Source organism: Sinohyriopsis cumingii, chromosome 1 (assembly GCF_028554795.1).
Source record: "Sinohyriopsis cumingii isolate HCF-2022 chromosome 1, ASM2855479v2, whole genome shotgun sequence".
In the NCBI taxonomy this organism is placed as follows: Eukaryota; Metazoa; Mollusca; class Bivalvia; order Unionida; family Unionidae; genus Sinohyriopsis; species Sinohyriopsis cumingii.
The window spans coordinates 149,005,543-149,149,721 of NC_142961.1; the positions used below are offsets into that span (position 1 = coordinate 149,005,543).

Sequence of the window (144,179 nt, forward strand, 5' to 3'; positions counted from 1 at the left end):
GAATATGAAAATGCATCTATACAATAAGTAAATCCTTTACCAGCGCTAATTGTGTAAATGCTTTACCAACGCTAATCGAGGGATACAATAATACTCATCGCAACATTGTAAAATAAGTGGGGAAGAAAATGTGTAAAAAATATGGATCAATGTATTCCATTATCTGACAACTGATATATTTGAAAGAATCGTGTATTCAAAAATGGTGAATGTGTGAGAATTTCAACATAGAAAACAATATTTGTAAAGGGCAAATATATGACTAATAAAACAATGAAAAGATACTGAAGACCGAAAGAATTAAAGGTAGAAAGCAAGTCTTTTAACAGCAGGGAGCCACCTGAAAACATGCCATTAAATGGATGGAGGCAGCACGATAATAAAATGCCCTATTAATGATCATGAAAACTGGCAGGTTTGAACTATAGTTTCTAGAATATGACAGATGTGAATAAAAAAGCCAATTTGAAGAGCTTTAGAAAATCGACCAGGTAAACGATGCACATCTTGTGAATTTACACTGATCACAAAAACAGAAAGAAAAGAAAGCTATCTAATGTCAAGATGTTACAAGAAAATGGTGTGTGTGTGTGTATGTGTGTTGTGTGTTTTGTGTTGTGTGTGTGTGACTATAAAATAGACAATGTCCTATCAGGATAATACATTAAATTACAACCGAAATGAAAAGAGAAAACATTAGAAAAGAATGAAGTTGATTTTCACTACATTTAAAAAAGAAGTGAAAACAAATTCAATATAAAAGAGGTCAAGCTGGAGCATGAGATCTTGAACAACATAAAGAAAATCGCATAAATGTTGATGCAATCAAGGGAACATTTAAACTTTTTTAATCAAAGTTATAGGAAAGCAGTCAGCGATTCACAGAACAATTCAATCAGCTTTTGCATTTTCCTAGGCAAAATTGTTAACATGTACAAAATTTCAATAACAAAGAAAAATCGCAAAATTAACACCAAAATCAGTTGATATGAAACAATTCTTACATAGTTTGGATCGGGCAAAAACCAGCACACCTTTCACATTGTGTATATATACAAATTTTGAAGATACACTTTTTCGGACCTTTCATGTGACGTCTAGTGATAATTTGAATTAAACTACACAAATAAATTTTTTACACTTGGATGATGTTGATGGAGACTAATCATGCAGAATGTATGTGTGCAATCACTTGTAATAAACTATTAAATTTGCAACAAAAAATAAATTGTTAGATGATACCCACCCACCCCTACAAAACACTATAGATGCAAAGAGTGTTTATAACAGATAAAATTGAGTTGGTATTCCAGTAGTGGAAATGACACGATTGTAGAGCAAATCATATTATATGTAAATACGGAAAAACAACAAAATGAGATTCAGTGAGATTATGTAAGAAAAGTAAAATTTATATATGAAGTAAAGGTGAACATTATTCTACACTAATTTGTTTACTTGACGAAAACATAATCTTCATTGTAGATAAATGGGCTAAACTATGTTGACTCACAGAAGCAGATACTGAATGCTTTTGTAGACGTTGAAGACTCACATGGCAGAACCTATACAGACAGCAACAATAGAGAGCTTCAGTCCAAAAGTAACGGACTCTAATGCTAATGTTTTCTAATGTTATCTCACCTCTAAAGATGGACTTCATATATTAAACTAGTACAGAACCTAACTACTGTAGTCAAAACAGTTCAATGCATTAACGTCGCTAACTTACATTAACCAGGTATATGTATACTGGTACTCACGTTTTCTATATAAGCAATTAAACACCTTTCATAGATGCACCTTAAACTTGACAATGATGACTCTGTGTGAAAAGCTGCTACTCATAGCGTGACACTAGGTTCTTGCAATATAGATTCTTTGTTTGGGTCCGTTTCTTTACGAAACTCGTCTCAACACGCCAAAATCTGTTCCTGGAACATTTCAACACAGGTTTGATATATTCTAATTTAAAATTGACAACTTCTTCAGCATTTACATTACATTTTATCCTCCTTCTTCGTGTCAAGTAAATAATTCTTTAACTGCACATAGAATTTTCCCCACTTTTAATTCTTTCATGGGAATAATCATGCGTTTTTAAACTCTTCATCCAATGCCTCATTACTGCCTGCTCTTTGCATCTTTATTTCATCCTCTGGTACTTTTATTGCATATTTGTGAAAATGAGTAGATTCTAATGGATATTTAGATTGTATATTTGCCATTGAACTAAATCCAGCACCATAGGTGATGTGGTTTGAAGGAAATTACATTGTTTTTTCCCCAGTATTTGTTTATTTAATCTATCCTGAAGTCAATCTGTTATAATTTAAGTAATAATAGTTTGTATAGTTGCTTAACACCAGTATTTAATTCTTTCATAAAATCCACCCCGTCATGATTATTATCAAGGTAAGTGCTAAAAGTTTTGAACCACCAGTCTGGGTATATTGTACATGGCATTGTGATGTAGTTTATGAATATTATTCTATAGCTTAAAGTTCAATATGAAAATCTACCTAGAATCAGTCATCATAATGTCCTGTATCCTGATTATCATTAGCACAATTTAGAATGTATACAGCTTCTATTCCAACCCGTGCATCTATGACATCAATATCTTCATAGAAAGGATTTTTAAACCATTTTATTTCAAACTTTTCATCACCTTCAGCTATTCTTTAGTTTAAACTTCTATTTCAACTCATGTATCTAATAATTAATCATCTCTATAAAGCAAATTTAGAAAAATCTTTCATTTCAAAATCTTCACTTTTTGCCCTTTTTGAGTTATTTCAGTAACTAAGAATGAACAAAGGTCTGCTGAAAAAAGGAAATGAGATTTATTGTGAACAAGGAACTAATAATAATTTCATTTCTATAGAAACTGATGTGTACAATCAGGAATTAATCATATCCTTTACATATGGAACAAAGAAATAACAAAGAAAATTGTAACTGAAAATAATTGGAAAAGCTGGATGGGAAACAAATAAAAATGATGCATGAAATTGCTATAAATGCTAAACTTTTGAAATTTCTGAAGTAATAGGCAAATATCAAAGTTTATTCTGTAGCAAACAGCAGGTCAACAACTTGGTTTACAGGATAATCTGAAATATGTTTACATCCGATCACATGGTATCAGAAACTTCACTAGACTTGAATAATTCAAACTGGCATTGCATTTAACCATATTATTTTCAAAAAAGGCAACAGAAAATAATGAATCTGAAAACACCGAAAAAAGCTTAAAAATGCAATTGTGCCTTTACTGGCAATTGTTATACAGTCGACATTACATGAGTAACTGCTTATTGTGTGATGAAGTCTACAGAACAAATAGATTATATATTATTTAACACTATGTGAAAGCCAATGTATGCTAGCACAGTTTTATCCATGATGAAGTTAAGCATCTTGCAAGATTTTAAATTATTTAATATGCCATTCTCTCTCTATCCTTCATGTAATTTTTTCATATTTATACCTGTTTTCATTTACTACCATGTATCTTGTGTTTGTCCAATGGAAACTTTTTCTCTGCTACTCAGGATCAGATTGGTCAAAATAGGCAAATGGGATGAAATGACCTATGTCCAAAAGTTATTAAGACCTACAGGTTTTTGTAAAATTTCTACAACTGTGGCTGAGGTCAATGGCTGGAACACTAAAAAAATTTCGATATTGTTGCTTAATTTTGTTTTAGTGGTTGTAAAATTGTGCTTCTTTTATTTTAAATTCATCTGAAATTTTCATCATTGTAGCATCTTTGTCTGCTGTAGTCATTCATATGATTTGTTTTTCTCTTACATTCTTCCATGTGCTCTTATGTTTAATCATATCACTTTTTGTTGTCTGCTTTAAGGCATGATCTGTAAAAACAGATTAACTCTTTTATTTTATTTTTATATTGCTTTTTGTGGACAAAGATTTGTATCCATTTTTAACTTACATCATCAGGATAATGCAAGAAACACTCTGACCAGGTTCAATAAACATACCTTGGATACAGCTGGAGAATTTCCAGGAAAATGTCAGTTTTTAATTGTGGTTAATCTATAAGCATCAATGTATTTAGTGAAAAAGAAATATAGTTGGCTATAACTTACTTAGTTTGGGGGTGATTTTGTTAGATGCAAGGAATACCCTAATCAAGTTCCATGATTCTATCTATCATCCTAAAGGAAGGAATTTTCCATGAAGACAAAACATCAATGTTTCAGTCAACTTGTAAATAACTTATACATAAATCAAATACATGTCACTGTCACCTATTTTTCTTCTGACATTTTCACAAATGAAAGAAAGTAAAAATCTTACAAGTTACAAGAAGATGCTATGTCTGCAACTTAAGTGACGTGAGGGAACTAAAACTTAACATTGTGGTCAACAATTAAACAAGACATCTGCTTAAGAAAATAGGTAACTGTGATAAAATATTGCTTAGCATGGTTTATAATGATACAATAATACAGATAGCACTCCAGTCAAAATTTCATGCAAAAATTATCAAAGGGAGCTTGAGCAGCTCTGAATTTGAAGCCTTGCGCTATCCCCAAAAATCAGTTCATAACGCTTCTTATGGCTTTAAAACATTGTTCAAGGCCTGTCCAAAACTCTAATGTGTATGTCTGACTAAAAACAAAACTATACAAATTTCAATGGATCTAAAAATGTTCAGGTACAAAAGCTTCAGCTACAAAATACATTTGAAATATTTAATTGTTCAATAAGTCCTTTGAGTTACTAAAATGAATATCTTGCAAACTGTAACAAAAATATTAACCTCTACAACTTTTTTGTTATATTAACCTAATCAGGGAATGGCCAGTAATAAAAATGTTAACCTCTATACCTCTGTTTTGTTGTTATAACCTAATCTGGGAAGGGTCAGTGGGTGGCAATATTTATACGACTGACTCCACCTTTCGGCAACTGTTCCATGATAAACTACAACTCTGCCATATCTATTAACTCTTAAGGAATGTACTATTTCTACTACCCACATCAGAGTTATTATGTGGACTCCAATGCTATACTGTTCCATGATAAACTACAACTCTGCCATATCTATTAACTATTAAGGCCTGTACTATTTCTACTACCCTCATCAGAGTTATTATGTGGACTCCAATGCTATACTGCTGTCATCATGGGGAAGTTCCTGATGGAAAGCTTATGATATAGCATTGACTTGTTTCTACCATTTCCTGCCAATTTTAAAAACAACACAAAATCAAATACATGAATCACATTTTTTTAATGTCTTCTCTTGGTAAATAACTGACACCAAATATAACATTCTACACACAGAATAGAATGCATTCTGAGAATTACTTTCATTGCAGAAAAAATGTATTTAACAGCCAAAGAATATATACACATGTAAATTCTATGAAAAGAATTTATGTAAAAAATGCATCTTTCAATTTTTACTTCCTGTAAGAATAATATATATAAAAGTAATTACAGCCAGAGTACACCAACCAATTAAACAAATTTTTATTTAAGGATGCAGCACCTTTACATCTTTATGGGTTCAGATATCTGATTATGTTATTTAGACATTGAAATCAATACCCTTAATGCACTTCACTGCAGAACAATCATGCATTAGTAATTTTTTAAGTTGATGCATAGTGGTTTATGGAAACACTTGATGTAAAAAACACTGCTGTAATGGTCATAATTGATAAAACACTGGATACTATAGGTGTATGTACCTAGTAAGTCCAAATGCACTGAACTAATGAAGTCTTGCATTGAAATTAATATCAAATACGTATAAGAAGCACAAGAATTTAAAATAATAACACATATAAAAACAGAATTTTCGTTCAATTTACAGGTAAATGAGCTGAAATTACACTGTTAACCTCAATTTAAACTCTGAAACAAAGTTTATAAACTTGAAAGATGTTTCAAGCCCCAAAGGATGTCATTCTTTAACACTAAAAGTTTTTTTATGACAATAACTACTTCTGAAACAACAGATAGTTGGAAAAAAGAGGCAGAAACCACATGAACTATTTAGCTCCCTGAGTAATCAATGATCATGAGTGAGATCATCGGTGCTTTCCTTTATCACTTATGCAAGTTACTGCTCCATCATGCAAGTAAAAATATAAGAAAGGAGTCGCATACTCTTATATATCTGCATTCAACAGAGCAGATGAGAATAATTCAAACCAGGTAAGAACTGTGAGATAATTTATTCACTGCGCATATCTGCCACTTAAATGGATTGTCTGTCTGTGTTTTACCACATACTGTATAATTCTACAAAACAGCCATGGGACCAAGCGTGCAAAAAATATATATACAATAAGCACAAATAATCAGGAAAAACAACAGGATGTTTCTCATCTCATTGAAGAGTGCTGATGAATACTCTTTTATGTATGTGAACAATTTTGTAAAATTTGCCATATTAGTAAAATCAAATTTAAGCAATGGGTTAAAGACAGATGTAGCCTTTTAATCTTGTTCACCCTTTATATATATATATATATGAGAGAGAGAGAGATAGAGAAAGAAAGAAGGTGTAATATTAAACATGAATGTCAATTTTCTTCACAAGTGGAAATATCAAAATTTTGGAGCAACAATGTACAATGTACTTCTGAAAGATAAAATTAGTCTTCTATGTCCTAAGTTCACTACACGTGTAGTTTAAAATGGATCTAATTTATACTTTAATACATATATCTTATATAACAAAAGACAAATTCTGGTACATGTAATACATATTTTCACAGCAAACAGAACAATGAGTTTTTTTTCTCTCAATATTTTGCACTTATGTATTTGTAACCTTTACAACAGAACAGGTAATATAATCATTACAAATTCACTGTGAACATTTGGCTTATTTGCGACCTTGTTATCACATATTTAAAATGTAAACTTGCTGCAAAAATGCAATGTTAGAAAGTTTTCCTTCCAGTCATACTTCCCATCCCCTATATCACCTTCTGATAATTTATGGCTGTCATGTACATTTACAAACCAGTCAGAGTCAATCATTCAACGTTTGTGTCTGTGATAGCAACAAAATTAAAAAGAATGCTAAAAACAGTAATCATTTTAAAACATTAATCATTTTTAAACAATGATTTAACAATATCAAGTCTCCTTGTAATAAAAAAGGCATCATCACATGTAATGTTTTTGCTGTTGTTATGGGTTTAATGCCATTTTTCTGCACACGATAGGTTATACATTGCAGCCAGTATATTTGTTGGATGAAGAACCTTGGAAAACCCTGAGAAAAACCACTGATCCATATGAAGCTAGTGGCAAGCTTTCTCACATACCCACATTGGCTGAGCTGAGACTTGAACCCAAGTGGAGGTGATATATCAGTGATCTGTACAGTTGAGCACCTTAGACCATGTTGTTGTTTTCTATTTTATGCTGTACAAAACAATGATATAAATGAACTTGTGTTTGAGAAAACATAAGACAGACAGTTCTCAAAAATTATCACCGCCAGTAGTATGATTTGTGTTGTTTTCCACCTTGTCATGACTACAAGTTCTGGTAGAAGATGGCCAAAATAGTTCAGATAGTAATTAAAACCAATGTATAGAAAACAATGATTATCCAGATCCATGTGGGAACTTTGTCTGGATAATTAATCATCCAGATGCATGACTTCTGGTAAAAAAAAGTTTGAACTGTGACAATTATCAAAGGACACTGATCACAATAAACTTGACTGTGATGTCCCAGTAGGGGATTAACTTTCATCACTCATTTAGTCACCATTTCTTGCTGATCAAGAGTTAATTACATAGGCTTGAACTACAGAGTTCCTTTGACAAGGGCAGTTTGAGTCTTTAATCCTACTTGAATAACTCTGGAATGCATGGTCCTTTTAACTACATTATTTGTACCGATGATTATATTGTTATGTATATCTATATTTTTTGTAACTCCAGGTACATGATTTAATTTTTGTAATTTTTATTCATGCTTATAAACTGTACAGAACACTTTTTTGTTATAAATATTTGTACATGACCTGGCTCTGTTAAGAATGCAAATTGCATAGGATATATAAACAGATGTTTATGTATGTACTGACAATTATTGATAATAATCTTAATAACAGGACTTGAAATGGTACCTATGGTGTAATTTTTTAGTGTCTTATGGGATTTTAATGTTTCGAGAATAATTCTGTTAACTTCCCATTGGTTGTGTTAGGTCACATGAATAGGCCCAATCTGAAGCAAAATGAGTAGTATATGCTGTCACGTGATGTCTATTGCAAGATACAGTCGCAATATATGGTGTATATAAGGAGAAAATTAAGCATTCAGATTCATTCCAATTTTTGGAGTCACACATATTGTGTTCCTGTTATAAATCTGCAGACACGTTTTATGTAGTACTTAGACATCATGTGGGAAGAAAACCATTTGTTTGGACTATTCATTGGAAATAGAAAGTGCTCATTATAGAAAGATCCCATTATTTGGACTATAATATCATTCTGGAAATGTTATAAGTTACTCAAAGGAATTCTGAACAATACCATTTTGGAGGACCAGTACATTTCCAGTATGGAAATTTATAAGAACTTTTCATTTATTCAGGACTTTCATATATTCTTATAAGGACTAGTTTGGATTCCACTTCATAATACTGTAAGTTCACATTTTTCATGTATAACTTTGATAATTAAATTGTTTGTTAAGTCTTATAAAACGTTTTGGTTTTGCTTCTTTTCTGTTACTTAAGTTTGTGACAATAGTTGTAACATTTTTCTAAATTTTCTTAATATATTTTAACATTTGAACATTGTTGAATGAGTCATAGTCCTGATCTACTCTTGTCAACTTTTATGTCAATTACTTTAATGAACAAAAAATATCCAAGGGAGATAACTAATGTCAGGTAAAATCATTTACTCAAATTTTAGATGCCTACCTTGAAATAAAACTTGTCCTGAATGGCCATTTGGTACTAATTTTATCAGACCATAGAGTTTGTTACCATTATTAGTAAGAGAAATTATATTTGTTAAAACAAAATGGACATTATGCGATTAGGCATGAAGGGTTTAAATCTCTCCAAGTCAAAATGATGATGAGACATTTCAACTGTTCTTTGTAGACTGAGATTGATCCCTTCTGGTACATATACATGTAGAAAAATTATAACTTTTTCTGGAGGTACCAATTTTCATTGTGGAAGTGGTTGCTAAAAACAACAATTGTAAGTGCCCAGCAAACAATGATCAAAATGTAAAGACATTAGGATAAGCTTACCAATTCACAAATTTAACTACTCACTACAATGTATTTTCTCACAAATCCACAAAAATTGACATCAAAGACAAAAAAAAAGATTATGAATTCATAGTACTGTATAGTGCATACACATTTGGTGTTTTTAAAACAGAAATCCACTTCTTCATTATTCTGTATACTGTAAAACAAAAATTTACTAATCACTTTTTGACTGTTGATCATTGTTATCAGTATGATTTCACTCTCAGTGCCTGTATCAGATTCTAATTGTTAGTAGTGACAGTTGTCCAGAACATTCTGGATATTTGACACCAGAGACTGTCAACAGGTTCAGTTCTGTTGTTTATCTTCCCATGGCTAACAGAGCATGGACCTTGGATAAGGAACAACTGTTAAATTAATTAAAATCCCTTATCTCTAACCTTTATTAAACAAGAGCAGAGTGGGAGAGTAGGCAGTTATGTAGCTGGGCTTGGTACTGTAAGCAACACTGGTTTTGGTGTTTGTGAAGATTTTAGCTTTATTTTAGATAAAGTTGTAGGACCCTTACTTGGTGTTTGTATGTCTTTTGAACCCAAATGTAACAATATTCTTTATTCCAGAAAGAAGTCGTTATCTTCATCAAAAAAGTTTTCTGGAAGTTCTTGTCATGTGAGGGAGGGGTGCTAAGAATCGCAGTTTCCTTCTATTTCTAGGCATTTTAATACAGTACCAAACTCTGATCCTGAATCTACAAAAAAATAAATATATCTAAGACAGTACCATACTGAAGTACACAGACAGGCCCAAACTTTCCAGTCAGAAAGATTACCATTTATATTATATATCTGTCAATGATACATAAGCTCCAACCAGCCAATGTCTAACAATCTGATATAGATACATGTATAACTTAGAAGCATTTTCTAATTTGTATCACCATAGTCCTAAAAACCGAATTGTTTTTAGATGCCACATGATGACCCCCATCCTAACCAATCCTTATGAACATAACATTATTTATATAATTAAAACATTTCTTGTTCAAATATTTATTCAAAGTTTCAAAGTCATAGAGCAACAATAATCCAACAGTTGTTTTGGTGACATCTGAAGGTACTTCAGAAATAACCACCAGCTGTCACATGGAGATAGCAGTCCTTGTTTAAGTTGCCATTGTGTTGAGTCAAAATGATCAGTCTGATAATTAAACTTGATGACACAATGCTACAGTAGTGGATGGCAAAATATACGGAAACTCATTTATTAAGCTCAGTAATTCAAAAACTGAGAAAGTTTCACATTATTTCAACCAATTTAGAACTGGAAAATTTAACTGTTTTTTTGTAAATAAACAATTAATTACAACTCTTGCCCACATTGGACCCAGAATGTAAAATGTGCCCCCCCCCCCGATGGATCCAAATGACGAGTCACATGACCATCATATATATGTGGCATGTTAATGGGCTAATTGTGAAGTATGTTAATTGCCTCTGTGTGCAAAACTGATGAATTGCAACATTAGTGCCAAACAAGCATTCCACATACCTGCCAAGTCTGGTCATATCAGATGAAAAGAAAACAATTTTACACTGCCAAACATACCGACATAATTGTGACTTCAGAAACATAAATTAGCCCTTTTATACACTACATAATATGGTCATGTGATCTGTCATTTGGATCTCACTCGGGGCAGCAGGATTATACACTCCAATGCGAACAGGTGTTATTATTGCTCAAATTTATCAAAAGCAATGACCTTTTGTTTCTTTGGATTTGGGTAATGCTAAAACATTCTAATATGACAACATGATTAAAGAGAAGTGAAACTTTGCTCACTGTTTTGAATCACTGAGTTTTATCAATGATTACCTTTCACAGTTTCTATATCTTTGCTATTAAATGTAATATTGTTGTGATGCCATGCTGGTCAACCATGAAAATCCCAATTTACCAAATATGTATCCAATATGAGTATGTATGTGTATGTGTTTGTGGGGGAGGGGTAGGGACATTATAAAATACTAGTAAAAGGTATTACTTCTTCAAAAGATTTGGGAAAGGATTTATAGCTTAATAATATCTTCAGCAAAATATTCACAAGTCATTAAGAGGTTTTATTGCTCACTGAATCTACTAAAATGAACAGTAACTGCATAATATGGTTCATAAAATAGCTGATCCAGGAAATCAAACATCACAGAAGAAACTCTGGAAATTACATCTGGTACAAAACATTGGGAATACTTCTTTTTAAATGTAAATAAAATAAAATAAGTAAGATGTATAAAAACATAAAGCATATCTGCATTACATCTTTGATAGCCAAGGTTCCGAAATGTTAACCCTATGTACACCTTGGCGGATATAGCATTTATTTTAATGCTTTCTCCTAAGGACATCTATTGGATTTCATGAGTTGCCTCCCTTCGTATTAATGCCAACTAACCAAGAGTGTGTAACAGAAGTGCATCATATATAGGCCAAAAATGATGTAGACATTTGACTTTAAAAGGATACTTTATAAGTAAGTTTAACATCAAAAGTATGAATATGTACCAGAGAGAAGCCTTTACATGTGTATTTAAGTGAAAGGTATTTGTACAAACACAAACCAGTAATGGAAAATTGCTTATTTATGAGTACATTCAAGTTGTCTGCTCCCTTTGTCTCTATCATGTAGGAACAGTGTTCGAATTTGAGCAACTTGATTGGATGCGGTGGCTTGCTGCCATATCCAATGAACTTCTCAGACCCGAAGCACAGAAATATCTGCTCAATCTGCCAAGGTGTAGACAGCGTTAACATTAAAACCTCTGCATTATTAATCAGTAATAGTCATAATGAACAAGATAAAAAACACAAGGAAAATTAATGGTTACTTATCATCATATATCCCCCACATATAAAATTACTGCAAATAAAGAGGCTGCTGATGCAAAAGAAATCTATCAATTAGGTAATTTTTAATTCATTATGACATTTGTCTAGGCTATATGGTATAAAATCACAAAAAAACTTAAAAAAGGTCGAGAGCCCTTTCCTCAGAGTCTACACAGTTGGCGGTATGACATCAACAAAATTTCTCCACAAGGGGGAATTCAAAATAACAGAAACTAACATCAAGCAAATCAAACATAAAAACTTTCATAAAAATACATATGTTGTCTACCCAATAACAGGATATGGTATCTTTACAGTTATACAGCACCTCGTTACTGATTTACAACCTTCTGCTGACCACACTAAGTGCTTCACATTTCCAAACATCCACCAATATCATATATACACCAATGGAACAGTTGTTATCATCTCTCATGACTATACAATATATGTGGACCACACTCAGTGCTTCACATCTCCAAAAATCCACTGATATCATACATACACTGATGAGACAGCTGTATCATCTCTCATGAGTATATGACATATTTGGACCACACTCAGTGTTTCACATCTCCAAAAATCCACTCATATATATATATATATATATATATATATATATATATATATATATATATATATATATATATATATATATATATATATACACACACACACACACCAATGGGACAGTTGTTATCGTCTCTCAAGACTATACAATATATGTGGACCACATTCAGTGCTTCATGTCTCACAAAATTCACTGGTATCATACATACACTGATGAGACAGCTGTATCATCTCTCATGAGTATATGACATAAGTGAACCACACTCAGTGCTTCACATCTCATGAAATCCAGACACTCAAGATGAAACAGCTCCCCTGATCAGCATACTATATTACTAACTGTGCTTGTACGACTTATTAAACTCCCACTGCACAAGTGGCTAAAATACAATCACTGGAATCTGCCACGTGTATAAATGTATATACCCTGCATAATTAGTCTTCCATCTCTGTATCTGCCATACCTAGGTTACAAACCACCTGAAACATTAAGGAATTGGGGGGATGTTGAATGTTTATGTGATGACAGAACATCATCAAATCATATTCTCTGGCCTCATTCATGCAGTAATCAGGAAATTTAACTTCGCTCTTCATATAATTATAGAGAGGATATTTGCCCTCATTGTGTAAATAACAGATATATTTCACTGAGTCTCTGAAAATACTTAAGTCTGGATGGACTATAACTCCACACAAAGACATTAGAAAAGGTGCACAACTATGGCAACAGTTACATTAGAAAAAATTGTACATCTTTTGGAGTGCTAAGTTAAGGTTTTTAGATGCAGAATTAAATGTAACAAGAGTTAACTGAAGGGACTTATAATCTACTGGCCAAAAGGGAAATTCCAGGAATTTAAGATAATATTTTTTCTTTTCTTCTAACAGCAGAGTATCAAAACCATTTCAGATATTCTTATATGATAATATTTTCAAGATGGCCACCATATCAGACATAATGAATGTAAAATTGGCACCAAATTCATTTAGGACCAAACAGAAATCATAGTCTTTTGGTGAAAACCTCAAGTTAATATGACCATCCTTAAGGAGAAGCAATAAGATTTTAAAGATGGCAGTTGTGATGGCCATATTGGCTGTCATATCAGTACCAATTTAATTTAGGAACAATCTGATATCACAAAAAGTCTTTTGGTGAAAACCATATGTCTGCAAGACCATCAAATCAGAAGCAGTAGCAATAAGATGAGTTTCAAGATGGCTACTTTATCATCCATACTGGATGACACTGGATGTCAGATCAGCATAATTTTCATTGGAGACTGTCTAGATGACATAAGAAGTCTTCTGGTTAAAATACCACATCTATAGAAGGATTTGCAATAACAAAATATTCAAGAAGTTGATATGATTTTGCATTCACAAGGGGTAATGATTTTAGATATGGCCACCTCAATCACCATAATGGAGGTCAGATTAGCACCATTTTCATTTAAGACCAACAAGACATTATAAAAACCTTTCAGTGAAAACCAAATGCTGATGTGACCATTTAACTAGATGGAGTAGTAACAATAAGACTGTCAAGATGCTGCTGTTGCAGTTATAATGGATGTTGGAATGGCACCATTTTCATTTAGGCCTAATCACACATCACAATAAAGTCTTGCAGTGAAAACTCCATGTCAATGACTTTCCATTTCAGAGAAGCAGTGATAAAAAGATTTTAAAGATGGTCACTGTGGCAGCCACACTGAATGTCCAAGCAGCACCATTTTATTTAGGACTAATTAGGCATCATACGATGTCTTGAGAAAACTAAATGTCAATATCACTCTCCAAATTGGATGTCTGAGTGGCACCAATTTCAGTTAGGACCAACAAGACCATGAGATGAATATATATGAAAAGTTTCATGGCATTTCTTGAAATAGTCTAAGAGTTGCAGCAAAAAACAAACATGTGCTAATGGACAGATGGACACTAGATGATGGACAACAAGCCATCCTATAAACTCTTCTGGTCAATGACCAGAAGACCTGAAAACTGAAAATTTTAAGATATATGTGATATGTAAAACAAATAAAAAAATTACAGTTTTCCCAAATTTGTGTTCATAAAATATCCAGCCCAAGTTAAAGAACAAAGGAAAATGGCAACACTTTAATAAATGATTTTAATGGCACACTAATCGGGTCATTTACATGGCCGCACAAATATTCTGTTTACAACATGATGTGACTGGGCCATCACTCTAGTAGAAATAAATACAAGCAAATATAAACACAAAAAAGCATATCTATACCTATAAAGCAGTTTAATTACACAAAACATCAAAAGATATTAAACGGTTTACACACCAATCATCAAAGAAGTTTAATAAAATCTTGCTTTTATTACTAGTCAATTGAACCAAGAAAAGGTATCTTATTACCGCAGTGATTTTCATCCTGAGGTGTACTCAATAATTCAGACATCGCAGTTTATATTATTTTAAACTGGTTCTAAAATTCAGATGGTCATTAGGTAAGAATTACTGTCAGTTCAGTGGCTGCTTAACTCCCATTTATACTCATTTATAAGTCGAGTCCAATTGCAAATTGCACAAACCCTGATCAGCTATCGCAAAATGGGTCAACAAATCTGGATTTGTCCAGTTTGTTATGAGTTAACAGTAAAACAAATACAGACCCTGATCTGCAGGTGCATTATACTATAGCACAACAGGATCGTTGTTGTTTGCAGTTTGACTCAACTTAATAAGTGAGTATTTATGGTATGCTGCTTAGAAGCTGCAGCCAAGTTTGACTGAAAATGAGCCAGAACCATATAAAACATTACAGAAAGATTAAATCCTCAGCAGCCAAGTTGTCATCTATTACAACAGTTCACATTATATAACAGATAAAACATGGTTTGTGAATATACATACTGGCAGAACAGAAACTGTGATTGCTATAGGGGTAGCCACATCTAGAAATCATGGTCCATATTGTACTAGACAGTTTAAAGAATGGTTAAAAAATTGGTGGTACAACAGAAATCAGATCAGGGAACTGTAAAATGTTTTAACTTGATAAATGCAGACACAAAGAATGTGATTAGTAAATGGTTCTGACAAAATTTCTAACATACAAACTTCATGTCAAGAGAACAAAACAATGTTTTATTCTTGACATTAAAGACTAGAATTAATACACTAAAATTAGATATCTAGCAAATACTATGACTTCATGAAAGCTTTATATTAATGGAAGATATCAAATGTGCATTGGAATAAAAGTAAAATGAAAAAAAAAACAAACATGTCAAATATTGTTTCAATAGCATTGAGATAAGTGAATGCAAACCAATTAGAAAAACTGAGTATTTCTGCAAAAACAAATACAACTCCAAATACATGAAAATCAGTACTGACTAGAGAGACATACAGACAAAGCAGACAGAGATGAAGTGCCAATTAGACCAGCTGCTAATTAGTTGCCTTAATGTTGTGTTATGGCATGATATCTAAGAGATTGGGATGCATGCTCTTTGTATTGTGATTGGTCTAGAAATATTGAAATGATATCCAATATCACTGCACAAGACATGTTGCTTTTTTATAAGCATTTTCTTTTCTCAGAAAAATAAAGTATTTGATATTCTCCAAGTAGACACAAATGTCTAAAGTATACATACTGGATTAGTAATTGGTATTAGGCACCATAAGGCTCCACAAAGGTTATATTGAAAAGTAAAAGGATCTAGTTTGATCGCCATGACCAAAAAGAAAGACAATAATACTATGAACTCAGTTATGAATATTTGCTTCTATTAAGTTTTCTACAAGATGGAAAGTACAATTTTAATCGAATGACTATATATTAGTCAATCATTGGGCAAGATGTTTTAAATTATTATCTTTCTAACCAGCACCAATAAATGAATCAAAAATATATTTTCTCCACCATTTGTTATGTGTATTTAGAAATGTTATAGTGACTAAGTGGAAAAGCATATTGTGAGTTCCAGTCTCGTAAGAATATGTCTTCCAACTGTTGACGGACATCCAGACTGGAACCATTCAACTTCGGTTGGTTGATGATGAATCCTATCCCACCTGTTGTGACAAAGTAGTCTGCTGACCAGTTTGAGGTTCCTGCATTACAAAAGAAAAGGTTACATGGACTACGTGAAATACAAAAGTTTATTATATTTTTTAAAGATAACCTTGTTTACTATGATGCATGAAAAGTTTGTTAAATAGTTCAGCCTAAATGAGGTCTTACATATACAAAATAATTTCCAGACCACTATTACCTGTATTTTTGTTTGCATTAATGACAACACTGGGTGTTAGCAAAGGCTGGTGTTTATTAGCAATTAACATGCAAAAATGTGTCAAAGTTACTTTGTTATTATTTTTGCGTGCATATTTTATCATGCCGTACCTCCTCAAATTTAGTAGCTTACATGTATCTTATACATGCTAAATCCCATGTTTATGGGATGAAACTAGGAGTTAAATTATGAGAGAGTTTGATACCTGATTTTGGAAAAATACAATTGCTACATTTGGCAGATTATACCTGGTACCTCTTAAAGTCATTACCCACTACTCTGCCAGGAGGTTTTATGCAGTTATTTTTATATGGTTTAAATAAGGAGAGAGAGAGAGAGAGAGAGAGAGAGAGAGAGAGAGAGAGAGAGAGAGAGAGATCATTACTAACCTATATAAGCAGTTTTGTCTGTGACCATATATTTATTATGGTTAACTCTGGCATAGGGAATCCGTTTTTGAGCCTTTGTATATACTGGAACTTCAAACAATTTCTGCAAAAAAGCAGGAAGAAATGTCAAGATAGTAGTTTTCATCATTTTATTATTATTATGAAATATTATTTAAAAAGTTACAGAACCATCTCAGCATTGTAAAATTCACAAGTGAATATGAGCCAAGGCTACAGATGTGAAGGTAGGGTTGTAAAATGTATTATATAACACCAAATTAGAACTTATCTTTTTCATTTTAATTTTTAATTTTTCTATCAGATTAACTCCCTAAGAGACATGACCTATGAAAGGTTTGTCAGCAAAATGGCTATATTTACAGATATGATACATACTTGTTTATAACTCAGGTCCAATGGCAAACTGCACTAGCAGATCTGGGTCTATGCAGTTGTTAGGGGTAATTAGCAGAACAAACAACACAGGCCTTTATATGACAATGCACTGTCTCACGGCAGATCAGGGTTTAGGTTATTTGCAGATGGCCATGTCTTTTAAAGAAGTAAATTGAGTAAATAAATTTTGAATTATGAGAGTGAGAGAGAGAATCTGTTTCACAAGGAGTCCCCGAGTTGGAAAATAGCCCTGTCGAGGCCACAGCCTGTGTAAAGTAATGCTTTATTTTCCCCCAAAATGGACTATACATTTTCTTGGTATTAGAAAGCAAAGTGAGCAAACTTTTCAGTGCACTTTTAATTTCTGTACCAATCAATTACAATAAATAAATAAATGAATGTTAGTTCTGCACCTACAACTTCAACTTTGATGTTATCGCTGCTGATAGTCTCCAGAGAGTGAAGATAATTGATCATCTGTTTAGGCGTGTGTTTCCAAAAACTGCCTAGCAACCTCACTGTAATTGGCCGCTCCACTGCAGCACTACGAAGGGCATCATCTATCACTGGCCAGTACCTATAAATAAAGGGAATATTCAATTCAGATATGTGTGATTTGGACTTTTAACATAGTTTTAACAATTTTTCAGTCATATTGCTACGATGTCTGCAGTGTGGCAGTTTATAGTGATGTCTAGCACTGGGGCATCATGCCGCAGACATGTAGCATGGCGTCCCACCCAGTTACATTATCCTTATACCAGGCTGACCAGTCCTAACACTAACCTCTTATTGCTGAGCGCCAAGCCAGGCAACTGTTAGTACCGTTTTTGTAAGTCTTTGGTATGATTTGGCTGAGCATTGAACCCACGATCTCCCTCCTCCGCGGCGGACGCTCTAACCACTAGGCCACCGGAACGGTTTCCAATTTAGATTATATGTATACATATGATATTACTTTAAAGAATAAAAGCATTTAAATTTAGTACATATAAGCAGAAAATGTATCAGCAACACACCTCTGCATATATAAAGTTGATCGTTATTTAGATATTTCTTACATCTTTCTGCCTTAGCCAAAAGAAATCATGATTAAAGTGTGTGAAATTTACATTTTTAATTGAAATAATGAATATTATGCAAACAATTCAAGACATCGATAGCAGATGCATTGATTAAGAGTGGTTTAAATTAAATTGTCATGTCACATATGAATATGATCTTTACTTTTCTGAGATTTATTATTCCACATATCACTGTCCTCTTTTTAGTCACTATTAGGGCATTGTTGACTTTGGAAATTATTGACCGATGGGTCTTAATGACTTTGATCTTCTGAAACACCAAATGCAAGCTATTTACAAAGTTTAATAATGGTAGATGGTAGAAAAATAGAGCTATTGTGCAGAAATGAAATAGGGAACATATAAATGGATGTACAGACATATGGATGTTCTAAAATGACATGCCCAACCTTGTGCTGGGCATACCAGGCTGGGCAAATTCACTTTCCTGATACCCTAGAGAAGCTAAAGTTTGCTAGGTATTTGAACATGGGCAAGTCCAAAAAGCTGAGAGAGAGAGGTTTTATTCAGTTCATAATTCTTTATATTATCAAATTTATGTCATGTGATCTCACCACAGCACATATATCAGTGCCTTAATACAGCATTTATATGTACAGCATTCTTCTATCAAATAAATACCAGCAGTTTCATTCATCTATCAATCCAACAGATCACAAAAACTGTGATCTGTCAAAAACTGTTGCTTTCATCTTGTGGTCTAATGTCATGGTTAGTCTTACATTTTCTTTTGTAAACATGATAATGTGAATGTTATATGAAGCAAGTTTTGACAAATGGAATACACGTTAAATTTTTACATATACACAATGAGATATATTTCTGCAATAACTTTAATGACTGGAATCAATTTTTAATGTCGAAACAAAATGTGATAAAAAAACAAAATAAGCTGTTTATTTGTACATTAAATACAATTTGAAGAATACATTCTATTTTTTAATTTTAATTTATTTTTATTTACTTTTGGTGTTATATTATGCAGTCATATTTGTGGGCAAACTCAAATCTTTCAAGGGCATGTTTAATTTTTAGGCAACCTAACCTGTATATAATATTTATTCAGCCCTGGGAGCATAAAAATTGTTACTAATGATTAGCCTATCAATTAATTTAAATTTAGTATCTTCTGTAGCAAACCACTCCCCACTACATATACAATTAATGCACATGTCTTTGTTTCCTTTTTAGCAATATGCTCCATGGTTACCTTTCAAACAAAACAATTTATGTAAATAGATTTGTTATTTTTGTCTTTTGCAAGTTCTTTAACTTATCCTCCAGCTAATCAGGAGCTTTCAATTAACAACTGTCTAGGATTTTAGATATAAAGGAAAAGTATTTAAAAAATCAATATATTTGTTGTTCATATTATTATATTCGAAATGTGCTAAACAGCCAGCTTATCTACTGACTCATTATGATTTTAATTCCAGCTTTTAACACAGATAAGTATCGATAGAATAGTTATAACTCTACTCATTGGATAACATGCAGGAATAACAATTAAGTATTCTAGGACTTTTAAATATTCATTACTTAATTATTCATTATGACTTTGTTGTTCCTCTTTCCAATAAAATACTGCCAAAATGAAATCCATCCAAAACTTCTGTTGAGCTTGACAAATTCTTGGGATTTCCTTCTCCCAAACTTCAAAATATATTTTTTACTGTTATATTTAGTTGTACTGAGTAACTTTACAACAACCCATTTTCATAATCAAACAATCTGCTAACTAACAATTCTTAATGTAAGTATGAATGTGAGTTATATTAAGCCCTCTCTCATACTATGATGTCGTGTTTTAACTATCTCAGCATGTCTAATGCATACAAACCATGGTAAAGCAAGAATTTCATTAAAATTAATTATTTCTATGTTAGAGCTATGATCCATAGAGTTTTCTGAAACTGAACTGAAATACTGAATTATCTTTATATCAGTTTGGCTGATGTTTGGAGATGTGTCAGAGAATAAGAAAGATCCAATATAAAAAGGTGGGAACCATTTATGCAACAGAGTTATATCAGAATTTGGTTTATAACAAAGTGCATTTTAGTGAGATTTGCCAATAAGTTATTTTGTTTCAAACATTTTGTTCATGCAACATGTGACTTGTATCAAAGCAGAAACTAACAAGAGTCCCTCAAAGGGACTGACACTCTGCTGGGAGAAAAAATTTACAGGAATTTTTTCAAGAAAAGACTATTTCTTCATTTAACAGTTGAGTGTTGAAACCATCTCTGATATAATTCAAATTAGCAGCTGTAGTACACATACTTGATGTCAGCTTGACAACATTTTCATTTAGGACAGTTTAATGGCAGCCATATTGGATGTACAACTGGCATAATTTTCTTTTGATCCCTTCTATGTATCATAAGAAGTCTATCGGTAAACAGACCACACTGATTAGTAATTGATTTGGAGAGGAATAGATATAACATAAATTTCAAGATATGACTTTCATTAAGGTCAAGAAGCAATTACAAAATTTTCAAGATGACTGTTGAGTTATCAGTTTAACAAAATTTTGATTCAAGATTTACAGGGCATCATTAGAAGTCTTCTGGAGAAAACCCCACCTCAATATAGCTACTGTTCAAGCAGAGTTGTGATAACAAAGATTTTAATATGCATGTCATTGAGGCCATATTGGATATAAGATTGGCACCATTTTTATACAGGCCAGCTAGTTATTATAAGAAGTCTTTTAGTGAAAACTCCATTTTGATATAACCATCCATTCAGAAGAAACAGCAATAATAAGATTTTTAAGATGGCTGATGTAGCTATTAGATAAACACAGTGCAAAAAGGTCCCAATAACTATGAAGAGAGCTAACTTCACAATCAATTAATGCTCAGCCAAGAGAACTCTCATCCAGGAAGAGGTAAGCAAGTCAATAGTGACAGGCATGTATTTCTAGCTCTTTTATGCATGAATAATTACAATAATTTCTTTTAAACAAGGATTCTGTGTTGCATTCAATTCAACGTCCACACTGCATTTTAAATTAACTAAAAATTAATGTTTACAACTGCTAAAAAGGGCAGTGTTGTAACTTATAGTGTTGTAACTTATAGTGTTGTAACTTATAAGTGCTGCATATTTGAATGCTTCAGGCATTACATACAGGATTAGTCTTGTCTATTATATTTTGCCTGAACATGCCGTTTATACTCACTTATAACATTAGTCCAACTGCAAACTGCACAGACCCAAATCTGCCATTGCAAAATGTGCCGGGAGATCTGGGTCTGTGCAGTTTGTCCAGAGTAATCAGTAGAACAAACATAGACCCTGACCTGAAAGTGCATTATGCTATGGCAGATCAGGATATATGTTGTTTGAAGTTGGACTCAACTAATAGGTGAGTATTTATGGTACCTGAAAAGTGAAACTGATTTCACCATGTCATGAATCAGTACCTATCTCATTGTCCCCACTGAAACCATTGATATTCTCTCCAAATTGAGAACTGAGCATAGTGCTTAGTTACCACATAGGCATAACACAGTAGCAAACAATGCTTTAAAAATAAACATTTGTGCTAATTCAGTAGCTTCTGGTACCCTCTGGTATGCATGATGTCATGATTTTATTGCCAACCATTCAAATGCAATGCTCATGAAAGTCAGTGAAGTCAGAAGCTATTTCAAACACAAAATCAAATACTGTTCCTAATAAAGTTATGAAAAACGATGAGAATAAGATATTTATCTATTATTTCATCTGAAAATAAAATGGGATATGATTTATATTGATCTGATGTCAACAAGTGGGTTTTTTAAATACATATTTTCAAGAATAGGTTGCCTATAATCAATTTTGCCATGAATTCTATTAACACATTTGTGTAGTGACTTTTTCGATTCAAGACAGAAAGCTTTAATATTTTTATAAAGTATGAAGCAACTATCCTGATGCATATACTGAATGGCATTAAGAAATTTAATTTCCAATGTAAGCACGATTTTTCATATCTATACAGTGTTAATCATCAACTTATATATTGGTAGAGCCATACACTGTTGGGCTGAGGAACTGTGACTGAGGGAGATAATCCATGACTGCCACATGGACAAAACTAGAGGCATTGTTGATGATAGACACAATGGCATCACTGTCTGCGGTACGACCAGACGCACAGAATGGAGGAGGTGAACTCTGGAAAATAATATAAGTAGTAAAATCATGACAGGGTTAAAATACAATATTTCAAGAGTTCAGGCCCCTTAATCATGAATCTCAACTTGGATGCATTCTCAGACTCAAATATTATTACTATTAATCACATCATATTTGTTATATTTGCATAAATAATTTCCCATATTAAAAAGTATTATTCAATTAGCATCGATACTCACTTATAAATCGAGACCAAATGCAAACAATAAAAATCCTGACCTGTCAAAAGCATAATGCGCCTGCAGATCAGGGTTTGTGTTGTTTGTTCCAGTGATTATTCCTAACAAACTGCACAGACCCAGATCTGTCAGCACATACAACTGCACATCTGGGTCTGTGCAGTTTGCATTTGGACTCATAAGTGAATAAATATGGTAAACAGATAACAGCTGTCAAAACTCAAGTATGTAAATTTGTTTTGCCTTTATTAAAAATCAAAAATTGAGTTTCAGTGTGCACTCAGGTTAAGGAGCTTCATGAATACAGGACCTGGTCAGCAAAAAGGTTTGAGGATACTGTTAATTCATTATTCATGGGGTACCAGTTTTCATCGATTTTGCTTTTAATCCTGACCAAGAATTTAAAGTAATGACGCAATATCAATCAAGCTGATATTCAAAAAAAAGCACACACATACACATATGCCCAATCATTGTTTTCTATGGTAAAGAATCATTAGTTTGTGTGATTTGTTACAACTCTATAGTGACAAAGTAAGAGAAAGAAGCAAAACCAACAAGTTTTGTAAAAACTTAACAAATAATTTACTTATCAAAGTTATAAATGAAAATGTGAGAGGGACTTATGGTATTATGAAGTGAATCCAAATTAATCCTGATAAAGTTCTAAGAAAGTCCTAAAGAATGATAAGTTCCATATAAATTTAAAAACTGGAAATTTACTGGTCTGTCAAGAATTGTGACATTGTCAAGACAGTGTCATCTAGAACTCCTCTGAATAATTCACAAAAGTTCCAGAATAATATTAATCCTTTACCTCATGCAAGCGCCTTTGGATGCCTCTACTCCATTTGCATATAAGCGCCTTTGGACGCCTCTACCTGATTCGCATACAAGTGCCTTTGGATGCCTCCACCCAATTCGCATACAAGCATCTTTGGACGCCTCTACCCGATTCGCACACAAGCGCCTTTTGACGCCTGCTGTAAACATCAGCCATTTTGAGCTGGTTTTCCTAGCGCCACCCTCGGGGAAACCCCCTATTAAATACTACATTCATTGCTGTGAATGACCATTGTGTCAGATCACGTGGTCACTCTTTATGCTCTGGTTGAAATCTGCTATTTAAAGTAACTGGGTCGTATTCTCCACTCTCCAAAATGGGGGTCGCAGATTTTGTTCAAAACTTACAGAGTTTTCACGATTAGAATCACAACTATAAAAGCTTCAATAACTTATGTAAAGGCTCTGATACTGATGTAGGCAGAAATTAGTTTTTATAAATTATCAAATTCAGATGATTTAGTGATGTAGACGCAGACAAAGAACTTGTAGATTTCGAGTATGAGAAATGGCAGCTACGGTTGATCACACGGCTTCGCTGACTTGACGGCAAATGAGTTCTCCCAAGATTTTAAAAGCACATACAAAAAATTCCACGAAAAATAATTACACAGCTATAACGATCAGACTTTACTCTTAAATTTCTCCATACATAATAGATGTCTACCAAAAATGTAAAATGGTTCAAATTGCTGTTAAACTTAACATACACTACACTGCTTAACAGTTAACAGGCAGGCCTATGTGTATGGAGTCGAATAGGTAACATGTGTTCTATTTATAGTGCACTGCACTGGGTAATTTTGCTACATGTGTATCGAAGGGCTAAAAAGCTATGCACTCTATGAGATAAAGGGTTAAAGTCCAAACAATGAGCATTTTCTGTTTCCACTGAACAGTCCAAACAAATGTTTTTCCTCTCAAATAATATCTAAGTACAACATAAAACATGTCTTTTAACAGGATAACAAGAACTGAGGATGACTCCAAAATCAGAATGAATCTGATTACACAGTTCCCGTCTACCCCGACGTGATGGCTCTTACTACTTATTTTAATTTGAAAATGCCTATTCATGTGACCTTGTCCAACCAACGAGAAGTTACTGAATTATTCTAGAATCATCTAAACCCCCATAAACCAATGCAAAATTAATCCAAAGGTGCTATTAAGTATTATTAATAAGATTATTATTAGTAATTGTCAACAAATATGTAAGCATCGTTTAAAGATCCTATATAATTTTATGTTCTTAACAGACTCAGGTCACATAGGCAAAATCTAACTAAAGATGTTTGTGTACAAGTTACAACCATGAATAAAAATTACAAAAATTAAATAAAAGCATGAACCAAGAGTTGCATAAAAAACCATAAATATACTTAACAGCTTGTTTTAATAGCAGCAGTATTTATACTACCATGAAATATACATCATGATACATTTATGAAATATGAGGAACGATCAAAATTTAAATTCACGTGAAAATTTGAAGGCCCAAATGGGATGACTCTATCTTGTGCTATAGTAATAAATGCCAATATTACCATCAGTTTGAATACTTCTTACTTCGCAAAATACATATTATATCCATTTATAATAATTAATACTCACTAAAACTTTAAAACAATCCAGTGAAATTAGGAAACATCAGGACATTAACAACAAAAAAGTTAAATGTTAATTACAGTCAGCACCTTTTTTAGGAACATGTATTCTTGAATAATGTTAGTTACTTGTCATTCATGAATAAATATAACAATGTATGGATTAGTCTAATTTAGTAAACAGTGACTGTATTCTATAATTATACCATGAGCTGTGAAACCATCCTATGTGTGGTGGTATATGAAATATGGTATTTCAAAGAATGAAGGATGGTGATTGGCTGAAAATAATTACCAGAAAAAAATTAAGATAATTTTCTGGAATAAACCTATGTTTGGGTAAATTGTAGGCAGCAGTAGGCTTGAACCATAACCATTTCCATTTTATCTGTGTTGCCTCAAAGATATTACTGGATATAAAGAGGATGATTCAAACCAGGTTGGATTTTTCTAGTGGGCATATTTTAAAAATATAATGTCAGCAACATATCATTTTCATAATTTCAAAAGTTTCCTCTTGGATAGAATGTTCTTAGGATTCAAGCATGTTTTGCCAATTATACCACAAAGTATAGCAATATGGCAAAACATTAATATTACAGTTTTGGGAACTGAATTAGTTGTCTGTGTGCAATAACATTGTCTGATTCAAACATCTGTCACTCTGTAAATTATAACAAGAGCCCCTCAATGGGACATGATTGACTGGTGGAAAAAATTCCAGGAATCCAAGATAAGACAGTTTTTTCATTTTAACTGCTGAGTGGTGAAACCATTTCTGGCATTCTTGAGCAATAACAAGATTTTCAAGGTCGCCACCATGGTGCCCATGTTGGATGTAAAATTGGCATCCTAAATCCTTTAGTGAAAACCCTACTGTCCATATGACCATCCATCAAGCAGGTGTAGTGATAACAAGATTTTCAAGACCATCATGGCAACCATGTCAGATCAGTATCATTTTCATTTCAGACAAATCAGACATCTTAATAGGTCTTCTGGTGAAAAGCACATGGTCAAATGAACATCCATTCAAAAGGAGTAGCTATACCTAGATTTTTAAGATAGTCATCTTTGTGGCCATATTGCATGCAAGACTGACACCATTTTCATTTAAGACAAACTATACATCATACGAAGTGTTGTGGTAACTTCCCCATGATGAGATAGATGACCATCAAATCTGGAAGAGTAGCAGTAACAAGACTTTTAAGATGACCACCACGGTGGCTGTATCAGCATCATTTTCATACAGGACCATCATGACACCCTAAGAAGTCTCCTGGGAAAAAAGCCATATCTATATGACTCTGTTTGGGACAAGTAGATATAACAAGATTTTCAAAATGACTGTCAATGTGGATTGGAAGCCAGACTGGCACCGTTATCATAAGAAGTCTTCTGGTGTAAATCACATAACATATTGACCATCCATCCAGAATAAAGAGTGATATTAAGATTTTTCAAGATGACCACCATGGTGGCCATATTGGAGGTCAGATCTGAACCATTTTTATTTAGAACAAACATAAGACATCATAAGAATTCTGGTGAAAACCCCATGTTGCCATGGTAACCATGCTGAATAAAAGACATGCACCATTTTCACTTAGGGTCAACTAGACATTACAGTAATACCTCGAACATTCGCGAGGTTAGGTTCCAGAACCAGTCGCGGATCAGGAGGAATCGCGAATGTTTGGTACGAGTCACTAAAAATGCTAACAAATGCTTATTTCTAGGGTTTAAACCCTAAACAGGACCCAAATCATGCTCCCAAAGCACTTTAATTTCATTTAACAGTTACCTTAATACATTACCCTTAAAAAGAGAAATAAATGGTTGACATAAAAATAGAGTACAGTATCGCCTAATGGGTATTTGCCACACTAGCACATTTACAGTACGGTACATGTATACTAATATTACCCCTATACTAATTCATTGGCTGCCGTTTTCTTTGGCACTCATAGTAAGGTAAAACCAAGTAACGAATGGGACTGTAAACTTAATGACTGACGTTTTCTTTGTCATTGTCAGGAAGGTAAACTAGGTAAACTTCATACGTCACAAAAGTCATATAACGAAGGTACAATTCAATAAAATAAAGAAAACATGTACGCAGAGGGTACCAATGAAAATTTCGCGAATCCGTGAATTCGCGAATCCAGAAACGTGAATGCACGAGGTATTACTGTATATAAAGTCTTTCAGTGGAAAACCCATGTTCATATGAACAACTGCTCTGGAGTTGTGATAACAATATTTTCAAAATGGTCACTGTGGTTGGCATCTTGTAAGTCCAAGCAGCACCATTTTCATTGATGATAAATTACATAGGATGAACTAGACTTTGAACTGAATGTGTAATGTGTCAGCAATTTTCTAGATTAGAAGTAGCAAGTACAAACATGTGACAGATGGATGAAAGACAACTGGTCATCCCATAAGATTTTCTGGTCAATAGAGCTAAAACATATTTTCAATGCATTTAATAAGTTTGCTGATCAAAAGTACAATTAGCTAGTTCATTGAGCAAATGGAAAAGAGCACAGAGTTATTACTAAATATGATTAATACATATAAGTAATGGCTGAATAAATAATTGGCACATAAGCCCATCTTTCTCAAAGCCCATTCTAATCACATCTGTCTGAAATGACACTTTTTCATATTTAGAGATAATCTATTTTGCATGAATTAGCTTATGGGTAAATATCTTCAGGATTGAGACTTGATTTGAGATTCATTTCCAATGTCCTACCATTCATTTAACTTTGCAATTTGCTTGGGCCACAACAGATAAATCTGGGTGTTTCATGTAGATGGCACAAACACTGGTATGATGTCATTTTCTCTTAAATGAGAACAGACTCTCCCTACCATGTAAGGCTGCAATGTTCACACATTTAAATGTTTAAATTTATTTAACTGCCTGTAAATGTTTACAAAATTGGCAAGTGTTTAAATGAACATACACTTTAATCAGTCTGTGTCTCTACTCCTAACCACTCTTATTAAATCACGTATTTCTACATCTCTCTTTAAGAAGACCTTTTTGTGGGATTTTTCTGTTAATTATTTTCTTAAAGACTGTTTGACTTTCACTTTGAATGTGGCATCACTAGGAAAAGGCAAAGCTGACAAGAACTGGTTTTACCGCACATTACACAGGTTACTGATATTGCTGACAAACATTTCTTTAAGCAAAGTTACCTTACTCTGAAAAATACGTTTAATGACAGAACCTTTGGTGAGTAGCATTATATGTGAAAGAAACACTGTTTCCAGTTGGTAAGATAATGCAGAGTTCCTTGGTCATTGTAGATTTATTAAAGCGTTCTACTTGGTCAAAAGTGGGATCATTTATACAATCCACCTACCCACTCGAAAAACATGGCTTGCAATTATCCTTACCTGTTTAATTTTTATTCTAGAAAATTCAAACATGTCATTATTAGCCTCTGCTGCTGTGAGCTTTCTGTACCAGGCTATGCATTCTTCATGCTTGAATAACAATTCCCCTCTAAACTTAATTTGAAATATTTGAGTCAATATTTGTTTTCTCTCTTTATGCTACTATGAAAAGAATTGTGGCAGAGTTTTTGTTCAAGATTTTTTCTTCTCTTTACATTTTCTAACCATGATCATTGACAATATATTTTAATTGGTACCCAAGGTAATCATATTCAGTAATACTTTTCTATCAGACAATGAAATTGATCATCTTATTCTTTTTTTGGCAATGAGTGTACTCTATTCCGTAAGCCAGCCTGGGACATGCTAGATTCAGTCAGTAAAAATCAACTGAAACAATCTTTTATCCTTATTTCCTGGGGCATTTTTATGTGCCCTATGGGCAGCATAAAAAACTACTTTCTTGCATAAGGGATGAAAAATAAGGGTCAAAGGCAAAGATTAATATGAATTCTGTGCATGTGCCGTAATAAGTCATGTTGCATTATTGATTTTATTTATCATGTACATATGTGTAGCAGTCAGCCTTAATATGGGAAAGGTTTAGTTTTGAATTGGACTGTTTCGGTTATTATCTACTGTGCACACATTTATACATTTTGGTAAACATTGTAGCCTTACCAATATGTACTTTAAAAAATGTCAAAGAGCCCTACTACCTTCTAATAAGACCATGTAAGGTGCAGTGAGCCAGGTACAAAGTCTTATTTGTCTCCCATTTTCCAGTGTCTAATGTCTATAATGTTGTCCAAGGGCAGTGTATTTACTTATGTAGATACGACAATTGCATTCTTCGTTATTAGGCACTATACAATGTACTGCAATGTAATGTCAAAATATCTTTGATGTGATCACACACACACACACACACACACACACACACACACACACACAGAATAGTCACCAAAGAAAACTGTCAGGAAGCATTCTCAGAATAAATAATAATGCTGCCAGAAGTGGCCTGCTGGAAAATTGAGGTTCATTAGGGGTGAAATTTAAATGAATATATCATCACATTTTGTTACAGTAGTCCCCCTCTTATAAGGCCACCCCTAATGCAGAAGAATGTACCATACAATATATCTTACATCACTATACAAATGGGGAAAGTGGTGGCCACCAGTGACATACAAATGAATTTTCTTATCAGCATAATGATACAAGATATTTTAAGAAATGTTATATATTCCTGTAGATTAGACCCTGTGGAACCTAAATTCTTTTCTTGCTGGCCTGTCATTAACTGCAGTGAGAACTTGTCATATTATAGATGTGAACAGAGTAACAGACTTTTCTCTATTTGATAACATCATCATCAGCAGATTTGGAGGAAATGATGTTAACAACAACACTGATACTCAACAAATTGAAGACAATTTTTACCCCATTCTGAATAACATCTACTTGGACAACCCAGCTTGTAATGTATTCATTTGCACAGTTTCTCCAAGAATTGACACTGATGTTCAATACTGGAATGCCTTAACAGAGTACCTATGCAATGAATGGGTTTGCCACCAAAGATCAATAATTTTTGACAGAGAATTCAATAATCACAATTGGTTAAACCGTATTAATTAGCATTCAATTTTAAAACAAAAATTTATATCTGAGACTGAGTAAATATGCACTGACATAGACTTTAGTGGGAGCATGTTGTTACAAAATTACAAAATTAGAAAGTCCAAATATAACTGTAGCATATTGGCAATGATGTTTTTTTAATTGTGTGTGCAACTATGCACATGTACATAAGTATGCATATAACAGAGGGCCACAGGAAGAATTAGTTCCATGCAACTAACTTTCACCCTCACTACACAGTCATTATTATTATTATTATTATTATTATTATTATCATTATGCACAACATATATTTTTCTGGGTGTTTCCAGACATGGTAATTACGAATACCTTGAAAATCTGAAAGAATACTTAATTTTGCCTCAGTATACAGGAAAGAATAAATATATAGCTGTAATGAGAAATGTCAATTATTTTATATAAAATCATACTGTTTTCAATTCCCTTCTCACAATTTGTATCATTTGATTGTCGAAGGCATAAAGGCTACAAAACCAGCCTAAACTCTGACTTTAGTAAACATGATATCATGATTGAACAATATTTAACATCCCCTTCAGACTTTTAATTGAAAATTGTTCTGATACAGAATTGCTCAGATACAAGAATAATCTTGAATTTGTTGCAAAACTGTAACAAATTTCAAACAGAGAATTACACACAGAGATATTTTTAGCATCCAGTTTCCTGGAAAGCAAACCAAATAATTACTGATTTCATGTACTTTATTTATTCCAGTCATGAGAAATAAGTCTTTCTTTACTGGTGAATGAATGTTTCTCTATAAAGTTTCTATGAAATTAAACCAATTTCTGTTAATCTGATTATTCATAAGATCCCTGTTTAAGTAAATTTCAGTGCACCATGTTGGCACATTTCAAATACTCTTTTGTGGACTACACACTATTTTTGACACAGTTAAGAACAAACACACTGATCTGGAAGAGAACAGAAATGGAAAAAATGTGGTAGCGTAAATCTTCAAATAAAACTGGGGCTTTTCAAAATTGAAAATTGCATTTGCCCGGAGAATTTGATAGGTTTCAATTTGAAGTGATTCACAGTACTGGCATATTCTATAATTTTTCTATTTTATAAGAGCACAAATATTTTCTCTGCACATCTATTAGAAATTGAAATATGTGTGTACAAAAAAAAGAGAAGAAAGAACTGATAGCAAAATATGATTATATTAAGCTCCAGATATGAAATACTTTAATTTTTGATGACAGATATGAAATACTTTAATTTTTGATGACAGATATGAAATACTTTAATTTTTGATGACAGACAATAAACTGTAACAAGGTAACCAATGCTGCATGTCATTGCTAAAACTTTATTGTTAATGTTTAAAGGTCAGAATAATTGCTCTCCTTGATCTTTTGTTTTTAGCTGCCTGAAACTTGCCTACTTGAAAAAAAAATGATTGTCTGGCATCATGGAACAAATTTTACATTTTGTTGAGCTAATTTTTCCATCACTTGCCCAGCATTTTCTTTTTTACAGAAGAAGGAAAACTCCAAATTTTGTGCATTTTATAAAAATCTGATGTCCAGGAAAACAACATCATTCAGGAAATTTTTCTAATTTTGATTGTGGGTATAAAAAACATTGTTAAATTCCTTTCCATTAAAAATAATTACATAAACCTCTACATCTTGATTCTCTGTCTCTTCCCCAACATCAAAAACTCATCTCCAGAAGATGGATAAAACCTCTAAAAATCTGTTCTTGCAAATTTTATCCAGAGGTCTGAAGTGTTTATTATGAACAAATTTGGGATGCCACCATAACACCTTTCACAAGCATGGATTTAAAAAATTATACAGATAGCAGCAGGGAAGTTCTACAGACCAGACTCCCAGACCAAAATAAAGCTTCCTACGAGAACTTTCTCCGTAGAAGCCTCAGATTTCAAAAATAAGCCTTCCCACGAAAATTAATTTGCGTAAATTCGTCACCGAGTGCAATTTTTGTGAGCAAAATCAATGATTCTGGACAAGTAAAAAACAAAGATTTTGGGGGGGGGGGGGAAATTTATTCTGGTGTTTTTTTGCACAAAGGATTTGGCTGCCAGTCTCATGAATAAATTTGATCGAGACCGATTCGATATCAACTACGCGGATCATGAAGATTAATCGTGATAAACCCATGCGGTGTTGCCTGGGCGCGGCTGAAGAAATTTTTGAATTTGTTTATGTCCATGTCGCCATTGCACCAGGTCTGATGAATATTTCTCAGCGTGTGAGTATCAACGCCATTGAAAACTGATAAGATATTGCAATTGTCTCTAATAACTTTAGGAATTTGCGTATATCGCTGCATCACGTAAATAACATCGGTGTTCTTGTGTCGGCCACGCGAAAATATCCTAGCCAGATTAGTTTGCTTATCCAGCATAACATCATCGAATACGACAAGATTATTAACATCGCCATCTAAATTTTCCACTGATGGAGCTTCATTGATGTCTGTGATAAATTTGATTGTGCCTTCGTCGGTATTGTCGCTAAATTCCTTTAGTACTTGATAACAACGCTGATCATCAACGGACGGTGCAACCAAATACAACTTATCCCATTTTAGCCATCGCATTATCAAATTTAGCAATAACTGCGTCTTTCCAGAACCAGACGGGCCAATAATTATCATCCTTATCGAATTTGGTAACACCGCGTTGTGTTTCACCTGCTCGCGTTTCTTCGTGGCTGAAAAATCAATTACATCCATGTTACTAGAATATATGGATCTATATTGTGTTAAGTGTCGCACGCGCACAGCTACGATAAATCCAACCGAAATCGTCACACGCAATAACAGGAACGCAATTGCAGGAGAATGCGAAGTTTGTAGCACGCGAAAGTTTAAATTTGTAAAAAAAAAACTAGAAGAACCGGAGGAGACATTGCCGCCTCCATGAAAAATCTACCTGGGCTGCCTTGGGCAAAATATCCCGGAGAAAAGCATCTGCCAGGATACAATTACTGCAGACCCGGAACAAGACTCGATATAAGACTCAACGATAATAATCAACCAAATCCCGGCGAAGATCCAGTAAACGCCATCGATAACGCGTGTTACTATCACGATCTTGCGTATCGTAGCGGGGATTTACAACAAAGACATCTCGCTGATATTAGGCTAATTCATGCAATAGACGTGATTCCTGACAAAAGTTTCAAAGAAAAATTGGCAACTTGGTTGATAAAAGGCGCAATGAAAGGTAAATTAGTATTCGGTGCTGGTAAATAATAATGGAGCAGATATATTATTCTCCGCGAGGATTCTGGCGAGGAAAATCAGCAATTACCAAACTCGCCAAGGCCGCTAAAGTAAAACAATCCGTTGCTGAATCGTGGCTATCGAAACAGGCAGTCTGGCAAATATATCTTCCTCCGCCTAAGAAAATACCATATGCGAGTTTCTCCGTCAGCGTACCCAACGAAGTTCATCAGGCTGATTTAATGTTTCTTCCTTACGATACCGTCAACGGAGTCACATATAAATATGTCTTGACAGTCGTTGATATCGCCAGCAGATACAAGGAAGCCGAGCCGTTATCGAATAAAACAGCAACGGAGATCGCTAAGGCGTTTAGCGAAATTTATTCACGATCTCCATTAACATGGCCGAAACTTCTCCAGGTTGATCCAGGACGAGAATTCCTCGGCGCGGTTACTGCATTGATGAAGAAGAATAATGTTAAAATCCGACGTGGTATAGTTGGTGTTCATCACAATCAAGCTATCGTTGAAAGATTCAACAAAACGCTTGCAGAACGATTATTCGGATATCAGTACGCGCGTGAATTTATTCAAGATAATCGATCTCATGATTGGGTATCAAGATTGCCTCATGTGATTAACGCGCTAAATAACGAGACAACTAGAACAATAGCAATGAAACCCGCAATTGCAATTACAAAATCGAATATACCCCTAAAGCGAGATTCTACAATTCCGTCTGTGCTGGGTAGCGTCACGGTCAGGTATTTATATAAAGAAGGCAAGGCTGAAGGAGGAAGAAAAAGAGCAACCGATCCAAACTGGAGCGTAACAACACACAAAATATCCGCCGTAACAAGATCATCAGGAAGACCAGCAATTTATTTCCTAGATTCGCTAGCGCCGCAACGCGGATTTACCAAGGAGGAATTACAAATAATACCGAAAGATACTCAACTACCGCCAGCGTCATTAATGTGAAACCGAATTCTACCTAACTGAGATAATTTTCTTACTCTTGACACGGCTAAATACACTAAATCTGACCAGGAAATTCTATCATCGACGATCCAAACTTGACCATCGACGGTTAATCCCTGCGATGAGTGTATCGTTGTTGCATATCCTAGTTTCCATGGCGATCTTTCTGCATTTATCGCGTCATTAACAAGATTAATATCAACAAGAATAATATCGTTCAGTACCAAGATCTTTTCCTCTCCGCAGGGTAAAGTAACACTGATATTTTGTTTCCTGGTATCAGCGGGCCTGTAACACAACGGCACCTGCAATGTTGGAAATTTCTCGCAATGCAGCTTGAATAACATATCCTGAATAATATCGCGAACAATTTTCCTACTAGCAACAATCAGATGATCGGGACGCCACAAATTTAGAAAAATATCCATCGGAGTCTCGTCGATTATTCTTCTCATCACGTCACATTGAAACTTATTCGGTTGTAATCGAATTATTTTCTTAAATTCAGTCAGTAAAATATCATCGGATCTATAATCGGCGTCGATTTCCTCATAATAGTCAACGAAGTTCCTGAGCCATTCGTGAGGAGATTCACCATCAATAGGATCAGGCTGGCCGTGATCTCCGCACATTACCACGGCGGTATTTTTCCCCTCCAGCCAGATCAGGAACGATTTTAATACAACTAAATTTACTGTGCAAATTTCATCAAATATTATAATTCTGTTGATATATTTATTTCCCATACGAGCCGAATCCCATAATCCACCGCTGTATTTGAAATAACTGTGATACGTGCAAGAATCAACGTCGCGTTGCCTTATTTCTCGCGCTAATCTGTGAGTTGGAGTCAGCACTATCATATCGGATTTCGCAAATAAATTTATCGCTCTCGTTGTTTTACCGCTACCACCAGGACCATTCATGTAAACGAATTTGTTACGTGAAATCGGGTCAAATGCAGATGCAGCCGTCGATATTTCCTCAAATTTATCTCGATGAAATTTATCGCAATCTTCGACATCGGCGTCCTCACAATAATCTAGAATATCCTCGTTTTTTATCCTCCAAGTTCCCCAAGAGCCATCGGCGATTAAATTATCCAGCCTATACTGGTATTTCTTATCGATATAAAACGAATCCGTTGCGACCCTTACCGCGATATCAGAAAATTTATTTATCATCGACAGTAAATTTATACTCACATAAGCGAGCATCGATGATCTCAAATGCGTATACTGCGCTGATTCTCCATCGAGATAGCTAATTACGGTACCTAACTTTACTCCGTCAATAATAATATTTTCTCTGTTGCAGAATATCCCTCGCGATACTGTATCGGCAATAATAAAGTCCATTTCGGCATCGTTGATAAATAACCTAGCGTGCCTGTGTTTATGATCAACGGATCCTCCTTGAGTAAATTTGCCAATTATTTTTCTTCCGATATCTTTCGCGTTGTCACAATCCGTCGGCAACCACACCTCAGTTTGTTTCCTGTATGATATAATCGCCTCACTAACTGTCAACGATACTAACATTGATGAATCCAGCATATATCTCAACAACACCGTGGGAACCCAACGACGCTGCGATAAATGCCGACCAAACCAAATATAACAAATTTTATGTAAATTTTCAGCAAACTCGAATGAAGTAACATAAGCGAATCCGGTCATGACAAAATCAGGCAACGGTCCGTTAATTGCTACCCTTGTCATCTCGCTGGTGGGATGGCCGAATTTAGCAAAATAACCGGCACAATCGCCATATCCAAGGAAACTTCCAGGATAGCACGCGCTCATATCAACGGAGATCATATCTTCGAAATAATATTTGGTATTCCACAATCCGCCATGGCCATACTCGATACAACTAAGTTGAATATCAGTGAGAAATTCATTCCTTGTAGGTTTCCACGAATTTCTCTCTCTAGCAGCGTGAGCAGCAACAGACGGAACAGTAAAGCAGTTCGTTAATAACTGATCGGGATTTGACGAATATTTCACCGCGATATTTTTCATAGATTCATGTAATTTTTCATCTCGGTAAATATCTCCTCGCGGCAATATAAATTGATCGTATTTTTCTTCGCTCAAGAATAACCAAACTGATATTGGATCAGACGCGGCTAATATTTTGATATATCTGAACATGGCATCGGAATTGTCTTTTGCGCCTTCCACGGGATAAAATTTAACAACCCGATCTCGCGGGAATATCATTACCGATTGCGACCACGCATGTGAATTATGATCAACAATTTCGATTGGAACTCCTCGAGATTTATACGGCGACGAGTATAATATTTCTCCCGATAGCGTTTTCACGGTAATAGGAAATTTAAGTTTCTTGCTCAACACAGCAACATCGTCAATCGATGCGCCATCAACAACTGTCTTCGCCCATGAGTTAATTTTATCCAACCTCAACTGAGTCAGACCAGATCCACGACGGGCGTTTTTCATATGCTCGATAACATGCTCAGCAACGCAATTTATCATCGGCGATTCTTTCATCGCGGGTAGATTTTTCATGTCGGGATTATTATTCAGCCGATAAATTCCATAAACAACAGCGCTAGATGGATACGCCCTAGCATAATAAGGACCGTCAATTCCCAATAATAATCCTGGCTTCGAATTTTTATCAAGAATAACATTTTTCTTACTGCCACGCACGGGATCTCGTTTATCGCGAATAATCCAAGTGTCGTCAGGCATTTGTGCAATAAATTTTATTCCAAAGATAAATCGTTCTTCTTTGTGTTCGTTTTTTATGTGCTCGATTATCTTCTTGGCCCGTTCCAGGTTCATCGTAGCATCAACAGAGTTAGTTTTCCATGTCGACCAAGTGTGAACCGCTCCATCATCGAAAAATTCTTTTTTGGCACGATCGACCTCAGGAATGATATATTCTGCCTCATCAAGATCAAATGTATCCATTATTATATTTTAGACAAATATCTAAATTATAATGAATAAATGTTCGTGGATACCAATCGGATCAACAAAATCATGCGACAAATCCTGCAGAGGCGAATATTGTGGTGCTCACATATATGCGATTCGACGAGGCAGTAAAGGACCACAACGGTGTTTAGTTTGCCAAGTTGGCACTCAAGGAAAGACTCGATTGTGTTTATCCTGTGGAGGGAAAAATTATCGAGAATTGCTCAGATATTACAAAAAGAAATCTTCCTCGATAATAACCTGCGAAGAAGATTATATTAATCGATTCAAGGCAAATTACGATTTAGACAGATAAATATTATATAATGAATCTGAAATCGACGATTCCTGCAATGAAAATCACACACGAGTATAAATCGCATCCAACCATCGAGGGTTACGAGGCATCATCTGATGGTGTCGTTAGGCATATCAAAACGAAGAAAAATGTTGGTAAGGTTGATAATTCGGGTTATCTCAGATTTACTGTCGGCAAAAACAAAAAAAGAAGATGCGCAAATTATTCAAATCATCGGTTCGTATTCGAATGTTATCACGGACCGATAGAAATTGGACTTGTTATCGATCACATCGACGGAAACAAACTCAACAATAAATTATCTAACCTTCGCGCAGTAACGCAGAGCGTAAACTGTAGATCCGGTAATTCTGGTGGCGCACGATCAGCTAAGTCGGTCAGATCGGTAAATCAAGAAACAGGCGAGGAGCTTGTATTTGAGTCAATGAGAGGCGCTGGGAGGTATTTTCGTATTCATCTGGCATCGGTGCGATATGCGGCAGAGGGAATAATTCACGCAACTTTTTCCTATCAATTTGACACTTGGATCGAATTTTCCTATATCCCAATAATATTCGATTCGGAAAATGAAGATGAAAATTAATTGAATATTACAAAATTAATATAATATGGACGAAGAAAACATAAATAACATCATCGAAGCTATCGATGACCTGAGAAAAAAAATAAATCTTCCATCGGATCTAGACACGAATAAAATCCGATCCGAATTCGAGACGATTGTTCAGGGGAAACTCGAATATAAATACACGCTACCATCCGAATACAAATTAATAAAGAAAATCCAAATCGCGATGTATCAATCACTTGCGACAGTCAGCGATGATCGCGTCGAGGATTTTGTTAAATTATCGACGCTGGTAGAAAAAGCTAGATTGATTTTATCAGAAGCATATGAATCAAGAAAAATTACAAGTTCACGCGTCAGGCAGTTGAAAAAACTTGTCGATGAAAGTAAAGTTAGGGAATCCCCGATTCCTGATTCTTGAATCTTCCTGAAGAAATTCCACAAAAAAAAAACAAAAATTAAAAAAATATATTAATTTTGAAAATTTCCCTGGTTTTTATTTATTTTTTTGGCCCATTTTTCCCTGGTGTACAGATTCAAAAAATCTATGATTTTACCAGCAGATTGATACTTAGCGTTTCCCCGCGGATATCAAGCAAATTTCCGTTCTGATCCGTCAGTTTGAAATTTATCCTCGACAATAATTGATTGTGGCATCGCAGGTAAAACGGATTTACTGGTTCTTTTATTATCAAATAACCAGGAGATGCGCTAGGTGAAAACGAATACAAGATAAATCCCTGCTGCGCCTGATTTGACACAGACGCATCTGCGTTGTAGCTGCCCTCGACAACATCCGCGTGAAGATAAATCGCGATAACTTCCGTTATGTTAACGATACCTGGCGATATATGCCGCCCCTGCCCGGCGGGATCGTTATTGTGTTTGAGAATTGATTCTGATTGTATTTTTTTAGTCCACGTGGCATGTAACTTCGGAAATAAATCATCGATGGTATCAGTAACAGATTTTCTCATTTTATCAACATCATAATCGGGAAATTTGAAATTTGGTAGCGTTTCCTCGGTTAATTCAAATAATCTCATAAATTTTTGTTTTTCTCCTGAATTTTTGATCAACTCGAATTTGCTAATAGGAAGAACATAATCGGCAATTGATATATCGTCGACTACCGCCTGAATAAACATACCATGATAATATTCAACATCATTCGCGAGTTGATTTAAAATCTTCACGCGTCCGATAATTTCGCTACATGAGCCCGATTTATTTAAGATGCATTCATGAAAGGATTCCCGCAATAAATTTAAATGTAATTTATGTTCTTGATTAAATTCGTTGATGGTTCTTCTTATCGAGATGCCTTCTATGGGGGCTATTATCCTGTTAATGTGGGTAGCGTCGAAGATTTCCACGCCGGGGGGAATTTTAGGAAGAGGCAACCACGAGAGAATTCTTTTGTCCCAAAAAGTGAAAGCGAACATTACCAGGTTAAATTTGTGGTTATTTATGAGGTTGATGGCGCTATCGATCAGAGGCTTGTGTTTGATATCTCCGTACCATCCTTCGTCGGTGGTAAAATCTGATTTTTTTGGCTCCGGTTGCTCTGGAGGAGCTTCCTCGTGCCAACCTGGAATAATAAAATCTGGTTTTTCTGGTTTTGCCAGAGGTGCGATTTCAGGCCAACCTAATATGGTCCTAATCGACGATTGGTAAATATCAACGATATATGGTGATTTCACTTCTATCATCGATGACAGCGTTGGATCGTGCGAGGATATCTTTATTCCCGGAGTAGCATCGCCGGTTATATTTGATATTCTAGTGGTAAATTCCTTACCTAGTTGCTCAATTTCGTAACTGCCTGTTGGTATGCCAACGACGATCCAATCAGGGGTTCCATCGGGTTTGTTTTTGTTGGCAAAAACAAGCGAATTGTTTGATAATAATCTACCAAATGATTTCGATCTAACATTGGGCCAGCTGTTATAGACACGCAGTTGTGTTAACGCAATTTCTTTGACGCTGATTGGCGTTGGAAAATTAATGCTAAATTCAGGCTTGGTTGAGCTTAACGATATTAACGTCGTTGTCGGCGGTGTCGTGTTTGTCACGATCTGGGCTAGTTCGGACATTATTAATATTCATTTGTTCAATCTCCGAGTAAATACTGATCATTGCCGAAAATTCTGGATCGGAGATAACGCCGTCATTGAGACTCTCGGAAAGTAACGAAGATAATTTCGAATACGCGTCATTGACCTTGGTTAGTTTATTCTTGTATAATGATAATTTCTCACTCGCGCATGAAGAGATTTTTTTCGCTACGATATTGAGAACACCTGCGATTGTCGTTGTTGACGAGATTATTATCGTTGCTACGATCGGCGCTATTGTTGTTACCGCGGATAAAATTATTCCAGCACCGGCGACTACAGCGGATACTGCGTACACGGCAATATCAATGGTAACTAATCTACGCTGGTATTTCTTTATTTTTGTTTGATATTCGTCTAGGAGTTTTTTTAGCGAATCCTGCCATGATCGCGCCTGATTATAACGATAATCCGATGCGGTCATTTATTAGTTATTTATCTAACCAATTCCTTGGTAAGTCAGTTTTCCGTTTTCAAATGGTTGGGGGTTCTCTATCTCGGCAACTTTAACTGGTTGGGGGTTCTCTATCTCGGCAACTTTAACTGGTTGGGGTTTCTCTATCTCGGCAACTGCGACCGGCTCGGGTTTCTCTATCTCGGCAACTGCGACCGGCTCGGGTTTCTCTATCTCGGCAACTGCGACCGGCTCGGGTTTCTCTATCTCGGCAACTGCGACCGGCTCGGGTTGACCAATTACGGCCCAAACCGATAAATATTCGAAAATTGCAAAATAATACACTGGTCCTGTGGTGGTTCTATCCGGTGGCGTTAGTTTAAAAGTTTCAGTGTTATTTTCATCTATGGAAATAACGAAAAATCCAGGATAGTATTCATAAATTTCATGATGATCGGCCGTCACGTTAAATTTTGTTGACCTCGAAATAATATATACTCGATATACACCCTGAATTGGCGCGGTAAAGTTAAAAGAATCATTATCGGGTGTCCAGGTAATATGTTGTGTCCTCAGCACAAATGTTACATCGCTGGGGAGATTTTTTGTTATTACAATCATTGGTATCGAAATACGCGCTAATTTTGGAAGATTCAACGGTGATATTTTTGTGTTGATTTCGTCGGCGCTTGTTGTTACGGCGAGAAGTTTCGCGTTGATATTTTGAATTTCTTCGTCGTACACTGATGTATCGACTTTTTCATTCGCTAATTCTCGTACCACGTTAATTTCATCGTTAATTTTAGTAACATCTTCGCTGATTTTTTTTGTTTTCTCGTGGAGGTCATCGTGTGATGTTTTATCAACTTTTTCGTTTACGATTTGGCGTACCGTGGAGGTTTCCTCGGATATTTTAGTAACATCTTCGCTGATTTTTTTTGTTTTATCGTGGAGGTCATCGTGTGATGTTTTATCAACTTTTTCGGTTACGATTTGGCGTACCGCGTTAATATCATCGTTGATGGATTTTGTTTTCTCGTCGTGTGATGTTTTATCAACTTTTTGACTTACTAATTCTCGTACCACGTTAATTTCATCGTTAATTTTAGTAATATCCTCGTCGATTTTTCTTGTTTTCTCGCTGAGGTCGTTATGTGATGTTCTATCGGCTTTTTGAAATATTAATGCACGTGCCGCTTCAATATCTTTGTTGATTTGGGCGATATCCTCATTAATGAATTTTATTTTCTCGCTGAGGTCGTTATGTGATGTTCTATCGGCTTTTTGAAATATTAATGCACGTGCCGCTTCAATATCTTTGTTGATTTGGGCGATATCCTCGTTGATTTTTTTCGTTTTCTCGCTGAGGTCGTTATGTGATGTTCTATCGATTTTCTGACCCATCGCGGTATTTATTTTGGTAATTTCCTCGTTGATGGATTTTACTCTCTCGATGAGATTGTCGTGTGTAGTTGAGGAGGTTTCGATGAATTTTTTTATATCCTCGTCGAGTTTTTTACTGAGATTTTTTGATACCTCGTCGAGTTTTTTAAGATCGTTAGTTAGTTTGTTAAATCTTTTTGTTATTTTATCCTGGAAATCATCGGTTGTTGCCTTATCGGACTTTAGACGCATCGCCACTGATAACTCTTTGTCGGATTTTTCCACATCCGCGATATTGGCCTTTAGTGGCAATACCGCTAATAGATCGGTAATATCAGCAATAGATTTTAATACCATCTCCGATTGGCGAGTAAATTGACTGATATGATCATTATATTCTTCTCGCTTGATTATATCAGTTATTTTCACGTTGCTGGTGTGTAATCTTCCCTTGGTATTTTGAAAAACAGCAACTTCGCCAGGGTCCACCTCTGACAGCGATAGAAGATTGTTAATATCGCTCTTGGTTGCGAATTTTGATAGATCAACGTCAGTCACTTCTGCTTTTTCCTTCCTGAAGAGGGATCTACCGTAAATATCAACCATGATATTTATCTATGGCATATTCAAATACAATTCTGTGATACGGACCGGATGATTTTGAAATTGCGTCAAGAACATTAATTGACTCCGGGCCGCATATCGGTGGATCCGCTAATGTTTGTGTTGGAAGAGTCGAATACCAAACCGGAAGTCTCAGCGAAGACACGTAGTTGATAAATTCGTTTGGTGGTGCTAATCCATACGAATCAAAGTAAATAACTTCGCGAGGATTAATCGCGTAGGCAACCCAATGCGTGCCAGGGCCGGTATTTTTATCGAGATTTATTATTCCTGTCTCGGTAGGGTTTGGTTTTTTTGGTAGTTGATCCCGTATAAATACGCCTCTGAAAAATTTTATTTTTTTATTCTTTGCTTCGTTGATTAGATCTAAATTTGAATAGGCCGTGCTAATCTTAGGCCGGATCCGTATGGGGGGCGTCTTAGATAAAGGCCGTTTCCCTTTTTTTTACCGTATCTCCCTCCGGTAATTTTACCTGTTACTGTGGAACCTATTTTGGAACCTATACCTGTGAGCGCCCCTAATCCTAGTGCCTTTCCAATCGCCGGAAGAGCCATTTTCACTAGCCCCAATAGAGGAAGAAATCCGCCTGTTTTGACCATGTCTCTGATGGCGCCTATGGAAAGGCTCACATGAACGCCGGAATTTACTGATTTGGCCTTGGAAAAACGTTCACGTTGACCTCTAGTTAGCGATAGTTTGTTAGGTCCACCATGAATTTGATCATTTTTCAGGGTTAATTTCAAACCGCATCGCTTTGATATCGCTGATTGGAGCTTTTTTATCTGACCCGGGGTCAGAGTTACACTTACGTGTTCGTATGGCATATTAATAATCGCTTAATCTAAATTTGGAATTTGTCACATGTTCTCGACAGGAGCATCAATAATTCTCATTCTGCCGCTGATGCCTTCCAGGATCATTGTTCTATCGCTGAGGATTACCGCGATGGCTCTTGCTGCTCCGGCTGTGTTAATTCTGACTTTGAAATGGATATCGACAACGGATTGTTTTACCAAGTCGAGATGTTCCAAGGAAAAATAATAGATGGGATAGCGAGTATTAAAATCCAACTGTGATATTTGCAATCCGGTATCGATATTTTGATCGCGACCCATGAAACTTAGCAATCGACGATACGCGCGGGCAGTCGAAAAATTTTCAAAATCAATTGATATTTCCTCCGATGGTTCTTGCTGGCCGTTTATTCTCAATGATACATTTGTTGCTGCGAAATTGTCAAATATCATGTGACTGTGAAGTTGATCGTATCTGTTTGCGGCTTGAAGAGCAACAAAGATGTGCCTAGGTGCCGAAACGCCTTGTTGTGACGCAATTCGCCAGGTAAATATTCCGTTGATATTAACATCGCAGGAGTCGGTCATCGTTGTCAACCAGGACATGACGGATTTTCCGCCTTGATTCATGAATGATAATAATTTTTCTTCCTCGAGCATCGATGGAACTATCGCTGGCATCCACAAGGTAAATTTGTTTAGGATTATCTTGCCTGCATCACCAGGATCTCGCCAGATGGCTTTGTTACTGCCAGCAGCGTCTCGAACGAAAGTTATCGTGTGTTTTATTCCGTAAATAACTTTTCTGAAATGCCTGCAAAATCCAAAAATGTGAGATAGCGGAATTGCACAGGAAAATCTTCGTTCATTTCCCCTTAACATAGCTCTTCTCGTGGCAAATCCAAGATTGTAATTGTTATTGGGGGCGATCATCACTGAACGAACATCAGCTTGACCGCCAGCGGCATTTAGCGGTCTGCCGATATCATACGGGGAATGCTCAGGGTCATCGGAATTATCCTTGGCGAACATCATACTAGGACCGGCTGACCTGGTAAAATCATCCGAGTATCTCGCTAGGCCTATAATCGTCGTTGCTATATCAACGTTGTCCGTAATTGATTCGATCTCTCTTCCGTCGATCATGTAAGTGGCGCTCTTGAATAATGCCATGATGCCTTTGTTGACAAACCCAACACCAAAATCTAGTTCGTAGTTGGTATTATCTTCTTTCACAATTCTCCCAACAACCTCGATATATGCCTCAGATGGAAGAAAATATCTTGTTGTATCGTGGACTTGAATTTCCAAGCGATTAGGTGTATTTGGGTCAACTGCGTCATACGAGAAATACTGGAAATCCCGCACGGATGTGTCTCTACCTACAGGCTCGTCCATGTCAAACACTTCATTTGACACTTGTGCGAACATTTATTATTAAGAATATCATCTAAAACGAAGACCGCTGCCTGAAATGAAGCTTGTATTTGCAACTTCCTTTGCTAGATTTGTATTTGCAACTTCCTTTGCTAGATTTGTCTTAGCAACTTCCTTTACTAGATTTGTTTTAGCAACTTCCTGCGCTAGATTTGTCTTAGCAACTTCCTGCGCTAGATCGTTTATTTTTTTATTTGCTGCGTCGTTTATGGCTTTGCTGATTTCGGGTGGCATTTCTCTGGTGCTAGGTAATTTGACGGGTTGTTTTTTGCGCATTAAATTTAATATTTTACTTTTGACAGCATTGAAGCCTTTAGTGGCCAAATTACCGATACCAGAGATAGCAGTCTCGCCGATCTTTCCTATTGCTTTTAACCCGAACTGTTTGATCACGGGTCCGATTTTAGGTATTATTCGCGTAACGAGACTTCCAATGATATCGCCGAATCCATTGCCGTGAATATATTTGTATACGGGCAATCTAGAGTTTACTACGCGGACCTGTCTGGGTCTGCGCTGATGTTTGTGAACAATCATGTTATTTCAATTATGTTGTTTTAATCGATGAGCTCATCGACGAGTTCCTTGTAAATGTGAGAATTAATGATGCCACCGCGGAATAATCGCTGACAAATATCTGAAGCCTCGTTGATTATTTCACGGGAGTTATTTCCGGCTCGTTTTCCTCCGATTAATATCTCGAGGCGAGACACGTCGTTGACAACGCTGTCAGGGCAAATGGTATATCCGCTTCCTGTCTTTGGTTCTGGAAATGACGATGGCGATAACGCTTCCTCGAATTCTTCTTTTTCGCCTAATTCTCTCACAGCTTTTTGAAAATTTTTGAATCCGGGGTGATCAGGATCGATTTTCTCTCTCCTTGTGGCAAAATACACAGCGGGAACCCATTCCTCGGGGGTATATTTTTCAAAGGACGCGGGACGTAAATATTTGCCTTTTTCGTTGTAACCGTATTTTGCAATTTTAACCAGGTTGCCGTCATTTAATTTTTTAATTCCAGTATTTGTAAAATCATCCTCGGGTTTTCTTCCAGCGATATTAGAAAATTCCATCGGTTCAGTAATTGGTGCATTTGCATAAGACTCAAAATGAGCAAAATTAATATCATCCCCCCTGGCCTGAGATTTATTAAATTTTAATCGGTATATTGCCTTATACCAAGGAGTTCGTGAACTATAATAATTTGATCCCTCATTCGTTAAATATTTGTGTCTATCGTCGAAGCTATGTCTTGCAAAATATCCAAGTTCCTCAAGATTATTAGGATCAATTTTGTACAATTCCAAATTCATATTGATAATACCATAATCTCTAAATTTATCCTTTATATTTGCAACAGGATCGGTTCTTTTTTCCTTCTTTTCTTTTTTTTCTTCCCTTGGTTGTTCTTCTTCCTCCTCTTTTAGTTGTTCTTCTTCCTCCTCTTTTATTCGTTCTCGTTGTGCTTGTGCTTGTTCTTGTTCTAATTGTGCTTGTGCTTGTGCTCGTGCTTGTGCTTGTGCTTGTGCTTGTTCTTGTTCTCGTTGCGCTCGTGATTGTGCTTGTGCTTGTGCTTGTGCTTGTTCTTGTTCTCGTTGTGCTTGTGCTTGTGCTCGTGCTTGTGCTTGTGCTTGTGCTCGTGCTTGTGCTCGTACTTGTACTTGTACTATTCGATCCGGCAATAATCAAGTGTGTTGCTCGATGTCTCTCGTCATGGGAATAAGCCCGCGCTTCCTAAGTTCTTTATCTTTCTTTTCATCGCCGTATGCGACATGCTCGATTGCTCCAGTGACTGGACTCAACAACTTTGACGATATCTCGGTAATTCCATATTGCGTGTCTTCGTAATCACGAACTTTTTTCTTAAATAATTGTTTTGCCGGGATGAGTTTCTTTACTGCCGCTAATTGCTCTCGCGCTAATCTGGCAGAATGAGGCTCTCCAACTCTACTAGCTTTCGGACTCATATTATTTTCAACTATATTGTTTTAATGCGAGGTAAAATTAGGATCAGCAGCCAAATCTTGACAAACTTCGTCGATACCCCCCCCCCCTTTTTTACTTGTCCAGAATCATCGAATTTGCTCACAAAAATTGCACTCTGGGGGGAATTTACGCAAATTAATTTTCGTGGGAAGGCTTATTTTTGAAATCTGAGGCTTCTACGGAGAAAGTTCGCGTAGGAAGCTTTATTTTGGTCTGACAGTCTGGTCTGTAGAACTTCCCTGCTGCTTACAGATACTAAGAATTATTCAAAAAGGGAATAGACAGAACTTAAACTACCTATAAAATAATGTTATAAAATAATGTTTAACTTACAGAGAAGTATGTTGTAGCCATTGTTTCATTGAAGGTGATGTTGAGTGGGTTAGCGCTGTTGATATTGGTGTCATATTGTGATGGCCAGGTTTTGGGAACTGTGGAATCAGGATTACCCAGGTACCAATATATGTCAAAAAGATTTCCCAGATCGCTTGCTAAGCAGCTACAGTTCATCACTATGGCACCAAGTTCCTTCACCTGCAAAATAAATGTCATATTTCACTGTAATCAACACACAATAAATTGTGAATGTTCTAAACCCACACCTTACATAACATACATTGCGAGATGAAAGTACTGGCCATCCATTCAACTAAAAATTTCAAGCTGGAGTACAAGACTTCCACAAAGCCCACAACTCCTGGAAATGAGAATCTGTAAATGTTTGGGTTTCTTGAATGTTTTAAATGAAAACAAGGAATGTTGAGCAATTTGCTCACATGAAAATATATCCTTGTCACTCCCGCATCCAACACACACTTCCATGATGGAGATGAGAAAAGGTAATAAAAGGTGAATAACACATCTGAAAATAGTGAGTAAATTTATTGGTCAACATGCAGTTTCTGAGTATGACCACAATATGTACTACATTTCATAGCACTCAAAAGAAAACTGCGGGTGTAGCTGACAGTCATAAAATTCGGTCATATTATCAGACCTAGCAGCCCTGACAAGGTCATCTCAGTGAGGCAGTTGATTTTTACTGTAAGTCTGACCAGTTTTCAGTGATATGTAATAAAATATCATGTACTGCCATTATAAAGTTGGAAAACATGTAATTTAAAATGTTCAGTATTTGAAATTGATACAGCAATGATGGCAAACATTATGTACAACTGAAAAATTTGTAAAGTACATGCAGACCTTATTTACCTCTAGTACAACTGCACAAACTTCAGTTCCAAACCCTATGCAGCTCAATGGCTTGTTGCCATCTCTCAAACTGACATAATTCTTGGAAATTTTGTTCAATTTCACATGATGACAATAATCATATCTCCTGCCATATTCAAAACGACACCTGATGTCCAATAAATGTAATTGTGTCCCTTCCAACTTTTATTCACAACAATCTGAATATTCTTTTTTATTCTTCTGTGCTGATTATTAACACTTTTTAAAAGTCTTATTTTCCCTTTCTGTTGGATGCCATTTGTAACATTTCTTTAATCAACAGCTGATTATGAAGAATCTTTGCATGAAAAAATGTTTGCAATTCAAAGAGTAAAAAGTTAGTTTGGCTCTCTGATTAACTCCACAAAATCTAAAATGTAACCTGGATCCAAATCAAGCATGGATGAGCCAATTATCTGGATTTTAACACAATAATCTCATTTCCATAGTTTTTGCTTCTATTCCGTAAGTCCGTATTTTAAGGTTCATTTTTGTAAAACTTATAGCAAAATTGTAAGGGTTGGCAAGTCTGTTTTATGCATCAGATGTAAGTCAAAAAGGGCAATAACTCCAACAAAAAGCAAGGAGCATTGAGATACGTGCATCTTTAGATGATGATATTAATATGTGTCAAGTTTCATAGTGATCCGTAAAACAATTCAAGACAAGGTGTGTTCACAAGATTCTGTCTTACACTGTATTCAGATGCAGGACAATAAGAGCATCAACTCCAACAAAATGAGGCCCAAATCATCCCAATATCACTCAGCTGGGTAATTGACAAATGTCAGCTTTTGAATACAAATTCACACACATATTTAAAAAGTAGAGGGGATAGAAAAGCCTTAAGCACATATTTGCTAAATTATCTGTTAATGTTGCTGTCATTTCTCTTCTTTCCTAGATGATATCAATTATATACGATTGATATCTCTGGATGAAAAGGATATCAATTATACAGGATTGATATCTCTGGATAAAAAGGATATCAATTATACAGGATTGATATCTCTGGATGAAAAGGATATCAATTATATAGGATTAACATCTCTGGATAAAATGGATATCAATTATATAGGATTGATATCTCTGGATAAAAAGGATGAGTCAAACTTATCCGAGATTTGAGGATATAAGCTTCCATAAAAAATGTGATAAAAATCAGATTAAAAAAATGGCATCTAAACTGTGCAAAATCTTAGCCAAAAAATGCAAAAACATTTCATTAACATACGCAGAAAAGATTTTATATACTTCCATTTACCCAAATGGACTAGGAGGATACAAAACAGACGCTGTAGATAGTTTAATACATGAATATGGTTACAATGATATAAATTTCAAGTAGGCATTTTTTAAAACAAAACTCCTCAACTTTAAAGAGTTACAATCATACATTGGCAATGCTTCCATTCACACACTGTACTCACCCCACCTAAAAAATAAAACAACACACAAGCACACATTCTTCTATCAAGGACAATTTGTGAGAGAGACTCATTTGGATATAAAAAATTCAGATCTATTCCTTTTGTAATGTAAATATCATTTAATAATAATAATAATAATAATAATAATAATAATATTATTATTATTATTATTATTATTATTATTAACAATTATAAGCATCAACATCTTCATGAAATATCAGTCAAATGTGAAATGTAGGTCACAGTGACTTTATTCTTATATCAATGTGATGCTAAGAAAGATGTATACAAATAACTAGTTTAATGATTCAAGCACCAGTAAAAACACAAAATGTAACAAAAGCCAGTCAAGCATGAAACATGGGTCATAGGAACCCACTTTTAAGATGTGGATATAGTACTCATCAAGACACATCTGTCACAAGTTTCATGATTCCACACACACACACACACACACACACACATACACATACATATATATATATATATATATATATATATATATATCAGTATTATAAAGGAGGAGAAAAAGATGTGGTTATGAGCTGAATGTAAAAATGTAACATAAGTAAGGCAGTAAAAAAATGTGAAATATAGGTCACAATGACCTTCTGATGCTGTATGGATGTGGTAATAACAGAGATGCATACAATCTTCTAGTCTGATCATTCTTGTATTAACACATTAACCCCTAGCAACGAGTTAACATGGCAGGAGGTAGTAGTCTACTGCCGAGCTTTGTAGCATCACGGTCATGCATGATACACTAAAGTGTGTGGTATTATAGAAAGGTAGACAGACGTAGCTCCACAATGATACCAAATAATCTGGAATATCTAGTTGCACTACAAAATACAGATAAAAAAACTCATTTTTTGGACCCGACTTTTTTCTACACAAAATTCGCCCGTGGTTGGAATCCGATTTTGTGTTCGGATTTTAGACTTTTTGGTCTCAGATCTAAGGCAAACCGGTACGAACTGCAAACAGACAGATGAACCTTTGCAAAAAGTAGGATAAGATGGGCATTTGGAATAAAGAGTGGTCTCGATACAAAAATAATGGCTCCGTTTAGCACAAAAAAAACCCACCAAAAAACCCCAATTTTTTTCCCTTCTGCTCATGCGCGAGCCAAACAGCCAACGAAAAACGATGCTTCTAACACAACTAGGCAGTATGTTATTGAAAGATCACCTGGGATTTGGTGTTTTCGGATCTATTCAGAAATAGCTTTCAAAATGTGTTTCCTACTCGATTTTCAGGCAAAAATGACAAAAACCTCCAGGGGTTAATGTGTTAACAGTGCTTGAGACTATATGAAAGTCAGTGAAGTAATATGGCTCACAGTCACCTACATTCGTGATGAGGGTTTAACACTCATAAAGATGCATCCCCTCACTAAATTTCATGATTTTAGGAATATCTTGGACCAAGATAAAATAAATAATTTTTTTCCTGTCCCATAACCTTATGGTTAAAATTTATTTTAAATCTAGATGATATGTCTCAAAAATTACAGAACTGAAGCAAACTGTGTTAAATATGCCCTTTCACTGGATGTCACAAGAAAGAAGGTAAACAGAGTGTTTTTTTAAAAAAAATTGATAATACACTGATATAAACTAACCTTGTACTGTTCTTATTTATTTTTATTTTTTGTTCTTCACAAATAATTTATGTGCAAATGACACAAAGGTACCTCATTTATTGGAACACTGTATATGTTGTATACAGGCTGCTAAAAACCTGTTCTGACAAAATTGTAACCTAAGCCAGTAACATGTGAAATGTAGGACACTGTGGCCTCCTTTTGCTGCAAAGGTGTGATACTAACAGGGATGCATACAATAATCTAGTCTGATGATTCCTGCATAAACAGAACTTTAAAAAAAAGCTTAAAACACAAAATAACCCAAGTCAGTGAAATGTGACTTGTTTTATCTTACTTCATTGATATCGCAACTGGTGTTATAAAATCAGTAATTTTTTTAAAGATAGTTTTATTTGAAGTGATCATGACAAAAATAAACAGAAAGACATGACTTGCTGTTTTTTGTTTGTTTTATAATTTCATGCCTAATAACAACAAAGTAAATATTTTATTACATCTCTTCAAAAACTTAAAATATTTTATTAAAAAAACCTTTATAATAAAATTTTTATTCAACAAAGTTTAATTTAAAATCCTGAAATAAATTATGTCACAGTGATATTCAGTCATAATGAATGCTGCCCATGCTATCACTGCCTGAAACGAATGTATTATTAAGCACTGGAGATTTAAATTACCTGTGTCAGTGAGCGCCAGTCCAGGTTCGCACTGCCAATATAAAAATGTTGTCTGTCTATCAACCACATCTTGGTGTGAAGAATCCCTCCTCCAAGGAGACGTTCAAAGTCTACTGTGCGTACTTCTGCTCCGGCTAAAAGCAGTACAAGTTCTAGTAAAGTCAAGCAAATTAAAAGAGAAAAACAGAATTAAAGTGGAAGTTTAATCTCTCTGGCTCGAACTTCCTCTAAGGTCCTGCGGAATATCTATTCTTAATTCTGTGCAGAAATGATGTCTTTAAATGCAAAATGACATCCTCATTCACTAAAAACTTCAGAACACTGAAACTAATTTGCTTGGACTCTGAAATCCAGGATCTGACATATTTCCAATGTGTCGACTCAGAACTATAGGTATTATCTCCCAGGTACTGTAGACAATAATATTGCTATTACCAGAGACCATTTAAAAAACCAAAACATGGAATCTGCCAGTATTTTAGCAAGTGAGACTTGAGCTGACATGTTCTAAACTGGCTGTGTTCAATGTGATGTGAACATACATAATACCAAGACAAATAAAATTAAATAAACATGTTGCAAGTTGAAATAAAATTCTAACTGCTATTGACAGCTTAATTGTTATATTCCAATGCCCCTTCTGGTTTGCATACATTACCAATAAAATGACAACATGTACATGTATATGCATACCATAAGTAGTACTTGCTTGTAAGTCAGATCCAACTGCAACTGCATAGACGCAGGCCTATCATCATATATATTACATTATGCAATGGCAAATCAGGGTCTATGTTGCTATGCAGTTGGACTTAACCTATACATAATTATATACAGTACCCTTAGTATTAAAACAGACAAGTAAATGATTATGTTTCATTTAAATTAAGTACTGATTTTCATTTTTCTATTCCAAAACTTTACAGCTTTTTAAAAGAGCAAATTTAAGTGAAAGGTCAAAGAGGTTACCTATTATGATACATAACAGATAACATGTCAGCCAACATGTTAAACAGTATGTGCAAAAAAAGGCGAGAAAGCACATGCAAAAAAATAAAGAATCTTATATACTGTATGAAATTATGTATGTTTACTATAAATAAAAAATTATTTGAGGATAATAAATACAAACATGGTATAGAAATATTTATGTTCTTTTCTAAAACTTTTATCCGATTCCAACTTAATTCAGAACATTTCAACTCGGAACTTGCTTGGCAACTACTTATCAAGCTGGCATTTACTGCTGGAACACTAGGTTTTGTGGCTTTTGGAGATAGCAAACATGAAGGTCAGGACCTGCCTATCAAGCCCAAACCAGAAGTACTGTTGTGACCTGAAAGTTATTTGAGAGAACTGAAGCCATGTATCTGTAACCACCTGTGATGTGGAGTAGCACCAGGATTGTAAGTGAGATTGGGCCCATCAGCATGAATATGAAACTACATGTCGACTACAAAAATGTTTAAACAACTCCAGTAACCTATCCTAGGATCTTAAACTTCTCAGTGGAAGACAAAATGGGGGAGGATGGGGATACTATGTTTAAAAACACAAATTCTTAGTGTTTTATATTTAGCATGCATAATAACATCTATTGCTGTCACAAACTGTTTTATGACATCATACAACAAAGGCAGAGGAATGTAATTTTGGTGCTGAGATTATGGAGATTTGTGCTCAATCAAAGATTTATGTGTGAGTAACAAATTAAAATAAAAAATATATGGATTTCAGGCCAATTTTAAGTAGCAAATTATCTGTATTCTGTTGTAACATGAAACTTTCCATGTTCAGTCAGCTATTTCCCCATACTGACATTCAACATTGTTTACCTTCAATGCAGGAAACTATACCAGCTTTTCTTAACAAAGAGTTCTTATGTCAGACAACTCTTACAATACTAAATATCAGAGGGACTTAAATGTTGCTGAAAACACCATGCATTGAACCAATTTGTTACTGGCATCTGTGCAATGATGTAGCACCCCTGTAGCAGATTGCACAAACTTTAACAGAAGACCAGTAAATATAAAACTTTAAATGTTGCCACCACCACCATCACTGCCTGAAAATTGGTATAGGGAAACCCTGCAATAACACACTGTGACATATCATGAATATGAATATAATATACCGTATTTCATGCAATTTTTCATACATGAAAAAATAATTATTAATTTCAGTGTACGAAAAATTATATGTAAAATAAGTAATTATCATTTTGTGGTACTGACCATGTACAAAAAATAAAGGGATCATACCTGAACAAGTTCTATGGAACACGCATTACTCGACAACCTAACGGTACAAACATACAAAGTAAATGTAAATTTTCTGTATCATTCTGCTCTCAACTCAAGAATCTAATTACAATAAAAATAAAAGTACTCAAAAGATTTTTGTTGTTATTAGTGAACGAGAGAGAAAGAGGATTATGTCTCTGTGTGCAAGCTCGTTTTCATTTAGAGCATATGTAGCTGTTATGTTGTGTAATGTTGGCAAAATGATTAAGATGGTTTGAACATGGGTGTTATTTATTGTTAAATTATATGCAACGATATGAGTCCACATTGTCAAGAAATTAAGTGCAACTTGTATTTTAACAGCAACAATAATCTCATTATGAAATTGCAACAAAAAAAATTAAAGAACTTGAAATCATGTTTTAGTTAATGCACATTAGCGTATATGTATGTGTGTGTGTGTGAGAGAGAGAGATGAAACAAAATTTTGTCAGTGTACAAGACTGTATTTATTCAGTGCAGTTTTTATTTGTAACTTTTTGCCAAGAGAAAAAAGACTGTATTTTCAGTTACCTGATGATTGTGATAATCCTCATGTATTACAACCCTACAATATTCCATTATCAATAAACACTGCTAAATCAACAATTCATTCTTGTTTTAATTATGATAAACATTGTCACAACAACCACATGGATATGCAGTGTTATTTACACAGTAATTAAACATGCTTAGCGCTTTGGTTATTCCAGTTGAAACCAGATTGTGGGCAACAATCGACAGAAGAGGTCAAATCAGTGAGGCTGCCAGTAGGGAAATGAGGCTCTCTTTAGGGAAATGAAAATCTGTCAATGTGCTATTGAAGCAGATGTTATAAGGACAAGCGATCATATGTATTACTTGTTATTCGAGCTCACCAATAAAGATAACAATAGAGTAGTATATCGTAGAATAGATTTGCAATAAAATGTTAATTATATCCAAGTCAAAACAGTACAAGCACTTAAAAGATAGTATATGTATATATACGAATCGATTTAATGTAGTCCGTGACTTTCAAATTTACAATAGAAAAGGTTTTTATATTTTATGCTTGTATGACTATAATGAAACAACAAGCCTAGTTGACCAATGGTCTGTGGTCTTCACTTTAGCATGTACCAAGATTTGATTTTTGTTGGATAAGAAAACATCAAAGGGCTTCCGAACTCATCTTAAAATGCACATGGTGTTTTGTTACGGTAATGGACTTAATGAGAACTAATTAACGATAATATTTAAAGGTATGTTCTGTGAAGTCCTTTGTCCATTTGTTAAAAAACACAAGTAGATATTGTAATGACAATAGGAGAACTTATGCATCAATCATTGTATTTTCTCGCCAACAATTAATTATTAATTAATGTTTGTAAAAACAAAATGGCAATACGGTATTTTCAATATTTTTTTGCAAATGTAAATCTTTTTAGTAGAAATTTTATGTCCGATAATTTAATGGATTTTTCGAAAAATACAAAGTAATATGTCCGAAAAATTATGATACATTTAAATAATTATTATTTTGATAACTGGATATTGTACAAATAATCAAATATATGAAAAAATACATGAAATTTGGTAGTCATGGCATGACTCGCAATCATTTACAACCCCAGCACTATTTTTTCCCAAATTATCACAAAGTTTTATTGCCACAATAATGAGTGTTTTATTTTGTTTTAAATGAATAATACTGAAAGGGTCTGTTCATAAATGCTAAACATTAAAGTTAAAAATTCTTCTTTGTGTTTATCCTCAATGCAGTATATAAATAAGGTATCACTTAAACTGATGCAATAATTTATCCACCTAAGTAAGCAACTGCAAATCATCAAAATTAATCTTACAACAAAAGGTACTGATTTACAAAAACAAATAAAACAAAAAATAAATAAAATAAAATAAAAAAATAAAAAATTAAATCCACCTTTATACACATTGTTGGCTATCAACCAATTATCACATGACTAATCATTCTGCATTTCATGTATGGCTATACCATCATGCATACAACCTGACTCGATCCTTTTCTTTTTTCTACCATGTAGTCAAGAATGCAACATTATCTCAGATCACTTTGATATACATGGGCTAATTATCATTATCATGCTAGGTTAAGCTGCAACACTGACCTAACATAAAATATTTATTACCTTCCAACCTAAAAATGGACATGACAATTTCAAGTTACATGTACTGAGGAATTGAACTAATTAAGCTGGTAGGGGTGGAGAAATTTGCTGCTACAATTAAACAGGCTATTCCCCATTTTTACTGTATGGTATTGCAAAGCCATAGTTATATGGGTCATTTTCTCCTCACTCTTTTGGACAACAACTCGACTGTTGGTTGGAGATCTCCTTTTTACCTATAAAATGTAATGGTTACTTCCAAACTAGATACAGAGGTCACATTGCACTGCTTATAGCAAATCCCTAAGGCAGATGCACACCTACTAAAATGTACATCTTAAGTACAATAAGAGGTCCATACTTGTGTATAAGTTTCAAATGTAACAATTATCTTTCAAGTCTAAATACACGTTTCTTTAAGAAACTCTCAATATCTAATTTGGATATTGTATTGTTGGTAAAAAGAAAAATCAGTCCTATTGGACATGTATGGCATGTACAAATTTTTTTTGAGATCTATTATACAGTGTTTCATAAGTTTGTGTAAGTTTATTAGCAAGAAATTAAATATACCTGAGAAAATTCTAAAGCTTTGAAATCCATGCAACACTGATTAGTGGCCTTGACACATATATACATACGCACTGAAATTAGAAGATGGGTACAAATGCAACTGAACTAATTGTACTCATGCGATTCAGTTGCCTATTTTCATATACGTGTACAGTATGTACCAATGCATGGTTTGCCATAAAAAGATTAAATATTAATTACACCATCACTGTGTTTTAAGTATTTCTTGTTTAATCTGTGTTCATTTAAGTTGGTAACAGCATCAATGAAGCTCACAGTTCTGCTCTGACACCCCACTGGTTGTTCTGTACTTACAAGATGATAAATACATGCATATTTTCTTCAGTTAACTCCCTTTTTTTGAATACTGCACAGTAAATGAATATTATGTGGATCATGACCATCATGTTGAAGCATTATTTCCTTGTACCTACCGCATATTCTCACTTGTATGACAAAGTCCAACTGCAAACACAGACCCTAATTTGCTGGCCCATAATGCATCAGCAGATCAGGGTCCATGTTGTTTGCTCTACTGATCTGCTAGTGCATTATGTGACAGTAGATTTGGGTCTGTGCTGTTTGAAGTTGGATTTGAATTCTAAGTGCAGAGAAATGTGAATTAATGATCTTGAAATGTGCAGTAATGATCTATATTTGAATTCAATATAAATTCAGACATATAAGGTAAAAACAACTTACCAAGTTTAGCCAAATTAATTGTATCATTTGAAGCCATGTCTGGTTCTGGTTTGTTCTGGGCTATCTTGATATACACCTCTCTTTGTTGTCCAGCATCTATGAGGGACTGATACAAAGCTTCCCCCTGTTTATAAGGAATTATAGATTACAAGTTGGTAAAGCATTCACAATCTGATTTCCATTTGCCCTGCACTGTTTTCTTATCCAACAAAAATTACATCTCAGTACATGCTAAAGTGAAGACCAAAGACCATTGGTCAACTAGTCTTATTATTTCATTATAGTCATACAAACATAAAATATAAAAACCTTGTCATTTTCCATTGTAAATTTGAAAGTCACAGACTCCATTAAATTGATTCTTTCATATACATAAACTATCTTTTAAGTGCTTGTTCTGGTCTGACTTGGATATGATTAACATGTTCTTGCAAATCTATTCTACGATATACCCCACTTATATCTTTATTGGCGAGTTCGAATAACAAGTAATGCATATGTCCTTATAACATCTGCTGTATGGACAACTTCTTCAATAGCACATTAACAGATTTTCATTTCCCTAAAGAGAGCTTCATTTCCCTACTGGCAGCCTTGCTGATTTCACCTCTTCTGTTCATTCTTGATCTCAATCTGGTTTCAAATGGATAACCAAAGCGCCAAGCATGTTTAATTACCATGTAAATAACACTGCATATCCATGTGGTTATTGTAACAATGTACATTGTAATAAATACAAGAATGAATTGTTATAATAATAATAATAATAATAATAATAATAATAATAATGACCTTATTTAAAGAGGGTAACACAATTAGCTAAGAACTAATCTACCTTGAGGCCCTCATACAAAGGAATTTATTTATTTTAGCTGCATCTCTGAAGCCACTGGATATATTGTGTTTGGAAGAAGGAAACAGAGTGGGCATTTCTAATCTCAAGTGGAATACTATTCCAGAGCAGAGTTCCAGAGTATTGGAAACTTTTTTTAAAATAACTCCTTAATTGGTTTGGGAACTTTATACTGTTTGGTAGACATGGATCGCAGGTGGGGAGTATTACCAGGTAGCTATACTGGAATAGTGATTGTAAATATTCAGGAGCACTATTATGGGATATCCTGTACATTAATTTGGCTTTTTTCAAACAGATTCGGTCTTTAATAGGTAATATTTTTAACCTACCAGCTAAATTTTCCTTGCTTTCTTTCTGGACTGATATTAGCTCAAATGCTCTTTTTTGAAGATGTGCCAGCTTTGCTATGTTTTTATCATTTGAATTACCCCATACTGTATTACAGTAGTCTAAATAGGGTTGTATGTAACTGTTATAAAATAGTTTTCTGTGCCTTTCAGGGAGAAAATGTCTTATCCTACTGAGAAGCCATGAACTTGAATTGACTTTTTTACTGATATGTTTGATATATTCAGTCCATGATAGGTTATTATCTACCAGAACACCAAGTAACCTATCATGACAGACCATTTGCAAATTTGTATCCTTCCATGTCAGACATAGTTCATCACTATCAAGATTTGTCCTTCTTTGCCGTGTTGAGATAAGTAATATTTTAGTTTTACCAGTATTTACCACCATGCCATTGCATGTGCACCAGTTTTCCAGTTTGTTTAGGGCATTCCGTAATGAAATTTTGAGTTCATACTTTGTGTTTTGGATGTCTGACAATGTTGTGTCATCTGCATAGAGATCTGCAGATGATATTGAGTCTCTTAGTAAAAGTGGTACGTCATTAATAAATAAAATGAATAGTAATGGACCTAGATTGATTTAGTGGTGTTTATTGATAAAGGAATATAGTAGGGTCATAATACATGTGCATTATCACAATCATCAGGTAACTGAAAATAGTCTTTTTTTCTCTTTGCAAAAACTACAAAATAAAAACCACCATGAATAAATACGGTCTTGTAAACTGAAAATGTTTGTTTCATCTCTTTTGCTCTTTCTCTCACACACATGCGCACGCTCATGTGCATTAACTAAAACATGATTTCAAGTTCTTTATTTTTTATTGCAATTTGATAATGTGAATTGTTGCTGTAAAAATACAAGTTGCACTTAATTTCTTGACGATGTGGACTCATACTGTTGCATACAATTTACCAATAAATAATACCCTTAACTAATACATGTTCAAATGATCTTAATCATTTTGCCAACATTACACAACATAACATCTACGTATGCTCTAAATGCAGATGAGCTTGCACAATGAGACATAATTCTCTCTCTCTCTCTCTATCTCTCTAATAACAACAAAAATCGTTTTGGGTGTTTTTATTTTTAATGTAATTAGATTCTTGAGTTGAGAGTGAGACAGAAAATATACATTTACTTTGTACGTTTGTACCACTAGGTTGTCAAGTAGCATGTGCTCTGTAGAACTTGTTCAGGTACGATCCCTTAATTTTCGTACACAGTCAGTACCACCAAATGATAATTATTTATTTTACTAATAATTTTTGATCAACGAAATTAATAATTACTTTTTCATGTAAGAAAAAGTACATGAAATATGGTATTCTGATTAATAATCAGATGTATGTGAATTCTATTTTCCTGGTTTACCTTCAAATGCAGGATGACCAATAAGTGTTCATGTTGAGTTGAAACTGGATGATAAAGAGGGGCAGTAACTCTTGATCACTTGTGCAGTTAAATGTGGGGACTATCTCAGAACGTCTCTATGAAGTAATTTATTAACACCAAAAATGTACAAATCAGGGGCTTATCATGCACATGGTCAATAGCTCAACTGTTCCTTAATTTTAACAAGTAAAAAATTGAAATTTTCACTAGGATTACAATGATTCAGTGCCACAGTACTCAGATTCTTAATTAAGTCATATCACTGAACACTGTGAGCTTGAGGCCTTCACTTGTGAAAATACATAAATCAAATGATGGCTATAGGTTTGTCAGAGCTATTAAATAGACAAACAAGAGAAAATGATGAAATGCTAATGCATGCAAACAAGCTCCTGAATTTACACATGTTATGGAATGGTGATGAAAGACCCATGGATAACAAATTTATATATACACTGTAATCTGTATCCAGTAATACAAAAATACCTCTACAGTTGTTATTTGTCACAGCAGAGATTTCACAATGCTTAATTTCAGTCACTTAGTATTTCATTATTATCATGAGCTTACATGATCAGATTGAGCATTGTTAAGGAATGTTACAGGCTTTACTACATTACATTAGAATATTACATTTGCTACAGAATATTACAGGCCTTACTACATTACATCAGAATATTACATTTGCTACAGAATGTTACAAGCTTTACTACATTACTACAGAATATTACATTTGCTACAGAATATTACAGGCTTTACTATGCTCACTGCATTTGGCTATACAATTTTTTGCATGCACTCACATATTTAAAGGAGGGATTCATTAAACTGGAGGTGCGGTGAATTCATGCAACTGAATGTCTCAGAGAAAACACTGGACAGAACTCCAGAGACAACACAACAAACAAAAGTAAGCTAGTGAAATATTTTATATTGATGTGAAATCACTTGCTCATGGCAGTTTTAAATTCCATTTAAGCATGTAATTGGTGATAATGTAGTCAAGTAATGGACACATCATGCAAGTAGACATACAATTATACTACTACATGTTATTATTAACACATTAACCCCTGGAGGTTTTTGTCATTTTTGCCTGAAAATCAAGTAGGACACACATTTTGAATGCTATTTCTGAATAGATCCGAAAACACCGAATCTCAGGTGATCTTTCAATAACATACTGCCTAGTTGTGTTAGAAACATCGTTTTTCACTGGCTATTTGGCTCGCACATGAGCAGAAGGGTAAAAGTTGGAGTTCTTTTTTTTTTGTGCTAAACAGAGCCATTATTTTTGTATCAAGACCACTCTTTATTCCAAATGCCCATCTTATCCTATTTTTTGCAAAGGCTCATCTATCTGTTTGCAGTTCATACCGATTTGCCTTAGATCCGAGACCAAAGAGTCTAAAATCCAAACACAAAATCAGATTGCAACCATGGGCGAATTTTGGGTAAAAAAAAGTTGGGTAAAAAAAATGAGGTTTTTTAATCTGTATTTTGTAGTGCAACTAGATATTCCAGATTATTTGGTATCACTGTAGAGCTACATCAGTCTACCTTTCTATAATACCACCCACTTTACTGTATCATGCATGACCATGATGCTATAGAGCTCGGCAGTAGGCTACTACCTCCTGCCACGTTAACTCGTCGCTAGGGGTTAATGTGTTAACAAAGATTTTAAATTTTTTTTACAAATCATGAAGGAATGGCTCAATTTGTAATTTATGTGCAATGTCGATGCACAAGTGATTAAATACGCAAGGAATATTCAAATTTGGTGACGTCATCAAAATGCACTGTTTAACACATTAACTCCTGGAGGTTTTTGTCATTTTTGCCTGAAAATCGAGTAGGAAACACATTTTGAATGCTATTTCTGAATAGATCCGAAAACACCAAATCCCAGGTGATCTTTCAATGACATACTGCCTAGTTGTGTTAGAAACATCGCTTTTCATTGCCTATATGGCTCATGCATGAGCAGAAGGGTAAAAGTTGTTCTTTTTTTAATTATTTTTTTTTATTTTTTTGCTAAACGGAGCCATTATTTTTGTATCGAGACCATTCTTGATTCCAAATGCCCATCTTATCCTACTTTTTGCAAAGGCTCATCTATCTGTTTGCAGTTCATACCGGTTTGCCTTCGATCTGAGACCAAAGAGTCTAAAATCCAGACACAAATTATGATTCCAACCATGGGCAAATTTTGGGCAGAAAGAAGTTGGGTAAAAAAAATCAGGTTTCTTAATCTGTATTTTGTAGTGCAACTAGATATTCAAAATTATCTGGTATCATTGTAGAGCTACATCAGTCTACCTTTCTATAATACCACCCACTTTAGTGTATCATGCAGGACCATGATGCTAAAGAGCTCGGCAGCAGGCTACTACCTCTTGCCACGTTAACTCGTCGCTAGGGGTGAATGTGTTAATAAAATTTTGGAGACATGTTAGTTAACCTTTAGGGCCCTGTAGCCTCACATTGATATTTAGGTGTTTACTTAAATGATGCAAGGAAATAATTGTCTGGAACTCAAAGTAATAAAGAACTGAAAGTAGTAGCAACACTTTAAACAATGAAGGCACCTTAAAAATCATCTCCAAAGAGGAACTTTACATTGGTCAGATGTGAAAACAACTGGCTTCAGACCAATTGCTGGGGCTGATTCTGCACACTACTCTTGATGTTGTAAATCTTCTAAATTGACGTCTCTGTGCTGTAACATTTATGTGCATGTGAAATATCATTGATTAATTATTTTTTCCCCACTAGAATACTTTCAAGATGGTGAGTCAAAGAACTTAAGTCTGAATTGTAACAAATGTAGTAAGAATCAAAGTAACTGTGCAAAGATCTGACACAATTGTCATTAACTGTACAAAGATCTAACACAACTGTCATTAACTGTACAAAGATCTAACACAACTGTCATTAACTGTACAAAGATCTAACACAATTGTCATTAACTGTACAAAGATCTAACACAATTGTCATTAACTGTACAAAGATCTAACACAAATGTCATTAACTGTACAAAGATCTAACACAACTGTCATTAACTGTACAAAGATCTAACACAATTGTCATATAATGAAACTCCTTGTATTGCAGAGTCACACAAAATAACAAGTTCAAAAATTTCTCCAAAATTTTAAAAATATGTGTCCCATTTCTAGCAGACAGTTTTGTGGGTGGCACCTTCAATATTTTGTAAAAATGATGATGAATACTTAACTTATAATTTTCACCCATTCACAAGTGTAGACTTGAACCAATTATACTCGGGATATAGTTGTGACTTGTCCTGTACATTCCCAATTATACTCAGGATATAGTTATGACTTGTCCTGTACATTCCCAAAATATTATTCATTTGCATAGTTTAATACTGATCTACTGTAACCCAATTTTCTGTGTCGATTGCTACAAAACAAGATAACTTTTTCTACCTGCCAGGAGGAGTTGTCATGGAATTTAAGATCGTCCCCAAGCAGTGTCCAGTAGAAGGATGCAATCTCTATAGAATGCTGAGCAAGACTAATCAACCTCTGTAAACCCGAGTATGTGGACATATGAGAGGGGGCTCCACTATGGAATGTCAGATTCTCTGGTATGCTCTCTACCAGACTCAGGCTGTAAAGAGAGAGGAAATCTATTCAGCACCCCTGATGGAGCATTTGAAATATACAGGCATTTACTTTTTCATTCCATTCCGTAAATTACTGCAATACCAGTAATATGTTTTAGTAAATTCATTTTTCTGAAAAATTATTACCATCAACGAAATACTCAAGCTGACTAAAATTTGAGCTGCATTTATATAAGCAATGTTTAGTTAATTTATATAAGCAATGTTTAGTTAATTTATATAAGCAATGTTTAGTTAATTTGCAATGGTGGGATGACTGAGATACAAGTGCACATTAGTTGGCAAATTAAGTTGCAACTAATGAACTATGGGATGACGCCAATATATATGCACATCACAAGTTGGGGACTTAGGATTTTGTATAAGTGAAAGAATAATATGGCTGATAAGATATGGTTTGAAGCTGCAGCAGACACAAAGTTTTGACCTTCACCTTATACAACTGAAAGCATGATATTTCTTTCATATTATTGCAACAAGTTTAGTCATCAGAAAATATCTACAGCTTATGCAGAAAGCAATGAAATACTAAAATATTAATGCTTTCTCTGGATCTTTAAATAATGGAAAATACTGGGCCCCCCTGTATTGAATTTAAAGGTCCTTATCAGTTTCTGCAGGCCATTTGATCATTTACAATGATTTTAATCGCAGCTTACATCATTGAAATTATTAATATTTATATAAATTCCTTTCAGTTTATTCTATACTTTCAGAAATGATTTTCCACAAATCGTCAATCCATAATAAATATGGTTTATTCTGTCAACAGAGAGCATTTTTTTATATTAACATTTTGCTTTTTTTTAGGTGTCTATGAAAGATATACATACTAATTCCATACAATAATCTATGTGTCAAAAGATGCCAACATACATTTTTTCTCCATATAATATTCTCTATTTTTGAAGAACAAACCCAATTAATAAAAGATATCAAAATAATGCCAACAATACTGTAATAACTAATAAATACTGAACTGTCAACATGTTTAAAGAGCTATGAAATTCATTCTTGTCCCTCTAATGGTTCATAACAAATATTTGGGTGTACACATGCACCTGTTTTGGTTTTGCATACCTGTGCAATCAGTAAATGGTGCAAATAAATTTAAGCATATGCACCCATATTTTAAATGCAAACACGCATCAAAGCAACATAATAAATGTGTAATCCTGCAATAGCTAAATCTAATCACCTGAAATATACTGGCTGTTTCACATACAATCCATGCCTGCTATAACATGCTAAGTCACACAAAAAACATGATTTGGGACTCCTAACCCCCCAATGCTGTCGTGTCTAAAAAAAATATGATTTTCAGGAATCTTAGCTTCAAAGTATTTTCAAGAACAAAATAAGCCTGATATTTCTTAACCACCATGATAAAGATCTGCATATGAAAAATAAAAGGTCCAGCTCAAAGCTCAGCTAAACCTATCCTTGGGGCATACAACTGAGCACTTAAAAGGTAAGACAAACAACCACCTTTCAGAGGTTAATTGGCTCACAATATGTCTTGTCAAATTCTGCATTGGGACAGTCGATTTAACTAACTTACATAGGAAACACACAAAGCAGAACAACCCCAATTCATCGGAAGTTAAGTACATTGATCAATGAGACATACTGAATAAGATATGTTATTAATACACATCATCACACTGGATGAGAATGTGAAAGCCAACTTTAATAAAGTTTGTGATGAGCGGCAATGTGTCTTTGAATTCAATTTTTACTAGATATAAAATGCAAAACAAGATCATTTCAGTTGTCAGAATAGTGTTCAAGTGTGATTCATTTTTGAACAGTATGATTCAGGAAGCAGTGTGCTATCAGCAAAGCCCAGCAAAAATAAATTTCTGAACTCCAGGTTGAGTTTTACTTTGTCAAGCACAGCAGCAGCAAGGGGGACAATTTAACTCTTTGCATATACTGCAAACATTTTACTGATATTAGTCATTTCAAAGTATATGATGTCCGTCGAAACAGGAGCACTGCCTGTATACAGCATCACAGGAGTCTGCTGTTTTGTCAGTAAAATACAGCCTATTTGTACTTATAGTACAGATATGGTTATGTTGTGTTGTCACAATTTTGTTGACATATTTTATTGATAAAACATCATATTCCTGTGGTAGGATATTCTACATGCTGAATTCAACATTCAAATTAGTTTTCTTTATTAGAATTTGTTATCTTAATCTTGTTAAAATACTATTAATTCACCCATGATTTTCAGGATGATTTTAGCTCTGGAAAGAACCACCGACCCATAAGAAGCTACTGGCAAGCATTCTCACATACCCACATTGACTGAATCCGAGACTCAAACCCACGCAGACAGAGATGAGAAGGCAGTGATCCGTAAAGGAGAGCGCTTTAGACCACTCGGCCATCTCATGGTCAAACTGCATTAGATACAGTTCTGACAATGATAATGTTATGGTTCTCATAAACTCAGTTCTGACCAAGATTCACTCAGAGAATCCAGCAGGGAAGTTTTGACAACATCTAGTCTCTAATGAGTGCAAAGATGAACAGATACTTGCATTACCTTCAAAGCCTCTATTAAACTACTGAAAGCAGCAAAGACTGCATCAAATTAAGCATATATTTTGCCATCCAATGGATTTTAAACATGGAAACTTGATGTATGTTTTTTTTAAATGTCATTAAGGTTGTGACGAAATGAGTATTTGCACGTGACAATGCTAAGTCTACTAATACTTTCTTTGTAAATTAAATGTGTTAAAAAAAAAACGACAAGTTTTTTTTTTCAGACCTGAATTTCCAATAATTTTTTATATGTTTATATGAAATGATGGCTTATGCTCAATTGGACAACACTGTTTTTCTTTGAGTCATGTGCACTGACTGCTTTTGGGATATCAAAAAACTTTGAGGCTCAACACTGTCTGGGACTATGGCAGATATCACAATCAACGGTATTTATTTTCTTTCAGTAACAGAGTCATAAGAAGAAGGACAATAAAGGTTGTAGTCCTGCATGGCCACTGGTAAGAAAAGATGGGTAATAAGTGTGTTGGCCATTCATGTAGAACCAGAAGAATCATACCTCTGTGGATATAAACAGACAGAATTGTCTATTATTCACTTATATATACATAACCTGAACTGTCTACACTTTACATAAGACTAAGTTTGTGTCATCTTGCCCCATACTCACAAACAATACTCACACACACTGATCCTGACACGAAAGGCTGGGTTTGATCACAGTCGGTGTTTCTTTCTCTTCTTCACTTGATATACAATACATTGTAACACCAACCACCACAGCAATTGCAAACACCAAGAAAAGAATGGACAAGATGAGGCTTCTGAGCTTGACGTGCTGTTTTACATCCTCTTTTGGTACAAACTTGATCTGGGTTATATCATCCATTGTACTTAATTATCTGAAAAAAAGTACTAATTAATATATTGCAAACTGTAACATAATTCTGATGTTTTTACATCTAGAGTAAATTCTGCAGAATGTCCAAATAAAGAAAAATCTCATGAATCAATATCAGCATTTTTCATCTGGCCTGGATTTCACCACAAGAACTTAAGTCTGGATTGGACTCCGAGATATACAATGATGAAATTACTGCCACATCATTTAAGTACACATGTACCTTTGAAACAGGTATAACACTTTAATCAAGGTGTGACTTAAAGGATTGACTGAACTATGTCAATTTCTCTCTGACTGGAAGTAAACAGACTGTCACCTTATTAGTTCATCATATGTTGAATTGCCTTGATAACCAGGCCAGACCTCATTCACTGAATAGGTATAAGTGCATGATTACAAAACACAGTATAGGTCTAGTTCACCCAAGCACAGCTCTTGCTCATTCTAGCACTATACAGCAGTGTTGTCCAACCTGTGGCCCGCAGGCTGATTTTAAATGGCCCACCAGAGCTCGAGCGGCTATACAGTCATTGCTTTTCAGTTTTCTGCTGCAGCCCTCAGTTTCAAGAAAAACATTTTTCAGTGGCCCATGGGTCAAAAAGGTTGGACAGCACTGCTATACAGTGCTCCAAGTAAATTACTTAAAATTTCAATCAAAAGTTCTAATTGGCAATTACATTTTGCAGAACAATTGCTGGGTGTCAACAACAAAAGAAGTTCAAGTTCACCAATATCGAACACTGGGGCTCATATCATTGCTTATGCTTTACCTTTCAGTCATTATACATGTACTATAAAAATATACAAAAGGTGGACACTTCTCACATGACCTATTTATGAATCAACACTGATATTTCAAGCAATCTTTCAAATAGCATAATTTGGCGAGCATGTTTGCAAATGGCAGCTCTATTTTTAAGCTGTTAGTCATTCTGTGACCAATACATTAGACCTACTTGGAGATCTGCTGTAGTTGGAGTCCATAACTACCAGCCTGTTACATACTGAAATGCAGCATAGTGAAAACATCATTATAGTGAAAACATCATTACAACCACAGAAGAAAATAGACAACTTTCATTATATACTTAGCCACGGTATAGCAAGAACTACATATATACCAGACAAGTGAATATTAGGAATAACTAATTTTTGTTCAAAAAATAACGTTTTAAAGAGGATAAAAAGGTAATTTTAAACTTCTGGTTGTTTTCTTTCAATTCTTATTGTCATAGATTTGATAAACGAATTCAAAACAATTTCATTTTGATCATGGGGACCATAGTGGTACTGCTGTATATAAGGAATTGCATTATAATAAGGTACATTATATTTAGGACTTGGAACATTATGTGTAAGAGGCGATGGGGTACATATAATGATAAAAAATGTATCATGATATTATTCACATTTGTGATCAACTACTGACAGTGACCTTGTATCAGAAGCAATGAAAATCCCTGTTTGGCACGTACGTATAATTGTTTGCTTTTGTTGGGAGTTATCTGGATATTTATTTCACCTTCCGAACATGTCAGCAATATTAAGTTCACCAGATTCAACTGGTTTTTAAAAGATTTTTTAATATTTAATTTCACTTTGAGTTTCAGTTTTTTAATCAGAAATAGTACGGAAGATTGATGTCAAGTAAGAATAACATTTTTGTTATCTTCCCAGTAATTTTTTTGGACATGACACTGTTACTGTTAGCTGTAGTCTAATGATGTGGATGCATCTGATCCAGTTTCCAGCAATCTAATGCTGGAACTGATTTTTCCACAGACATTATTTCATGGGTACTCTGGACACCAAATCTGTACCATTGAGGCCTGGGTCCAGTTCTGATACTGTCCCTGATGACGAGTCATTGAATGAGGATCCTGATTCTTATTCCAACTGATTCAGATTTGTCGTCAACGGCAGCAACAGATTTTGATGCCCAGCCTCCTGATGAGTTATTTACAGATTTGGATCAGTGGGAAAGTATCATTGTCCTGGTCAGGAAACAGTGGCGATGTTATGCTGAATTCAATAAAATTAAATAAATGTGACACAAGATATAAATATATTACTTTGTGCTTTTCTTTATTTTCTGTTCCCTTATATAATTTACCTCAGTATAGTAGAAGCCTACTGTGTTAATTTACATAGGCAAAGATCATAATGTGGAACAACCCAATATAAGTCTGGAAGCAATTAGATATCAGCAAAGCAGGTAAACCCCAGCAAAAATAAATTTCAAAATTGGTTGATAGAGCTTTACTTGCTAGCACACTAGCAAAGTGGGGGGGTCATTCTTTGCACATACTGCAAACATATTCCTGTGTGTATGATGTCTGTCAAAATAGGAGCACCATCTGCATGTAGCATATCTGACATGCTGCATTTTTAACTTTCACATTAGTTCTCTTCATTATTATTTGTTATCTTAATCTTGTTAAAACAGTAACTATTAACTGACCTGTTGTTTTCATGATAATTTTAGCCATGAACTAGATTGATTGAAAGACAATAATAATCAAACACAAGTGTTTGCACAGTTACTTTGTGTTGATAAAGCATTACCACTGTACTGGACAGAGGCATTTATTGTTGCTGTATTACCTACAAAGCACCCATTAAACTTGAAAGTGTAATGCCCCCACCCCACCTTCCCCAACGAAATCATCAGTCCAAATTGTGATGTATATTCATTTTTTTTTATAAAGACAAAGTATATCTTGTGACCAGACTGCATCAGACAGTTTTAACGTTGATAACATTATGATCATCTAGAACTTGAACATCAGTACCATCCAGTCTCTGGCGAGTATAGAGATGAACACTAATGACACTTGCATTAACATTACCTTAAAAAAAAACTATGGCACTATTGAGTAGCAAACACTGTATCTAATTAAGACTATATTTTGCCATCCAACGGACTTTTGACACAAACTTGGCGTATGATTTTATTTAATATCCTTGCAGTTGTAATTAAGTGTTTACATGTGTATGGTGATGATATCTGACAATGCTAAGTCTACCAATCATATTTTCTTTAAAGTGTATAAAATGCTTTGAACAAGTCATTTTGTTATAATCAGATTTGAATTTCTAATAATTTTCTATAGGCTTATATGAAAAGTTAGCTTATTCTCAATCGGATGAAGTTGCTTTTTTAATTCATGTACACTGACCCCCACCCCAGACATCAAAACACACTTTTTGAGTCTAAAAAGCCACCCAACACTGTCTAGGAATATGGCAGGTATGCATTTCTAAGGGTGTTTTAGACCATCTTCTGAATGTTTTTGAAACTGATTAATATTTAGTCAAATTTTATAAACTAACAAAACAACAATTTGTTCTAGTGGTAGTTTCTCAAATAAGTTTCCTTATTGGCAATTCAGACTGTCTAAGTTTGGCACATCTTTTCCCCACAGAACACCAGAAAACACATCAAATTGCACCACTGATGTCAAATAAAAGTATTTTCCATAGTCTGGGGAGTAAAATAATGCTTCAAAATGTGAAAATAGGTCATGTTTAAATAATTAATCGAAATGATTATCGAGTTTGATTACTGACCACTTTGATTAATAGCTCTGACCAGTCTGGCTAAACAACTTCAGACATGTTTAAAAGACTCCCAGGAACCTTCAGGAAACTAAAAAGTATTTAATAGATAGTCTTGTATATCTTATACAGGAAAACTAATGTGCTAAAGAGCCACCATGGGAAGTAGTTCTTCCATTTATGATGAACTTTGTTTTTACACCACAAAATACATCAGATGTAAAATTATAATCTGATTAAGGTCACATGTAAATTATTGTAAAAACACTACAAGATCTGTTTAAGTACCTATTATGACATTCAGGATTATCATGAGTTGGGATGATGACATGTCGGCTGAAATTCTCTTTCACAAGTTGTAAATTTTTTCAAAATACAACTAAGGAATTCAAAATCAGATGAACTTTCACATATTTATTAAAACACTAGACTGAACCTTTCAAGATGAAAGTAGTTTATTTTGGTTCATTTGCCTTTATTTCCTTAACCAATATAGATATAGATATAACTTAGAAATTCTAGATCTCACAAATAAAGAGCTAAAATAAACTGACAAATTACAATGTGATTCCTTCCAGACAAATAGACTATAGAATATTATAAAGCGAGAAAGAATATATAAAACAAAACTAAAAGAAAATTAAACATTCCAAATCCTATAATTAAATATACAATCAAATGTATAGAATCATGAATATAAATCTAAATCTCCAATTTCTATAATCATTTAGATTATAAAAAGGTCAAATTTTAACATTTTAAAGCATTAATTCACATGCAAAACCATTTTAAATACTTTTATTAGACGTCATTGGTACAATTTGATGTGTTCTGTGGTGTTCTGTGGTAACTAAAGACGTGCCCATGTAAGTTTGGTATGATCAGCTGTTACAATTCATTACAATCATTTTTGCAATGACCATCTGAAACTAGTTTATAAGGTCCACACAAAAAAACAACAACTGAACGAAGTGTTATGATATCAAATCAAGAAACAAATTAGTCCCACAAAGAAAAAAGTCTACCCACAGGGGCTCGTATCGTTGCTTACAACTTAACTATCAGTCAGACGTGTACATTGATCACCAATCTTGTCCAAATATACTCTTAAGGGGCACAAGGTAGCCAATGAGCAGGCAACAAAATATCTCGGGGTGGAATTGTCTAGAGACCTCCCTTGGAAAAGGCACATAGACAAGATAATGAAAAAAGGGAACAGTAACCTTGGTTTCCTGCGGCGCAACCTCCAAATCAACAATGAATAAGTAAAAAGTACAGCATATTTCACTCTGGTTCGACCAGGTCTTGAGTATTGCTCGACTGTGTGGAACCCACATAGTAAAGATCTAATAAATAAGATAGAGATGGTTCAGAGGAGAGCGGCTAGGTTTACCACAAATAAATATCGTAACACTAGCAGTGTCAGTGCAATGCTCAACCATCTCCAGTGGGAGTCACTCAAATCCAGATGAACCAAGGCCCAGCTAACCATGATGTACAAGATTGCAAACAACCTAGTGGGCATACCAGCAGACAAATACCTGACTAGCCAAACTAGGGCAAACCACAGGAAAAAGTTCCAATTAAAGTCAGCATCGACAAATTGTTTCAAGTTCAGCTTCTTCCCATGCACAATAGGGGCTTGGAACAAATTACCATCAATAATTGCAGAAGCTCCTGACTTCGTATCTCACAAGCAGGAGCTTTCCAAAATCACATTCTAATGAACTAGTCAGCTACAAGACCTAGTGATTCTCAGGGCTATGCCAGTTGAGGTTCCATATCTCATTGCCGCTACGGTAGCCGGATTGGTCTGAGTACGAAGGGACGAAAACGTACACTGACGCACTTTTACTTATTTCTGCCCTTCCTATCATTACTCTTCTGACTGTCCTAACACTTCCACCTTTACTTTATCTTTGACCACGTACCACCCGTTGCTTAATGGTCAAGTGTGACTGCGTCAACGTATTTATAGATAGATATAGATAGATGATATGATAGTTAAAACTGTAACTTGTAAGCAACGATACGAGCCCCTATGGTCTACCCTGGCATATATGTTGTTCAGATCGTCCACAGGAGTCTGGATCGTCTTACCTTGAAGGACTAAAGCCATATAAGAGTGTTCAAGTGTTTACAGTAAAGTATAAGTAAAATTCTCTGCTGCCAATTAATGATCGCACGAGTAACAGTCTTTGGACTAACTCATCTACGTCCGTGTTAGATTTCTCATTGTGCTCTAACATTAATGTTAAAGTCCATTGTACATGTAACTTGTACTGTTGTGCGCCAAAAAAAAAAATACATTGTTGGTGAAAGTGTTATAATATTTTATTTCAACCATAAACCTCATCCTATCCAAAATCAGTTTGATTGTGAGATCGATAATGCTATGTCCACTATCTCTTCTATCAAGGCTACAGTAAAATGTTTATACTCACCACTACTACCACCTTAGTAATTTTCCTTATTATTCTAGATTAAACTTCCTTAATTGAGAATGTCGTGTCTTCTAGGATGAATACAACTATGTTTTTATTTATATACTATTCCTACGGTCGCCATTTACTTTAACGGAAAGAGGTAACGGACAAAACGCACCCGTTTCAAAATGCAGTTACTTCTGATTTTAAACTGTGTGTGTGTGTGTGTGTGTGTGTGTGCAGATTACACATCTTCATAAATATTTTTAAAGATTTATCTTTGAACCTCAGATTTATCCCATGACATTTCTCTGATACAGCTTTGTACGTGAAGTTGTTATTGGAGTAGTGCCGGACAAAAGTAAATGAAATCAAGATAATATAAAGAATATATCATAGAAGAAGTTGTTTTTTTTAAAAATGCTTTTTGTATTATAAATAATACATAAAATGACCCTGTAGTTTCATTTATGCATTTGAAAACGTTCAAGTGAGTTCATCAAAATCAGAAATGATCTTTATTTATGTGATGGTGGATGAAAATTTTATGTGTAATTTACTTAAGTAGTTCTTTAATATACGAAGTGGCTAATTTAGGACTTATTTACACTGAAATTTAAAGTCCCCACCTTCTTTTCTACATTAAGTGTTTACTTAAGCTCTGTTTATGTTGGACGATTTTTACCGGTCAGCGCATGCGTCCACTCTCTGCGCATGTTGGATAGTTCGGTCGCGGCGCGTGTATACAATTCAACACCATGATTAACGACGTTGGCCTCAACCTAGCGACAAAACTTGTTAACATTTCCCAATTCGCTGATGACAGCGGCATCTGGAGGACAGGGAACCCTGCTAGCAATCAAGTAGTCAATGAAATCCAGAAAAGCCTAGATAACATATGGAGATGGGCAGATAAATGGGGTTTTAAGATCTCACATGAAAAAACGGTAGCAATAATCTTCTTCCCTAAACGCAATAACCAGATAATCTACACCAACTTCTATATTCAAAACGAGTTAATCAAATATGCTAAGGTAGTAAAATTCCTAGGTATGTTCTTCGATAATCATCTAACTTGGAAACACCAGACTGAACAACTAATTCAAAATTGCAATAAAGATACTAATCTCTTAAGAAATCCTAAAGGGACCACATGGGGATCCAGTCAAGAAACCTTATTAACCATCTATAGATCACTTATAAGGTCGAAGATAGATTATGGATGCCAAGTTTACAACTCAGCGAAATAAACATTAGTGAACAAACTGGATACCATCCAAAGGAAAGCATTATCTGTTTGCACTGGCACTCTACCATCGACATCAATGGACGAACTTCAAGTCCTCACCGTTGAACTGCCATTAAAAACAAGAAAACAGGATATGCCCCTTCGATACTCCAATCGATTAACAAATCACTCCGACTCGCATCCTACAAAAGTAAACATTAGAAAATGCAACAAACCGTTTAGCCGCAAACTAGTTCCTAACCAACCAGGTGGCAAACAAATCCTAGAACTCATGGAAAAGCCGCCAACACTTGCTATTCAAGAAGAGTACACTCACTCCCCTGACCCAGCGCCGTGGACAAACCCTATCCCTAGGATCAACACTACAGTCAACAATTATGGAAACAAATTGGAACAAAAATCTAAACTCAAAACCATCGTAGCAACGGCAATACACAACACCTACTCTGGCTTCGTAAAATTTTTCACTGACGGGTCCAAAACAACCGAACCCCCAGAACAGCAGCTGCAGTGGTTATTCCCGAATTCAACATACAAATGCGATCCAGATTACCAGACCACTGCTCTACTTTCACCTCAGAGTTCTGGGCAGTAATAGAATCATTAAAATGGATCAAAGACCAAAAAGTTCCCAAAGCAGTTATCATCAGCGATTCACTTAGTGTAATAGAATCCATCAAATCTCACAGCACCAAATCAAGAGAACAAGTCTTGGCTAGAGTTTTCTATATGCTTAAGGAATTATCCACAGTGGATCAGATAGTTGAATTCATGTGGATACCCTTGCATATAGGAATCCATGGTAATGAGCTAGCCGACAAAGTCGCAAAAAAACATGTTATGGAACCCTAACTCTGCCCGACTCAGATACAGCATAACAGAAGCCCAAAGCATAACAAGAAATTATATTAACCAGAAATGGCAGGAGCACTGGAACTCTACTACAAAAGGCAGGATACTCTACTCCATTATAATAAAAAAAAACAATAGGTCCATCAAACCACCCAAAGTGAACAGCCTGGACCAAAACATTATCAGTCGCATCGTAACCAGAAAAACAAAATTGTCAGGAAGTTTTGGCAAACATCTAGGACCCAAGCCTGCTAATATCAGTTGCTATTACTGCAAAACCATTGAAGACCTGCCACATATATTCAATAGCTGCTCAAAATATCAAGTAGCTAGAATGGAAATTCAAAAAGCCCAAACAAAAAATTGGATCACCTATACCACTTACCCAGTTTCCGTAAAAATAACAACCCCAACATAAATCCGACCTACCAAAACATACTTAAATTCCTAGACAGATCCAACCTAAAAAAAGAAAAGCTAAAAAAATAAAATAAACAAACCGACCTCACTTAAAAATAAATTTCCACTGGGGGACTTGAGTACTCAGCACAGGTGTCCCTCTAGCTAAAAAATAACACCTGTAAAACAGACATAACCCACCCAAATATCTAAAACCAGATTAATATACATAAACAGACGGGCGCTTTTGATAAGTCCCTAGAGATCTGAATACTCAGGAAAGGTTCCCGTCTTCTTAAATCCTAAAATATATCCTTAAAATTAAAAAAATAAATAAATAATATTTAAAGAAAAAAAAAAGATTTTTTAAAAATAAAAATCTTCTCTGCTCTCTACCTAGCTCTAACATGAAAGACAACCAATGTAATACAGCGGCCTACTTCTGTGATACAGACCATACTAACACTAAAGCAGAACCCAGGTTTCCATCCAATCCAACCTAGCTCATCTTCAGAACAATTTCGGACACAAGAGCCAAAACTCAAAATTCGTGTAAGTACATCCATTTAGGCCAGTACCCTGGAATGAGCGGACTCCTGCCTGCAGACGGTCGCCTGTCTTCCTGGTCACTTCCTCCCTTGCCTCAGTCGGACACAAATAAGCGTCCAACGCGCGCATGAAACACCTAACATAAATAAAAGCAAAAATAAATGAATAACGTGTGGCACTATGGTGTCAGAATCCTTACACAATTCTATCAAGAGACCAACAAGAACTACCCAGTGCAGCAGCTAGTAGAGGCAGCTAACTACATTTCTACCCTAGACAGCTACCATTTCCCCGAAATTACCTGAGAGGAAAAAGGACTGCAGAAAACTGTAAAGAAGCAGAAGAAAAACGGGGAACTTTTGCTTAAAAAGCCTTTTTAAGGGATATAAATATTGCATCTTATCCAGGGAACCATTTTTGGCTTCGTATCCCGTTTTGATAAAAACTATTATGTACACTAACTTGATCCTTCAATCCACCACTTCAAAATTCAAACCTTTTATGATCTAAAAGTGACCAAACTTGTTTTGATTTGACCCAATTGCACAGGTGGCTAACACATTATTGGCATTTTTTATTGTATATTAGCACAACTGGACTAAATTTGACTAAGTACGGGCTGGCGTTCTTAGGAGCGCACGAAATCCATGGCTGGCTTGCTGAGTTCCTTGTCCTCTTGACTCTCTCGGACATCGTATAACGGCTGAGATGTGGAACAATTTCCACCCGCCTAAAGCTAGGTGTCTCGATGTGACGTCATCGTTGCGACCAATCGCAACGGGTGTTACATACTGCTTGGGTCGACACCTAGTACAGTCAATAACGGACTGAAATCAACTCTTTGTTAACATGTGTGTCGGGCCCATTCCCACTCATGAAAGCCCTTAATTCAGGTCGTTAGGGACATATAGTCCTACGACCTGACGGCTAAATGAGCAGTGCTCCTTGAGCATATAAACACTTGTGGGATGTGGCGCTAATTCCTTCCCCCAGGAACATTTAGCATCCTGCTGTGCGGGAATAAACCCGTCGCACGTGCCCTTTTGGGCGCACGCTACGTAAATCCAAGTAATCAATCAAATAAAGTATACAGTTCATTTATACGTGTATATGCTTTTCGAATGGTCCATGTCGGGTCGAGCGGAATCGCTGTTTGCAGTTGTTGAAGCTTAGTACAGTCGCCATTGTTTGACGCTAGACCAGACTTGTGTGTCTAAAGAGTTACTCTATCGAGACGATATACTCGTCTGGTTTGTTTTGGCGTACAAGATGGTAAGAAATTCAGCTTGGCCCATTAATTACATCATTTATTAGATTATTTTATACTTTCCTAATTTCCTTCCTAAGTTTAGTCTTCATCCACCTAAAACATATCCTTCATTTGTAACTGTTTATTTAACTAATTATTTACTTTAAATAAACCTTATTATTTTCATTGGAATTTCATCTTTGCTTCTTGATTTTAGTAAGCAATAATTTCACTTTAATGAAATGAACTATCTTTCTTTTTCTTCTCTCTGTCGTTCGAGTTTTAGAACTTTCTCTCTCTCTTCCTCTCTCTCTCTCTCTCTCTCTCTCTCTCTCTCTCTCTCTCTCATAACTAAATTACATCACCGAATATTCTTTTAATAGAAACGAACCTGGGTGAGAATAATTTAAATACGTGTGGGCTATTTGAAGCCTTCACCCCGTCCGTTCGTCCACTAACTTCGCTGGTGAACATCATCCCCCACCCCCCTTTTTGTTTTTCTTCTCCATCAAGCGGAAAAAGCCTTTCTTAGGTTTTGTAAAGAATTGTCCCCGTTACATATCAATAGTTGAAGTAGGCTATATGTCGTTAGCCGTTATATTTACAGGGCCGGCGCTACCATATAGGCAAACTAGGCAGCCAACTAGGGCACTGATTTCAAGGGGGCGCATTTTTTAAAAAAATGTATTGTTTATCAATTTTGAAATCGATATTTTCGGGTGTGTGTGTGTGTGCGCGCCAGAATCTAACCTTGCCTAGGGCGCCAGATAGTCTGGCCTGGTCTGGCGCCGGCCCTGTATATATATATATATATATATATATATATATATATATATATATATATATATATATATATATACATATATATATATATATAAGATTATTTTTAGGTTTTATGAGTAGGTTAAACGTTAACTGTCTAGTTTTAATCCAGCGTGAAACCCAATAAAAAGCCTATAAACCTTACATGTTCAACATTCAAGTTGATAACAATTGTGTAGTAGCCTATTTTTTTTTTTATGAATGACGTATTGTTTTAATGTTCCTACAGTGTGCAACTTGTATTAATCCAAACGTGATAGAACAAAGTCGAAACGAGCCTAGTTTATTAAAGTATGTTATAAAGTAGAGACTTTAAATAATGGTTTAATATTTAACTTGAATAAAATATCCATCGGGTGTTTTCGTATGGATAATTTGAACTATATATATATATATATATATACACACACACACACACACACACACACACATATATATATATATATATATATATATATATATATATATATATATATATATATATATACGACCGTTCTCCGTTACGGATCACTGCCATCTCACCTCTGTCTGCGTGGGTACGAGTCTCCGATTCGGCCAATATGGGTATGTGAGAAGGCTCGCCTGAGGCTTCTCGTGGGTCGGTGGATCTTTCCGGGATTTTCCCGGGTTCTTCCTCCACCATTAATATTGGCCGCCATGTATAGCCTATCGTGTGCTGAAAAATGGCGTTAAACCCAACAACAACAACAACAAACCAAAAGAATATCATCTTGATAGGGATATATATGACTTAGAATATAACGAAAAAATCTTAAAGCAATATGTACCCAGGCATTAGTTTGACTTTCTCTTCAAGTTCATTTGTATGCTATTTATTTCCATAGTGCATCTTTTCTGACAACAAATGTACGGCTCTATATGCCCATTTCTGTGTTCAACCGAGTTTTGGCTCTCTCAATAAATTTTTATTTCTCACTTAATACGAGTATTGTATCATCCGCATTTCATGACTATGTCTATGTTGTAAACACTAGTTCCACTGGAACTGTTACCATTTACCTTCTATCCGGTTTTAAAGCGATGTGATACTTTGTATTTTTCCTAATACCTCTGCAGTGGTAGTAACAGAATGATACACGTTTCATTGACCTATAGATGATTTAGGTTTTGCTACCATATATAATAAGTAATTTCTTCGAAATACATTCGATATTCTTCTTCCACTTGTGTTTTTAGCACAGAGATGTAACTATCCCTCGGACCAGAAGTATTCATTTATTGTGCAGCTAGCATAATAAGGGTTGCGTCACGGAAGGCGAGGTTGCACAGAGGTACTGCACCTTTGGAATAATCATTCCCTCTCGGAGATCCTACGCTATTTATTTAATATAAAAATTATGTCATGTGTATTGGCAGGTAGACAATTGTGAACTATCAAATGAAAATCGAATGATGTGCTTGATTATTTCTTCAATATCCATGTTTCAAAGAATAGGAAATGTAAAGTTGAAAAGATTTTTGGAAAAGCATGATGTAGAACACACAGAGAAAAGAATTAAGAAAAATGATAATTTTAAGCCTCTTTACCTACTTTCAGTTGCGAAAAATAATTTATAGTCTAGCTGATTTAATAAAATAAGTGGATTTCTAGATATTTTCAAAATGTTAAAAAGAAAATGACTCATTAAAGATGTGGAAGTGAGCCATGACCAATCAACCTAATTGCAACGGTAAACCCCATGCAAGGTATAGAATGACAGGAGTTTGTTGCATATAACCTATTAACACATAAGCTATAACTTGTTTCAGGTAATAAACAACAGAAAATCTACGTACAGACAAATTAAATATTACCATGTTTACCACGTGACACTAAATTCTGTTCCAATAACAGCTTACAGTATGCTTTTGTACTCTTTTGGTTTTGTCTCTGCGACTTCTTTTCCTACTATCACAGATTGTATATCATCCTTTGGAATAACGTTTTCCTTTTATTTAAATGAAAATATTATATATTACAAGCAGCTGTTAAGACCCACATAATTAGATTAATTGATTTTGACAAATTATCCTGTCGCTCTGTGCTTCATATCTGTTCAGAGAACGTTCCCTGTCATATTTTAAAGTGTAGTTCTCAAAATATTTTAATGGGATGAATGTAAAAATTGAGTTTCAGTATAATCAAATTTAGTTTAATTAAATACGTGTGCAACTACTTGTTCAGCAAAATAGTGGCATTTGCTAGATAGTATGACAGTGTTGCAATTGATCTTTTATAAATATAAATCTATTTCGCTGGAACTGGTTTTGATGCTGGTGGTAGTATTAAATTTTAAGATGTCTGCTTTTCGTACCAGATTTATTTCTTGCCATCTGGACAAACATAGAATTTAAAATAGGAAGCATGATACATTCCCATTCATGCAAACAAGAACTTCGTGTCTTGATTGTACAATCATGCCATATAAAGTATCCTCGCTTTGTATATATAAATTACTTATCTACCAAATGAACTTGATGCTTTTTATTTATCTCTCATAATAGTGACGTAAAGTTGAGTTATATTATGGAGATATATTTATTATTAATAAATTGCTTTTCAACATTGACACGTAATTCTTTCTCGTTTTCCCTTGTTATATTTTCGCATTTCTGTTGTAGAAGCCATTTTATTTTCGATGATTTCAAACATTATTTGCACATCAGTTTTTGATACTGCACTTTTCAATATTTTTCAAGCATTTTTCCTCAAATGCTATTCTAAATTGTTTCAAATAATTGTATATACGAACACGTTGCATTAGAAATTTGATTTCTTTGGAATACTTCTCCTCCCGCGACGATTGGACTTATTTCACAAAATGATGCTAGGCATGGGTACTAACACCAGCCTATGTTAATTGCATCATTTGCTTGATTAGTTTAATTTTAATTCCTGATACATGTTTAATGAAAATTCCAAACCATTTATATCTTCAAAATCTGTATATCTACACATCGAGAAACGTCTACTGGGTTTTAATTCATCCATATGGTCTAGAAACCTCCTCCCAATATCTAGTGAGTTTGTTTAATATTGTAGCAATTCTTTGTGTCATAGCAAATTTATATCCATGTGCTTAAATTTTACCAGGTAAACATTTTATTCAGGGAAAAAGTATAGATCTTTTTATAATTCCGCGAAGTGCATGTATCGTCAGCGAGGTTGCCAATCCTTTGAATAAAATTTGAAAGAAATATAAATATCGGAATAATTGCATAACTATTTTTGTGAGTTTTATTATGTTATCTTGCTCGCAGTCTTGAAGACAAGATATAGTCGTTCACATTATAATTTTACATATTAAAAATACATTAAAAAATAAAATAGACCTTTATTTTAAATTAGATGCAGCTGGAGTTAACTATATGTTTGTGAGCATTGTCTCTTTCGTTTCTTTTTGGTATCATTTATTACCCTGTTCGAGCATTGTCTACATTGTTGTCGCTTGATCACGTTTTTTTTTTACGTGTACCATTATTTTTTTTACAATTATTTTTATAACGCTGATGTTGTGGAAATACTTTATGTGGTTCTATTTTAATGAAAATACATTTTCAAGCCGTGCGTGTCTCAAATATTTCATGCTCTGATGTGCTCTTTGCTCAACATTATTACGTTCTAGAAACGTGTTCTATTTCCAGAGCTCAGAATAGTTATGTTTCTTAATATCCCCGAGTATTCCATTTATTCCATCTACAGTGGTCACGTGCATTTTATTTGCATCTTCTCTTGGGGTCTTTGTCATTTGATCTATTTGAATGACTTAATTATTTTCAGTTAAAATATGTGTTGTTATAACAGTAAGAAAGGAAACAATGTTTGTAATACTAGTTCCAAATATTGTGGTTTTCTCAAATTTCTTAGGAGTATTTAAAAACAAAATTGACTGCTGATTTAACTTAATCCATAAATTATATAAAAATATACTTTTCTACATTAAAATAACTCGATTCCGCCAATTTGCAAAACTACCTTTATCATTTTCCAGCATTGGCCTTGTGCAAAAAATGAATTTCTACACAAAATTGTATGCAATATTTTAAAATGAAAACCTCTCATTTTCAATGATGTTCTACACACAATTTCATGCAATATTTTAAACTGAAAACCCATCATTTTTATATCATCGGTGTGCGCAAGTAGAGAAAATTGATGATCTTTTATTCTTAATGTATAATATCAACTTCTCTTCCATTTCTTATGCATAGTTTTTATTCTTCACTCATGGCCTTAGCTAAAGTTCTTCATCCTTTCTTGTTCTTTAAAATATATGATAAATAGACATTATAACTTATTACAAAATGTTTCTTATATTTAACAGTTGCCACCTTTTCATTTGCAGTAAAATCCTTTAAAGTTTTGATTATCACTGACATATAATCTAAAAATGTTATTTTCAATCTATAAATAATTTTAAATTTATGATAGGAGTAGAAGCAGCCACATTGATAATATTATGGATCACGTTTTCATGTCAATCTTACATACAAAACTGTTTGACCCTAACATATTTGAATTACAGTATATTGCTGAAAATAAAACCTTTTCAATGGTATAAATTTTTCGACTTCTTTGTAAATTTGTGTCATGTTTCTAGTACGTTTTCCTAGAAGTTGTTGGTAATAGGTTGACGCAGTAAGTGATTGACATGTGGAAAGTGAATATTATTTTTTAAAAATCAATACACGAGACATCTATCCATTTATATTTGTGTTTAATGACTTTTCTAAATCTTGGTATCTACAGTACTTTAATGTAATCTTTAATTCTGACCGTCTTCAGACTTACATGCTTATGTTCATATCACCTGTCTTTTAATACGATCTGGCGTTGCATTACAAAGAAATTTAATTTTTTTGAACTTTTTAATATGAAAGATTGCAGTGGATCAGTCAATACTTGAATACGTGTATACATTTACATAACACTTTGGATTTCTTTATAACAACTTTTCCATGCAAACTTGCAAATAAATTAACATTTTCTGCTGGTAAATATATTTTTGCTTTTATTAAAATCTTCTCTTGAAACTATTGAATTAGTTTTGTGCCATTATTCCTGTTTGGAGCAAGTGTTTTTTTTTTTCTTCGTATTGTTGTATCCCATCGCTAGTGGCTAATACAAAATAATATTGATTTAGTGCGCTGGTAATTTGAGAATTTAAAAAAAACATTGGTGTAATCATATATCTTTACTAGTTGGGCTAGGCCTCTTGTAGTTGTAATTAATTTTAAGTTGACTTAATTAATGACAACAGCAGTAATGTCTATATGCATAGTGTGCAAATAACATCGCGATATAAGCGGGATCGCGTTAACAAATTTTTCAAAAAACACTTTCTCATAGGGAAACGAAAAATAGGCTTTTCCGAGAGCATGTATTTAGGATGTTAAAACGAGAGGTCACCTTAAATATAAGAAATGGGAGCCAAGCTGCCATTGTGTTATAAGCTGAATCGCGTTATAACGGGTTTTACCTTTGCTTCTAGCAACATAAAACAACAATAAGAGCAAAAACAGCAATAAGAAATTAATAATACCTCAATTCATGTGACAAATGCTCTACTAAAATCGTTTTTATACGTCGAATCCGATTTGAGTGGAGCATCAAATCATCTCTAATCGTTGGGTTACATTTCGACTTGAAAAGACGTAGTTGCTTAATGGTAATCAGGCAACTTAATCACTGACCATCAACAAATTTAAACAACTGTCCCTTGTGATTATGACCTTTGACCTCCATGTCTTTGTAATGTATCTTTAGTGCTCTATCTTGCCACCGATACAGCTGAGGAAAGGTGCAATGATAATTCATTCTTACCAACAAGTAAACATGGAAACAGATAAAGCGTCAGACAGTATGAACTTGAAAGTGTGGGGATGCTAAAGTTTGTGACAGAGTAAACAATTAAAATAAAATCATATTCCTTCATTGAAAAAATATTTACGAAAATGTCCATCTTTCGTGAGCGAAAGGTGTGTGAAAATTGATAATCATCACCATTTTGTCACTAGGAGCTGTATATTTATTTTGTTACACTGTGCATTTGTAGCATAGCTTTGACGAATCCATTTTATAACATATTTTGAGCCTATTACCCAGTATTATCAAGAACATTTCAGATACAGATAATTTCATATTGGTTCTTAAGCTATACCTTTAAAAACAAAGATATTCAAGAGAACGGAGTTGACTGATATTTTACTATAATATTCGCAGACACTCTCGTTAGTTTGTACCCCTACCGATTTTAGAAAACGAAAATCATCAATGATATTAAGAATGCGTAAAACTTGACATTTCATTCATCAATTTATAATTTCTAACCCGAGTGTCGTCAGGAGGTCCTTTACAGTTTTAACTTTTTCGTGTTTCAAACTCAACGAAAACTCAATATAAACAAGCAACTAGACTACTCACTATCATTTTCTGGTTTTTAGAATATTTGCAATGTCTATTTTTATTATTTTTAAATCAAACTGAACAAATAAAAGGAGAAACTCTTGTATACATGGGTTCAGATAAATGTAACTCCAAAATGTACGGAATAATTGAGATTATTAAAGACGGTGAACTACATTATATATATTGCTTAAAAACATAGACCCGCTCATACAAAATATAACATCCTTAAGACTAAAGAAACTCCTGTTTGATTCGAAACACCAAGAAGCTGACAGCATTTGGACCTCATGCGAATACTTTGGACTATACGAATACATTTTTATTTTATTTTAAAGAGAATGCATTGCTTGTTAGTTTTATTTTTTTATTATGAAATAAGATTTGAAGTGTCTTTGACTAAATAGTAGTGTTTCGTAGATTAGCTGAACAGATAATTTTGATTAGCAAAATGTATCCAACCCACAATCTTGATCACTCACGACTCCATTGGCAATACGTTCTTTATTGTGTCAACCAACGTGGATCACGTATTTTTATGGTTGTATTACAACTGCTTTTATGCAAGCATGTATTGTGTCAATATTATGTGACGTATTCATATTTGTTATATGTATTACAGCTTGTGATGTATGCTGATTATATCTAAATAAATGGATGATGATGATGATGACGATGATGATGCTGATGCTGTCATTATAATTATTATTATTATTACGTATACAGGATCTATTGACCTTAAGAATAGCAGAGATTGGGAAAGCGCAAGAACGTCGAGCGAATGGAACTTTTCATCGCTATATTCGCATTCTGCAATTTTCCTCTTAGATAATACAGATAGGAATGTTATGAGGAAATTATTTAAAATGTGTAAAGTTTACTTCGACACCAATATATAACATTCGGAGACCAGTTTTTACTTTGAACCAGTCTACGATAAACTGTCATGGCGGACTGGAATTAAGAGCGAATACAGTAACGTCCAGGAGCATTATTTTTAGAGTAAGAACAGTCGCAGTCTTAAAAAAATCGAATAAAATAACTTAAGATTATGGAAGATAATATGAATAGTTAAATTTGGTGTGGGAGGGAATGACCTTTGCGACAGTTCTATTCATAAAACTGTCGGTTGTTTGAAGCAGGTCGAATCTTGCACATTCCTTCAAATGGGGGAAAGTCTGTTTAAATTTTGCATGTAATTAAGGGACATCATCTTTTCTTTTCTTGTTTTTTTTTAAAATGGTTTTCGCTTTTAAGGAAAGGCGATATAAATGAAGAAAACGTATTGCACGTGCGTGACGGGTCTCTGTCACAGCCCTACAATGTAAGAAATATCACGTTATTTTTATTTTAGTGCTGTGTCTTACTATCCAAATAACGGGCTTGTATGTCGGTTGACATCGGAACGAATTGTCAAAGTTTCAGGAATATCTCACACTTGGCAGTCCATATCAACACTCTTCCACGAATTGATATGTAATTCATATACTTACTGTGCCGTTTTTATCCTGGTGGAATCATAATCTGACATTAGCAAATGGTCGCATTTTCATGGCCCATTGACATACATTTGAATTTGTTGAAATGCGATGGTAGATGTTCAAATTGGTTCATGTGGGGGATTAGATGCGATGTTGTAGCCTCAACTTGATTTGTTGTGGTTGAGGCCATGAACTGATCCTCAAAGCTGGCTGGCATATAACAGGAAGAAGAATTCCAGTTATCTCCCTTATACCATTTCCTGTTCAACAATTTAAAAATTCGACCATTAAATTAAAACCTAATTCAAATTCCTATTAAATCGTCAACCTTTATGTCAACTATCCAAGAGATACCTCAATGCCCAATCAGTAGAACCACCGGAAAAGCGCACAGAAATAGTTAATTTTATCAACAACCAGAATATCGACGTCTTTTTCCTGACAGAAACATGGCTAAAAACATCAGGGGATGAGTGTGTGGATCTAACACATTGGTTACTCAATCAAGTTGTTCCCCCGCCACTCTTGCAGAGGTGGAATTGCTGTCATCACAAAGAAATCCACGATCAAACGTGTTAATCACACCACAACATTCAGTTTTGACCACACATCGTTTGAACTAGTCCAAACCACACTTACACTGGAGCAAAGGTCAGTCCATTTTTTCTGCCTATACTGCCCTCCTCCTAGTAGAAAAAACAAGCTGACTGAATCTCTTTTTGGAGCAGTTTCCGAATCTCCTGGAGTATTGAAATTTGATAGGTGGCAACCTGATCATTCTTGGAGATTTCAACTTTCACTTAATTTGTCCCGGAAACCCAAACACATTCAAAACTCATAGATTCCATTAATGTTTTCAACCTCAAACAGTCAGTTAACCAACCCACCCATGAACATGGTCACATTTTAGACTGGATTCTTCATAGACCTGATGGTAACATTTTACGGTCCTCCTTGGTATCTCACGAAATTGCATCAGATCACCTCTGCATTATATGCCATTTTGACGTATCAGTCCCTAACCCTCCACCTTTATCTGCTACTAAGAGAAACCTCCATATGATACAAAAATAGAACCAAACTAATGCATGACATCCAAGCAAACCTTACAACTTTCTTACCTCCTACAGCAGAACAACTTGATAACTGCCTGTGTTCATTGTTTGACAAACATGCCTTAGCTACCAAGTGCAGAGTATCAATTTAAAAGTGTTCTCCATGGTAGCAGTATTAGGGACCAGCGTCGCACTGCTAAAAGAGACTGCCGTAAAGCTGAGAGGCTTTATCTTTCCACCAGACTCACTATTCATAAGCAAATCTATGAAGCCGCTAAGAAGAATGTCACATATATAGTCCATGCAGCGAAATCAGCCCACTACAGTACTAAGATCATGGAAAGTTGCAGCTGCAAAGAGCTCTTCAAGATTACTAACAAGCTAATGTCAAGGAACAAATCTGTACCACTTCCAACTACCTTCTTTCCAGACATGTTTGCAAATTTCTTCTGTGACAAAGTACAAACCATTAGAAATAAGCTTGACACCACAATTTCAATTGACTCGTCACCATACAATTGGGATACAGAATTTCAGCGGCAACATATTAGCAGCATTTGAACCTGTCTCTATGGATTTCGTATGTACAATCCTGATGAAGAGTGCACCAAAGTCGTGAACTTGATCCAATTCCAACATCACTGCTGCTTGAGTGCTTAGATCCAGTATTGCCGTCACTAACTGATGTTATTAATACCTCTCTCTCATCTGGTGAATTCCAATCATTTTTTCCAAACTGCCATTGTAAAGCCTCTGCTGAAGAAACCAACACTCGACCATAATGATTTAAAGAACTACCACCCAGTTTCTAATCTCCCATTCATATAAAAAATCTTAGAAAAAGTTGTTCTATCCCAGCTTGTATCTCATCTGAATTCAAAGCCTTTTTAGCAATGTACAATTTGCATATCGCCCTTGCCACAGTACTGAAACTACTCTTCTAAAAGTAGTTAATGACATTCTCTCTGCTTTGGCTAGCGGAAAGATTACAGTCCTCATCCTCCTTGATTTGTCTGCAGCATTTGACACAATAGACCATAATATATGACTTCACCGTCTCCAGCATGTATTTGGCATTCATGATACAGCCTTACTGTGGTTCAAGTCCTACTTGGTCAACAGGACACAAGTTGTGTCTGCAAATGGAATATACTCCAGCTCAGTTAATCTGTGTTGTGGTGTTCCACAGGGGTCTGTTCTTGGACCTGTTCTCTTCATTCTATACACTCAGCCGCTCTTAAGTGTCATAGATCATCATCCAGTGTCTCACCACTTGTATGCTGATGACACCCAAATATACAAATCTAGCCACCCAACTGAAGTTGATGCTACCATCCAAGGTGTAGAGAGGTGCATTTCTGATGTGAAATCATGGATGACATGTAACAAGCTGCAGATGAATGATGATAAAACTGAGGCCATTTTGATCAAAACACAAAGACTTTCTCATTCACATCCTTTACCTCAAACAATAAATATCAGCAACACCAACATTAAATTCACACAGTCAGTATGAAACCTAGGTGTTACTCTGGACAGTACTCTCACATTGCACCAACATGTCATGAACATATGCAAGGCTGCATATCTTGAGCTTAGATGCATCAGCTCAATTCGCAAATATCTTTCAGTTGGTTCATCTCAATATTTACTCCAAAAACTTCAAAAAGTTCAAAACACAGCTGCTTGGATCATACTTAGAGTACCACGATCAGAGCACACCTCGCCGCTGCTCTGTACCCTACACTGGCTATCCATTCAATCCAGAATCAAACACAAAATTTGTTCTCCGTGCTACGTTTCACTGATGGACTCCAGTCCAACATACCTATCCTACCTCACCCATGTGTACACACCAGCAAGATACTTATGCTCCTCTTCTGACAATTGTATACTCGTTATTCCCACTATGAAAACGAAATCATATGGATAACGTTCTTTTGCATACCAGGGCCCAGCAACATGGAATGAATTGCCCATTGAACTTGGACACAAAGACAGTGATCCCATTCATGAGTGCTCTTAAAACTCACTTATTTTGACTGCAAGAACAAACTTAAAGACCTACTAATGTTTCCTACCTTAAATATTTTCAGCATGTTTTTTATGTTTTCTTATTTCATGACGTTTGTTTTTTGTAATCTTATCATTATATATATATGTTTTTATGTTATAGGTGTTGTCTAATGTTGTAAAGCGCTTAGAGCTTCTTAAGATTAGGCACTATACAAGGTCCTCATTATTATTATTATTATCCCATATCATGTAACGGAGCAAAAAAAAAAATCATCACTAAAGTCAGAAAAACAAATGCATGTAGTGTAGAAATCTACTACATAAGTATAATCATGCTGTGAAAGAAGTTTGGCTTATTTTGAATTTATTAAGCCCTTACACAATAAAATAAATTGGCATGGTTACACTAACCTCACCTTGTCCACCCTGACAGATAACGCGAGACTCTCGCAGTGACCACTTTTCTATGTAAGGCTTGCCAGACCATATTTGGATATTCTATGCTATGTTATTATCAGTCAAGTGGCGAATAGTGGCTCCTTGGTGGAATTTTAGAGTTGTCGATAAACTGTATTTTAATGCGCAGAATTTCTGACTCAAACCGTGCCATATTTTTACTATGATTTGTTTGTGTTTTCAAGTAAGGCCTCAATGTCCTTATATGGCACATACACAAACTAGGCTGAGAACGGAAGTAATCATTATTTGAATTAATATGGTGGACTATCTAAAGGAAACTATCGGATAAAAATGGTAAATGAGATTTTATAACTATTTCAACAATGATTTGCAATATATTAAAAAAGAGAACTTCTCAATTTATTGCATTATATGCAAGGAATATGTTCAAATTGTTGATATTAGGCTGAAGGAGTGACGGGTGTTAGTATCCCATCCACGAGGTAGGAGTAGGGGTACTAATATTAGTACTAGTGGGGGATATGTTTCTTGAACGAAATGAAACGTTGCAATAGGTGTAATATATTTTTATTCATTTCATTAAAGAATAATATTTCAACTTAACCTGAGTTTGGCTTTCATCACTTTCCAGCCAACTGAAATGTAGGCCAACAGATATTGAAAACAGGTCCAGTGCTTTTCTGAGAATGTGAATTTATTAGAGAAAAGTCTAACTAAAACATGATGACTTTACTTTGTAGAAAAGCGTCATTATTTAAGTTGCCACTTGTGTGAGATATTCCTATAAATTTGACTTTCGTTACGATGTTAGTCTATATCAAGAGACACTACACAGCGCTGTTAGTTAGGCAGTAAGGCCCTGACATCCAAAACATAAATATCAGCGTCGAGGTCTTACATGTAGGACTATTTTAGCCCATACTTGTAAGACAGGTTTTGCCTGTTGATCAGCATTGAAAGCATGGGGTACATAGAAACACTGAAATGCACAGAAACACCCAAATTCAATGAAAACACCGCAATGCACTTCATTTTTATTGTATATAGCATAGTGTATATTGGTTGCATATGTATAATTCATAACTATGAAATTTAATGTTATATATTAATAAGTACTTTCTTTACTGCTAGTGATGCAATATCAAAAGAAGCTGGAAATTGCACATCTTGACTACAGTTTTGAAAGTTTATAAATTTAATATTAACAGTATGTATTGCAATGTATGCAAGAGTTTAATGCTTAAGCTATTAATAATAAACACATACTAAAAATGATTTATTAAATTGATTAGTATATTGTGGTTCTTAATAATTAAATTTTTCATATTTTAGGTTTTGTTTGTGTGAGATTTGCATGAACCAGCTGTATAGTTTTAGTGTAACTATCATAAATTATGTGCCGACAATTATTTTAATGGACTAAATCCAAAGAAACATGTGAGAATAGGGTGTCAGATAATTTCCATACTTGCTTCAGTATTTAAATATCACAGCAAAAAATATTTGCGGATGGTTCATAGTAGTTATGTTTTCCATATCGATTTGTTACTGGTGCATACTGCAAATGTACTAGTGAATAGTACATAGTACACTGCTGGTTGGCTAATGTACGCTGTCAAGTATATCGTCAGTATTTCGTTAAACATTTTATAAACTTATTCTGCCATTGGAGGAAGAGTTTGGGATACCAGGTAGTTGCAGAAATAGGTTTAATACACAAAGACAATTTTTGGAACATATTTCAAAATGTATTTGTTTCAGTTATATATATATATATATATATATATATATATATATATATATATATATATATATATATATATATATATATATTTCAAAATTACTATTCAAGTAAGGCAACTAATGTGCTCACTTGGAGAGCATTAAGATTAAATATAGCAACAACAGAAATAAACACATCCCATGTTATATCAATTAAACTGAAGACGATGAGTGCCATTTATTCGCAGACCTGGGTTAAAATCTCCTTAGAGTATGATTTCAAAATTCTCTAACCTATTATCAAGCATTCTCCTGTAGAATCCATGGATATCACTGTCTGTTGTGTTTGGTGTATACTTGTAATCCTCACTCTCTCTCTCTGTCTCTCTCTCTCTCTCGTTCTTGTCTGAGTATGGTAATGCTTTGTTAGATTTATGAGAATTAATCTTTATCATGAATATTATACTCAATACCTTTAGCATCCAATAAAACTTGCATGCTATAAAGTTTGTCTTCCACAAAGTAAAAAAAACCCGAATGTTTGATAAATCTATTATTATTTTAACTATCTTCCGCTGATTGGATAAATTCAACCTTTAGAAATCAGCTGGCATTCATTCTTACCTTCATGCATTGAAGTAAAGATTCTATAATCAGAAGCTAATGGCTATCATTGGAGTTAAATACTAGCCATTGGCTATCATTGGAGTCCAATACAATATCATATGTATTTAAACGCACTAATCATGTGAGTGTCATATTAATTATAGTAAAGAAAGTGAAAACGTTACAAAAATGGTGGTGCATCAATCTCGTCATCTTCAAATGCACAGGATATGCAGAGGAATTTTAGTGATTTTAAAGACCAAGATTGAAGTTCTTGTTGATTCATATCAATACACTTCCTACAGTACCATTTACAACAATCTGACCACTTAATGGTACAATTTTTACATTCCGATTTACACATGCCACAGGGAAATTCAGCCATCTATACTGATTCACTAAAGAACATACGCAACTTACCAAAGATTTGCAGAGTTATAGCATTTTTATACAAAGATGCATGCCATTGTCATCAATGTGTATTCTGAAAAATAGCACATACATATGCAGAGAGTGCAACAATAAACATGCCAATATGGTCATATTCGCCTCAGTTGCATCCAGAGATGTCATCAGAACTGTAAGATAGAATTGTGTATGAGATGTCATTAGAACCGTGTTACAGGGTACAAAAGTTGCAAACAATAACATCCAACACAAAGTAAATTCCCAGCCAATTTTTTAATGTTCACCTAAGCTAGGACTCAAGAGGACTACTCTTTACAGAGAACAATTCTTTAGTTTTACACCAGGGCAATAGTTTATCAAAACAACAGTGATGACAACTGCAGACTCCAACTCCAATGGGTCAGAATCTTTATCAGTATCAGATGTGAACTAGGTAGAATTTGTTTCTAACATTACTATATCTGACCGCTTAAAATCCATTAAACTAAAACTATCATGTACACCACTGTCTCTTGTCTTAATGATAAGCAATATTTATACAATAAATTGGAGGGAAATGTTAAGCATTAATATGACGGCAACACCTTCCCCCTTAAGAGAAAACTAGTTTTCGAACAAAATTATAAAGGATGGACCAGCAAGATCGAAGGGTTAATATTTGGCTGTATACAGTTCTGTGCAATTACCTTACTTCAAGAAATTTAAAAGTTCTAGCATCTTCCTGGCAATTAGAGTTCTATCAAATAGTATATAGTGCAAGCATTCAATGACTCGCTAAATATTTCCATATTCCGAATACAACATTTAGCATAACATCTAAAACAAACATTTTGGATTCACTTAAAATCAAACTGATCTGTATTATGAAAGTACTTCATTAGTACACAAGCTATAATACACATCATCATATGGGTCTTAATTCAGATAAGTCCAACAAGAATGAACACTAAAGCACATGGTCTTAGACTCTAGCACGTGACAATCCATCAGCATTTGCATTCTCTGCTCCCCGACGGTGTTTGATCGTGATGTCATATGGTTACAGACACAGGGACCATCTCTCTCAGAAGCCATTGGTTTTTTCCTTTGTTTTGGCTTAGCCAAGTTAGTGGGTTATGGTCAGTTTCAACACTGAATGGAGCACGACACAAGTAGTAGTGAAGAGATTCTATTGCCCATACTATCGCAAGGCATTCTTTCTCAATTGTAGAATAATTTTGCTCCCTGGGCAATAGTTTGCGGCTGAGATATGCTATCGGATGTTCGTCCTTATTGTCATTGTACTGACTCAAAACAGCTCCAATGCTCACATCAGTTGCATCTGTTTGCAGTACAAATGGGCATTCAAAAACACGATTGATCAGGATAGGTGCCTTTACAAGTGCATTCTTCAAATCACTGAATGACTTAACAGCTGTCTCATCCCATGTAACACGATTTGGCTTACCCTTCCTTGTCAAAATACAAAGCGGAGCCGAGAGCTCAGTGAAATTCCTGATGAATTTTCTATAATAGTCCACCATTCCTAGAAAGGATCGAACCTCTTTCTTTGTTGTCGGGAGTCTGAAGTCAACCATAGCTTTGACTTTGCCGTGGTCTGGTTTAATTTGCCCTCCGCCAACAACGTGACCAAGGCAAACAATAGTATCCTTTCCAATGTCACACTTGGAAGGTCTAACTGTTAGATTGTTTTCTCGCAATTTCTCCAAGACTGCTCGTAGATCCTGAAGGTGGTCATCTCAGGTCTCACTATAAATAATGATGTCGTCAAAGTAAGATGCAACATTACATAATTTCGCCAGCAACAGGTCCATCATGCGCGAAAATGTAGCAGGTGATGTTTTTATCCCGAAAGGCATAACGGTAAATTCATAAAGTCCAAAGGGTGTCACAAAAGCAGATTTCTCCTGTGCTTCTTTTGACAGAGGTACCTGCCAGTAACCTTTGGTCATATTGAGTTTGCTAATATATTTTGCATTTCCCAACTTCTCAAAACGTTCGTCTATCCTTGGTGTAGGATAGGCACCAAAGAGTGTGACGTTCAATTTTCGGTAATCAACACAAAGTCGCAGACTTCCATCTTTCTTTTGAACAAGCACAATTGGTGAACTCCATGGGCTTGTAGATGGTTTTATCAATTCTTGCTGTAACATTTCGTCTACTATAGCTCTGACTTCAGCCCTTTTTGCATGGGGAATACAATAGGGTTTCTGCGTGATTGGAATGTCTGTTGTTGTTCGAATGTTGTGAGTGATCAGGTTGGTTTTTCCTGGTTTTGAAGTTAGCACGTCTTCAAACTCCGAGCATAATTTTCGCACCTGTTCTCGCTGTTCTTTCATCAGTCTACCATTCAGACTGATTTTGTCCAAACTCTCCATGTTGGCCAGTGGGAAGTCAATCCGTCCTCCTCCATCAAATTCATCACACAGTTGTTGATAACAGTACAGCTCTCGTACTGACGTAATAGATTACTATGGTAGGTTACTTGTCCTCGCCTACCACCAATGTTAATCTTGTAATTAACGTCATTAACCTTACAAATGACACGATAAGGTCCCTTCCAGTGAGCTTTCATCTTCGATGCATCAGATGGCAACAAAACTAGGACCTCATCTCCTGGCCTAAATTCCCTTTTGGTAGCATTTTTGTCGTACCATGATTTAACTTTCTTGTGACACTCTGTCAGATTTTCTTTCACTAACTCACTTACATCAACCAATCTCTGGCGAATCGAAAGCACATGTCCTACAACTGACCTATGTGTCTCACCCTTACCAGTGAATAGATCCTTAAGAATCTCCATCGGTCCTCTTACTGGCCAACCATACAGCAGCTCAAACGGCGAAAACCCAGTTGCTTCATGTGGTACCTCCCTATAGCAAAACAGTGCATAAGGCAGCATCACATCCCAGTCTTCACCGTTCGTGGAACACAGTTTCTTCAAGACAGCTTTGAGTGTGCCATTCAATCTTTCGACCTTTCCGTTGGATTGTGGCCTGTAAGGAGAAGTTGTGATCCCCTTGATGTTCAACATGTTGTAGGGTTCTTTCAGAAGTGTGCTTGTGAAGTTGGTACCTTGGTCTGTAAGGATAATCCTAGGTATACCAACCCGACTAAATAGGCCAATTAAGGCATTCGCCACTGTTTTGGCATCAATGTCCTTCACAGGAAATGCTTCTGGATACCTGGTAGCTTCATCTACTATGGTTAGTATATATTTGTTCCCCGCCTTTGTACGCTGTAGTGGGCCAACGATATCCATTGCAATCTTGACAAAAATGTCAGACACAATTGTTGGACACACCATTGGAGCTTTCTCCTTCCCTGTTTTCCTTGCTGTCTTTTGACAGATATCACAGGCCTGACAATGCCTTTGAATATCCCCAAACATGCGGTTGTTATTCTTGCTTTCGTTTTCTCCCTTCCTAGATGACCAGCAAGCGGTCTATCATGTGCCAACTCCATCACTGCTTGACATAACTGCTTTGGCAAAACTAATTTTATTCCATATTTTTCTCCATCTGACGGCTTCCACTTCCGTTTTAAAATTCCATGCTTCCAGAAAAATGCATTGTCCATGACTTCTACTTCACTTGCAGATGATAGGGCCTTTCCTCTCACTCCAGCCAATGAGCTGTCATTCTTTTGATACTGAGAAATTAATTCCACATTAACATCGTGCAGCTGACTATAAATTGGAGGGAAATGTTAAGCATTAATATGACAGCAACAAACCGTATACTAGATTTTTGAAGGGTAGAGGTGTGATGCCTTCGGAAATCGATATGGAAAATGTAAACTATTCTGAATCGTAGGCAAACAAATTTTTTTGTGACGTAAATACCAAAATAAATATGTAAATGATTTGACAAGCCATTCTTGCATGTATCTTTGTATTTAGATCATTAAAATAATTTTCTGCACATAATTCTTGTTAGTTACACTATAAAGCTGTTTTACATACTGGTTTTCATAAAGTTCATACATCCTCGCATTATTAATAAATCATTAGCTTAAACAGAAAGAGGTTGAAGCAGTAAATATATAAAGTCAGCAAGAAATGTTCAGGGATCACATTTCCAGACAAAGTAGATGACTAAGTCGCCTAAAAATGAAAACTTTTCTGTTAGGAAAAAAAAACGATTTCACCCTTGTTTAGATGTACATAGAGTGACTGTACTTTTTGAGATGCTCCTGCACCTTAGCCAATTATTTCTGGTGTTGTTGCACAAGGTAAAATGTAGGCATCAAACCGTCAAATAGCTGGTGTTGGTTCAGTTGTGCTGACAAACAAACTCTTTGTTCTTTCACTGGCATGTGTTTTGATAGCTGATTGACCATTAACCCTTTCCCAAGTAATGTATAGCAGAGATATATTATATATGTCTCTTTGATGATAAAAAACATAATATTTGTGTTTCGAAACTTAAACAATAGTATGTATGTAAATAGCAATTTGTGTTTTAACAATAGACTTGGTAACCTGAAGATTTTAACAGCCCCATGTGCATGATTTTCTTCATAAAATCAGTTTGAAACCTAATTGAACCTGTCAGGGATAAATAATGGTGGACATTGCTGTGTCTGGGAAGTATCACTGTTAGATTGCCTGTTTTTGTAAACATTTGGGGAAATATATTACGGAAAATATTCCACTCATAGAAAGAAAAGTGTAAATATTATATTATTGAAGATTTAGCATAAAAGTGTGATTATGTAGGTCCTAAACATATGGGATAATGCAATGTTGTGGAAATCGAGAAGCACTGTAAGGTCCATGTTGTTTTCACTCATTTTTGTGAAAATAAAAGTAAAAAGTGGCAAAGCACATACTGTTTAACCAGTGCCTGACGTTACTGCATGTATATAGACAACTAATAAAACCATAAATTTGCAGTCCTATCAATGAACTGTTGTAATAAAGCTAGAATATTGGTGGTTACATTAGGTAAGACCCATGTACTAAAAGTAGATGCACTCACATTGACTTTCAATTCGGTTGGAAAAAAGATTTTAGTTCATTCATATGCCAACCTTATTGATTCAATATGTTATCTATGAGTTGTTGTGGTAATGTTTTACCTGCAACAAGGAAATTGAGATATGAAGACATGAGCATTTGCTCTCGTGTACATGTTATAGTGGTTGTTTCAAACAAATGTACAATTTTTTTTTCAACTGCCTATTAATAGTGAACTTTCATAAAAGAAATTGTTGAAGGGTAGATATTGCAGATATACATAATGATAAATAGAGGCATAATTCAAATAAGAGAATGAAAACACACTCATACAGACACAGTGTGTATATATATATATATATATATATATATATATATATATATATATATATATATATATATATATATATATATATGGCTGAGATAGAGAGAGATGTACGGGTGTGCATATGTGTGTGATCATATAGGTCAAATTTGCTACAGGTGAAATGTTTTATTTTTATTTTATTTAGACAAACTATGTCCAAGATATTACTTGGGAAGGACAAAAGAAGAGAAATTATCATGGTCTAAATAAAGTTTTATGGTTCTTGGTGTTTTCAGTTTTGCAGCGATGGTTTTTAAAATGGAATGATTTAGAAAATTGTATTGGTTTTGTTGCAGTAGAACATATGATGTCATATTATAAAAGGGAATTGTTTCTTAATAACACAGGCACACGGACACACACACACACACACATTCATTGATGTAATAATATTCCTTTATTTAAATGAGGCCTGACTCATTCCTTTGAGGCAGTTATTATAAATTTAAGTCTATCTGCCTCCCTGTGAGTATTTAATTCAAATTTGTTCACCAAATAAATGCAATGTTTAAAAAGTTTATTTTATGGTTTAAATATGAAACTGTTCACACAATTGCTTTGCATATATTTTCTTGTCTTATAATGAGCGAATACACATAATAAGGCAATTAAATTGTATTTTTATATTTACTTATAAAGTTCTTTCTTCTGTGCTCTGAATTGTAAATTGCATCATGTCATTTGCCGCTTTTTTTAAAGGAGATTTTCACTAAGCTACACTGATGAGAATATTTTCACTAAGCCACACCAATCAAGAGATTTTCACTAAGCCAAATTAATCAGCATATTTTCATAAAGTCATACTAATCAGCAGATAAGAAAATAAAGTTAATAGCATTAAATTTTTGTATATAATAGGTCAGCATTAAAGTTTTGAATAGGAGACTAAGTCCAGTAGTAGTAAGATATACTACATGTATTTTAATTACCTGGAAAAGAAGACAAGTGGTAATTTTATTGTCTTTTAGTGGTAGTGTAGAATATATTTTGATTCACTGAAAATTGAAATAAGAATATTTTTTTCCATTGAGATATGTATTATTGTAGTTTTGACATTTTTTTATTGCTGGACTGATCAACAAATAGAGTGTTCTGGCTAACGATAAACTCCAAGGAAATGGTTTTGCTGTGGCTCCACGTATTGGAAAGATAATTGGCTACTAACCCTCATTGGTGGAAATGGGACATGGGGACATTTCAAACCACCTTAGTTAGCCACCTTGTGTTTGTTAATAAGTAGAAGATGTGTAGGTGTTGTCAGTAGTTTTTCTTTTTACTAGCACAAAGAAGTGTCTGTAATGAATTCTCAATTTAAGAAAGAAAACACAAATGACTAATAATTATTCATGACTGCTGAAGATTGATGTAACTTGTATAGGGAAAATACTATTTTGTAGAGATTCTTAACTACTTTTATTGATATGGAAAAAGTATTGATGCATGAATATATCAGTTAATTGGTTCACCCGTAGGGAGCAATGGGATACGTGTACGATTACAAGCATAAGCTGGTGTGTCTTGTTTTTTAAGGGACCATAACATGGAGAGCCAGAAGAATGCAGAGATGGAAGATATGCCACATACTGAGGAAGAGGTTAAGGAGGGACCTGCTCCTGATGAAAGTGCAAATGATAATGCCACCAATAACAGTGTGGAAAGTGATGCTAAAACACCAGAGTTAGAGACATCAACGATAGAGGAATCTCTTGATGATGCTGTTGAAGGTACCAATATGCTTCACCTTCATTATTATGCAGCAATAGGGTTAATAACTACAACTGCCATAGAGGGTAACAAAAATAAATGTATATGTGTGTACAAGTGCTTGGAGGGGATGTGTGTGTAAGTACTCGGGGTGGTGTGGTGGGGCATGGGTGAAGAAAATGTCAATTCAACATGAGAATAAGAGCAGCAGTGGAATAAATAAAAGATACATTTTACATTCACAGTCCATATCTTGTTCTAACAGATGGAATGGGCTATTATGGCCTTTTCCATCCTATTGGTTTTTGTGAGGAATTCCTTATAAAATAATTTCAGCAAGATTTACTCCCCTTTCATACTCTTCTTATAACAGAGGAATAATTCTCTTCTGTAAGTACATATTCCTCTCTAGATTTTTTGTTTTTGCTGTTAAAAGTCTTTTTCCAATGTTTTTTTAAACTTTGAAAATGCTGTTTTATTTTATGCTTTGAAATTAAATTGAAAGTTTCCACTGTTGCTGTTTTTGTTGTCTGTTGCTAGGCTTTTCCATTTCTCTTTAAAGCTTGGTGAATGATGTATGGGTAAGATTTATGATGTCAAAAATGGAAACATATTGCATGCATTGAATCAGTGCAATAGTTACATAGATACATAACAAACAAGCTTGGTTCACAGATTTGTCCAATACAAACTGGGGCCCTGAGTGGCCGAGTGGTCTAAAGCGCTCTCCGTTACAGATCACTGCCATCTCACCTCTGTCTGCGTGGGTTCAAGTCTTGGATTTGGCCAATGTTGGTATGTGAGAAAGCTTGCCAGTAGCTTCTCATGGGTTGGTGGTTCTTTCTGGGGTTTTTCCAGGTTCTTCTTCTACCATTTGGGTGCCATGTGTAGCCTATCGTGTGCTGCAAAATGGCATTAAACCCCACAACAAGAACAAGAACAACAACAACCAGTACAAGCTTAATTTTTCACTTCATGATAATTGTGGACTCAAATGTTTGAATTAATCACATGTGTAAATGTACAGATAATCTTATGAAAAGTTAACATTGTTTTAGCTATACCTGGTCATAGACCATGATAGCTTACAGAACGATGTGTGTTCCATTGTCTGACACCGATCCATCCATTAGCACAAGTTTGTTACCACTATTCCTCCTCATAGGATTGCCATAAAACTTTCAACACATTAATTTGAAGGTCTAGTTATTACTAAATAAATAAAATTGATCCTGCCCATCCAGTATGGCCAATACATTGGCCATCTTGAAAATCTTCTTTCTGCTACATCTCCTGAATGGATGGTGATATCAGCATGGGAGTTTCAGTAAAGGACTTATTGTATCCAGTTTGTCCTGAATGGATGGTGATATCAGCATGGGAGTTTCACTTAAGGACTTCTTATTGTATCCTGTTTGTCCTGAATGGATAGTGTTTTCAGCATGGGAGTTTCAATAAAGGACTTTTTATTGTATCCAGTTTGTCCTGAATGAAGAAGGCATTGATCTGAAGTCAGTGTGGCTGCCACAGGAACTACCTTAAAGATGGTCACGAATCGATGGAAGATGACAATTGTTCTGGAAGACTTGTCTGCAATTCATGAGCAGGAAGTGAATGCTGTGAATGGTACAGTATTTAAGATTCTTGATAGAGAGTGGAAGATGTTTCAGTTATGGGCATTAATTTGTCAGCTGTTTTTTTTTTTACATATTAAAGAACCAGTTAAAGCTCAGAAAGGTTTGTGCAAGATGTGTCCCGCATTGTTGATGGCTAATTAAAAACAGACTGGTTGAAATCACCAAATGATTACTCATGAAATATGCAGAAAGAGTGACCAGAGAATATTGAATAGATTGTCACAGGTAATAAAACATACAATTGGTATTTTGAAGCTGACTTGGAAGAAAATAATACAGTTTGGATTGAAGAAAATGAGCAGAAACCACAAATCACTTGACATAGACTGTTAAGAGAGTTTATTTTTCAGTGCAAAATGCATGGTCATCCAGGTGCCTGTGCCTGACTCAGCAGCTGGACATTTCTGTAACTCCAAAATGTTGCCAAAGCTCATGAAACATTAACGAGCCACCTGTTTACACACTGGTACATGGGTATTCGTCTACTCCATGACACAGCACCAATGCATAAATCCACCATTATGACAGACATACTGAAGGACCAGTTTCTAAACTTTGCCTCCTGTACAGCTGTGATTTACTTCCAAGTGATTTTTGGCTGAATCCCATTATCAAAGATTCACTGAGCAGCTGATGATCTGAAAGCTGCCATGTGGATGTAAGTACAATCATCAAATGAACAACATCCTAAAAAGTGAATGCTAAATGGAATTTAATAAATTGATAATCAAATGGAGGTGTTTAGAGGTGTATGGGGAGTACCTCAATAGCTTGCTCTGACATACTGTTCACAAATAAAGAACTTTTTTTGTACAGTGCAGTAATATTCAGAACTTCTTAGATACACCTCCACACATTGATCTGGAGTCTTTAGTAGATGACCTTTGTTTACCTATAGCCCTTTTGTCTTCTTCCTGTCATGTGACTTGTGAATAGGAGAAAACTCTTGCTTCAAATGGTAATCTTTTTGAAAACTTGCAGGAAAAGAAGAAAGTGAAGATGGGAATACAGTAAAAGAGATGGAGGCCAAGGACTTGACCATACAGAATGAAGAGGAATTGTCAGATAATGAAGACACAGGTACAGGAATCTACTAATACTAATAATAATCTTGAAGATTTAATATTTTGTATTTTTGTCATTAATATTAACAATCATTGATAACCATTGTAAGAGCAAGACAAAATGTTATAATGTCAATGGTCTTACGAAGCGACTCTCAGCAATGAAAAGATGGCCTTATAGGACTGCCAGACTGGCAGACATACACTACATTGGTTCAGGATATGGTGGCCTTACTTCAGGTGATTGCTTTTCTGGAGAGCGACCTTAGCAGAAGGAGACCATTTTACCTAAAAAGTTAACTCAGAAATGAAGTTGAATTTAATTTTGTGGCTCAGTATGATGTAGAGTATGATTTTATGACATTACTATATGTTTACCACAGCCCCATTAAAGGTATTTTATTTCTCCTTTGATACCTTGATGCTTTCCAATATTGTCTGGCTGTAATTATCCTATCGAACACAAGCCAAAGAATCCCATAAAAAGTTTATGCTAAATTTACAAATGTTTTATGTGCTGTTGAATACAATAAACTGTAAAAGTAAATACTTCATATTACAAACTGAAAAACTTGTTTGGAGCAATGTTCCTTTCATTTTTATTAGAGTAGGTTGATACTTTATTAAATTAGTGCTGATCTGACTTCCAGCATGGTTGCTCTTCCTGAAAATCATATTATTACTACAGGGGACTAATGTAGATCTGAAATCTCATTTAAAAAAAAGGAGTGAAATTTCTGTAAGGAAGATTTTAATAAAAAATTAAGATATGGCTATGAGATATGATATGCATTAATCGCACATACTATGATATGCAAGTCTCCTGCATTTAGCCGATGTTTTATGAAATCAGCATGAATCCATCTATGGAGTTTTCACTTAAGACTTCTTATGATATTTGGTTTGAAAAAAATGAAAATAATGCCATGCTGGCCACCATGAAAATCATTATCGCTTTTGAAAGTGCGGCCAGTTTGACCTCCAAAACTGTGAAAAAATCTTCGTTATAGCTACTTCTCCTGAATGGATACCAGCATGTTTTTTTTTAAAGTAAAATCTTTTTTCTTGTAATATATAGTTATTCTTATATTAAAAGTATCCATAACAGGATTTCATGACAACACAACAGTGATAATGTTACTGGTTCTAAATGAAAATGGTGCCTAACTGAACACTAGCATATCTGTTCTTTTGAGGAGTTTGAAACCAGACCTTATTTACCTTGGGGCAAGTCAAGGACATTGCTTGCATCTTTTGTACTTCATTAAATACAGTGACTTGTACATGTACAAATGAATTTTGACACCAGACCTTGTATTTAGTTGCATTCCAGTAAACTTATTGATAGTTGGAACTGTGATATTGATTTTAAGGTCAAAAGTCTTGACATGGGGCTTGTGAGTTTGATAACAAAAACAAGTATGAATGGAATTTTTTTGTCATACCCATTTTGTGTATATATTAATAGAATATATTGAATGATACGGTTTAATGACTATATCTTCATCTTTTTTAACAAACAAATAATTATTGTAGATTTAACAAAACTTACTGTCTTCTACCAATAATGTTAGATTCAAGGTCAATGGCCATGACTGAGAATTTTATACAGCTTTTAATAGGTTGTTTTTTGAACATGTTAACTTAAATATGTATTTAAAAAAAGAAGCTATTTATGTTTCCAAATTTGGTATGTTGGAGTTTCTCAGTAATACTGTAGATCATTTCAATAAAATAATCAGCCGCAAAAAGAATAAAAGTGCAGAAGAAACAGAAAGTTTTTTTGCCAGTAGAATGCTATTCTCCTCAAGGGACTCTTGTTATCATCAAATAGTTAAGGCAGCAAATAAGCACAGTTTCTCCAGATTTACTTTCATGAGGAATTAGCATTAATTTATTTTGAATTCTTGGCTCATAAGACCAAAGGATAAGTGAGTTTATGGTGAGGCTCTACCTCTCTTATATCCTCAAGACCTCAAATGAGTTCACTTATGAGCATCATCCACTCACGTTAAGAAGGTTATTTTCCATCTAATTGGCTGAACTTGTAAATACTGTAGAGGCTATATTTCTGATCAGATTTGGGCTGTAAGCTTATATGAGGCAAAATAAAAATTTGTTTCCTGTTGCACTCTTTAGAAGTTAGGATAGTTAGGTATTTATTTTATATTAACATTACATATATATATATATATATATATATATATATATATATATATATATATATATATATATATATATATATATATATATATATATATATATATGCACATACATACATACATACATACATATATAGGCAAAACCAGCTAAATTAGATGCTCAAATCAATTTTTTTAATTTAGTTTTTTTAATATTTTTACAGTGGGGGAAAGAGTGCTGGGCTTGTCAGCCAACTGAAAATACACATATTTTTTTGTTTTGACCTTATCAAGGTCTTGGATGAGTTTGATTATGAGTGAGATGCATGCATATTAATTAGGATCCAGGCTGATTAGATCGTGGGTGTAGAACCTGCAACCTTCTCTTTACGAGTCGAGTGCCTTAACCACTGTGTCCCTGTTGCTCCCTTGGTTGGGTTTCTCAGTGGTTTCCAAGTCATGACTTTGGGGCGGTGGGGTGGTAGTAAAGACAGACTCGGGAATCAATGCTGATTGCACAAATGAACTCTCTTTATAATTCCCAGTAGGTGTATATACGCTAACGGTTATGCAGCAGGGTCTAGTCCCCAGGTTCAAAAACAGATCCCTGGGATAATGCTGATTGTATGACATCAATTTTTTGCTTAGAAATTGATTGTGTATATATGGATTAAAAATGAAGATAAATGTCACCAACATTGATAGACAAAATAGTAACTATATGTGTGTAAATTTACATTCACAAGCTGACATGTCTCAACTGCCAGTTACACTCAGGCCTATCACATTTGTCAAAGTTATTTTTTTCTTGTTTTTTTTAATCTCAGTTTAATATTTAGAGACAGTGGCCAATTTCTGGTGTATTTTAAATGTCCTTACCTGGCCATATTTCAATAACAGCTGCGTGTGTACTGAAAAACAACCCACCACACATTTCAGTAGATATTGATGACTGATCCTGCCTGTACAATTCTGTATGTGCTTGCATGCATTAAAATAGGTAATGTGATGATACTCATAAAACTGTTTAAGTTTGAGGCTTCGGTATTGTTGATGTATGATATGTTCAGTATAATGATATGTACTATAGAATTACAAATGCTGAATGGTTTAATCTGTATTAATTAGGTAGAATAATATTCACTATAATGCAAATCCTGAATACTTTAAACTGTATTAATTGTGTAAATTCATATTTAGTGTAATACAAATACTGAATGCTGTAAACTATATTAATTTGGTAGATTCATATTCACTATAATACAAATCCTGAATGCTTTAAACTATCAATTAGGTAGATTATATTTAATATAATACAAATCCTGAATGCTTTAAACTGTATTAATTAGGCAGATTATATTCAATATAATACAAATACTGAATGCTTTAAACTGTATTAATTGTGTAGATTCATATTCACTATAATACAAATACTGAATGTTTTAAATTGTATTAATTGTGTAGATTCATATTCACTATAATACAAATACTGAATGTTTTAAATTGTATTGGGTAGATTCATATACACTATAATACAAATACTGAATGCTTTAAATTGTATCAATTGAGTAGATTCATATTCAGCGTAATACAAATACTAAATGCTTTAAACTATTAATTGTGTTGATTCATATACACAATAATACAAATACTGAATGCTTTAAATTGTGTAGATTCATATTCAGTGTAATACAGATAATGAATTCTTTAAATTATATCAGTTGAGTAGATTCATATTCAGTGTAATACAAATACTAAATGCTTTAAACTATTGTGTTGATTCATATACACAATAATACAAATACTGAATGCTTTAAATTGTATTGACTGTAGATTCATATTCAGTGTAATACAGATACTGAATTCTTTAAATTGTATTGACTGTGTAGATTCATATTCAGTGTAATACAAATACTAAATGCTTTAAACTATTAATTGTGTTGATTCATATCACTATAATATAAAAATACTGAATGCTTTAAATCGTATTTGTTGGAAAAATTTCGTGATTTTAACAGGGTCTGTAGGGGACCTCGAAAAGCCTTGAAAAATTAATTGTTCACTCAGGGACTTGAAAACACCTTGAAAATTCAAATTATTGACTGGGTACCTTGAAAAGCCTTGACTTTCATGAAACCAAAAGTAATTAATAATTAGTTTTCATTTTACAGAATTAGTTAATAAGAAAAGGGAGAAAAAAAGAACAAAAAACCAATTTCTTGCTAAGTTTGTGTTGGAATGGAAACTTTTCCACAACTGGCTACTGCGCAGTCATACATTTTGAGCTTATGATTGTATGAAGCCCATATGTAGCAGTGGTTTAAATTTGAATCATTTGCTTCGACATGGCTGGCTGCCAATTCCAACTTTGTTGACTAGATGAAGAAAAATATAAAGTTTAGATTATTATTATCATGTACAGTGCATGCTCAGCCATTTAACAGCGTCATCAGCAGCAACAATGCAGAGCCTGCAGTCCACCAGAGAACTTTGTCAGTGGACAGTTGTTCACATTGTGTGACATGGTCTGAAGAGCTCCACAGCACCAGAAAAGTTAGCAGCCTGGCCGCATCGGGCAAAGTTGACTGCACAACAACCTTGTCCTGTCTGAAAGTGGTTCATTGTGGTCCACAGATGACGTGGAAGGTTGAAGCCAGGAGGGCAGACAGAAGGCACAGCTATGGGGTAGGACAGGGGTTCGTTAGAAAGAAAATTAGGAGAATCTGTCCATGAATCAAGGGATGGGGGCTTTAACCTGTAACATTACAGGTTAGACCCCCCCATCCCTTGATTATTGGATGGATATTCCTAATTTTTTTCCTAACGAACTCCTGTGCAAGGGAGTGGTTTACAACATCTGTTGAAGACCACTCAGTGCTTCATGCAGAAATAGCTGTCATGTCCTCCAGCAACAGACCTAACCAGATTGGGCATCTCGAAGTCAAGCGGACTGCAGGATGTGAGGTGATGTCCATGTACAGTGGAAGTGTCTCACTGGCATAGACCATAGCCAACACTTTTGTGGCTGCTTCCTGTTGATGCAGATGTGGAGGATGAATATTGCTGAGCACTGGCAGCATGGTAAATGAGTAGGATGTAGTGTTCCAGAGATTATGCGCATTGTTGTGTTGAGTTGGTCATCAATAAACTTAGTATGGGATGATCGAGCCCAGACAGGAGCACAATACTCGGCTGTCGAATAACAGGGGGCCAGTGCTGATGTCTTGAGTGTCCTGAGCACTAGCGATCTAGGTTGAGCCAGCCAGTTTGCAGAGTAGATTGTTTCGAGTGCTAAGTTTTACTGCAGTTTTCTTCAGGTGGTTGTAGAATGTCAGTGATCTGTCCAGAGTCACACCAAGGTATGTTGGTGTCAGGTCATATTTTATTTGCTGGCCATTGAGGAGGATGCAAAGTTTGGATTATGAGATCATTCTCACAGAGCTTTGCAAAATGCAAATTATGCCAGAAAGATATTGATTTGTGTGCAATGGGAGAGGGTGCTCTTCAGTCACATGCAGCAGAAGAAATACGCAAGATCTTGTAATGGTGCTTAATACAGGCAAAACAAGAAACCTTCAGCATGTAATCATTTTTGATGAAAGAGGTATGTCTGTGAACAGAGAGATTCAAGTTTTAAAATAGAAACTGTATATAGTCTTAATTTGGGATTGAGTGGAAATAGGACAGATGATAATTGCAATAAACATGATAAATCTAAAAAAATGTAGAATACAGCTAAGCTGAGAGAAATATTAATATATCTAATATGAAATAGTTTAAAATATCCATACTCTGTTTTTAAATAAGCAATAATATAAAAAACAAATATCTTTACTTTTTTTGTTTATGGGGATGAGTGAAGAAGAAAGGAAGGTACTGAAAATGACATTGAGACAATGACAGCTGCTGCTAATGACTACGCTTTGAAAGCAGACATCCATAGGAAAAATTCCTTTATCATTACATCAAAATAATTTGAGGAAAAGTGAAAAGGACAAAATCGCTAAACTTGGAGCTCTTGAAAAACAGCTTGATGACTAGTTACAAGAACTGAAAAATTCACTCTAAAATATTTTGGACATTGTAAATAGTGTAGTGCAGGGATCGTCCTGGGCTTCGCCAATGTCGCAAATTGCGATTTTTTTTCCTTATTGGCGACAAAAATATCCCATCTGGCGATTTTTTTGGCGACATACTTTTTGGTTATTTAATTTGTACATACAATCATGGATTTGGACTGGATAAATTAAAAGGCAGAACGAAAGGAAGCCACAAACTTGACTAAGCAATGCATTGGAATCAATCTGTTACACAAACAATCCTTTGTTCTTATTGACAACCCCATCTTTACAGTGCATTGTTACATCATAATCTGCTTATGCTGACATCTGGGCTGAGTACTGTATGCTGCGATACAGTCAATCATGCTACCGCACTATACCTACAACTGACCGACTTCTGAAGACGCGAATAGAACAAATACAATTAATTGTATGGCTAATCCTTCTGTTTTTTTTTATACATATACCAATGCAATAGTTTTGCTGAACCTTCATAGAAAACTGATAAGCTTTTAAGTACCGACTACTGTGTATAAATACAAAGCAAATGGAAAAAATCTAAATCACAATTACATTTGTTGCCAGTGCAGCATTTTACTCATTGATCTTTTCCTTTTGCCATCAGTCCTGTGTTACGGCTACAGAGACTTAAACTCCGCAACAAGAAATAGCAAAAGAAAACAGTTTTGCATAATTAATAATAATTATTTATTTCTCAAAATACAGGAGTGAAAGAATCCCTAAATTGGGTGGGAATTTATGCTTATATATACGGTCCAATATTGCCAGGTGTTGACTCGTGTAAGTTTCATTCGTGGGAATGGAGATCCTATTTTTCTTGTCGAGAAAATTTATACAGCATTCAGTGATCATTCTTGGGATTTAGGAAGCAATTCACTACAAGCTTTGTGAAGCTAGCCATAAAAGGGGGTGGGGGCTGCTGAGAGACTACTGGTGTCACCTGTCAGCACTGAGGACTGTGAACGTGGATTCAGTAAGATGAACCTCATAAAAACTGACATCAGAAATAAGCTCTGCATCTCATCTCTCGAGAATTTAATGAGAATCAGCATGAACAGATGTGAAAAATTAGACTTTGAAACTGCATTCAACAAGTGGGCAGCCCTAAAATCGCGACGGATCTTCATGTAACACTTTGTAACATTTTGTTAATGCTTGTTGTAATTAAAGTATTAACTAATCCATCTTTTGTAATTTTCATTGCCTGTTACATTAATAGACTAAATTAACACTGGGAAAAATGTGCACTACTTTTTTTGGCGACACTTTTTGAAAATTGGCAACAAAATATTGAGGTTGGCGATTTTTTTGGCGACAGCTTTTTAAAAGCCAGGACCATCCCTGGTAGTGTAGACAGAGTAAAATGAACTTTCTTAAGTGACTATATTATTCTAATGCCCAGATGTAGGATGTTTAATATTAATGGGAAAGATATCAATGATCATACTGTTGACTTCATGTTTCATTTATGTTTATTTAAAAATAAATTTGCAAGAAATGTTCCTCATATGGAGTAATAGTAAGTATTAACTTGTGTTTACATCCTTTTTTTTTCATGTATCCTTTAAAATTAATGTAATAATGCACCTTGAAAAACGTGATTTTGAACCTTGAAAAACCTTGAAAAAACTTTGAAAATTTTGAAAGATTTATGCTATCATCCTTGTGTTAAAAGCTCATCATAATAAATGCATTTTGACAATGTAAAAAACTACTTCACTGCAGTTGATTTTTTGTTGAACCCACATTAGTGGTGGCAGTTTTGTTAAAGTTTTCATTTCTATGTTTCCTAAATCCATTGGTACAGTCTCATCATGCTTGGCATGAATCATTATAAAGCCAATACAGTTCATACTCTGACACACACACTAGTCCCTTTGACCTTTGGATGAACAAAATTTTCATTAAGGTTTTATTCAAAGATTTATAATTTGCTTATATTTCTTAAACCCCTCTATGGATTTCATTCATGTGATGATGGGATGAATCTTTATGAAGTTAAAGCAGTTAATTCTGTGACATTTTCATTCATCCTTTTCATAGAAAAGTTGTTACAGTTTTGGTTAAACATTTTCAATTGCTTCTATTTCATAAAATATCTTGATTGATTCTATTCTTACATAGGATAAGTCATTATAAAGCAAAGACAGTTCATTCTGTAATGTATGTTTTCACCTTTTTTGACCTTGGGGTCAAGGTCACAGTAATCAAAAATTAACCATATGGTTTTAGTTAAAGTTGTTTTTTTGTTTTTTCTATATTTTTATTAAACTACTGATCGATTGGTTGCTACTTGGATGAATCACTATGAAGCTAAGGCAACTCATTCTGCAGCATGCTCTTTCACCCTACTGACCTTGGAGTCAAGGCTGTTGTCGTACAAATATTTACATTATGTTTTAATTACATCTTTTTCATTTGCCTGTAATTTCTAAATCTTTAGATGGATTCTGCTCATACTTGGGATGAATCATTACAGAGCAAAGGCAATTCATTTTGCAATATTACCATTCACCCCATTGATTTCTGGGGTCAATCTCACCATCATAGAAAATGTGCATTAAAGTTTCAGTTACAAATTTTCATTTCCTTATATTTTCTAAATCTCTTGATAGAGTCTATTCATACCTCGGATTAATTATAATATAGCTTGACCATTCATTCAGTAACACACTCATTCAACCTTTTAAAACTGGGCCAAGGTCACAGATTTAAGGTCATTCTTCGATCATGGGCTAGACATACATGCCTTTGCCTTCTTGTTGAAATAAATGTTTGGAATGGCAAATTAAAAGCAGAATGCCAAATAACTGGCAAACAAGGGTACTTGCTTCTGATTCGTTGTTCTTGGATTGGCTGTTGCTTATTTACATTGTTTGCTACTTCCATCATTTAATGTATTTTTATTTGCTGCACCGAATATTGTGCTGAGTTGCAAATATCCTCCTGATGCAGATGACCTTCAGCTTCCCTTGCCTGTTGACCTGACAGGGGAAGGCAGAAACGAGTTATTTCAGCGTGGGCTCAAGTTGGAGGAGGATGGGAAAAAGGATTGGGCATTGAAGTGCTACCTGACCTGCATCACCAACCTCAAGCATGACACAAACTTCACACTGCTACCACAGTGCCTCCATAATGTAAGAAGAACAAAACACAATGGTCTCTTAATATCTGTAATAACTAGATATATAACAGAAAGAAAACTGTATTTATCTATTTGTGACTCTGTGTGTGTGTGTTCATATATAATAATAATAATAATAATAATAATAATGAGGACTTTGTATAGCGCCTAATCTTTAGAAACTCTGAGCGCTTTACAACATTAGACAACACCTGTAAGATAAAAAACATATAATGATATGATCACAAACACAAACGCCATGAAATTAGAAAACATAGAAAAAACATGCTGAGAATATTTAAGGTAGGAAACATTATTAGGTCTTTAAGTTTGTTCTTGCTGTCGAAATAAGTGAGTTTTGAGAGCACTTTTAATGTGATCACTGTGTCTTTGTGTCTAAGTTTAGTGGGTAATTCATTCCACGTTGCTGGGCCCTGGTATGCAAAAGAACGCTGTCCATATGACTTTGTTTTCATAGTGGGAATAATGAGTATACAATTGTCAGAAGAGGAGCATAAGTATCTTGCTCGTGTGTACACATGGGTGAGGTCGGATAGGTATGTTGGACTAGAGTCCGTCAGTGAAACGTAGCACAGAGAACAAATTTTGTGTTTGATTCTGGATCGAATGGATAGCCAGTGTAGGGTACAGAGCAGCAGTGAGGTGTGCTCTGATTGTGGTACTCTAAGTATGATCCGAGCAGCTGTGTTTTGAACTTTTTGAAGTTTTTGGAGTATATAATGAGATGAACCAGACAGAATTGAGTTACAATAGTCCAGTCTTGAAAGTACTAATGAACACACAAGTGTTTTAGTGGCATCAGCTGAAAGATATTTGCGAATGGAGCTGATGCGTCTCAGCTCAAGATATGCAGCCTTGCATATGTTCATGACATGTTGGTGCAATGTGAGAGTACTGTCCAGAGTAGCACCTAGGTTTCATACTGATTGTGTGAATTCAATGTTGGTGTTGCTGATATTTATTGTTTGAGGTAAAGGATGTGAATGAGAAAGTCTTTGTGTTGTGATCAGAATGGCCTCAGTTTTATCATCATTCATCTGCAGCTTGTTACATGTCATCCATGATTTCACATCAGAAATGCACCTCTCTACACCTTGGATGGTAGCATCAACTTCAGTTGGGTGGCTAGATTTGTATATTTGGGTGTCATGAGCATACAGTTGGTGAGACACTGGATGATGATCTATGATACTTGAGAGCGGCTGAGTGTATAGAATGAAGAGAACAGGTCCAAGAACAGACCCCTATATATGGGTCATACTACCAGGCGAAGTGTGCGGCCAATTCGCCTGAAAAATGTACACTTTACCTTCGTCTGTTAGAAAAGGGAAAACAACTTTGCCCAATGATTTTTGTGGGATGCACAAGGACTGTATTTTATGATTTTTTAGATGCTCCCTTGTAGAACTCAGTAAGTTCTGACAGTATTGTAGCCCAAGGTAAAATGTATTTATGCGGTGTTGATACCAGTTACGCCAACAAACAAACTCTTGCACATTCACATGCGTGTTTTAATAGCTGGCTAACCCTTTCCTGAGCAAGATATAATTGCTCGATTTTCTGATGTTAGGCCTACCATACTATTTGATGAAATATACGAACTTCTGTTTCGAAATTTTAAAAATCAATATTTAAATAGTAGTTAATTTTTTTAAGAATATAATTGGTAATGAGCACTTTCTAATTTATGTTTTAAAAATGAAGATTGTGACTGCCATATTTTCTTTGTAAAATTAGTTTGAAACCAAAAGTAAACCTGTAATGGCACACAATGCTGTGTCTGTGAAATACCACTTCATTAGATTGTCTGTTTTTTGTAAATAATTGGGTAAATAGATTAGAGAAATATATTATTCTGTGAAAGCAAAGTCTAAATATTATGTGGTAGAAGATTTAACTAAATATTTAATTATGTAGTTCAGAAACACATGAGACAATTGTATGTTTTGGAATTTGAACAAATGCTGTAAGGTCTAGGTTGTCTACTTGCATCATTCATTTTGTGAAAATATGAAAAAGATAAAACAAATACTATTTAACCAATGCATGTCATTACTACTAGTACAAAAGCAAATAATAAAACCATAAATTTGCGGTCGTATCAATGGATTCACATAACAAAGCTAGAAAATGAGTGGTTATGTTAAGAAAATCCCTCTTTCTGAAAATAGATGCACAGTGGCGCAGTATGTATTCTTGGTTGTGTTGATTTGTTGGAAAGAATGGTCTAGTTAAGTCATATATTGACTTTAATGCTTCCTAGTGTTATCTATGAATAGTTACAATAATGTTTTATCCGCAACCATGAATTTATGACGTACAGAACAGTATGGTATGAACTCACTTGTGCATCTGCTCCCATGTACAAGTTACAGGGGTTGTTTCAAAGGAGGTTAGAAATCCTTTTGACGGCAGTTTTATACAAAAGTGGTAGTTTATTAAGCATTTTCTACAGACTTGAAATTACAGGACTAATCTCATTACTCCTATCAGTTAAATTAATTACAATATATAATTTTTGCTGTGCTATTTTTATGTCATATGGCTAAAATTCACTGCATGTATCTCAATCCAAACATTCAAGTATAAATACAATAGGTATGAAATATAATAATTTTGTATACACGTACAAAATATGTTGATCATAAACATACAACACAGATTTTTCCACTTGAAAATAAAGTATTGCTTAACACTAATGTTAAATGTATACTGAGAAATAGAGGACATAATTAAAATTAAAATAAGAGAAGGAAAACACACACACACACACACACACACACACACACACATATATATATATGTATGTATTGTATTTTTTGCTTTGCTCTACTTTTCCCTGTTTAGCTCCCACTTCTCTCTGTTCTGTCCGAAAGGTGGTCACTTCCCTAAAATTCAAGTATAGTTTTACCCATATATATATATATATATATATATATATATATATATATATATATATATATGTATATGTATGTATATATATATATATATATATATATATATATATATATATATATATATATATATATATATATATAATGAGAGAGAGAGAATTAATAAAATTATATATAAGATATTCTGGTTTCTTACAGGTTACATTTATATTTATGATACACTGTGTTGTTGTTACTTTCCGTTATTTGTCCTATGCACACTTTAGCATGAATGCAGAATCAGCAATGAAAAATTTAAAATCTATTACTTGTAGTTTACGCAGCTGGCATAATCATATAATGTATGACCCAGTGTCTGCTATGCTGCTTTTGTGCATCATCTGTCACCCTTCCATAAATAGTTACATTTTACCACTCTGGAGGCAATATTTCTGATTGAAATTTGATCAAACTTGGAATGAGCATACATCAAGATCTCAGACAAATTTGATAATGAGTGAGGTCCATGGATATTATTGCACTGCACGTGCACCTGATTGACTAAGCATTTTATGATTCTGGAGGTCATATATTCAGGGCTAGACAAATGACATATTGATAGACAACTCTGGGGCAAGCTGATTGGAAAATGCCACTTGTCCTTGGGAGATTTGAACTTGCCCCAAAAAGATGACACTATAATATCACAATGAAAGTTAAATGGTAAACTAAAATAAAATTCTATTTATTTTACAAATGAACAAGTTACTTTATTTTCATGTTATCATTTTTTGCAATTTAGGAACTTAAATGTATATTTAAGTGCATGTATGAACATGATTAAAAAGGAAGGGTTTAAACTTATAGCTGGAGAATAGAATGCATTGTTAGAAGAGCAAGGACAGTCAGACAGACAGACAGACATGTAAGGGTTGTGGAAATAGCTATATTTTTAACAAGTTTAAGATGTGTGATGTTGTTAGTTTGCAAGTAGTGCCTATGAAATATTTATGTACAGTGTAACTTGCTGATAGTGTATTGTATGCAAATGAAATAATAGAGGGTTAGATAAAAAGCCTTAAGCTGAAAGGTTAAATATGACATTTATGCTTTAAGAGAATACCATTAGCGTAATCATTAGAGAAGAGTGTTTTTTTTTTCTAGTGATTTTTTTCCTGTTTCAGTTTTGATCAAACTTTTTTCAGCTTGGCTTATATAATCAAGATTTCAAATGAATATTCATTATAGAGCAAGATCTATATAGGTGCATCAGATTGTTTGAGTTGACCATTTGAGAGATGCAATTTCTGTCATGATTTTGATCAGACTTTTTAATAGGCTAATATCATCGAAATGTTGATGTTTTCAGAGCAAGACCTTCGCATATTAAGGAGGTGATTTTTCATATGATTGGCTGAGTTTATTGGCCACTAAAATGATTCTAGTTTGATAGGATTGTGAACAAACTCTGTAAACATGCTTATATCATTGAGAACTCAGATGGTTATGATGACGGGCAAGATACATATCACTCATGTGATCTTACGTCTGATTAGCTGAACTTGTCTGCACTCTATGACCAGTTTCTGGTTTGATTTTGATTAGACTTGTTAAATAGTCTTATATCATGAAGATGGATGAATTTGATCATTAGCAAAATTTATGAGTCAATTTTTGTATTTGGTTTGATGAATTTGCAACACTCTGGATACCAAATCTGAAACCAGCTTTTCCCCAGCATTGGAAAATAAACTTATATCACCATGATCTTTGATAGGTTTTTATAATAAATGAGATCTGTACATATTAATAAGGTGACTTGCGTCTGATTGGCTGAGTTTGGTACCACTCTAGTGGCCGAGTGGTCTAAAGCGCTCTCCATCACGGCTCACTGCCATCTCACCTCTGTATGCATGGGTTTGAGTCTTGGGTTCGGCCAATGTGGATATGTGAGAAAGCTTGCTGGTAGCTTCTCGTGGGTCGGTGGTTCTTTCCGGGGTTTTCCTGGGTTCTTCCTCCACCATTAATACTGGCTGCCTTGTATAACCTATCTTGTGCTGAAAAATGGCGTTACACCCTATAACAACAACAACAACAACCTCTCTATTGATTCAAATTCTCATCCAGTTTTGATATAATGTGATTAGGTTTATATCATCAAGATCTTAAATAAGTTTAATTATGAATCCAGTTTTATGAGAAAAGAGGTCCCTCTCCTCAGAAAGATGTAAAAACCATTGAGATCTACTTAAACCAACCTTGTTGTTGTAGGGTTTAACGCCATTTTTCAGCACACGATAGGCTATACATGGCGGCCAGTATTAATAGTGGAGGAAGAACCTGGGAAAACCCCTGAAAAAACCACCGACCCTCGAGAAGCTACTGACAAGCTTTCTCACATACCCACATTGGCTGAATCAGAGACTCGAACCTATGCAGACAGAGGTGAGATGGCAGTGATCCGTAACGGAGAGCGCTTTAGACCACTCGGCCACTCGGGGGCCCCCTTAAACCAACCTGGAAGGTTAATAAATCAAATAGTGTACTACCGGTACTGACTAATTTAAAGTATGACAAAGATAATTATTTTCTCCAGTGTGTAATAGATTTCTCTGGCCAGTTGTTAATGTGATTCTACCAGATACATTCCAAAGTTCTATTTTTGCACAGAGAATTGTTTTTAAATAAGCAACCATTTCTTAAGACCTAAGTTTTCAAGTAAGTAAACAGGATTTATTGGTAAATCTTTCACAAAGAAAGTACTGTATTTTTGCATGAAAATGGAATAATCTAAAATATTCAGAAAAACATTTACAGCTCATAAATATACTTCCAAGTTAAGAGATCACTGTACTACACATAATATCATTCACTTACTCACCTGCCACTTCTGTCACATGTTGTGTTTTGTAATCTAGGCAAGCAATATCAGCCCCACTTGAACACCTGTTTAAATGGAATTATACTCAACAAAAAAGAAAATTATCACAATGGTATTAAAAATTAATATTGCACATTTGGTCGTCAAAATTATTGGTCAAGATATTTTTAAATGAATTGAACATGTTTCTCTAAAATGACCATTATGCAATATGAACATAATCATGCACGGTATGTGTATTGTAAGTTGATGGGGTCCAGGACCATGTACATCCTTAGTTTCATGCTCTTTATTGGAGAAAAACCATTTTGTTCATAATATTTACCCCACTCCACCCTAACAGAGGAAAATAATAGTCGGTTTGTGTGGTCTGTCTGTCATCTGTCCCTCCATTTATCTGTCACAGTTTCTTGTAAGCAGGATAGCTGAAAAACTATTGCACCAAGCCAGACCAAATTTGGAATTTAGATACCATGAGTGGATCCCTTGATCTGCTTCGGTTCTGGTAAATGAGAAATAAAAACTTTGAAGCACATTTAAGCAAAAGGTAAAATTTGATATGCATATTTGTTTTGGATATTCAAGCCATTATTGCATTTGGTCAATTTTAGGCAATCAGGACCATAAAATCAGGGACTTACTATATCACATTCCTAACAAAATTACATTTTATTCACTTGCTTGATTTTTCTTTTCCATCTGTCAAGTACCATATCACAGAATCACAGAATGACATGAAATTGTCATGGTGGTGGTGGTAATACATGTTTTTATTTTACTTTTATAAAACAAATCACCTCAAGATTTAAAGGTTTCTTTTCTTTAATTGAACTTTGTGTTAGTGAGATCACATAATATTTTTGACCTTGTCTAAGTTTGGTGTGCATTCTGATCTTTGGTCCTGTCTAGTTATGGTGTGCATTCACTGTAGTTAGATCTGATCTTAGGTCCAGACTAGTTTTGGTGTGCATGCAGTGTTGTTAGATCACACATGATCTTTGGTTCTGTCTAGTTATGGTTTGCATGTTATGTAGTTAGATCACACATTAACTTAAGTCCTGTCTAGTTATAATGTGCATGCACTGTAGTTAGATCACATGAGATCTTTGGTCCCGTCTAGTTATGGTGTGCATTCTCTTTAGCTAGATCTGATTTTTGGTCCTGCGTAATTATGGTATGCATTTTCTGTAGTGACATTAAGCATGGTCATTAGGCCTTGTCTAGTTATGGGGTGTATGCCTGTAGTTAGATCACATATAATCTTAAGCTTTGTCTAGCTGTGCCAGTCATGTGCATTCTCTGTAGTGAGTGAGATCACACATGATCTTTGATCTTGTCTGGTTTTGGTGTGCATTCTCAGTAGCGAGATCACACTTGATCTTAGGCCCTATCTAGTTATGGTGTGCATTCTTTCAAGTGAGATCACACTTGATCTTAGGCCCTGTCTAATGATGGTGTACAGTCTCTGATTTTGCTCGCATTGATAAAGATCATTTACATGTGATACACTCAGTTAGTTTTCACAATTCATTTGCCAGCTGAAGAGTTAACAAAAAAATCCAAGGAAAACAAACAAGTTTTAGTTTTATCTGAGTAAGTACTGTTATTTTCTTAAACTTTAAAATGTAATATTTCACTCAGTTTTGCTTTGAAAATATATACTTGTAAACGATAATATTTGTGTCTCTGTTTTAGATTGGTGGCATATATTATGGAAAAGAAGATTGTATCCTTTTCTGGAAAGAGTGAGAGCTGCACTTGCCCAGAGGCTTGTTATGCATGTTAAAATGCTTTCAATTTTTGACACATCTGTTGTCCTCTTAGTCAGGTAATATGATTGCTTCAGTCTGTTAATATGACTTTAGTCTGTTAACACAATGACTATAGTCTATTTACATGATGACTTTAGTCTGTTAACATGATAACTTTAGTCTATTAATGAGTTTAGTCAGTTAAAAGGATGACTTTAGTCTGTTAATATGATATCTCTAGTCTGTTAATAGGATGATTTTAGTCTGTTAATAGGATGACATTAACTATCAATGTGATCACTTTTGTCTATTAATATGATCACTTTAGTCTGTTAACATGATGACCTTAGTCTGTTAATGTGACTTTAATCAGTTAATATGATGACTTTAGTCTTAACATAACTTTAATTTATTAATATGATTTTAGTCTATTAATATCGATTGACAGCTTCGTAAGATGCAGCTTCACAATTTCCGCTGGATTTGTGGGGGAATATTTTTTCCCTTTTGAAGCTTTGCCCCGACAGATGGAGTCTCCTTTAGTCAGGTTAACTAGAAGCTGTCTCAGTCACTTAGGGGAACGGAAATGGTATCTCTGGGGTAAGGGTTGTACGTCCCTCCACCTCTTATCTATTCTTTTAAGGTACATGTATTATGATTGGGTAATGTATTCAAAGAAGAAACCAATTTTTCCTAGTAAAATATGTTTCTTTGATAATACTTACCCAGTCATAATACACATACACCTTACCAGCCTCCCCACAGTTACATCCATAGGGAGCATTCGCTCCGCTCCAGTAATAAAGGATATTCTTACATCGTGTCTTATTTGTAAGGGGAGATCACTCTACCCAACCACCAATAAGCATGGCAGACAACTTTTAGCTAAAAGTAGTATCTGGGAGGGCTGGATTTGCGAGGTAGTGGTAGTTCTCCTAAGGTGGCACTCTACAGTTTCGTATTTTGCATAGGGTTAGGATTTTAAAGAAAAAGAATTTCCCCGGCTTTCCTCACTGGTTATACTGGCTATTTAAAAAAAGACCATGTATATCTTAGGTACAATTTAAAAAAACATTAATTCCCTTTATTTTGGTGTATGATTGATGAGTGTAATATGGGTTATAGAGTATACAGCTTGGTCTTACTCCAGATGTGCACCTTTCAAAAAAGTGCTAGCTCCACTTGGTCATTTTCACTTCCTGAACTTCAGAGGTAAATTGTATAAAAAAGAGCCGATAACTTTTTTTACATTATATATATTTGGTAATTCATTCATTGCACTTTCAGAAGCTGTATTGTCTAGTCTGGCAAAATTCATTTTCCCTATTTTAATAGCTGCTATGGATAGTGTACTATAGACTAATTCAGGCTGATTTTTTAGCACATGTAAGCATTCATTTTAGTTAGCAGTGTGTTTAAATCATGTACATTTTCCAAAAGTATAATATCCAAAGAAATATCATCCACATTGCATTAATGTAGCATAGAGGTATGCCAACATTCTCTCCATTGTGCATGTTTTAAATGCAAACAACTTCACCTTACGTATGTCATTCTTTCAGAAGTACATACTAACTGGTGAGTGCCCCCCTAAGGTATTATGATTGCATAAGTATTTTTGAAGAAACATATCTTACTATGAAAAATCAGTTACAACAAAATACTTGTTGTTCTTGAATGAAAATGATGCTGAACTGGCATCTGATGTAACTATCATGGCATCCATCTTGAAACTCCTGTCATTTCTATTTCAGTAGAAAGGATGGTCACATTCTCATAGGGTTTTCACCAAAAGATTTATGATGATATCTAGTTGGTTGTAAATGAAAATGGTGCTGATCTTGAATCTCATTTGGCTGCTAAGCTGGCTAATGTTAAACTTCAGTTATTGCTCAGAAATATCAGAGATGGTTCAGTACTCTGCAGTTGAAAAAAAAAGAAGTGGTCTTATCATGAATTTGCATTATTCTTTTATGGCCATTACAGTGTCAATCCTTTCAAGTTACTCTTGTTCTTGAGGTGTATTTGTTCTTGAGGTGTATTTGTACAATAACAGAGGCTACTAGCTCTTGTACAGCTTGCATGTTGCGGCTGAAACCTCTTCCTCAGAAGTAGCATACCTTGGCCAAATGTACAAAACTGTCATAATTACCAGTCAATTCTGTTCAAAGACTTATTTTGCTCTTAATGCACCATAAATAATGTTCCCACCATATACTCTTTATATTGTGTGTGCTGTAAACAGTGTTCCCACCATATACTCTTTATATTGTGTGCACTGAAAACAGTGTTCCCACCATGTACTCAAAGTTGTGTGCACTATAAGCAGTGCTTCCACTATGTACTCTTTAAGTTGTGTGCACGGTAAACACTGTACATGTATATACATGTATATGATGTGCAGGACTTTTCATCTTCATTATGTTTAAAAAAAAATTTGTATATGGTTACTTGTAAAATTGTAACAATCTGAATTGGAATAGTGTATATTGGTCCATAATATTTTCTTGCATTACAATAATAGGATTAAAAGTCTGGATACCTGTAGTCGTCTCAAACAAACTCAATATTTAATAAAGAGCTGTTGTTTTCAAAAAAGGACTATAAGGGAATGGCAACTGGGAAAGTTGATGTTTATCATTCAGCGTGTTCATACCAAAGGCATTAACCCCTTGAATATTTGTTATGAAACGGTAAGGTTTTCTTACATTTAACTTGCAATAAATGTGTATGCTAAACTACATTATGTGGGGAAAAACCTTTGCAAATTTGTTTATTGTATTCTTGGTTTTTTTTTATTGAATGAAGAATTGGCTTTAAAAATGTTTGAGTTTTTATATTTTTCAAATTAGAGAATTTCAAACATTTAGCCTTCGTTCTTGAATTTGTGAACATTTTTGCTGGGCATCCATTTTTCCAGATCTGCAGAGAAAATACATCATTATCAAGCAATTGTTTGGTACATACCTCATATATTTACATCTTAAAATATTGTATAAATGAAATTATATGCATGTTATTTGTGTAGCAGATATTTTTGGCTATCAACCTAAACCTGTGGATTCCAGTTTAAGTTCAATGGCATGTTTTATGTCACCTGTTTATATTATTGGGCCAGGAATAGTACATTGGCTTGATGTTCTTCATGTTCGCATCACAGTTTTGTACTGTACCTTGGCATCACAGTCTTGTACTATACCTTGGCATCACAGTCTTGTACTGTACCTTTCTAATTTTTTATCTTTGATACATACATTTACTTGTTTGCATTTGATTTTACCTTGACAACTACTAAGATGAGAAAGCTGTCCAGTTTGTCCAGGCTGAGAAATTGTACTATGAAAATTGCCTCATTGACACTACGGAAATACAAAAGGAACTTGGTAAACACAGTTATTATTTCTCCCACTTATTTCTTCCACTTCATATATACACATTACTATCAACACATACACAGTTGCTACCTCTGCATTTTTGAGTTTTTTATTTGCCTTCATAAAAACACAGAGTACTATATTGTGATGTCTGCCTATCCATACATCTGACAGTTTCTTCCCTATTTCATTCCAACACTAACTCAGTTTCCCCACATATGCCATTGCCAAACTTCGTATGTAGCTTGCATTTGGGGCAGTAAAGAAGCATGTTGATTTGGGGCTCAAAAGGTCAAAGATCAAGGTTACATGGACTAAAAGAAGGAATACTCTTTCTGCACAATAACTTTACTTTTTTACCAGATACCATGACCAAACTTTGTAAATGTAATAAGAAAGATACCAATTGATTTTGGATTCAAACAATTGAAGGTCATTGTCACAGTGACTCTAGAAAGAAATTATTTTTGAATTCTTTATCATTTATCACTAAATTTGTCCAGACATTCAGGATGACTTGAATTATGAGACAAGACACCTGTTCATTTTAGGGTCAAAGGTGATGTCCCACAGGGACTAAAAGAAGGAAAAATGATTTCCACAAGACTGTGTATATACTATGGCATGCATTTGATACAAGGAAGACACTTATTGATTGAAAGTTAAAAGGGTAGAAGGTCAGACTCAAAGGGACTTGGAGAAGGAAAATTGCTTCCATAAAATAACTTGAGTTATATGTTTCCATGCCTCCAGGGATGACATATGTGGACTTGAAAGCTATGTCTAATAATGAGTGCTGGGAAAACTTTCGCAGTTGGCTTACTCCAGTCCAGTGAGGGATTGGACATAGTTGACTTTGAAGAATCATTTGAGGAGATTTATCTTATTTTCTTATTGTCTTAGTGCCCACCATTGCTGTCCATAATCAGGTTTAAAAGGCCTCTATAGACACTGAGAACGAGGATGGGATTTTTACTCATTGCAACCTTGTTCATCTCTTTTCGACCCACATTGCATGGATTATATCAAGCTCTCGGAGTTGATCTTAAACAGGGGTGGGGTGGGGTGGGGTAGATTTCAGCTAGTGAGGTTATGCAGCTGCTTGGTTTACTTGATGCATTGGTTTGCATGAACATTCTTGTCCACCTCTTCAAGCAACCTCTGCAGATGGTCCTGCTGATTCATTGGTGCCCCTTTTCTTAGTTGTCAAGATAATCAATTTGTGATCATGACTGAAATAAAACAGTTCTTTCATTATTGTAAAGACCATAAATAGCAAATGCCAGAGAAACCATGACTGGAGACTATATTTTCTATGGACCATATGGTTATGGAGCTGACCTATTGTCCAAATTCACAAGCAGATGGGGATCAGAGGAGAGGGTCTTTCACATCAGTCTTCTGGAAATGAAGGCTGTAATCAGTGCCTTTAATTTCTGGAAGATTAAGTTTATGGAAGGGTAATCACATTGTCAGACATCTGGTGGTGATCGACTTCTTATGCAGGAACCAAATCACCCAACCTCCACTTCATGATCTGGGACTTTCTGCACTGGTGCTCACAGCACCAGAATTCAACCCAGATCAGAGACATTCCTAGCAGGTTCACTGTCTGAGCTGATTTGTTATCTAGGATATGCCAGACTCTTCATACTCTGTGGGTTTTCATCAGATTTGTGCCCAGTGAAAGGTCTCCTTCCATTGAGGTGGAACCACAAACTGCCCACCTTTGTTTAGTCTTAAACTCAAATGCCCAGGCTATGGTTGCTGTGTCAGTCAGTTTGTATAGGTTTTGGAGCTACACATTCATTCCACCTGCTGTGAGAATGAAAAAAAATGCAGAAAATAAGGTGCCTAACCTGCAAAGTGGTTCTGACAATTCCTCTCAAATTTTATACTCAGTCAAGTAATAAATTTAAAATTAAATAAACTCATTAACTTTATTAAGAAAAAACTGAACAGAAACTAGACAAATTTGAAAGCATCCTGGCATAGAGGCCTTCATTATTGAACAAATGATTCAGACCTGCAATTAAATATTGATGAAGATACAGAAAAATAAAGGAACCTTAAAACAGTTATTTTCATACACATGTAATCCATAGAATTAGACGAAATTTCCTGGTCAACTGCTTTTGTATTCAGACTCATGTTTTACCTTATACAGTAATCTTCCCATAATTGTCCACTCATGATACAAAGATAATTTTATTTAATTTGTGTATATTAAAATTTATTTGTGTGGGTTACAATGTAGCTCAGTTTTACAGAGTGTATGGAACATCTTGGAGAGATTGTTGGGTAAAGACAGGTTTTGCATAGTTTCTTGTTTTGAAATTTGATTAGTATTTTTATTTGTACATGAAAACGTTTATCTAAGCAGTATTCGTACTGAGATCTGTGTATTATTTTTCTACCAATGATGAAAGCATCTCTGTTAAATGTCAGGGTATACAAATTTATGCAATTGCACGAGTAGCATTTTAAACAGACTTGATATATGTAAAGTGTAAAACCGATACTAAGTCACTTGCCCTGCAAGACAAGCATTCAAATGAAAATGTTTTGAAACCTGAATGTGATTAGTGTTTTATATGTTGGCAGGCAAGACAGTGTTTTTCACAAAACCCTTGACTTACAAAAAAGTTTGATTTTCAGGTGAAATCTCCAAGGACTCCGATGGAGAAAGTTCCATTGTTGCAGGTGTCAGTGTAGATGCCATTCGAGCAAATGAGTATGAGCAGCTAGCAAGGATTTGTCTTGATAAAAATCAGTATGTACAGAAAGAAATATACTCAATATGTACAGAAAGAAATATACTCAGTATGTACAGAAAGAAATATACTCAGTATGTACAGAAAGAAATATACTCAGTATGTAGAGACTTTCATGTACTTATGATTATGTAAATTACAGAACTAATGCAGTTATTGATTTTATCCAGTCACACACTCTCTCTCTCCTTAAAAAGTTAAGACACATGCATTTTATGAATAATAGAAATGCTAGGTAGCTGGCAGTTTTGGATTAATTGTGATATGCTGTTATCAATGCTTGACATTAAATTATAAATTGTTACCAGTGAGTCCAACTTCCCCAACCTTGACATCATTGTGTGTCTGGGGTAACAGAATATTTTGAATGTGCATATTTTCCAACACGAAGTTAAATAAAGGTAAATAGAGACTTCATAATTCGCGGGCCGGTTGAGTTTGCCAGGGAGACCATGCTTAACTATAATGAACAGTACTTACACAGTGCAAAGCATGCATAGCATCACTTAAATCCTTACTTATTCCCAAGCATATTAGATGCAGATTTTGTTTTATTCATTATTTCGACCAAATTGCATTCTTCCAGATAACATTTCATCTAGTTCTTAATAGCTGTTTCATTTATGTTGTATCATGTGCTCACGAGTTACTCATTTTCAATGATATAAGTGATCCTACAAATTGAGGTACCAGTAATATTTTTAAAAAGGTATGCACATTTAATTGTACAAGGCACATAACCATCATAATTTACATGTTCACTTAGAGTGGTAATAATAAAGGCTAAAATTGTCATATAGATCAACTAAGATCAACATCAGTCAATTTTAGTTTTGTGTTTTAGCTGAACAAACATAACTTTCCAAACAATGGAAAACTTGATGTTTCGGCATTTCCTATGTTGATAGTTGGCAAATTTGTCTTTCATTTTGTGACAGCAGTACAAGCCAGTTAATCATTAAAACCCTGAAACTGGATTGTGATACAAGGGAATTTTGACCAGTAACTATACCAGTACATTCTTGTGAATGTTTGCCTTTTATTCCATAATATTAGCATGATTAGCGTATTTTTTTAAAACAGTGTAAGGCATACCTATGAACTTTTAAAAAGCCAAGTAGGGAGACTAAGTAAAAAAAAAATTAGAGATTGGGACCTAAAATCAGTAGGTTTTTCGTGGCATTTTAAAGCCTTGTTTTCACTAAATTTTCATCGATCATCCTGGTCCAATATGCATGAAGTTCGCAAAAAGATTCCCTGTTTCTCCCTGTGACATGCCCTATTTTCCGCCAGGACGTGCCCTATTTTCATATTCTGGTCAGCTGTGGCCAAACTGCATAATGGCTAAAGATTAGTCTTAAATAAACGAGCAAGAAAGTCAGCGCAACTAATTAAAAGTTAATCCTTATCCATGCAACTATTTTTGTGAAAACGATTTCAAAACTGTAATTCACAGAAAACACATTCTACACTATTGTGTATTATGCAAGCACCAGCAATTGATTGGCAGATAATGGATTCCCAATATTGTTGAACTTAAGGTACCAAAATAGCCAGCCTCATGGTACCGTACATGAGGCAACTATTTTCCCCGCTTTGTATATCTGACCTTATTCCCTTATTGTCAACTCGTAAAGCATTTAGTATTGTTTATTATAAAACATGTAGTCTGAATTTGTTTTTTGAGAACACATTTGCTGCATGGTATGTATTTTCATTCCTTCTTTTAATTTAACGATGGTAATTAACATTGGTATATACGGTATAAAAATGACAGGTGTTCGCTTGTGTAAGTTTCTTTTATGGGAATGGCACTATAGCATATGGAGTTACAGCATTCGTAGTGATCATTCTTGGGATTGAAATTAATTGTGGATGATTTTATTGTTGTGGTTTACTTTTTTGTTCTGGGCATTTTTTTATTTTTATTATTATTGTAGAGGTAAAATAAAAATCATTAATTTACATGAATAATGTTTAAACTTAACATTCTATTTAGTGAAGAGAAGCGAATTCTTTTTAGTAAAGTAATTATTTCATCACAACAATAATTTACAGGTGATACAACAGAACGTGTAGGACTTTTCTTCTTTAGAAGAAATGAAAATTGAAGACATAATGTAATAATTGGGAGTTCTCTGCAAAGATCGGAAGATATGAAATCGGGAGGTACGCGTGTAACAACCCCATAAATCGGGAGTTTTTTGCCTCCAGCATTTAAGTTGACAGGTATGGTGTAAGGTTGCTTACATCAAAGAAAACTACAACTCAGCTTTTACGGTATTAGCATCGAACCATATTGTTTGTTTGTTGTGTTGTCATACTGGGATTACATTTTAATGAGTTATGTATTTACAATTTCAAAGCAAAGTAAAAACATAATTACCAGTGCACTGATATAAAATGTCCAATGCATTAATGCATAAACAACAATAATTGAGTCAAAAGAGAGAGGTAGTGTTACAGCAACTCGCGATTGCTAAATTCTTGTTATCATTCGATCAAATTATACACAAATCTAAATTAGGCAGAAACAATAAGAAAACAGAAAATTTAATAAATTACTTTTCACACAAGTTTATACCTTTATAATCATGCATGCCAACCTCGAGATAAATATACATGTAATTTTTTTAAATATAAGTTTGCCTAAATAAATGCATTTAGAACTTATGCATCTTGAGATGTCTCAGAGTTGTCGGTCGGCTTATATGCGGGTCATGCACTTTTTAGTGTTTATACCTGTTCAGTTTGGGGGTTGGCTCATATGCGAGTGTGTGTGTGTGTGTATATATATATATATATATATATATAAAGAATACAATTCATATGGGGAATAATAGTCCTTTCAAGTGCACTGTATCCAGCAAGTTATCACATGTGTCAGGGATTGATTAAGATAAATGCAATGTGCTAGTCTGTTGCATTTCTCTGACCAGTCATAAATCTTTGTGTACTTGTTGTTCATGTTCATACTGACTGACATACCCATAAAGCAGTTCTTTGCAGAAAAAATATCTCAAAACAACTTGAATATCATAAGAGTCTTTTACTTTCAGGCTTGAACTTGCACTGGAATACTCAGGGAAGGTAAGGTATATTTTAGAATATTGAATCAGACCTTTGCACTTTACATGTTTATACCTGTCAAATAGTAGTTACCAAGACAACATATTGAAAATTTAAAAGTACTCTGTAAAAAAAGACATTCAATTTGAATCACCATAGCCTTTAACCGAATTTGAGAAAGTCATCTATTAATGAGGTTTAATAAATTTGAAATAGTTTGGGTGATGCAGCATGATATTAAATACCTAAATATAACCAGACAAATTCCCACTGTCATGGTTGGCTTAACTTTGACCAGTCTCATTTTCACATGGGTGATTTTTGAAGTATGTGTGACTGTAATTAGAATACATACTTATTTCTTGAAGTAATCCTTGTTTTTGTCTTCATTCAGAGTTATTGAGGGAATGTGGTAATTGCACTGCATAAAATATGCTATGTGCATGTTTTTTGTGTGTAAATTTAACATTTGATGCCTTGTTAGGTGCATAAAATAAAACAGATTCATTTCTCACATGTTAAGATATTCACAATGACAACACTTAAAAAAATTTTCTGTGCTGAATCCAGCTGAGACACCTTGTTGATATAAACTGAACTTTTGTCCTTACATTTTAAGTCTTAAGCCTTTCTACACCTGAAAGAAATATGGAACCAACTGCTATGAATATGAAAAAACATGCCCATGACTTGTTATGTTTATTACTGTAAGCAATATATGACCTTCCAGTTGTAATATAAACAAAAATACAGAACTTGCTGTAAAGATTGATGTTCAGTTTATAATTTCATATAATACTTACTGTAAATACTTGCTTATAGGTCTGTTAAAACTGCATATAACACAAACCCTGGTTACTGTTGTATGCTCTGCTGAGTCTGCTTACAAACTGCCCAGACCCAGATCTTGTGGCACATTATGCAATGGTAGACCAGGGTCTGTACAATTTGCAGTTGAACTCAACTTAATAGGCAAGTAAATATATTATGAAGATACATTGTGAAAAAATATGGATGTTCAGTGCAAATAAATTGTATTAAATACCTCTTTTGCATTTCTCATTATTTAATTAAATTTGATGATATGATTGTGTTATTGACAGTGAGTACAATCTCTATTACTGTTTCTGTGAATAATGTTTCTATAAATATTCAGACTGAACTGAATGCAGCTAACCCCTGTCTTACATGATAGTTTCATTCCCAAGACTTCACAAAACTCACAATTATTGGTTTCACTGCCCTTAAGTTTCATTTAAAAAGTGTGTAATTCAGTCATTCATTTTAGCTATTTGAAATTGTATTAACAGGAAATTTGCAGTCAAAAAATCAGATAATTTGGTGGATGCATGAATACATCATGCATGAGTGTTAATTTATCACTATACAAGGATCAGATGAAGGAATCCTCAATTCAGTAAAAGGGGGAAAGATTTGCATACAGTGAACTTATATTACCATGAGCTATTCTTGTATCATGTAATTACTCTATGGTCACTGAATACATTTCATGCATAGCTGCTCCATTTAAACACATGCAGACCCAGAAATGGTATTTAGTGTAATTATACCATTAACATGCATGAACTACATAAAAGTATACCTTTACCATAAACATGCATAACTATCTAAACATGTATTTGTATCATAAACATGCATAACTTACCTAAACATGTACCATAAACATGCATAAACTACCTAAACATGTACCATAAACATGTATAGACTACCTAAACATGTACTTGTACCATAAACATTCATAAACAACTTAAACATGTACTTGTACCATAAACATGCATAACTACATAAACATGTACTTGTACCATTAACATGCATGAACTACATAAACATGTAACATAAACATGCATAACTACATAAACATGTACCATAAACATGCATAAACTACCTAAACATGTACATGTACCATAAACATGCATAAACAACTTAAACATGTACTTGTACCATAAACATGCATAACTACATAAACATGTACTTGTACCATTAACATGCATGAACTACATAAACATGTAACATAAACATGCATAACTACATAAACATGTACCATAAACATGCATAAGCTACCTAAAAATGTACTTGTACCATAAACATGCATAACTACATAAACATGTACTTGTACCATTAACATGCATGAACTACATAAACATGTAACATAAACATGCATAACTACATAAACATGTACCATAAACATGCATAAACTACCTAAACATGTACATGTACCATAAACATGCATAAGCTACCTAAACATGTACTTGTACCATAAACATGCATAACTACATAAACATGTACTTGTACCGTTAACATGCATGAACTACATAAACATGTAACATAAACATGCATAACTACATAAACATGTACTTGTACCATTAACATGCATAAACTACCTAAACATGTACATGTACCATAAACATGCATAAACTACATAAACATGTACCATAAACATGCATAACTACATAAACATGTACATGTACCATAAACATGCATAAGCTACCTAAACATGTACTTGTACCATAAACATGCATAACTACATAAACATGTACTTGTACCATAAACATGCATAAACTACCTAAACATGTACATGTACCATAAACATGCATAAACAACTTAAACATGTACTTGTACCATAAACATGCATAACTACATAAACATGTACTTGTACCATTAACATGCATGAACTACATAAACATGTAACATAAACATGCATAACTACATAAACATGTACTTGTACCATTAACATGCATAAACTACCTAAACATGTACATGTACCATAAACATGCATAAACAACTTAAACATGTACTTGTACCATAAACATGCATAACTACATAAACATGTACTTGTACCATAAACATGCATAACTACATAAACATGTACTTGTACCATAAACATCCATAACTACATAAACATGTACCATTAACATGCATAAACTATTTGTACCATAAACATGCATAAATTACATACGCATGTACTTGTACCATAAACATGAATGATCTACAGAAACGTTACTTGTACCGTAAACATGCATGAACTATATCAACATTAGTGGTCCCTTAGGATGCATCATGTAACTAAATTCTCATTGTACAGTTAACATTCTTCCTGTATTTCTAGGCCACCAAAATAAGGCAGCAGTTATATGGGGAGAACCATCAGTTCACTCAAGAAAGTCTAGACTTGTTTACCTCAATCTATGCTGAAGTGGGAAAGAAGCAATATTCAGGTAAATTCCATGCTTTTTTAAGAATCAGCTAAAACAATTGAAGTTTAAGTCAGTCTATTTTTAAACATTTGATGCAAAGCCATCCATGCTAAAATGATGAGATTAAATAGAATTTCACATAAAGATGTAATATAAATTTACAATATCCAGAGAAAGCAAGAGTATCCTGTTTATAACTTTAATTCTCAACTTAGTTTCTCCAAGTTTCAAGTGAAGTTATTTATCTCTTTTTATTTGAATTTTACAGAATTGTATGATTCATGAATGCAGTTATTTTGAACATAAAAGTGTTGGAGTTGAGTGGCAGAACATAAATTTCACAAAACTGTAACATGTATGACTTGCATTCAAGTTTGTGCATATATCATTGGCCAGTTATATATAAATAAAGCCTCCATCCTGGCAGGAAGATTTGCTTGCTTTCCAGCTTGTAATAATTTATTTAGTACAGTAATATAATCTTCAGCTTGCCCTCTCTAAGCATAGAAAAATTAACACTAATTGATCAGTACCATATTTGAATTGCTTTCTTTCCAGATAAAAGCATAACAGAATTCTAATTATATGTACTGCTAGCATTCTTAACTGATCATATTGTTTCCTGAGTATATGAACTGACATCTTTTGTCAACATATAATTTTTCAAAATGCAGTTTAGTATGCCTTAGAAAGCCACATATTGGAGTTTGTAATATATATTTTCTTAATTACCAAAAGTCAAAGAATTATTCATTTCATTCTAGACTCTATGCAAAAATTCTCCAATCCATCCAATGAGAATGTAGATTTAGAAGAATCTACTGGTAACTCATCTGAACCAAAGGCATCTGCTGAACCAGTCTCAATTCTCAGGAAAAGGAAGCCCGCAGAAGGTAGATGGCTTTGCTGTTTTTGTCCTGAATCCTAAGGTTTCTTTTGCTAATAGTATAGGCAATTTATTATTGTCTCCAAGTGTACTTTTATCTATAGTCAGTGTTTTAAAAGTGCCATTAAAAACCAACCAAGCAACAACACTTTATTTCAGAGTTTTCAGGTATTGTTATGTCCCATTATGATAATAATATGTTCATGTCCCATTATGATAATATGTTCATGACCCATTATGATATTAATATGTTCATGTCCCATTATGATTCTAATATGTTCATGTCCCATTATGATATTAATATGTTCATGCCCCATTATGATGCTAATATGTTCGTATCCCATTTTGACATTACACCTCTCCATCGATAACTTGTGCACATCGGGGTCCGAAAACATTGACTGCATTATAAGTGAGGCACGAGTTATCGAGGGACCTATAAAAAAAAAGCCAAAACTAATAAAGGGATTGACGTAAAGGCAAAAGGGGTGGGGGTGGGTTGGCAGGTTATAGTGTTGAATACTCAATTTATAATCATGCTGAGATTAACTGTGAATAAATGTCTCTTCATAATGGTGTACTTTGTTTATTTTTTCCTCACAGAGCAACATTAATTTCAGGATAAATTACAGTATATTGAGATCATCAAAAACAGTATTTCATATGGTTTCCATTCGCTTAACGCGTGTACCACTTCCTACATTGTGTACTACATTACTAATTTGTGTGTTGAATTGGATACATTCTAGTTTTTTGTTTGATCCAGATTAGATGGGTTTTTATGATACAAAAGATCGACAATCTTTTTGAGAAACATTGTCAAATGATAAATAGATTGATAGATAGATAGATAGATTGATTGATTGATTTTATTGTGGTAGAAGTAAAATGAAAACAAATTCACAAGGGTTAATCATTACCAACATGAATTTAATGGGTCTACAGAGTTAAAACAACATAAATTTGAACACGATAATAATTGCCATTTGTGACACGCTTGAGAAATATAACTTCACATTTTGAAAAAAAACAGTTAATTTTTTTTGTGCTACTCCTTGATTTCTCTGTCGATGAGTAAAATCCCACAGATTTCTCAACTGTATGATTTTTACATAGTCAGCATTTTGGGTCTCCAGCCACCATATAAAAATGTGAAATCATTTTCGATTGGTCAGATAAAATGAAATTTGATAACGGTAGTGACCACAAGAACTTATGCTCAGATTTGCATGCCCTTGAATTTTTTCTTTGTCCATCCCTTGCTTGATTTGATACAAAAGACATATTCAAAGTGATAAAGCAACACAGGTCTCTTTTAATTGATTTTTTAATGCAAAAAACACTTCCCCAAGTTGTTGATCAAAACAAAGCTGGCCTGTAATTAGGTTCTCACAGAAGTACTCACGGGTTTCGATGTGACAGTAAATTGACTCTTTTCATGTTTTCATAGAACAGAGTATGTTGTGATTATAATGTTTACACTGAAATGGAATTAAAGGATTAGAACATGACTTTCACATAGCAAGACCTTTAACTGGTGTTTATTTCATTCTGTGTTGTCACCTGTTAGCATTTACCAGAAGTTTCCATTGATCGCTATTTCACCAGACTGTTACAGTGTATTGACAACTTCTTATCATAAAAAAACTTACATGATATATGATATCTTATTTAGAACTTGCAAATTTCACAATATGGATTCTATCTTTACCGGCATTAATCACCATTTTCGATGATAAAATGAGCAATGCTTCAGGTTTAATTTACCAATTCTTATCGTAATATTTTCACATTCAGCAATTTAAAGATATTGAAAATATATTTTCTTTGGAAAAAATCAGGAGTCAAGCCGGACACTGCGTTATAAGCGGGATTGCAAGTTATCCGGGTGCGAGTTATCAAGGGAGTGGTGTAATATGTTCATGTCCTATTATGATACCAATATGTTCATGTCCCATTATGATATTAACATGTTCATGTCTCGTGATATTAATATGATCATGTCCCATTTTTTTATACTAATATGTTCATGTCCCTTTATGATACTAATATGTTCAAGTTCCATTGTGGTACTAATGTGTTCATGTCCCATCATGATACTAGTATGTTCATGTCCCATTGTGATTTTAATATGTTAATGTAAAATTACAATACTATGTTCATGTCCCTTTATGATACTAATATGTTCAAGGTCTATTATAATACTAATGTGTTCATGTCCCATTATGTTACTAATATGCTCATGTCCCATCATGATACTAATATGTTCATGTCACATTATGATATTAATATGTTCATGTCCCATTATGGTAATAACTTGTTCATGTCTCATTATGATATTAATATGTCTATGTTCCATTATGATATCAATATGTTAATGTCCCATTATGATATTGATATGTTAATGTCCCATTATGATATTAATTTGTTCATGTCCCATCATGATATTAATATGTTTATGTCAAATTACAATACTATATTCATGTCCCATTATGAGACTAATGTTCAAGTTCCATTATGATACTAATGTGTTCATGTCCCATACAATATTAATATGTTTGTGTTCCATCATGATACTAATATTTTCATGTAACATTATGATAATAACATGTTCATGTCTAATTATGGTATTAATATGTTACCATCCCATTATGGTATTAATATGTTTATGTACATTATGATATTAATATGTTACCATCCCATTATGGTATTGATATATTACCATCCCATTATGATATTAATATGTTACCATCCCATTATGGTATTAATATATTACCATCCCATTATGATATTAATATGTTCATGTACATTATGATATGAATTTTTTTATGTTCCATTATTTTAAGTAAAGGACTTTATGTCAAAAATCATTCATTAGAATCTGACCAAGCATACTTGCAGGAAAGCTTTTAAAGTTTGTATAAATGGTACTGATCCACTATTCAGTATTTTCATGATGTTACTATATTTTCATGATGTTACTAAATGGTACTAATCCACTATCCAGTATGTCATAATGTTACTAAATGGTACGAATCCACTATTCATTACGGCATAATGTTACTAAATGGTACTAAGCCTCTATCCAGTATGGCATACTGTTACTAAATGGTACTAATCCACTATCCAGTATGGCATTCTGTTACTAAATGGTACTAATCCACAATCCAGTATGGTATACTGTTACTAAATGGTACTGATCCACTATCCAGTATGGCATAAAGTTACTAAATGGTACTAATCCACTATCCAGTATGGCATTCTGTTACTAAATGGTACAAATCCACTATTCAGTATGTCATACTGTTACTAAATGGTACTTGTCCACAATCCAGTATGGCATACTGTTACTAAATGGTACTGATCCACTATCCAGTATGGCATGCTTTTACTACAAAATAAAAGGAAAAACTTGAAATGCTTCTTGAGAAAAAACCGATAAAACAGTCAACAAAATTTCCCAAAATTCAATAAAAAGCATTCTGGCTTGTAGGCCTTTGAAGCTTGTACAAGCATACACGTGACAGAACCAGGACATCAGATCAGTAGATTTCATAATTAGCATTTTGTTTGCAATATACTTAATAAATATCCAATCTTTGGATTTTTGCTCTCCAGTTACAACATTGAGGTAATCACTTCCTATTATAATAAAACAGCAAGTTCTGATCATGAATAAAAGTCTTGGGAGTAAGTCTACATTTCAGCATTTTCACTTGTAAATAAAGTCAAGGGCTGTCTGTAATACTCCTTCAAAAACACAGTAACAATTAAACAAGACAGAGTATTAAAATACTTATGCCAAAATACTTTCTTGATTGCTATTTCCTTTTTATTTTACCTCTGCCAAAGGTCAGCTGATATTTAATCAAAGACTTAGATGCCATCATTGGCTACCTTTATAATTTATATACGTATTCAATAAATATCCCACCTTTGGGCTTTTCCTCTCCAATTACAGCCCTTTAGTACTTATATACACTATATAAATATCCCGCCTTTGGCCTTTTTCTGTCCAATTACAGCCATTTATTACTTATATATTTAATAAATATCCCATCTTTGGCCTTTTCCTGTCCAATTACAGCCCTTTATTACTGATATATTTAATAAATATCCCATTTAATAAATATCCCATCTTTGGCCTTTTCCTCTCCAATTACAGCAGTTTGGTAACCAATTCACAGCTTGTTATGCACACATGTTGGCCGATGTGTAATAATTCTTAATTGTTTTACTCAGTTCACATCATTGCAGTGGTGGAACAATTCTAGTCCCCGGCAGACTGGTTCTGACTGGTTTCCATAATGTGTGAATTGAACACATAAAAATCCCTTTTTATTTTTTCAGAAAGAAAATGTTAATTTTGTCATTTTCAGAAGTGGGATTTTTTTAACTCTAAAATAGAATGTGCATAAGAGAGCTTTTAAAACAGTATTTTTCACTGTACTGTACCTATTCCAGAAGAGCTTATGGAATAGCCAGTTGACTTTCACACATCCAGTCACTAGAACACATTTGTTATTACTACTCCACCTAAAGTACGTGGTGAATGCCCTGAAGCTTTACACCCCCACCCCACCCACATTCATCCCGTGGTGTATTTGGTCCTAAGTAAAAATGATGTTGCTCAGACATTAGGTATCTTGTCACTGCTTATCCTATATGGATGGTTATATCAGCATCAAAGACTAATGGTGCTGGTTTGACATATAGCAATGGCCATGGTGGCAGCCATCTTAATATACTTACTATTGCTTCTTCTGGTAAACTGAAAGTCATATTCACATGGAGCTTTCACCAGCAGACTATTTATGATATCTGGTTGGTCCTGAATGAAAATGGTGCTGATCTGATCTCAAATGTGGCTGCCATTGCAGCAATCTTGAAAATGTTTTCACTGATCCTTCTAAATAGAAAGCCATATCAACTAATTTGAAAATTATTTTGCTCAAGACAAAGTTCCCATGCTACCGAGAAATCAGGAAAAAGTCTGGAGAAATGATAATTTTTTCCCGACCATGAATAGTCGTTGAATTTTGCCAATATTGATGAAAGTCAGGAAAAACCCAGGAATTTTCTGCCACCACTTGACGCATGAAACAGTCACGTAATTGAGTCATAGCTAAACTGATCGTGAGTTAAATTTATCGAGTTCTAACCAGAATATTAGGAGGGTGCAGTATGGATTGGTGCTTGCAATAAACATATATGCTGAGTGAATCCAAATACTCAGTGGATTAGATTTGTCTAGTAGACTTTTATTTTCAAACTCAGCTCAATATCTGTATCTTTTGTTACATAGAAGGTATGAAAACCAGTCTAGCATCACAAGATGCCAACATGGTCGTGGCAAAGTGTAGCTGCTTACGAGATGGCCAAGCAAACTTAAACGCTGTTAGATCGAGTGATACATGCATGAATTCGATATGAGAATTATTTTCTCAGAAATTGTGAGTATTAAAATCGTTATGTCTTTAATCTGCTGAAAGACAAGATAAAACTACGGCGTTGATGAAATGTTACCTGGTACTCGCAATTTGCATTGCTAGTCGCATGAGTACACAAATCTAACAATCCACATTTTTAAATGTTGTAGAAAAAGAAAAAAATATTAAATGAAAGTTGTATACTGGTTTTAATAAAAATACAAAAACGAAAGAACACAAAATTCTCCATATTTATATATTCCAAGAATAACTTCTGGAGTTTTGTTGAAATGTGCTCTCTGCTTGATAAATCAGACTGGCCAGATTGCTGGTTTTTACAAAATGTATCTGACTTTCATTTAATATGCTTGAATTTCTGTACAACACCATTAAAAAAGAGCTTTTTGTTGATATCATATGACTATTGGACTTGCGATGTCGTTTGAGATTTGTGAAGTCATGTGACTATTAATGCAAATGGCGAGTACAGGGTCAGGTTTCATCTATGCCATATTTTCATCTAGTTTATCCGTGGATTAAAGACAACTTTTATAATACTTGCAATTAAAGAGAAAATAAATCATTTTCCTATCGATTTCATGCAGGTATGAGTCGATATAACATAAGTTTAAATTTGCTAGGCCCACTGTTAAGCAACTACCATATATCGCTAAGCACGGTGGTGGCCAATTCCAAATTTTCTATATGCAATTGCGATGACCCCACACCCCAACCTAAATGTTCAAATATGAAAATTGGGGGTGGGAATATTTGAGGAATCCCGGGTTAGAAAACATACTGCTATTCGTTTTAAGCCAGAGTTGTAGTCCAGATTAATGAATCTCAGAGCTGAAATGAGAAATTGGCTTGTGGACTGATTTAACAAAGAACAAGAAGACAAGTTGATTTTACAGAAAATTCAGTCCTTGTTTATACAACAGTATATAATTTTGAAGTTTTTTTTTGTTAAAATTTAAATCAGCCCATTTGAAAATATTTTTTAAATTATGGATTTTTAACCAGATCGTCTTAAGGAGATTAGGTTGTTTGAAAAATCTAGTTTGGGATTTTATTGGCACAGACAAATTTATGGTTAAACTCTTTTCGTTTCAAGGCAAAATTTTAATTATTTGCATTTATTGTTTTTTTATACACTGTAATAGGAAATGTTTACTTTCTATATGATGCATATATATATATTGCTATATAATTCATTAGAATTATAGGTTTGAATGGAAACAAAACTAATTTATGTTCATTATGTTGTTCCCACTTGGCAACATAATGCAGGTCAGCAAAATAATGTTAGAATTTTTATTCTGTACATTGGAATGACTTTACATGTCAATTTATAGGAATACATGTATAATCAAACTTGTTTCATGTGATACATTTTGTGGTTTTGTACACAATCATCTTTTCAGACTTAGATATTTTGGAGAGTCTTGAAAGAGACATATTTAGATTTAGAAAATGCATGTTTTATGATATAAAATATTCTTTTATTCCACTGAGTAATGGTTATATGTGAACCTTAAAAAAATGAATTTTATCCTGGAAAAACCCTGGAAATTTATCTTTAGAAAAGCATGGGAACCATGTCAAGAATGTCGGAGATGTTTCAAACTTTCTTATTTTGAATTCATTGAAATTCTTTTCAGTCAGTAGTGTTGGTCTCTTTGAAGAACTTTGTTATCCTACTGCCAGTAGAATTACATGTATTTACAAGTGATGTTGATCTATAATTTATTGTTGCCATTCTTTTTTTTTAAATCCCAGAAAACCTTTAAATGAACACTCTTATTTGCTCATAATGTATTCTTCACAGATTCAACAATAGTCTTTCATGATTGTTTCTTCCTGTTGAAAGATCTAATACTCTCCACCTTTATTACAGGTGAGAAAGAGAAAAAAGTAAGGTTTGATGAGACACAGGTGCCTCAGGAAGGGATCTCTGAACAAGGTATTGGGAATTAAAATATTTTATCTCTTAGTTTTCACAAATTTTGAATATTTTGGTGGTCCAATCAGTAAAGGCATTAAAGGTCACTCAGCTGGACATAGTTGTCATAAATGTGTGGGTTTTGAATTCTGCTTGGAGTGTGAAGAAATTCAATGGATTAATTTGCACACAGTCTTAAATGATGTGATGTGGTTACTATGACGAGCCTATCCTAAGTCCATAAAATACATGAGCACTCTCATTAATTGGAACCCTCAGTTTCCTGTGTTATGTATATCTATATTGTGTGTTTAATTTTTGTCTGTGTTTGAGGGTTGTGCCTACCTGACTTTTGGAATGGATCTAAGAAGTAAACAAGTTGTTTCCTTGAAAATGACTCCAAGACTTGACCTTGTTTATGAGTTAGTGATTTTTTCCATAGAAAATCTATTATGTTTCAGGTGAAGTGATATTTATATATAAAGGGGATTTGGTAAACAATGATTAATTTATGTTTCATATCATCTTTGGGAATCTATGATCAGAGTTTGTAGTTGTGTTCAGATATAATTTGAAAGGAATTATTTATTTAAATTATTCATAGGAATTATAAAGTGCTCATTGACTGTTTGGACTAAAACACTACTTTGCAATTATTGAGAGCTCATTCAAAGACATTCTGGATTATATCATTGTGGTACATCAGGACATACAAGATTATTGGAATTCATTTGATACATTATATATGTTTGGACTTGTGATAATATATTTAGTTTTATTTGGGATTTAATTCACATTACTATAAGTGCCTTTGAATTTTTACGTAACTTAGAGAAATAAAATGTTTGTTGCGCTTTACTTAAATTGTTGGTTTCGCTCTCTTTCTGTTAAACAGTTTAAGACCATAGAGTTGTAACAATTGTGATAATTTTATCAAATATCATTCATTTGCTTCTTGTTTGCATTGCATTCACATTTATATTTTATGTCACATTGTGTTGTTTTTTTTTGTTTATGTTCTCATAAATGGATATAGATTTTGCATTTATTGCTTCCAGCGATCATTTCCTTTTACTTTTGCTCTTTTGTTTTTAGGATGTAGATAGAAAAGTGTTTGCCGAAGTTCAGTCTTCTGTTATTGGGAGTACTAAAGTGAGAGAACTATAGTACTTGTATCTTATTCTTCTTGGCGTCCGTCCGTCTATGGGAGACGATGGCGTAGCTCCAAAGTAAGCTTTTGTCTATCCTTCTTTCTAGCTCTCTTTTCAGCTTGTTTTATTCTTCTCTCTTCCTCTGCATTTTGAACTCCCTGCCTGACAGCTAGGTGCCAGCTGGAACGGTTGTTTGCACAGCTCTCCCAGTCGTTGACATTGATGTTTGCCGTCTTCATATCCTTCTTGCAAACATCTTTGTAGCGCAGATGTGGTCGTCCAGTTGTTCGTGCACCTTCTGCTAACTCCCCGTATAACAGGTCCTTGGGAATGCGACCTGGGTCCATTCTTTTGACATGACCAAGCCAGCGAAGGCGCCTCTCGCTGAGAATGGAGAACATGCTGTTCATGTTGGCGCGTTCTAGAACCTCTGTGTTGGGTACTTTGTCCTGCCACTGGATGTGCAGAATGCACCGCAGACATCTCAGGTGGAAGCTGTTGAGTTTCCTCTCATGTCTTGCATAGGTGGTCCATGTTTCGCTGCTGTAGAGAAGTGAGCTGAGTACGCAGGCTTGGTAGACATGCAGTTTGGTCTTCTCTGTGAGGTTGGGGTTGTTCCAGCCTCTCTGGTTAAGTCTGGCCATCACTGCTGCTGCCTTGGCAATCCTGCCGTTCAGCTCAGAATCAATGGAGAGTGAGCTGGAGATGTTAGACCCGAGGTATGTGAAGTTCTCGACAACTTCCAAATTGTACCCATCGATGGTGACAGAGGGAGGGGAGTCTGTGTCCTGCGCCATGACGTTCGTTTTCTTCAAACAGATGGTCAGTCCAAATTCCTTAGAAGCATGGGAGAGGCGGCATACCAGTTGTTGCAGTCCATCTTCCATGTGTGATGTCAAGGCTGCATTGTCGGCGAAAAGCAATTCACAGATGAGTACCTCTGTGACTTTAGTCTTAGCACAGAGACGGGTGATGTTAACAGCTTGCCATCAGCCCTGGTATGGATGTACACTCCCTCGCTGCAGTCCTTGAATGCATACTGGAGAAGCATGGAGAAGATGATGGCAAAGAGCGTCGGCGCAAGGACACAGCCTTGTTTGACTCTGCTGATGACTGGGAATGCTTCAGATGTTGCGCCATTGAAGCACACTGTGCTGTGCATGTTCTCGTGGAACGACATGATGATAGCAAGCAGATGTAGGGGGCAGCCAATCTTCTGCAGGAGTCTGAAGAGTCCACTCCTACTAACCAGGTCAAACGCCTTCGTCAGGTCTATGAAGGCAATGTAGAGGGGCATCTGCTGCTCGCGACACTTCACCTGCAGCTGACGTAGTGAGAAGATCATGTCTACAGTTGACCTGACGGCTCGATTTCCACACTGGGACTCTGGGTAGATGCGGGAGGCTAGGATTTGCAAGCGTGCCAAGGCAACACGGGCGAAAGCCTTTCCAATGCTCGAAATCCACACTGGGACTCTGGGTAGATGCGGGAGGCTAGGATTTGCAAGCGCGCCAAGGCAACACGGGCGAAAGCCTTTCCAACGATGCTGAGAAGGGAGATGCCCAATAGTTGTTGCAGTCGCTACGGTCTCCTTTGTTTTTGTACAAAGTGATGATGTTGGCGTCACGCATGTCCTGTGGGATGTATCCCTGTTCCCAGCAAAGGCAGAGGAGTGTGTGTAGGGGCTGGAGCAGTGCTGGTTTTCCGCTCTTGAGAACTTCAGGCGGAATGCCGTCGCTTCCAGGAGCCTTCCCACAGGCTAGGGAATCGATGGCTTTTCCGAGCTCTTCCAGGGTGGGCTGTGTGTCTTGCTCCTCCATGACAGGCAGGTCTGGAATGGCATCCAGGGCAGTTCCAGTGACATTGTTTTGGGTTGCATATAGCTCGAGATAGTGCTCAGCCCATCGCTGCAGTTGTTTCCCCTGGTCTATGATGACTTCGCCCGTCTTGGACTTGAGGGGGGCAGTCTTGTAGCTGTGGGGGCCTGTCACCTTTTTGATACCCTCATACATTCCTCTTGTATCCCCGGTGTCAGCAGCTGTCTGTATACTGTTGCAAAGGTTCAGCCAGTAGGTGTTGGCACAGCGGCAGGCAGTCTTCTGGGCGTAGTTCCTTGCAATCCTGAGGGCTTGTAGTGTTCTGGGGCTAGGTGCAGCCTTGTATGCCAGGAGGGCTTTCCTCTTTGCCTCAGTCACAGGCTCCATCTCCTCCCAGTTTGCCTCATACCAGTCGACATTCTTTTGCTCCCTCTTCCCGTAAGCTGTGATGGCTGAATTGTACACAGAGTCACGGATATGGGACCACTTGGAGTCAATGGTGTCATCAGGTGTCACTTTGGTGAGAGCTTCCTTCAGTTTGCTGATGAACTGCTGTGTTTTCTCTGGGTTGCTTGCACAGCAGGTGTTGATGCGTGGGTGACCCTTCTTCTTGGCGTGGTGCAGCTTCTTGGGTAATATTCGCACCTTGCTGGCCACGAGGGAATGGTCCGTGTCACAATCGGCACTGTGGTAGCTGCGGGTGAGGAGGACACTGGCCAGTTCTGCACGCCTGGTGATGACAAGGTCTAGCTGGTGCCAGTGGCATGAACGTGGGTGTCTCCACGACACCTGGTGGATCTCCTTACATTTGAAGAAAGTGTTGGTCACACATAGGCTG

General features: G+C 34.8%; 2 protein-coding genes across 5 annotated transcripts in view; one reads left to right on the forward strand and one right to left on the reverse strand.

Annotated features, from left to right (window-relative positions):
- Positions 1–5,247: 5,247 nt before the first annotated feature.
- LOC149808129 (5'-3' exonuclease PLD3-like) lies at positions 5,248–73,983 on the reverse strand. Of its 4 annotated transcripts, XM_089973686.1 has the most exons (11): positions 73,520–73,719; positions 69,682–69,883; positions 67,641–67,859; positions 64,238–64,421; positions 58,172–58,295; positions 52,480–52,613; positions 47,861–48,061; positions 22,895–23,034; positions 18,194–18,353; positions 17,381–17,483; positions 5,248–16,809 (listed from the first exon to the last, which is right to left on the reverse strand). In XM_089973686.1, the coding sequence occupies exons 3-11, from the start codon at positions 67,844–67,846 to the stop codon at positions 16,625–16,627; spliced, it is 1,437 nt and encodes a 478-aa protein (XP_089829812.1). In that variant the 5' UTR covers positions 67,847–67,859; positions 69,682–69,883; positions 73,520–73,719; the 3' UTR covers positions 5,248–16,624. The 4 variants fall into 4 exon arrangements, with proteins under 4 accessions (XP_089829812.1, XP_089829819.1, XP_089829802.1 ...); XM_089973693.1 differs by lacking the exons at positions 69,682–69,883; positions 73,520–73,719 and adding an exon at positions 73,864–73,983; XM_089973676.1 differs by lacking the exon at positions 69,682–69,883.
- A 12,319-nt stretch (positions 73,984–86,302) lies between these two features.
- The window catches only part of LOC149808130 (uncharacterized), a 61,574-nt gene continuing 3,697 nt past the window's right edge, over positions 86,303–144,179 (forward strand). The window contains exons 1-11 of the mRNA XM_089973712.1: positions 86,303–86,373; positions 99,937–100,130; positions 102,729–102,827; positions 111,990–112,171; positions 119,629–119,659; positions 122,981–123,067; positions 125,717–125,831; positions 128,892–128,922; positions 132,029–132,137; positions 132,881–133,009; positions 140,329–140,394. Coding sequence (XP_089829838.1) covers positions 99,947–100,130; positions 102,729–102,827; positions 111,990–112,171; positions 119,629–119,659; positions 122,981–123,067; positions 125,717–125,831; positions 128,892–128,922; positions 132,029–132,137; positions 132,881–133,009; positions 140,329–140,394 — 1,033 coding nt within the window. The 5' untranslated portion in view covers positions 86,303–86,373; positions 99,937–99,946. The remainder of the gene's footprint in view (positions 86,374–99,936; positions 100,131–102,728; positions 102,828–111,989; positions 112,172–119,628; positions 119,660–122,980; positions 123,068–125,716; positions 125,832–128,891; positions 128,923–132,028; positions 132,138–132,880; positions 133,010–140,328; positions 140,395–144,179) is intronic.

Coding starts and splice junctions, on each gene's coding strand:
- LOC149808129 (XM_089973693.1), bottom strand. CDS start 67,846: ATGGATGATATAACCCAGATCAAGTTTGTACCAAAAGAGGATGTAAAA. Junction 18,354..22,894: donor CAGTTCCTCAGCCCAACAGT/GTATGGCTCTAC, acceptor CTTTATTTATAG/GTACTGGCCAGTGATAGATG. Junction 16,810..17,380: donor AGACAAAACTGCTTATATAG/GTTAGTAATGAT, acceptor TTTGTAATGCAG/GAACCTCAAACTGGTCAGCA.